We start from the raw sequence: 112,606 nt of genomic DNA on the forward strand, positions 1-112,606 counted from the left end.
GTCTCCATAAGCACCTGGAAAGTCTGGCAACACTAGCAAAGGCCTCTTCTCAAGCTCTAGAGCCTCCTGCAAAAACAGATCCTGCTGACCTCCTCTTTCAAACCCTTTTGAAGTTCTAAATGCTATAAAATCTATCCTAGTGTTTCAAATAAACTCAGTGACTGCTTGCAGTGCGTGAATCCTTGATCAGTCTTTTGGCTCTGCATAATCAGCTTTCCTCAGAACACTGAGACTCTGGCATTCCTTCTCAGTGGCCAGCGCCAGCAGCAACCTGAGTTTCAACCATTCTAAAATTTGAAGGATTGAGAATTTAAATCTAAATTTAGTGACTTGCTTGGTCTAAAGGAACATTTTATACTTCAATTTTATTTTTTAACAAAAACACTCAACAAGTCTACCAGTTGTCCCTAAACCAGCTGATTTCCTGTTAATTTCACTTTTTGTCTTTCAAACTTTGTGTTTAAACTACCAATCCTATTTTTCAGCCATTTTCCCCAACAGGATCAAACAGGGCATTTTTGTGTAATGAACTCCTTTCTCCATGACCACAGCTTTCACTGTGAACTGCAAGAATGTTGCAAAATAGGGCTTTATTTATTTATTGTATTTGTTATATAACACCCTTCCCCATGTATCTGGCTGCCCTACAAAAGTTAAAGACAAGAATAAATAAAATAAGTCTATACCCACTGGCCAGAGAGAAGCAGCTGTTCTGCCAAGAGAAGAACCAAGAAAAAACAACTCAGAGAAAAAAAGCTACTGAGAAAATCAAGATAAAATGATCAAAGACACACTCTCCAGAAAGAACAGCAGAGTTTATTATGGAGGCTTTTGTATGCCCTGTTTGCTTGATTGCTGTATATAAGCATTTTACATTCAGTCCTGGAGACTTATGCAGGTAGAGATGCTGTGCAAACCTATAAATGGAACAAAAAAATGCTCTGTAGCTGTCCAAAAGTCACAGCAGTGAGAAAAAGGAAAGAATCATGACACTCAACTGTAACTGATTAACAAAGATGAAGACAGTTTACATTCATTTGTTAGAGTCACCACCACAAACAGTCATGTAAAAGTTACTGTGATTGCATAGAAGGAACCAAACAAAAGGAAATTAAATTATCTTGGCTATTATAAATCAAAGTCAATATCAAAAAGATTGTAGGAAAGTAAGTTTTCCATAACACAAAAAAAATCAAAATTCTAGACAATTCCAAAAATTTATTAGCACTCAATTTATCTGCAACCCTGTTGAGTTTCTTATACAGACATTAGTAAATCGTATTTGAAATATGTCACACCACAACATAGTGGGGGGTGTTCATTATTCTATTTGTTTAACATGGCAGAATCTAGAAAACAGATTCGTTGTGAACCCCAGCAGTACAGCCACATGATGTTAATTCCTGAACAGTACAAATGCCAGACAGATCCTCCCAGCTTTTAAGTCAGTAAGGCTATGAAGATGTTGAGCCCTGCCTGGAAGATGCACAGACAAGATCAGTTCACATCTCAGCCAAATCGTTTCATTTGTACTACTGGGCAGGCAATGAGAGTGTTCTGCTCTTATGCTGCTGCTTGTACATCACATTCCCTGCTGACCCGACACATTCCACTGGAGGTACCTACTTGCACAGCAGCAGAATATTAATATTTTAGGGCACACATACAGTATGTGTCGTTTCTGGCTGCACCTGTGCCAGCTCAAACAGCTACAACTCTTACATTCATCCCTGGCTACTCACTGGTGCACTCCTTGCACTGTTTACCACAGTTTCTGTCCTGCCAGCAGAGCTTCTCTGCATAAAAGCACCTCCTAAAACATTTCTGTCAAACTGAGTCAAATTCTCAGGATTCAGTCCGAATCTTACATGTATGTCAAGTTCCTAAACAAATCCGAACAGTTAAAAGCAGCATGGGTCCAGGCTAATTTAATAAAATACACGAAGTTGTGATAGCATGAGTATTACCTGTTGTTATTAGAACCTTACACTCTCTTCCTTTCCCTTTCATCACTGAAATCCTAAGCACAATTAGAATTCCTTCTATGATAACACCATGTTTTGGAAAACTTTCTTCTTAAAATTCCAATAAATAATTGGAAGTTACTTTATTTCTGCCAAATCCCTCCATAAGGGATTTCCCATCCCTGTATTCTTTCTCGTGCTCCTTCCTTCCCAGTCTCCAGACTCAACAGAAAAACAAAAGAAACAGAGTGCATTCCACGCAACTCTGACAGCAGGGCCAATTCCCCAACAAACTGATTTGTTTGGTACAACCTACCCTCACTCTGTGTCTTCAGACAGAAAGCCCTCCAGGGCACTGTCTGTCTCTTTTTTGTACTTAAAGGACACAAAAGGCCCAACCCTCTCTGGGAACCTGGACAATACCTGGATTCTAACAGTTGCTTTGATCTTCTTCCATTATCAGACTAACCCTACAAGACATGGGGCTTAAACTGCAGAGGCTCTTCTACATTCGTCATCAGGCATTAAAGTCACATACAAATGAACACACATTTCTTCTTCTTTTAAAAAACTCCTTGTCTTTATTCTTCCTATAGGTTGGCCTAAGCACCATGAATCCATCCCTTACAATATCTGAACATGTGTTGCTCACAATTCATGGCACAAAGGAAATTATAGCTATATGCAGCCTAATATGAGTTGGCCCAATAGTCAGAAAAAAACCCTCCCAATACACACATTCAAATATGGATTTTGGAACACGCAAAAATTGCAGTTACAATAGTCATCGTGGTAAGTCCATGAAACACAAACCCCTGTGAGTGTTTTGACTCCACTGTCCATATGGAGTTATGAAATCACCATGCAAATTAAAAAAAGGTGTTTTCTAAACTGCTTATCATGCTAGGCCCAAACCAAACAAACACAGACACTGAATTACCTCTTGTCCATGAAAAAAATATTGCTTTTGATCACAGGGTTGAGGTTTTTGGCAGGGTATCAGGGAGCTCCCAGTGTGTCTGCCTGTATCACACAGAACTGTATATGGCTAGAGGGCAAACATAAGATTCCCACTATGCCAATATATCAACCTTTGTAAACACAAAGATGGAATAAAAAATAAGAGGCGGCAATACTATATTATGCCAGTGGTAAATGCCATCTTTATTATTCTAGCGCATATGTTCTCAATAAAAAGATCTTTGCAGGGGGGTCCACTGCTATTCTCCTTCAAAATTAAGCATTTCTAAATGCACAACAGCCAATGGGAATACTTTTCAAGTTGAAAAAAGTCATGTATGGAGAAATGTAGGTTAAGAATGTCTAATTTTTTCTTACAGCCTTTTCAGTTTTTTGTTTTCTCACTATGGTGTATCTCAAATCACTGTCAGTCAATGAACTGTATACAAAGGGTACCCTTGCAACGCAGTGTTTAAAGAAAAGAGCGCTCTCTGCCTCTTCAGTCACTATATTCCTGCTGTTGAGGGGATTGCAGAGAAGGTGCATACTGTTATAATAGTATTTCACATAAAACATCTGTGACAGAAGAAATTTCAAGCATTTGGATTTTCTGTTTTCATAGTTGTAATTTAATTGGAACTTTAATTTTAAAAATAGCTGAGTAAAATAAATAGTTTCATGCAGTTTTTTTGATTGTTCCATTCTCAAATTTTGATAGAATGTATCATAATGATGGGAAACAATGGTATGACTCTTTCAATCCTGTTTCACTCTTTCAGCTAACTTACATCTAATTTTTAAATTAAATTTCTTCGCAGTAGTCCTGGGAAGAAATTCATAGCTCTTATTTTAAGCTGTGTGGAATGTAATTTTTTTCTCTGAGTTTACCCAGAGACTGCATATTTTTCTGAAAAAACGCAGCAAATTTATATACTTCATCTGAATTACAACTCTCACATTCTCATGTGATTCCAAACTGTACATTTTACTATTCATTCACAAAGAATCCACAAGCGACACCGGAACAAGAGCTGTGCCAGGCAGCTTCAAGATCAAAGTGCAGATTTATCAAGAAAACAATGAAGAATAGGGAAACAAAACCACTTTAACTATACAAAGTCATTGTACATTCATATCAGGAAGATTTCATTCATTACCACATTTGTGAATAAAAGGGAGAGGCAGGCATAAAGAGCAAAGGAAGGATGATAGTAATGAGGTTGCAAAAAACGTAACTGAGAGATTTGTCCCTGAAGTTTCATGTGTGTGTAACATAATCAGTGATGAATTAACGTGCTGGAAGTGAGAGGTTTGGAAGATATTCTGAACCCGGAAGAGTGTCTGGTTTAAAAGTAGTGGTGTGGCTACTTGGAAAAGACTCCCCAAAAATGTTCTGAGACTACCTATGACAAAATTATTGCAACATTAAACTTTTCTAGCAGCACTCTTTTTTTTATCATGGTAAAATTTATGATGAGAAAATTCAAGAGTACCTACAGGAAGAAGGAAGCTAATGTTTTTTATGTCTGCAAGACTCTTGTTCAAATATACTGATGGCACAAAATAGTGTAAAAAACATTTTAAAACTACATGATCAAGTCAGTTTAACAGAATAAGCTGCAGTGGCAGTAAAATAAAACAAATAACACATGTAGGTGGTCCCAAGGTGTTTATCCTTTGAGAATCCCTTTTAATACTTCTCTGTTGCGAATCCATCAGTCCAGAACTTTTATGCTTGCATATTTGCTGATCAGTTGTGTTGTTTACTCAGAACTTCTGTGGTTCAAAATCAGTGGAAGCACTGACTTTCACAGGTAGGAGTACAGAAAAAAAGCCAGGGAACTATTTCACATATATAGGTAGAAAAGGAGAAAGCATCATTGGTAAAGGGGAGGCTCTTTTTTCTTGTTTGTTTAGGGAAGGCCAGGCTGTTTGTGATCAAATTCAGGAAGAGAAGGACATTATTAAGATAGCAAGGTGTAGGCAGGATGTAAACTACTAGGGTCTGGCTGCTCTCTTTAATTCCAAGTAAAACTGTGTCTGCTTTCTCTGCCCTGTGGTAGAACTAACATTCCTATCCAAGGAGTGAAAGCTTCAAAGATCTTAGCATGACAAGAGTAGTTTTTAGATTAAAACATACAGCTTACTTAAATATCAAAGCCTAGGTTTAGAATCACAACATTCATACTCTATGGCAGCATTCAGATTTCAGTGGGTATTTCTCTCACTCAAGAGCTATTTAATCTGTTGGTAACGGTAAAGAGAGACAAATAAAGATGTAGAACCCTCAGCATTTAGCCAGTTTCAGGAGCAGAAGCAGATTTTTGACAAGAAAGATGATAGCCAGGTATCTTTTTATTTTCAAAATCATGCCCAAGATCCTGTTTCACTAAGTATTAAGCGTATGAGCTAAAAGGTCATGTCCAAGTTCAGAGAAGTATACATTTCTAGTGACAACCATTTTCCAAAGAATCTCTGACTGTCAGCTGCCTAATAGGATTGTGTTCACCATTGCTTTTTGCACTTTTGCTTGTTCTCTGCTTCTGGCAAACACACACATCAACAAGCACAGCCTGTCAATCCTGGTTGATAACATACCAGCCCGTTTGATGTAGTTTTTCATTGGGTCTTCCACCTCAGCTGTCTCTTTAGGATACATTTCCTACTGGATCATAAAGGAGAATCTGCCTATTCCTTCATTTACCACCTTTTTAAAAATCAAAATCTATGTCATTTAAATGTTCTACTGTTATCATAGCAAACACAGACATCATCTTGTCTGTAACAAAAAACAAACAAGCAAACAAAAATAAACAAACAAATAAAAATCACTTGCCATTTACAGGCATTGTAGTCTCAGCCCAAATGATAAAGCTAAGGATATTAAATATTAAATAATGAATAAACAGACCTATACATATAATCAACTGTTTACAGGTTTCTGAATGATATATTGAATTTGTTTTATGCATTGCACCAAAGCTGGTTTTGAAATTAAGTTCATCCAAAAGGCATTTCAAAAATTACATGAATGACATATGAGAACTATTAGGACTAAGTCTTTGACATGAAAGCATTTAGTATTGTAGTCAAGGACTGATACACAAATAAACAATGAAAAAACAGCAGAAAAATAGTGCTGTGAGTGTCAGTACACACAACATATGCTTAAACATGGTTTCTTGCTTCCCTGACAATATTTGCGTATCTTATGCTAGTGATACCATCAAAGACCAGACTTCTTCTGAAGGGTCGTGTTCCCTCAACTCTGCTCACCTTTCGACTCCCAGCTGCACTCTCTTTTAGCCTTACCTGGCTCTGATGCTTGTTGAATCCTTTTGTGATTTGGTTCAAGTTACAAAGCAACAAGGAGTTTTGAAATAGGAAAGTTCCTAAACAATTTGTAGATGACTTTGTAGCCCAGGTTGTATTCCAGTAATCTCACTTGTTGGTCAAGGATTCATTCAAAAGCTATATGTACAATATTGCAAATTTTGCAGGCTCATAAAAGGCAAATATAGATGTCAGAAAATTCTTCTCTTCTGTGGACTGTTACTAGCAAGTAATGTGATCAAACAGCCACCTACACAATATTCATGAGGTTAATGGTCTTTTTTGAAGATCTTTTTTTAAGAAAAATCCAAAGCAGTCGGTGGATAGCTTAACATGCCATCTCAGATTGAAGATCTTCTGAACAAGATAAAAAGCAGCTACTAAACAGAAGTTTCACAAGATCCTCCACAGTAACACCTTTTCAAAACATCTAGCTTTCAACAGAGTCAAAGATACTGACTTATAGTCATGCCAACTTAAATCATAAGCTTTTATCTACAAGGGATCTTAAACATCACAGTGTAGGAAGAGGTTGATTCATCTATACTAGGGAGAATGGATGGTTTCTCCTGTTTTTCATGATGCTTAAAAACTACCTCAAAATCTTTTAACTCTTATGGTTAATTTAGCATCTGGTGGAAGTCACTAGAATAATTTCTCTAATTTTACATTTAAAAAGGAAAAATTCATATCATGTAAATAATATATATATAAATAGTTTAAATAGTTTCAGTAGTTAGCCTCCCTGGTTGAATATGTCTCACGTCTTCTTGTTCAGAAACTTGTCAAAATAGGGGCATATACGAACAACTTACTTTGAATTTTCAGACTGAGCATGATTATTCGAACAGAATTACACCTATGTGGTTGGTTCATACAACATTTTCACTGTAAAGAACAAAAGTTGCATATATAGAGAATATCATTGCAAATATTCTGCAGTAAGTTGAGATTGCATTTTACTATTTGATTTTAACCAATTTATGAAGAAATTTTATGCTGCTTTTCTTTTCCAGTAGTTACTCTAAAGTCATTTTTTATTATAGTAGTTGTTGTAAAAGTCACTATTTTATTAAACTTGAACTGCTATAACCTGCTACAGGTTTTAAGGTTCAAACCTGAAAAAAACCAAAACACCAAGAAACACACATTTCACTATGATTTTAATAGCACTTTCACAGTTCTATTTCACAAAATATCAACTGAAACAGAACCCATTTTCCCATGTTGGGCTCTTTTTGTGGCAATAATATTTAATTACATATATTATGAGACCTAAAATGTAATGGATGTTACTCTGTCTTCAAGAACGATCTACTATGTCAAAATCTACCTTTCTGTTTTACAGACAACTTTACTAGGCTAGCTAAGTGTAAATGCTGTTTTGCTGAGTGAAATATTCTGAAGTGCTACAAATGGCAATTTCATTTTTTTCAAATTTAAAAATAACTTAGTAAAATATTACTACTGTTGCGTACAATGTCTGTAGGGAATAAAACAAAAAATTATGAAAAAATAACTGAAAATTTGTGTTCATTTTGCTATTCTCTGATGTACCATAATATACTATAACATTTATAGTTACAAATAGTATCTTCAAAATTACTGCTGGTGTTCTATTTTACAGATATACTATACACATTTATACTCTAACTTACAAACTAGTTTTATATATGCACGTATGTTTATTTTCAAAGACCATGATCGTGTCAAGGAAACCAAAGAAATATAACATGCCAGTTTTCTCTATAGAGCCGTTCTGCAGAATAAGAACGAAAGCGTGCATCTTAAAAACAAAAACAAAACCAAACCAAAGCAAAGCAAAAAAACCAGACAGACAGATTGTAATAAAAAGTAAATTGCAGCTTGAAGATTGCTATGCAACCTGGCTTCTGAGACTTCAGCTAGAAGCGAAGTATGAGGGGCCTGTAATAAAAATCTACACTTTTAATGTAATCCAAGGGAAGCTCTCTGGTAGGCAGAGAACTGCACTTTCTGGATCACTGCTCCCGCATCTTACAGAGCAGTGAGTTATCTCTGGAAGATGGGACTCATACTTACAGATGGTTCCTGGAGTTTCTGGCAATGCAAATGAAATACATTAAGGGTTATGCTTCATATCTATGTAAATTATATTTAAATTACAATTTTGTAGTATGTTGCCTCTTATAAAAATGTTTACAGAATAAATATTATATACACACAACCTACATAAGCATTCACATCAGTGGAACTAGTGCAAAGTGAAATTAGTAGCATTTCCCACTTTTTTGGACTATATTTAGAGAACCCTTAGGAATCAGAAGAAAAAAGGAATTCAGCTGTTCAAACATGGCTAATAAATGAGAGAAATACAAAATAAAAAAATTTAATCTGTGGCAAAGCGTATTTGATTTTCATGGTATTCACACAGGTCCATCAAAGTAAAATATTATTCCTTTGGTTCAAACAAGTTTTCAACTGTTCTAGTTGCATTTTGTGTGAAAACAGAAATTCTGAGTTTCATTTGTTACTGAACCATTGTAGACATCAATAGCTTGTGATTACACAGAGTTCACGTATCTTGTTTTAATCTGTTTGAATACAGCATTACAAAAGCAACTGAATGTGATCGTCTCATTTCATTCATCACTTATTTTATTCTCCTGGAATTCTCTCTTTAATAACTTATCAGGCACCTGATCAAAGAATTATGTGCTTTCATATTCCTGGGCTTAGAGGAAGTCAAGAATAGCAAATACTTTTCAAGAAGTGTTCAGATCTCAGAAAACACTGCATTAGGGGTACTTTTCCCAAGATGACACATTCTCATAGGTGATGTGTTTTTAACATTTAGGCTAAACTAAAACTCCTGGCTAATTCTACAAAGAATTTGATGGTTATTTTACAGAATTAATGAGTCATCAGGAAATTAATATCAAAGCACAGCTGACTGGGTTTCTATTCAGCACTTCTGAATCACTGCTCATTGAGCAAAGCAATCATTGGACAATGGGGGTTTTGCCTGAGCAAAGTGTGAGTCAGGAGACCTGGACCCCTATTGTCTTCACTGGGAGTTTTGCCTGCATATGGAGTGAGCTGGAACTTCTGGTGAATGGGAGCCATTCATGGAGTAGCTAAGTAAAGCACCAAATACATCACCATTTTGAAGTTAACACTAGGTGGTAGACATAACTGGAAGAAATACAGACATTTTTGGAGTCATGTGAAAGACTTGTATAAAGCAGCATTTCAAATGTATTGTCTCTTATTTCCCCCTATTTTGGCCTAAACATTTTTTGTTTTGAAAGGTATCTGGCTGTTCACTCCGACATTCCCTTTGGTTTAACAAATTAATTAAATTAATTTCCTTTCTACATGAGGCTGTAGGCGGAAGAGACATCCCACTTTGCAGGGGAAGAGCTGACATCGTTGCAACTGAAAACAGAAATCCGTTCCACGTCCATACCCTCTATCATTGTTTGCTTGGAGGAGGGAGAGATTTCTAACTAACCAGTTCTCAGCATGCTGCTGTCTACACAAACATCCACTGATCTATAGAGGCATCCCAGCTGTACATTTGTGATACACTCCTCTGTGTAAATGCCACTATGAGTGAGACCTTCAATCCCATTTCCCAACCCGACTGAGAGCTGGTACAAGCAGAACACAGGGAAAACCTAAAGGTGAAAAAGGAGTTAAAGCAAAGTAAATAAAAAGAACAAAATAGCAGGACAAGAAAGCCTACAGGGCAAAAAGAACATGAGAGAAAAAAGAGAAAAGGCGTATTACAGACTACACACAAAAGGAGCATAATATGAGGGATGGTTTGGAATACGTGTCTAAGAGCAAAAGAGGGCCAAGATCTAAGCTTACCTCAGAACTCAGATTCACTGATACAAATGAAAACGAAAATTTTCCTTAATAATCTGAGTCCAAGGAAAGTAGTGAGCAGAAGGGAGCAGAAGGGATGGAGCAAGTAACTGCATGAAAAAGCAAACCTGATATGCATTGTATAGTGAATCTGTAAATGAAGGACAAGATACTATACTATGGCTGAAATATGTAATTTACATATTTCTTTTAACAATTTCTGGTCTGAATGAAATAACTACTGTTTGTGTTCTTTCTAGAGGTGCATTTATAATGTATGTCAGAAGACCCTTCACTGTATACCAAATAAGTCTAAATAAAAACAATGTACAGTGTATCGATCATTTGTGTTGTTACAGAAAAAACAGTTTTAAAATGTGTACTCAAGATATTTTTGTTTATGTTTCTGAATTTTTATTTATAATTTTCTGAATTTCTTCTGTACAACAGTAATATTCATATCGTCTCAGACACTGAGCGAAGAACCTAGGCCTTCTGAACAGAACAAATTGACCTAATATAACACACTGGTGATATGTCATCTTTCTTTTGAAATTTACTTGTTCACCCTGCTATCTAACACTTAATTTTTCTATAGATCTGAGGACAGGCATTTGGTCACTTTTCAAGTAGAACAACGAGTAATAAATATTAATATGCTGTTTCTATCTTCTTTTAAGTAAAGCATAGATTACCAATGAGCTCTGTGGGCCCTGGATCCCAACAGAGAATGGAATTTCAGAATTAAAAACACAGTGAGAAAATAAATGCTGACCATCATACAGCCTGAGTGTCTAGATGCCAGGGATACTATGAAATAGATATATTCTGAGATGTTCCATAGCATGTTAGACAGAGGTCAGCCAGAAGAAGCTAATGACTTTAAATCATCTCAGCCTATGAGGACTGGAATGATAGCAAAGACTTTTTGCCATTCTGTTTTCCAAACCTGATGCTGCTTTTTCGCTTGCTGAAAATTTGCATGTTTACTCAGAGCCTGTTTCTTTCTCACAATAAACAATGCAAAGCCCTCCTGCCAAAAAAATGTCCAAATGCTAAACAGTTGCTATTATAGTAATTATTATAAAAGCAACTTTGAGCTGTGGGTTTTTAAATTATAATTATTTTTACAAAAGATTTTTATGTGTCTTGATTGCAGTAATTATGATTCCATAGTATTAAACGTGTATTTAAAAGGTCATGTTAGCTTACTGGTCCAAATAAATGAGTTTCCTTAAATGAACTTCATACAAAGGAGTGGTTTTCTTTATGTTTATCTTATTTGCTCTGCTAGCAACACACTATAATGTATTAAACAGCTGATAAACCATTGTTTCTTTACAAAAGTAAGTACAGACAAAGATGTCAAATGAAGAACAACATTTTATTTGAAAAGCCTTTCGCGCAAATAATAACAGATTCTAATTCAGAAATGCACATTTCTCTTTGGTGTTCATTCTCACCTATCTGCCCTTACTTTGTTTAAGGAGATCATGTCAAGAAAACAAAGCCATGAGAAAGCAAAAAGGAATCTGAAACCATGTCTGTTTTACAGGCTACCACATATTACTAGTGATAAGTCTGTGCCCTGTGTAAAGAACATCCAGTATAAGGAGCATCACAGGACCCAAGAAATGGGCTTCTTCAACAACCAGTCTGATAGAGAATAAAGACAGAAAACAGTTCAGCCAGTGGGACACCCACAAACGGTCCCAAAATAGTACCTATGTGGAATTATTCCTCTATTGCTACTGTGACCAGCATGGACTGGAGGTCACGATCTAAAGCACCTGTGACAACCAGAACTTCCCCAGGGAACTCTCAGGAGCTCAGCAGATTCACAAGTTACTGAAGTTTACAACGAATCAGAAAAAAGTTTGATTTTTTGTGTGGGGTTTTTGTTGTGGTGGTGGTGGTGGTGGTGGTTCTGTGTTTGTTTTGTTTTGTTTTAAAAAAAGTATCAGGAACAGGAAACAGGAGGAACCTGAGAGAAAGGGGGTAGCAAGTTTCTGGCTCCAATGCCACACTCTTTTGTAACTAGCCACAATGCTGTATTAACTTTTCAAATGAGCCTGTCTGACCCTCGGCGCCCATTTAACTGGTTGCCACTAGCTGGGGGAAAGCCAGTGAGGCTGCACTATGCAGCAGTTTCAATATGAAATGCTATCAGCTATCGATGCCATCCCAGTAGATTTCTTACAATGACACAACCCCATCCAATCTCCCATCCTTCCCAGACAACCTTGCCTATTCTTCGGTGAGAATTGCTCCATTGTACATACAGACATTCGCGTTCTTGATAAGACAGACAGGCGAAAAGTTCATGAGGCACATCCTCTGCTGGTATAACTTCAGTTCCCTTCCCCCTTCTCCCAGGAGTGAGTGGGTGATCTGACTCCCTGTGTTGAAAGGAAACAAGGTTGTCTATTCAGCTGCAGTCAGACATACAGTGTGTGTTAAGGCCCAGACAGCCTATGATGCTGAATGGAGATACTAGAGGTTCGTGTTTCTCTGCTGGGAATTTTCACAGAGCAGAAAAGGAATGCCTCGTTTTTGTTGTACAACTTCCGACTCACAACTGACAGAGCTCAAAAGCATAGAATCACAATTATTCTCATGGCACAAGACCTCAAAGTGCAGGGAAAATAAATAGATATGTAGAAATAGATCACTGAAAATCTGAGTCCTTTTGATTAGGTTGGCCATTATTCTTAATCATTTTGCCTAATCTCAGGCAAAATACTTAGCTTTTGATTTTTTTTAATAGAATAATAGCAATCTGTAATAATCTAGAATAATCTAGAATAATTATTTATAACATAATTTTTATTCATAACTGAGCCAATTATTTGCAAGGCATCAAAGATAAACTCAATTTCAGCATAACCAGTGGGGGAAGCTTCCTGTTAAAACTGACCAAATGCAACATGCTTTGATTCATATCATTAGATTTTTTTTAGGAGAAACAAAATCAGATCATATAGTCAAAGCAAAAATGGGTGTTTGGGCCAAAAACAAGGTTAGAACTAATCCAAACTAATACATCTGCAGTGCTTACACTGCAAATGTCACATCCTCAGTACTAACTACGGACCTACAGATTTTTTCCTGCAGGTCTTCATATTTGCTAACAGAATATAGCCTATGTCTTTTTCGATGTGTGTAGAACACACATAAGTGTATAAATTACAGCATACTGTCTCTTCCCACTGTCTTCAATAAAACAACGTGTTAACTTCCATTGTATCAGACCTTAATAAAAAATAAAGTCTATTTTTCACATTTGGCTGGCCAAAACTGAGGTATTTGTCAAATGCCACTGTGATAAATCGATTTGAAAATAAATGAACACCAAACCTCAACTTCTTGTACTCATTTTAACACGTTCAAGAAAGCAAGCACCAATCTCAAGGGAAAAAAAAAAAAGCCAAATTCGCTAACTTGTGTGGATTAAATTTGGCCTCTTAGAGACTCAGTTTCTTCATTGGTAGAGCAAGGTATAATGGTAATTAACAGTTCTAAGCTGGATTGGGCCTTGCAAGGGAATCATGTATATTTTTATTTTGTCCAAATTAATTGAAGACTGGGGACATACTGTCATACCATTTACCATGAATAAACATATTCTTTTGCAATAATTTAATTCCAATTTTGCCATTGTGGTTTCAACAGTACTTCACTGAGCTTCCGCCTAGAACCCCAAAACTTCAAAGATTCAGCCAGTATTAATTTATAGTGCTGATTTATTAATGTGAAGATGGAGTTACTTTGAATGTTAAGACGCTTATTTCAGGTGGCATCGATGCACTCTCATGCTAGATTTATTAATATCTGGAAAATGAAATGGTTCTACAATTTCTTGCTTCATTTCCACTTCTTACATTTGCTACAACTGACCTCCCTGTGTTTTTGTTTGATAGCTCTAGTCAGCTGAAAATAACAATACTTTATGTTTGAACAGCAGCTTCCACTCTAATACCTTTGCTTATTTTACAAAGGCCCTCAGATACTTTGCGGATATGCAAAGTACATTTACTGACCGACTTCGTTACCCACAATCAAACAGGGCTTGAGTTTACCATGACGGGCAATTTCAGCTGGCTGAACCCACAGTGCCTGTGAGGATGAGGTTCAAGTTAAAACCAGTCCTTACCCTACACTTGCATTTCCCTGCTTTTCAAGCCACCTCATCAAAGAAGGGCTGAAACTGAAACCCAAAGCACAAATTAGAGTGCTGAGCTAATATAGCAACACAGACAGGCTCATCAAGGTCTTAGGTCATTGCCTGTTGATTTAAAAACAAAACAAAACAAAACACAACCCTGAAGCATGTAGAAATTATTTTGTCAATGTAAAATTGGTGGTAACAGTAATGACTGCTGCTCTGTGCGACTCTTTAAAACATAAAAATGCTTTTGTATATTCTTAGTGTTTGCTGATAGAATCTAAAGCCTACAATGTTTCTAGTAACTTTTAAGTTGCTCTTCCTAGAAACCAACAATAATACTGAAAATTATTGGATAGAAGCATTTTTAGAAGCATTTTTAATTTATCTTAGTCCTAGTATTAAATACTTTATACTAAATATGTTAAAACCACTGTATATTTTAAAGGAAAGTTCAGTGCATTGTAATTTCAAGTATTGCATGTTGACACTGTAGTTAGAACTGTTACTCATTTATTGCTATACAGGCACATCTAAAATACATGTTTATTGTAACATAAAGGATAATACTCTTTATATAGTATAGTTACCTTATATCCCCATCGAAGTTAAAATCAATAAAAGAAATGGGTATTAGGAAAGAAAGGAAAGAGTAAAAAAGATAGAAAGAAAATTTTGAACAAGAGCATGTCGCCAAAAAGCTCCTAATACTCAGTTTTTCTAAGCAATGTGTAATAATGCCTGTTGCTCACTGAGAGCTAATAAAAGTATGACTGCTAAGTTGCACAACTGCTCATCATCTATTTTCATTCTGTCTCACTGAACAGCTAATTCTCTCACAAGATTATCCTCATTTCTTATAGACTCCATTATTAATGAAAGTGTTAAACGATGACATACTTTTGGATCACCTCATTTGGGGCCTGACTCTTCTCCCGTTAAGACAACTGGAAGATTACTGTTCATATGAACAGAGGGCAGAATGATGTCCTTATCTGGGAGGTTTCACAGAAAGCATGCCATACTCCAAAAAGAAAGACCAAACAAGAAGATCACTAAAGGCCAAAGATGAGTTAAGAGGTCAGTTCCCATTTCCAGGAAAAATAGTGAAAGTATTTTAAAACTGCACCATGAAAAATAGGAATGAAATAGACATTTGAGTTTTCAGGTATGAGAAAACACAGCATGTGTTTCTATCATTGCAACGCAAGCTGTCGACATTTCTTTTTGCTTTTTAAAGCAAGTTAATAACTTGATTTAGATGCTTACTCTCTTTCTTAAGTTAGATAACTAAGATCAAGATTCCACAGTACACAGTTCAATCTCCAACCTACATTAATCATGAGTAAGTTTGCATTATACTGAAATATAATTTTTCTCTAATTTATACATCATTATTTGAAGCACATTTAAAATAGAAAACACTCTAGCAAAACCATTACTGTGACTGTGTGGAGGTAACACTACTCATAATCTTATTTTGCATCTATTTTTTGTGTGTTTAAGACATAAGATTATTTCTGTACACTTAAAATAGCTTTCCGGGGGGGGGGGGGGGAAAAATAGAAACCATATGATCTATAAACCAACTTCTTAAATTATATGTTTAGGATGAATTTATATAACTTTCCATTTACAGTATTTGTTCATCTTGTAAGAAAATAGACTTTAAAATCTCATGAAAGATGCACTGAAATACAATTATTAAATATTTTGAACAGACTTTACCAATATTTCAAATGAAAGTGTTCCTCTAAAAAGTGAAAGAATGTCTTTGGGAATTCCCCTGCTTCTACTCTGCAAACATCTTTTCAATAGCACAAACTTTTAAAAGCTAAAAAAACTGAAGGCCACCTATTTCCCAAAAGTGGATCTTTCATGCTTTTCCCTTCATCATTCATTCCATGCTATTGAAACAGGCTGAATGGGGCTTAGTACCAGTGAGCTTAAATTGCTAAACAAGAGGCAAGTCTCATCATGTGTTTTGAATATCTACAAGAAACATGCAAAGAATTACAGCTCATTATGTTTTTCTCTATTCTTGATAATGCTCCAGTTGCTTCTGAAAGATATGTGTGGTTCCCCACCCTGGGAAGAGTAGATCATGTGTAACTGTCTTTAAGAAATAGAAAATACGTGATGGCCTCACACCCTGTCTCTTTCTAGAAGAAACTAACGTGGTCACATATTTTACCACATATTTTAAAAAGCACAGGGATAGTATTATGTAATTACGCTTAGGCTTTTCAGATTTCCAGTCTGGAGCATGTAATGAAGCAGTGCTCCAGCCTCCCCCACCCTGTGTGTGTGTGTGTGTGTATCCTTAAATTCTGCCCGAGTTCTGATTTTGCATTTCTAACGAAGCTGAACTGACAGAGCGTGAAAGTGGTCTAAAAGGAAAAACAAAGAAAGTGACCCAGCTTCCACTGTGCCAAGACTAATCAATATTCCAGCAGCTCAGCTTTCCCCTCTCTTCTGATGTGTTTCTGTTTTTTTCAGAGCGGGGCTGACAGTCTCCTCCCCTTTCCTTAAGTTACTGCCATAGTAAGTTGCTGTATTCCGGAGCACATGAGGATTGTCAGTTTTCTCTCGCTCGCTCGCTCAGCTCTGCAGCTCCGTTGTATTTGCTGGGAAAATCCCCACCTGATCTGCCACCACCGTGCTCTTAGGGCACTGAAGATCTGAAAAGGTGAGCCGATCGTTTCGTTTGGTGGGTTCTAAGTACGAACTCTGAATTTTTCACCCTCTGCCTTTGTATGTTACTTAATGTAATGATCCTTCTGGCTGTAGCCTTGTTTTTTCTTGATCTTAACGTTAAGTCATAACGGCTAGATTAGCTGCACTAATGATCTTGGAAAGAAAAACCACTGTGAATGGTGATTTTTTTTTTTTTTTTAAATTAATTGTTCTGAAAAAAATCCTGCATGCACACAGTAATCATGTCCAAGCTAGAATACTTACTAATTTAAATATCTAGCTCAGTCTCAGAATGTTTCTGTTCTCTAAAGAAGCAAAGCATATAGCATTCTGTTAAAATTCAGAGAGAATGTTAAACTGGAGTGTCAATCTTGAAATATATGGTAGAAGTAACGATCAAATCCCAACAAAAGCAATGTGTTACAACATGGTATCTCCTCTGAAACATGCTGTTTGAAAACCCTGTGAATTTATACTAAGTGCTTTCTTTAAAAAGGTATCTAGGAACTAGATTTATTAAAAGTATCAGAGTTGGACTGTAAATGTGTGTAGGTGGAGAGAGATTTCAGTTGAAGCAACTAACTGTCCATTTATTAATTTCTCATTTCTTCATAAAAGCATGCCTGTGTATTAACTAACACTTAAGAAAAATGGATTTTCAAAGAATACCCTTGTGCAGGCTCCATTATCAAATAAATGAATACCAAGCAGCCACAAAAATAATTCATCTTAAAAGGAAAAATGTTGACTTAATGAAGGATTTTTAATATTAAAACATTTTAAGTTTGAGTCAGTGTGTGATTTCTTAAAATCAGATTATACCCCCATAATTGCTGCCAGGCCAAGCTAAGCATTATTTTGCAATGTGAACTTGTATTACAGTCTGAAGTGACAAGCTAAGTGGGATATAACTTCTGATGTTTTACAGATGTGCTCTGAATAGTTTATACACTTCAAAGATGAACGTTATCAACATAAAACTGCCAAAGACATATTCTAAATATCAGTCGGGGGATAAATAAACTATTCCTGCTGTGTTTTGCCATGTGAAAAAGAGTAATTCGGCCAACGCATTGAACCATTTAAAAACATCTGAAATGCAGAACATTTCAAATGTACCAGTTCAAGCAAAATGTTTCTCTCCAGTGGTTAATGTGAAGGTGAGCTAGAATTTTTTTCAGATAATATGGGCCTGCTAAACAGATAAAAAAGAAGCCTGACAGTTTTAAACATTATAGCACCTTAGGCTTCCACAAATTATACTAATTTTACATTAGTATATCTCTAGCAACTGAAAAAAAAAGTTATTCCTGGGTTTTACAGCATGACAGCAACACAGATTTATTTCTGCAGACACAGGACACATATCTGATCAATCCATATAATCCCCACCTCAAAGAATTCTTTAGTAGTTATTGATGCAATGTATCAAAAACTGCAATTAACAACTTCGATATTACAAATAATACAAATTTTACTGAAACGTGAAGAATACTTGCTTCCATGTAAACACATGTCTAATCATTTATCTAAAATCTTATTGCAATATTTGAAATTTCTTGTCTTGCAGGTTACACCAGTACCTCCCACGGCAAAGAGTCTTCCACTTTTCAGAAGGGATATTGACAGAAGTTAAGTGTAAAAGAAAACTTCTTGCAAAATAGATGACTAAAGGTAACGGAGAAGATCCAAAAACTGGAAGTAGGATGGAACGCATTCAACAAGGAGTCCGGAAACGTACACTTTTGGCAAAAAAAAAAGTGCAGAGCATAACAAAGGATGATGTTAAAAGTTATTTATTGAGGAATGCCTTTGTGCTCTTCACCGTTGTTGCTGTGATTCTTGGTGAGTAATTTGTTCAATAGGATCTCCAGTGCATTTGACAATGACGATTTGCCTGGGCGATTTGCATTACAAATGAGATCCCAAATTCTTCTGCAGTGATAAGAATGTTCTGGCTTGGAGATTTTTGGCTTTGACAGCTGCATGTTGAAGTTTAGGGAAGACACATTTAAATTATTCTAGTAGTGCGAAGGATCATTTTGGTGAAGAAATTCAACTGTTTTAAGGTTTCTCCCCTTAAAGAATCAGATACAAAACTGAATTGAATGCTTTCAATGAAAACTTTTTCTACCAAAGCCAGCTGCAGCAAAATGCTCAGGATGTAACTTTTGTTTACCTAATCTATATATATGCATATTAAAAACAAATAAACAAACAAAACCAAAAAAACCCCACCTCACAATGACAATCAGAAATCTACCATGAATGAAGTGAAATTTCTAGGCAAAGGTATATATTAGAGCCTCAGCCTTTTCAGTTTTCCTTTGATAAATGCAAAACAATCGAACTTAAGTACAAGCTTATGCTCTCTCAGTCACTCACAATCTTACACATGCATCTTTCAGATGGAATTGAGGCAACAATGGCAATGTTACTTATTCAAATGACCACAAGATAACACCTGACTAAATGCCTTTTTAGATTATATGGAGAGGAATCCAGAACATCAAACAGCATGTAGATCTGGAATGCACCAAAATGCAAATTTAAAATATTGCTACACATTTTGAATTTACATTAGAAAGTGAATCTTCTGAGAAAAACATACCATTTTAAAAATAAATTTGCCTTTATATGATTAAGTGATCACTTTTGGTAATTTTCCTTTAACTACAGCTTTTCTAAATGACACCATATGTTTCATGAAATGCCATTCTTTAGAGCGTGAGCAAGAACATTATGTCTTTACTGAACTACTTTAATTTTTATTTTCTAATTCTTTTAAAATATGAAACTGCAAATCTGCTCATTAAAATCTAAATGTTAGCACTTAAAAATAAGGGTGCATATCCTACACCTACGTAGGCCCTAATGTCCTTGAAAATGCTGTTCCATATAAATCTTCATGCTATGTTTCTACAGCTTTTTAAGGAATTCATATTTTAGGGCTTTACCATTATTGTTGCCTGATACCACATCTGCAGGGTTATTTTAAATTAATTTCAGGTTTGATGGTCTTTTTCTGGGAGACAATTAGATAATTATATTAATTCACATATTGATTAAAAAAATACTTTGTTGCTATAACAGAAATGCCAGCCTCTTATATTTATCAACAGTATTTGATCGCAAGTACTTTTAATTCCTAAACATGTGTTTGTTCAGTGCAAAAACCCCATTAATATCAGGGATAAAAAATTAAGGGATTTTATCAACAATGGTCAGGAAAGGCAGAACAAATTAAGCAGGTTTTGAAACACTATCCAACCTCAAAGATTGTCTCCTGTCTGTACTGCACAAGACCCATGTGTTGTTGCAATTTTTTTGCTGTTGTCTACCTCCGCTGTGACTCCTGTAAATTTGGCAATGTGGGAACAGAAATGTGGGCTGGACAAGTGTTTTTACTGTTATTGCATGTTCCAGTTAGCTTTAGATGACTAGTGAAAAATGTCTGCCCACAGCTCCACTACCACCTACAGCAACCAGTAAGGCTGGAACACAAGTTGGAGAAAACATGCAGCTGCCAGCTGCTCCAGTTCTGTGTATGAACCTATAGACATATCTGGCGTAACACATGGAAAAAAGTCTTCACATTACAATGATGGAATACTCCAAAGTTTTCTCAAATTCTTTATTTGTGGTGTGACTGTACAGTACATATGTATGATTAGAACAGTAAGGTCACACTTGGTAGCTCATAAAAGGTAAGACTTGGTATTTTTGAGAGTTTTGTGCCGTTGTGGGGAAATTCAGAAGTAGGGAACAGTTGGTTAGAGTTTGGAAAAAGCTCACTGGTTGAACTCCATCTGTCCAGTTTGGCAAAGACTAAATTGTTATAATCTCTCAGTTGTTTTGTGATCTGTGGAAAATCAGATGGTGGGCTTAATCTCTTTTCTAGCAGACAGTAATCAACATCGTGAAATTAACCCACTAATTAGCACTGCTGGCTGTCTCGTCAGAGATGCTTGGATGTGAGTGTAGGGGAAAACCAAACTATACTCAGGCCAGGGTTGAATCAGTTACAAGAAATTATGCTTCATGGTCTCTGTAATCTAAACAGATAGATCAGACATCAGTTTTTAGGGCTGTCACTACAGCAATTTTCATAAAGACTGAACTCAGGAAATGCAAAATTTTAGCTTTAAAGGGAGCAACATTTCTTCAGAAACATTTCTTTCAGGCCCCTTTTGTTAAGAGACTGACATGAAAAAGCCTATTTAATAGGGCATTTCCAATTTCCTTGCTGAGCAGGATGGGTGCTGGTAGAGGTTAAGTGGATAGGATCATATGTCTCAGTCCAGTTTCAGGACTGTAGTTTATAAAAGGCACTTGAGTTTGTGTCTGTCGAAATATGCACTTTGTTTTGAAGTGAATATCTGCAACATGTATTTGTTTGTGTTGTATACTGATATTTTGCAGAGTAGAGATTTTCTGGAATTCATATAATAAGGAGAATACAAACACCCTAACTTCTGCTGTTACTCTGATTCTGAACTGAATTCTAAACTGAATTCACTAGCTGCTATGATACAAGCTCAATTAATCTTTAAAAACCTAGTGATGAAGATGTGAGAAGCTATAATTCATGTTGAGAATTACTTAGCACCATTCTCCATTTCCCAAAAACCTCCTGAAACGTCCTTCTGACTTCACATTCTGCATAGGTAGGGTCTCTCTAGCACATCATCATTATCGTTGTTGTTGCTGTTTTTAGCAAAATTTTAACTGCCATTAAGCCCTTTGACAAACTTTGAGAAAAGCATGGCCAGTGAGTTATGATGCAGTTTTTCAGATTCTTCTGGTACAACGAGAAATATTAAATGAGTTCTCTGCATTGGATCTTGGCAGGAGCCAATAAATGAGAACAATTATGTGAGGCGAATTTGAAAAGCTGACCACTGGTAAATTCAGAGTGTCACGATGACCAGGAGCAATTTAAGGTAGGCTAGAGGTCATGGTGGCTCATGCAAAATCTGCAGGAAGTCTTACGAGCTTTGAAGTGCTAGCCAAATTACTGGCAAAATCTCAGGCAGTGCCCTCTCTCCCACGCTACTTAGCTCCATCATCCTGTCCCCAAAATGCCTTCCTTTCAGATACCCTTCCTTCAGCAGACTGTCTTGATTCTCTGCTACTTACCTCCCATTTTCCAAAAATGCCACAGGAGTCCAGACTTTACTCTGGCAGGACTCCTAAATGCCAAAGAATCTCCTGTGGATTCTGAACTTGTACAGAAGGAAAGATCAAGACACACAGAGCTGCTAAGCAGACATCCTGAGAAGCTGTTCTCAGAGAAATACTGTTTTAATTGAGGGGCTCAGTGAAGTAGAGGGAGGTTGTGGAGCAAGTACTATGAAAAGAAGTTTCTGCATATATATGAAACCATTATAGCTGCAAATCATTAGCTAAAATCCCCTTTACAGTGTTGAAGCTATATGCTGCAGTTATCCCCTGGGACATTAAAGGGGGACGGAGATGGATCCAGTTCTGATTTCTGGCTACCTGACCACCTAAGGGAACACAAGGCTGGTTGTGTCATGGAATCCAACCTTCTGTAATTGCAAGCAATAGATGTGAAATGTAGATAGGCCCATACAACATCTGTTTTACAACAGCATGCACCATATATAAGATTCCAAAACTTTCCAACATCTTTATAAAAAAACATTATTAAAAGTACAGAAAGAAGACAGGAGGTATGAAGGTATTGCCGATGTCCCTATGTCCCCGAAAAAAGCAAAGAGTCAAATAAAGCCTGCAGATGATCCTTCATAACAAGGAAGGTAAAAACCACACAAACCCCCAAAAATATCCGAACAGTGAAAAGCTGTGCAAAGTAGCAGATTCTCTTATCTCAACACACTTCTGGTCTGAACATTAGTTTAAAAGGAGTCCTAAGAGGCACAAGTCTGTAATACACAGGTAGAGAGAATCCTGGATAATACCTACAAAGAAGACAGTCTCTTTTGTGTTGAAGTGACATCTTTTCTTCTACTGGCAGGCCCTCTGTATCCACAGAAGGCTGAGGCTGACATACCCAGAGAAGGGTGTTTGACCCCATTACAGGCTGACAATGAACACGATGACAGTGCCTAAGGCAGCCTTGGCAAAATTTGAATGAGAACAAAGCAAAGGCCTATCGATCACTACAGGACAAACAACTGTGGGAGGTGAGTCCTAGGTGAGGGAATGTGTTAAAGAGAGAAATGTGACACCAGACAAAAGATTAAGGTATAGACAAGAAAATCACAGTAGTTTGTGAACAGCTGAGGAGAAATTAATTCTACTTAAGCTGAACTCAGAGGCTTCCTCTGTCCCAATGCTCTCTTAAAGTACCTGCAGAGCACAATTGCTTTCTCACTGAGCGACAAAACCTTCCTAAGTAATATTGTGAAAAAATTACTGAGCGAAACCTTAATTCTTTTGAAGTTAAGAAATAGTTACAATTTTGGAAACAAACAAACAAACAAACAAACCAAAACCAGACAAAAAACCAACCAAGAAACCAAACAAACAAAACATAAACAGGCACCGTAAGACCCAGAGCAACACTAACTGAAACATTCAAAAGAGATGATCCTTTTCAAAAGGGAGAAAAAGTGTAGAAATACAAAGAAATTTAATTCTGCTATTGACTAGCCAGTAATAGAAGTCATACTGTGAAATATGAACAGTATGCTCGTTTAGCAGTTACTTCAAAAATAAAATATTGTTAATCTATTATCACAATCTCAATTTCTTACTGTGCACTCTGGTGTTACTGAAATGAAACGGCACTGGTTGTTGGACTGCCATACCTGGCATAGAGTAAGAACAATAAACTTGGTTACTTTGTGAATCACAATTGTGCATTCTGGAGACAGAAGCTGTGTATACATGCACAGTAAAGATACAAAATGTGCTATATATAGACTTATTACCTTCTTATTTGCTCTAAATTGACAAATCAGTGGACTTGCAAAGTAATGCTCAAAAGTAGTATGCCTGAGTGGTCATAAAACAATCCAGAGAAACACGCATTCACTACACTCTTCATACAGCTTGTAAGAAGGAAGATGAGATTCTCAAAAGTCTCTCTAGAAATTAAATTTAAATTCATTTATGTAATACCACTTCTTAGAAAGCAGATTTCAAGGCTGTCCTGGATGGAATGCAGGACAGTAACTGCATGAGACATTTAGGATGTTTCTATGGTTTCTCAGAGATTTTACAAGAAAATTCTCTGAATGCCAGTAGAATATAGTAGAATATTGCAATCGTGCTATCAAGAGACACGTAACAGAAGAATTAGTAGGTATCTCAAAGACTGTCAAAGAAAATTTTGTGTTGAACATCAAAGGGAATTAAAAAGACATTTCAGCAGTGAATGAACTAGTATTAGTGCTTGACGGTCCTTTCCACTTTTTGGTAGGCATGTACTGTAGTCACTATGGTGACTGCAAAGCAGTACAAAGTCATAAGCAAGGTGCCAATGATTTGTATGCTGAGTAAATGTTTAACATTGTTAGATTCTAACTAGCACACCCTAGCTATTGTAAAGCTAGAATGAGTTGCCACCTGCACCAGAATGCTTTTTAGTTGGCCACAATGAAGATGTAGCTGAAGACGGCATGTTCAGTTGTTTATGAATTCCTGAAACTTTCATTCATGTGGCTTAAATTTCTCACACAGTTTCTTGAAATAACCAGTCATCTGAAAGTTTCCAGGGATTTTATGGTACTGAAGAAAAAAAAATTTTTATAAAATACTTATATTTTTATGTGAATCAAGATAAAGTGCATTTGAAAAAGTATACAAAAAATTCCAATATTTAAAAGAGGTAAATAAAGAAACTAGATCTTCTGGATGTTAATAAGACTGACAAAACAGTAACATATAAATGCAGGCGATGTGATAATTGTTAATGTAGCAACAACTCCTAGATCAGCAGCTGAAAGATATTAACTTTTTAATTTTTTCATGCCTTGTTAAAAAAAAATATATTCTGGAATCACCAACTGCATAACATAGTCCATGCAGCCACATTAGTTTTATGGTTCTTTAAGAAAGCATTGGGATAGAGACAGACTCTGAGTTCAGCACAAATATCATTATTTTCTCCTCAGCTGTCCCCAAACTGTCTTGATTTTCTTGTATATATCCATACAAAGGAGATTTATTTTGATGATAGATTTTTAAGGCATTTTTTAACAACGGGGGAAATAATTGGTCCAGTGACCTGTACAACAATGAAAAGGAAAGCAGTTCAAAGCAGGAAAAGAGTCAAAGAAAACCAAGAGGGTAATAGGAGAATCAAGAGGATAAAAAAATGTTACTGTTACTCGTATTTTGTGGTTGTTCTCCCATGTCCTTTCTCTTAGCAGCAGTTATGTTCACCTTTTGAATTCTTGTTAAATTATGAACACTGAAGAAATGCATTTTCTTGCTTGAAACTTGATGTGTCTGTGTATTTTCTATTGGCATGGATAGAAGATCATAAATGGAAATCAGTCTCAAAGTTACGAAGTGTTTGCATGCTTTTCACCGTGTACTGTAAGTTGAAAAAACTGAAAATCAATTTATTCAAAAAAAGTCTATAAATGATGGGGCTTAAGTGTTAAGCATTATTTACATTGAAATATAAGCTGGTCCTTTAAACTCGCTCTAGTAAATGCTCTGGTTTTACTATTCACAAGCACTAAATTAAAAAAAGAATAAAATTACCTTTGTATGAGTATATCAGGACCAATAATCAGGGAATTCCTGGGAGTACTAACCAAAGGCAGTCGATAGATAAGGCTGTTGCATGTATTTTGATGTCTTTTAAAATAATTTTGACTTGGTACAAACATGGATGTGCAATCTAGTCCTTCAAAGCCTAAAGCATAAGCAAAGGAAGCTGTGTGTGGAATCCACATCTCAAAGCTGGGTGTCTTTTTAATGCATGAGTGGGAGTTAGGAGACTTAAAAGAGTTAGCCCACATGTCCACAAGCTAAGCGTATAACTGCCCAAAACTTGCCAGGAGAAAAACAAACAGGTTTGCATTCCTACTCCCACTCCTTTCTGAGTGAGTCAGGACCACACCAGATATTTTCACCCAGTCAAGATCCAGAAGCACAAGAGCCCTCACCTTGGGAATGGTTTCAGCAGCACTGGAGGACTTGGCTTGCTCCTTTTACTTTCAAAAGGCAGGTTACAGAAGGATGCAATTCCACCTTTCCTTTCAAAGTTGTGTCATCAAGCAGGAGGAAACACAAGACTTCTAAAGACGAATACATATGCCAAGAGAGCAAAAGGAGGCATGGTGTTTTAACGTAACGGCTGAAACACCCGTCTACAACAGGGAGCCTCAGGCTGTGAAGTAATTCTTTGAGTAAGAACAGCAACACAGGCTGTTCCAAATCCAGGTGATTCTCTGCATGCATGTGTGAGTCATGTTGAGTTTCTAGATCCCCAGGACTTAGCCTGGAATTAGGCAAATAAATGTTTAGGTCATGGCAATTCTGAGAAAAAAAACAAGAACAGTGAGAAGTGAGGGGTCTTCCAAAACAAACAGAGAGGTGCCCATTAACGAGTTTCAAAGCTAAGCTTTTTTTATCTAGAAGGACTTTGAAGGTCACAATTTGGACTCAAGTACTTACTATGTAACTAAGTACTGTTCCAGGTGCCAGTTTCCCTTTGCCATTTTTGTGACCTTTAAGATAGGGAAATTTTACCATTCTGAATAACACCTAACACTGAGAAGAGAGGTATCATAACCTATATGGAGGTTACATCTAAATTAATCCTCTATCCTACAACATAACCTTCAGATGAGTTAACTCACAAGAAGTTATGCATGGGACCTCTTTTTAATCACCTAAAATAAAACGTTTTTGGAAATTCATGTGTTGAAAGAAGCCATTGACCAGCAAACTAAATAGATGGAAGGTTCTAGTTATGAATATTTTCATAGTCATATTAAAGTTTTAGGGATGAAGTGGCCCAACTAACAAACCATCCTAACTATCTTTTTAAGAAGATGCTAACATGATTCCATGAATTTCAGTTCTGAGCCTGATTTCCTTATCAAAAGTATTCAGTGAATGATAAATCAAGCATAAATAAAGGATTCCAGTAATGCTTACACCTGATATGGCAAAAGTCCTGTATTCTACAACAGGAAATGCAGTCTGTCCAGGTTATTTGCATGTGTCACTAAAATACTGGATAAAAAGATTCTTTAAAATCTTTTAACAAAGTCTGCCATATGAGTTATGTTCCATGACACAAACAGTTCTGGCATAGGCATATCTTGATTCAACAAAATACTTAAACCTCAATGGCAAGCATCTCAGTTACACATTTAGGCTATCAGTAGTAAGCTAAATTAACAGGTGGTTTTGTAGGAATGAAAAGTTGGGCTAGCTCCGTAGAGATATGAATGCATAATTTGAACATCTCACAGGCGATGGTGTAAAACTGCATATCAAGGAAGCCAAGCTTACAATGAACTGTTTTGTAGTGTATGTCTAAGGTGGAATTAAAAAAAAAAAAAAAGACAACTATCAAGGTCTAACCTCAGGCTTTCTGTTAAGCTACAGTGGAAGCTCTTCAGAGAAGAACTCTGTTTTCTGAACTGATTTGCACAACGTTCTTGACACTGAAGGATCTTAGTCTCATTGGCTGCAATTCCTTATTGTTGCTATACTGTGGAAAAGACAAAATAATATGGAGGAGCAGCTGAAACAGTATTAGAGAAAAACAGAATTCAGTGCTGTTAAGGACTATGTCAGCTTCCAGTGGAGAAAAAACAGGAAAGAAAGAAATGTAAAGTCAAGAAAGGAACTATGTAAACTTGAAGAGAGAAGTTTTCTTATCTGTTGGGAACTATTCTTTATGGGAGTAAAAAAATCAACACTGGTCAAGAAGGTGAAGCAGCTAAGTAAACCCAGGCATGAAAGAAACAGTTACTAGGGTAACTTTGTAAAACAGAGTAGTACAATAATTCTAAATAATACTTCACAAAATAAAATCCGGCACATATTGTGAATATCTGATCTTCTTTATACGCATAGTAAGAGAGATTTCCTGAATTTTGATGGAATTATTTGGGGATTTTTTTGCATAAAAACTATTTTTTCTATAGCTCAAAGACTAATAAGAGTATATAAACTAGGAATAGTTTGTCTTTCAGTAACGTCTTTTGTCTGAGGGTGAAATCAGGAATAACGTCCCCATTCCATAAAGAACAGTCTGCTTCAGTGCCAGCAATGAAAACTCTTTTTCATTCAAAATCCTCTATAAATGCCTTGCTATTGCTTGTCTTATAAATAACAACGAAAGAGGAATCAAATATAAGAAATAAATACAGAAAAAGAACAAGGAAAACAGGGGGGAAATGAGAAAAAAAATTTGAAGGTAGAGAAACATTAGTTGGCTAAAAAGAGGACGGTCTTTTGGACATGTTCTGAAAGGAAGAAAATCACCTCCTAATTGGGGACGAAGGGCAAACGAACCAAGTAACGAGAGACAGAAGGGAAAAAGAAATCTATGAGTGTAATACTGGAGCCAAGAAGTAGCAAAGGACAGACTTCAGAGATTTTTTTTAGAAACTTTTTAGTAATACTCAGATGCTGTTATATCCTCAGATTTGGTATAAGAAGCATTCCAGTTTAGGTAGTACCTCATAAAACTGGGATTTTACTAATTCGTTAGATACATCAGTTCTTCCTTACAACTTCAGACTCCCCATTCCAACCCAAGGAGGAGGAGCTGCATGTGCAAGTAAAGACAATGTTCAAGTGCCCAGCCATAGCTGTAAAGGTGCTTCAGAAGTTCAGGCACCTCCAGAGTTAGGCAGTAGCAGGCGGAGGGTTTGAGTGTCTTAATTTTGAGCTGCAAATTACGTGCCTATGTATCTATGTTAATCGAGCTCTAAATGTCCATAAAATACATAAATATTAGAAAATGCCTCTGGATCTTTGCAAATTGTAACCAAACAGTGACGTTAGCAGTCTGGTGTGGGATTTTTGGAAGGTAATAACTCTCATTGAATAAAGTACATCTTCAGGGTCAGGTTCAAGAGACAGGTGTTCCCGGTGCACAGTGTAGTTCTGTGTCTCTTCTGTACAACTGAGAGCACCCTGGCACTCTCGTGTCCCCTAAGCAAAGGCAACACACCGATTTCTCTTCTGATGCAGGGAACAACTCTTTGACATCAATGTAACTACTACTTCACTATACATTTGCTTTTCTCTGGATGTGTCTCTTTTATATCCTTAGAATTCTGTCTAGGTGGACTTGGAGGCTTTTTTGCCTGGTATTTTCTGATCTTTCACAGCTTAATTGGGGCAGAAGTTTCAGTTAAATTGCTTGGTGTCTGGAAGACTTGGGGAGCCCTAGGGTGCATGTATGCATGCACAATATACTATGTATTATGTGGGTAATGACTTCAGCACTATGAGAAGGTGTCAGGTCTGCCACAAATCAGTTTATGCCATTCACAACTACCATGGGTAGTCCACTTATGCACAATAAGTATTGTGCATCATGACTAAGGTAGATACGTGTTTTATATACAGGCAAATCAGATAGTTTGTTCTTCAACACAGAATTGACAACAAGTCATAAGATACTACTTTGCTGCTAGAACCATCCCATACAACAAAAAAATCACATCATTGCGATCTTCTGGATCCCAATCAAATCTAGGATGTCTAGTTATTCTGTGGTACTTTTCCGATGATTCCCCTTGTGATATCTCTCAAGAAAAGGAGAGATAACTATTTGTGGCCAAATTAACCCATATCCCTACAAGAGCTACTTGCAGCACAGGTCCTTAAGCTCTCTACAACACTGGCACCATCCAGTTAAAAGGGAAGGAACATATCACACAAAACTACATACACCTATACAGGTGAGATTTGCTGCTGGGTCCCTCTCAGGTGAGAGTTGTAGAGGAATAATAACTAGTGTATTAAGCCGATTGATACTTGGACTTTTTCAGGTCTGAAACAGAGAAGAAAATTCACGTGGAAAACTTTTGCTCTAAACTTAGCATTAGAAAAAGAGAATCAAAGTAATTTTAAGCTACCTATTAGCTCCAATTCTGGATTGCCGTAGGAAGAGGAACTGATAGGGTTTCTTAAATATATGATTCTGCGATTGATTAAGCCAGTCCTACTTCTGTCCTTGGCTGCACGTTTCTACACTCAAAGGCTTGTTTTCCTTCCTTGCCATCACACCAGCACCATCATCATCTAGCACACCAGGAAACCTGTGGAGGGAACTAGTCTGGCAGAAAAGTGACCCAGTAAAAATAGTTCCTCCCTGGTTTAGCCTCCAGATGAGCTCATCTCAGTATCTCACAAGTACAAGTGCATTGAAGTAAGGAATTTGGGTTTGTCTAGTTTGAAGAACAGGAGGCTGAGGGGCGACCTCATTGCTCTCTACAGCTTCCTGAGGAGGGGACGTGGAGATGGAGGTGCTGAGCTCTTCTCCCTGGGATCCAGTGACAGGACATGTGGGAAAGGTTCAAAGCTGCATCAGGGGAGGTTCAGACTGGACATTAGGCAGCATTTCTTTACCAAGAGGGTGGTCAAACACTGGAACAGGCTTCCTGGGGAGGTGGTCGATGCCCCAAGCCTGTCAGTGTTTAAGGGTCATTTGGACAAGGCCCTTAACAATCTGCTGTAACTTCTGGTCAGCCCTGAAGTGCTTAGGCCATTGACTAGATGATTGTTGTAGATCTCTTCCAACTATTCTATATTCTATTCTATTCTACTCCATTCCATTTTATTCTATAAAAAAGAACAGCTTAAACTGTAGTCTCTTCCTGGCTACAGCAATTTGGTGCCCTCCTCAGTACTATTCCCCTCAGTTTGAGCCCATGTGTGCCCTTCCTTACCTTAGTTATTTGCCTATCACAGGACATGGACAAAAAAGCCTTTAACTGCCTCTCACGAACCAAGGGTATTTCTTGAGTTTTTTGGAATGAAGACTCACAAAGTGCTTTTTAGGTTTTCCCGTCAAATGTACTTTGTGTGAAGGATCTTCAAAGAGTGTCGTAATTGTACACCTTAAGGATAAAAAAGGTCAAAGAGAGGCGATCGGGCAGCACTGATGATTATATAATAGAAGAGGTAGTTCTCAAATTCTTAAAAGTAGTAACTCTGCTGCAGCCCTAAATTAAATGGAGTAAAAAAAAAGAAAAAGAAAAAAAAGTAAGTAGGTAGATACTAAACAATAATTAGCATAATATGAGATCATTTTAAACATAAAATTAGTAAAAGTAACAAACAAACAAACAAAAAGCACAAAAAAAGACTGCCACAGTATGTAGGTATTGAATATTTTGGTTAGACAAAATGGTTCCAAAGAGAACATACTGCCCTACCTGCATAAGGGCAGAAAGTAAGGAAGGAATGGGTGATGCACAAGGTGGGTGAGGGTGGAGGGAAGGTTCAATATGAAATTACAGAAAGAAAAAGATGAAAATCAAAAGCATGCAAGCGAATTGGTGAGTCTGTGGCTCTTGTGGCAAGCAAAAAAAGAGTTTGTGATTTCATCGGCAACTTGAAGTATTTCTTATCACTAGAGAAGTTATTTACCTGTTTGTTCCAAGTAAATATAGTTGCGGCCTTATCTGAAACTGGTTCTTGGAAGAAAAGGTGTCAGAACAAAATGGTAAATTAAGCAGAAACAAATGACCCAAAGAACAAAACCATTCATTCCAGAGCTCTGCACGAACACAAGAATGAAATGGCTGTGCAGCTAGCAAAAATATACAATGTTCCATTAAACTGGTAGGAGCCTGATTCTCTTACTGGCTCTAGTCCAATTTCTGTTACAGAACAAAATGTTATTTACTTGCTGGTTATAACATTTTCTGGAAGAGCACTATTAACAGCTGTTACTTTAGCACACCATTCTACCTAGTTTAAGGTATTCTTTTCCAGTTATTATGAAGTTTTCTATTTCCTGATGGAAAAGAAAAAGTCTGTACCTCATCTATTAAAGAAAAGGATATTGATACAGACCTTGCTTAACAGTGTTTTGAGATTTACTGTTAAAAAGCAGAAGTGTATGTAAACCCTATTGGTGTGTTCTGTTTGAACTGGCAAGCACTAACATGGAAAAGGCAGCTCTTGGACTGTCATTAATATAGCACCTAGTAATTTCCTCTTCAAATATACCTGAGTGATTTTTGATCAATTAAAAAGTAAAACTGCTGGTTTTTTTACTTTCTGCATGAAAATACAACAGAAAGCATGGATATTGTAAAAAATATTAATTCCAAATAATGGCATGGCCTTAATTCCTGTGTTTCTGAAATAAGATATAGGCCAGAAGATCATATGGATTCCTTTTAAAAAATGAGACATCACTTATTAAACAAAATTGCTGCTATTGTTCACTTAAAAACATCATGCCAATTAGGAGCTTCCTTATTTTCTTTATTCTCTTAAGATTATGAATTATTTGAAGTAGTGAAAAAAACAATCCTATCTCTTTATTAAATTTTTATATCTATTTATTTTGAGTAGGCCAAGGAGGAGGGTAGACTTAAGCTTCCCTAACATTCTTGTATGAACATTTAGATCTTGGTAAAGCATCTTCTAATAGTTACAGGGGTTTTGTTTGTTTTACTGATGTGGTGTTTTAAACCCATGTGTAGGTGTGTTTAGTTCAGGGACTGCTCTGTTTGTCATCATGATTATCTGCAAATCAGGTTTTCCATAAATTTGACTATATCACTGACAAGAACACCTCAAAAATCTTTTTATAGGTCTAATCTGATTTTTTTCTTCATTATGAACTACGTAAGTTATTCAGCAATATGGCTCTGTCATAAAACTATACACATGTATAGAATTCAGCTCCTTAGCTTAAACAAGCACTAGTGATTTTTGACCACAAAAAGCCTAAAAAATTCTGTCGAGAAATCTACTCTTCCCTGCAGTGCAGGAATGGTACACCATTTACCATTTGAGAAGCCAGGCTCTGATATTGTTGCTTATAGTGCTTTTCTGTTACAAAGGGTAGACAGAAACCTGCACAACAAGTTGTGGGAGCTTGTTTCACACAAGGCTTTGTTTCATTACAATTTTCAGAATTAATCAGAAACTTGAAACTTTTTCTGAGAAAGGCCACCTGCAGTACTTAACCTTCTCCATCTTGATCATAGAGGGTGCTAAGCACTACAACTCTTACCGCACACAAGATGGATGTTAAAATACTGCACACCTTCCAAAGATTTAATACCTCCTATTAGGTCTTACTACCCAAATTTATTTTGATACTTCATCATTGTGTCTATCTTTAAATGATCACTGTACGCTGTTATCTCACTGTTTAAAACCTGTTAATGTTGTTTCTGAGAATTGAATTCGAAGAAGTCAAAGCTACCTTGCCACGTTCCATTTTCCTGTTTCAGGTTCATAATTTTTGCTGATAAAACTTTGTTGGACAGGATGTAATGCCCAGTATCTAGGTATTTAAGCTCAGAGCTGAAAATAAAGCTTCCCCTCCATATATTCTAAAATCAAGAGAGACTGGTAAAATCATGCTCTTCTGCTTTCATTATCACTCACTACAGTGAGGAAATCATTTGCCTAAATTCCTTGTTGTGCTGCCAAGATCGCTGTGTGAACACAATTAATTTTCAGAAACATCTGTGAAACAACTACTCCTATACCTATTTTACAAGTAGGGAAGCTGACTTGGAGAAAGACTCTTATGGCTCAGGCATGACTGCGTATGGATGTATAGCAGTACTAAGATTAAGGCTGAAGAATTAGTAACTATTGGGTGTTGACACAGTTCACCAGAATACACTACATTTTTTCCACACCACAGAAATTCTTTTTGTAAACTGCAATGCTGGGCAACCCTGCACAGAACACTTTAGGGGGAAAAAAAAGGGGGGGGTGGGGAAAAAAAAATAAAAAGCAATAATTTTTAGCTCAACAGGTTTACAAGGAACATCAGAAGAAACTTACTGTCACTACCGACAGTGTTCATTCAAACAGCCTTCTCCTCAAGCCCTGATTCTCTCTTAAGCCACTTTGTGCTGCTTGGACAGTAGTGGGCCAGATAATCAAGCCCTTATAGTATAGCATAAGGACTAGTTCTTATAGCAGCCTCAGAAACCCTTACTAACTTCAGTGAGGCTTTGTACTAGTGCAGAGATTAATTCATGTGGAACTAATTGGAGGACTGTGGCCTAAGTAAGAAACGGGTCTAGCTCTATTTGCTTGTTCTCCAGTTGTCTAAATGTAGTGCTCATTAAGTGAACAAACAAAGGGTCCTGATTGATTCTTTATATCCGAGAAATGTGTTTCCCATATAAAAAGAAAATAATGAGGAATACTGTGGTGGAATTTAAAGCCTTATTGAAAAGAAGGGAAACGCTAAAGCAGGTTTTTTAATCAAGAATCATTCAGAGATTATTCCTCTATGCACTTTATGATCTATTTTTACCTAAAAAAATCATTTATGCAAAATGCACTTTGACTACCTGAGTCTATAGAACATGAATATGACTAAAACAAATGCCTTCTAGTCACACCACTCTCTTCCACAGTGTGAACTCCTTACTCAGTTCTAATTGTGCTCTAATTGCTTTTCTCCACTCTTGTAACACTGAGATTTTCTGTCCTACACAAGTAATTTCCGGGCTTCTCTAAATTAACCAACCTGCTGAAGTGCCGAACAGCACGATCACACAGACAGGGGTCACTAACATGAGAGTTATAGCTGATTCCTTACATCAGCAGATGGCAATAAGCTAGTGTAGGAGGCATAACAGCATATTTTAGCTAGTAAAATTTGGCATGAAGATATTATCTGCTGTATGGATGTGCCAATCTAAAATCTGATTTAAAAAAGGAAACTCACAAAGTGATTAAGAACTGGAACTAGCAGTTTCCAGAAGTGTTCAATGTTACAGCATTTTCAGGACATACCCAAGTTCTAACATGATCTAGAAGTGAGTTTGAATGCTCTGCTTCCTAAGACCACTGAGGATGCAGTTTCATGAAAAGTTTTAGGAAACCTAAGTATGCCTATCTGCCAAAAAGAGTAGTCTCACTCCTCCCAAAGACACATCTCTGCCTATTCCCTTGTGAACGTACCAAGACTTCTGTAGCCATGCAAACAAATTACCTCAGGCAATTGACCTGGCTGAAAATTAATGTAGTAAAATAAATCCTTTTTGCAGCAGGATCAATTCTCTGATCCAACTTTCTATACAGCCACAAGTGCCAGCAGTAGAAAGTGGGGAAGAACATGGAGCCAGGAATGGGAAGGAGAGATAGCTGAGTCTCATCATCTGTATGGGTAAGGTTTTCCAGGTAAAGCCAAGTGCTGCCTGGCTGGATAGGGAAAACTTATATCAGACAGTCACCAAACCATTTAACTTTCAATAAATTGTAACTAGTTATGTCAATTAACCAAAATAAGCAAATAAAGCAGTTGACACCAAGTACAAGAAAAAATCTACAAAGTTCTAGCTGAGAAGTTTAGATTGCTACACGTCAGCCAGTCTACAGCTTCCATTTGTAAATATATGTCAAAGACAACCTATCTGTTCCCAGCATGGTAAATGGATCCAGACACTCCCTTACTCCACTTCCTCAGTCCATTCCCTTAGGCACTGAAACCCACCACTTAATCATGCAGTAAGACCTTCCAACTCTGATTAGCTGCTTCTTTGCAAGTGCCTGTGTTTCTGAAGGCAGGCATGTGTAAAGCTACTTACCTCCTGATACTGTTTTGCTGTGTGAAGACCAAACCACAACAGGATTCTCAAATAAGTCTGTCCTGGTTATGTCATCTAATCTGAAGAGCATCAACAGGATGAGGCCCCACAGAGTAAACAGGCATGGACAAGACTCTGAAGGTTGGTAGCTAGTATGTATATGCATTCATATATGATTACGCTCAAAATCCCAGAATTCAAAGCACTTGTCTGCCATAGCAGGGACTGTTTCCTTTTCATTAAGACTCAAGATGTACCTTTTACTTTAATCCAGATTTTTAAAAATAGCAGCACAAACAACCTTCTGAATCTGTGACAGTGAAAAATAATTTGATGGCATCAGCAGGACTACTCATAATAGTAGTTGGTATTTGAGAGAGCAAATCAGAAGTACAGTCTGGGGCATAATAAAAACTGCATGTTGCAATCAGATACATTAAGTAAGTACTCTACAGATATATGTGTTCAGATGTTACTACTACTTTAGAGGACTAAGTTATGATATCTTTTCTGTCTCTTCAGGTGTAATCCTTGGATTTTCTCTCCGATCATATAAGATGAGCTATCGGGAAGTCAAGTACTTTTCATTTCCAGGAGAACTACTCATGAGAATGCTGCAAATGCTGGTCCTGCCACTAATTGTATCCAGTTTAGTCACAGGTAAAAAAAGAAACAGTTTTGGTTTGGTTTAGTTGTTCGGGTTTTTTTTTTCTTTTAAATAATTTGGTAAAGATGCATACACCAAGTCATTAACAAAGGAACATTCCGTGCCCTAGAACTGTTAAAGCTGCAGAAAGAGATACATTTGCTATTGCTGTTTTAGAGACAGTGTAACAGAAGGTTTGAATCAATATACAGAGAAACTAAAAGATGCTTTTCCCAATTCCAAGACAATATAACCGTACAAGTTACTATATGGAGCTGCTATGAAGCTGACTCTGTGCTCCACTTTCTTCTCTGACTTTCTGAATAGATATTTCCTTCACAAGGTCCTATTGTTATCAAACATAATGCATCTCAGAAAAACAGTTCCAAGACTCAAGGAAGTTTAAGCTATTTATCATGGGCAATAACCTATGCCTGTAAACCCAGAGCTGTAAAACATCTGTCTACCTCCTAATCTTTTAGAAATAGATTAGAAAAAATAAGTGATGGATGGGATAGGTTGGATAGTTTGGAAGAAACTTCATTCCATTTGTTCTGGTGTCATGTCTTCTGGTCAACAACTCTATTAAGCTTTATACTCTCTTTACTAAACTGTTCCTTGAGCTAGGGATATAATAAGTAATTTATTATTATGATGTATGCCTTGCCATTCCACCTAAGTTTCATGGAAGAGCTCTCAGGTTTTTAATGAAAGTTCAGGGTGTACTTGTGATATATTTATCCCATTAATTGCCTGAAGAAAAGAAAGCAGGGACTTTGGTCTATCAGCAATTCAGTGGTACAGCTTGGAGAACTTAATCAAAACTGCCCACTGTGCAGTCTTAGGATCTAAATACCTAATACACTACCTTACTTGTCGGAGGATCCAGAGACTATAAGCTGTTCTCTATTTCATTGATTTTCAAATATTTTAATATTAAGATCTCTCACAAATGTGAAGAAGCATAGAGTCCATCTTCATGGATATCAAAGATAATATGCATGTATGTAAGCTGTTAATGCAGCAGCAGAAAACTGGGGTATTCACAAAAACATTTGTCTTCACATAGTTCAAGGAAAAAGTAAAGCTTATTTCTATACACACATACTGTATGAATACTGAAAGCTTAATGAACACTGAAAATTAGAGAGAAATTTATAAATCTTGTAGGGAAAACAATGACAGGTTTTATCCCAACCAGTGTATAATTCTGTTACATGTCGTGTCCCCTGTCCCAGCTATCTGCAGAACTTCCCAGGTTGGCAGGACACTGATAGAGCCATTAAAAGTAGAAAAGGAGAGACATTTACCCTTTTTCAGTGTCAGTTGAGAACAGAACTGCTGCTCCATTTTGTAGGATGAGTTATTGCAGGAGAATTTACCTGCTCAGTTCCTTGTATCTGCATCCATATTGGTTCTCTAGAAGAACTCAAAGTAAAACAAGCGTTGCAGTAGATCGTCCTATAAAAGATTTTAATTAATTTTCAAAATTATAAGTATCTATAAGATTTGTGTTATTACCTACAAATGCCTTGTGATATTAAGTGGATTATTGTTAGAGTTTCCCTTTGAAGTAGAGAGGGTAATATTCAAGATGCAACAGCTCCTTAGTCAGCATTCCCAATCAGTATCTCTTACAAAGTCAAAGGCAAAATCAAAGCACAGTATAGAGGAAACAGCATAAATAACCAAAGAAATAGATGAAATTCACATTTGGATTATTTTGTGGCCAAATCTGTCCCAAATTCTTATACAAACAGAAGGCTGACAATTTTTCTCCATTACTGTTTTGAATTTGCTGCAGTTATAGGAGTTCAGAATATTTTATACCTTCTTATTTCATTATAACAAGAAGCATTTGACACAAACAAATTGCTTTACATAATTATTTTAAAATATACATTGTCCCTAAAAGGTATATGAAATAAATATATATGCATATGATAACAATTCAACTGCAAGATTTACAGCAGAATTAAGAGCCCTATGCATTAACATTTTTTGAGCTGTTACAGCAAGGTCACAATGAAATTGAAATTCCAGGCCTTAAAACTGGCCCACAAGTAAAGTAGGATTAAATTCTGTGCATTTCTTTCAAATATCTTTCTTTAGTAGAGTACAGCAAAGCATAAAAAACTCAATCAAGACCTGAGACTAATTTTTGCTGCACATTGCAGGAACTGTAAGGAAATAGTTTATTTACTAACAAAATTCAAACTGAAGAAAGATGAAGGGAATTTAGAAACAGGGAGGTCCACTGGCTTGACAAAGGTTATACAGCAAGTCAGCAATAATAGAATCAAGCAAATATCCCAGTCATGAATACTAGTACAACACATTGTACATTAGATGATAATGCCTGTCCAAACTGTCAATGGGAGTAAGGCTAATAATGTACAAATTAATTTTAATCACACACCAGAATTTTGTGTGCAAGATTCTGTACAAACAGAAAGACTGCGAATCTTCTTACACACACAAAATAAAAAAGGTTGTATAGTAAAACAGTTTACCTCAAAGAAGAAATACATCTTAGTATGTAGTTTATAGTATGCCTTTGTTTGTATTCCCTCCCCATTCTAATCTGCGTAATGACATGACTGTCTTTCCCCTTTCTAATTCAAATAATAACATGACTGTCTTTCATGGATTCTGGAAGATACAGAAACTTCCCTGCCTTTGATGCAGCCTTTCAATAACAGACCACAACATTGACAACTGCAAGAGACACAAGTGACTCTCCCTTGGGCAGACTCAGAGACACAAGGTTTTGTCCCCAGCCTTTTTCAACATTTTCACAGTATTCACCATTTCAAAAACTATAGAAAGTGCAGGCAAAGTGCAGAAAGCTGGAATTTCTATGTGTGGATGCCTCTTAACTAACTTTAGATGTACGTATGATGGTTTTGATTTCATCTGTCAAATGAGTGCAACGAATGATGACAATGAATGATGACAATGTTAAAAGCAACCAGTAAAGAACATGGTCTATTCCCTCACTGAGATTTAAAAAAAAAAAAAAAAAGAAAGAAAAGAAACAGCTGAACTTGAAATAGTCTCCAAGCCACTCCCTTACATAAGTCAGGAAAAATGCAGCATCTGGATATGAACAGATTCAACTGCTGAAAAGCCAGACTTTGTCCAAAGCAATTTATGCATATAGAATGTGAAAAATTAATGCTGTGACGTGTTGTATAACCTTAGGCAAATCATGTTTCCCTTTTCTATCTCTGCTTTCTTTCTCCTTACAGATGTAGTGCTGGTGAAGCTTTTTATAGCTACCAGGCAGGAAAGAAGGTGACTATATATGATGGAAATTTTAATGGACATACGTAGATTAAGTTGTCACAGTTCAGCAGATGCAAAGTATATAGCTGTTTTAGTTATATCATTGTAGAGATGACATAAACTTCCGCAAATAATTTCAGTAAGAATGGTATATGGGGCCAACACTAAGACAGTTGCTGTAGAAATACTACATCCAAAGTCACCTAGTGACTGCAGCTAGCTATGATGGTGTCACCAATAATCAGATATGCATAAATGGAACATATTTTTCACTAGATCCAAGCGTTTAACAGGAATGTGTTAGCCATGAAGTTAAAAAAAAAAAATCACCTAAAGTTAACATGTGGTGTGATGGACCTAAACTGCATTGTACGACGGGGAACTGTTGATACAACGGCACAGCCTCCCCCATCCAGACAGCAGCTGTACCAAGTCTTCTGTAAAGACTTAATTCTAGATAATACTATAGTCTCATGTTATTAAATTTAGAAAATTAGCTTTTATATTTGCCTTTCTAATATTTGGAATGAGACAGTAAATGACCTATCAAGTGTAACTCGATGCAAATGCTATTAAATCTTATCAAAACACCTATCCTCTTGCAAATTATTAGCATTTTTCATTTTGACAATTTTAATGTTCTTTATTAACATACAAAATTAATAGCAGTAAACATAAAAGGCCAGAAGTTTGAATTGGCTCATCCTGACTCCTCACAACAAGGTACACAATAGGGAGGTCTCATAGACAGCTGTGCATCATCTCTTCAAAAAAGAGGCTGAGAATTCATCCTGTGTCTAGTTTTGTAGAAGCAGAAGACATACTGCTTGAAGTCTCTGTGTAGTTTCAGTATTTTCCTGCCTACTTGCTGTCAGGTCTACTACAGAAAAAAGGCTAGCACTTACTACAAGGTCCCAGGTGCTGTCCCACATCAGCTGCAAATGTTTATGTTAATTTCAACAGGTGGAAAGCCTCTTATTCAGCAGGATTCCAGAGAGGGGAACAAACACTGTGGAGCCAGTGTTATCATTCTCCAGGAAGAAAAAGGAGGGGCCCAGCAGTAATTCCCTTTAATTCATTCTGACAGAGCAGAACCATAACCAGTGCTTGTGGAACATGTTGGGTATTCATAGCAAAGCTGGAAGCCAAAAATATTAAGAGAAGTCAGTTTTACTCTTCCGTGTTTCAGTTTAAGAAATACAGCATTCCTCATTCAATTCATACAGTAATACATGAAAACTGAGAATCAATTAGGTAGTGTTTGCTCAATTTAGCTGGTCACCAGAGCAATTAACCCATTTTCCAAATTCTAAAAGTTTGAAATTTTCTGATTTTCCCAAAATTCTCTGATATTTTGATGTCCTAAATAAATTATTTTAGAGGTCAAAATAATCAGAAACCATCAAAACAATGAAAAGCTTTATACTGATCTCAGTTGACTCTAGTTACAGGCAAAATAAGAGAGAGATAGTTTCTCTGTGAGTGAAGAACCTGTTGGATTGCCAGTAAATTTACCTGTATATTTGTATTGGAAGCTTTCTACAGAGGAACTCTGCAGATATCTCCTACAGCAGTAAGCCTGCTATGAGTAACCAATCCATGAACATCCTAGAAGTGTGATAATCTGTAATTAGGCCTTTCTTTTAATATATAAAATGTTACTAAAAATGTGGCTTACCTCATTTTTCTGACCACTCTTCCCTCTTTCTCCCCCATTCAATTCTATATGAGCATGTCAATGTTGTAAAAGCCGAATTGCTTGACAGCTTTAATTTTATGCACTCGTACATTTCATGCGTACATCAGTTTTTGCATTCTCATAGGTATTTACACATGCAATTTGCATAACTGGAGGACAGTGCTATGTGATTTAAACATCCAAATACTTTTCTCCACAAATAAAGGAAAACCCATGCTTTGATTTGTGTGCGTCCAAAACCAAGACTGGCTAAAAACATGGGCACACGAGTTACTTAGTTTGTAAAAATCCAGTCATCTTGTAAATGGCATTTCCTGTAAGGATAATGAAAGAAATGAAGAAATATTGCTAGTGTCGATCCATGCTCAGTAACACTTTCATCTCATTTTCATGGTAGACACAGGCCAAGAGCAGCTAAAAATATACAATCGTGAAACTTTATACACATAATTACTTCACATACATAATTACTTTAAACGCCTCCTCTTCCATACCTATATTACTATATAAAACAAATGTCTATTAAGTCTGGCATATGGCCACTAAAAATCATTATTTAGACAGGCACTCAAAGATGAAATAATTGTAACCTTCTTATATAGTTCCCCTCCACAGTCTTTAAGGGAATGTAGGCAGCATAAGTTTAATAATTACATCATGCAATTCTAAAGTATTTTGGACAAAGCTTTTAAAAGTTAAAAAAAATATAGCAGGCAGATACATTGTGAAAAATCAATAAGAAGAAAAGACAGGTTGGAAACTATTCAGCACCTAGAAACATCAATTTTCAAGTCAAAACACAAAAGAACTGTGTGCAGATTCAGTGTACGTTGGCAATCAGTTTGACTGTGATTTCATGAATATGTTTCCTGAATAAGTCTTTGCACAAAGTGCTCCAGGAGGAAACAAACTATACCCAGTTGAAAGTCAGCAAGCATTGTGCAAGGCATGGATGTTAGAAAATCATAATGAAATTTCATATATGGTTGTACAATAAATACAGCTTTGGATAGAACTTCTTAGTCAGAAAGTGCTACATGTCTTAATCTATGCAAATACTAAAAGCAAGTAGCTACAGAAAAGATCATAAAATGAAAACACAACTCACTTCTGAACCATTTATGAAACAATTGTGCAATGGGAAATACACAGCAATGTATCTTCACAAGAGCCTGAGAGAACAATTCTAAGTGAACCCAGATCCTGCTAAAAATTAGAATACAATAAGAATGGAGATTAAATTCCTGCATGTAATGACACTCTGAATAAAATAAAATTTGATTATACCTTAGAAAAAAAGAAAACCTTAGTGTGATATACAGCATCCAAAATCAGAAGGTACATAGCAGCATAGTTTTTGAACTTGTAGTCTCTGCAAGCAGTAATGTTCAAACAGCAAAGGGATTCAAGAACAAGGTCTGCAATAATTAAAGACAGCAAAACTTAAAAAAACCTCTAAAATCATTCAAGTTTACTAAAAGTCTTAATTAAAGGCTGATTTAAATTTCATTACAAAATATATTTTTTTAGTGGACTGCTACTTTCATTTGTTTCACAAAGTAGTGAATAAAAGATTGTTAAACACTTTTATTCAGTTTGCATTCTGCATGAGATTCCAACTGAGCTGTTAATAGGTAACAACCTCTCATGTATAAAGACTTAGCTTTGCTTTTTTAACTTTGCTCAAATGAATAACATCAAAACTTTGCTTTGCTTGTTTACAGTCAAGTCACTGGCAAAACAAAAAGCAAAAGCTATTTGGAAGAACACACAAGAGTTAAAGCATCTTTCCTGACCTGTGATGGACCATTGTAAATCCACACTGTCTCTTCGCATTTCTATTTCAATAGAAGGCAGAAGGACTAAAAATATCTCAGGGACAAGTCAAAACATTTTTTTTCATTTAAATATAAACAAATACAAATTTGTTACAGAAAACCAGCACACCTGAAAATTAAAAACCTCAAAAATATTTCGAAATATAAATTCAGCTGCACTAAGTTTTAAATGGAAAAGACCTGGTTTTGTAATTTGTACGCCAAAATGTCCAAAATGTAAAACCAAGTCTCCTCAGTATTTTGGGAATTAGGACACTGAGAGTAAGCATTTTATTCAGTATATTGAAGATTGAAACTGTAAAGAACAATATTTTCAATCATGAATGACACTGCGATAACATGATCGATGTCCTAGAATGGTGCCAAGTGCAAAGTAATACATCTGGGAAAGGGGAACATGCTATACCTGTACTACACCTAATCACAAGCTCTCAGATGGCCACAGGCAGGAGTTCACAGACTCACAGTGAACAGTTCGGAGAAGGCGACAGGCTTTATTGTTGGAATGAAGTTCTAGTGAAATGCAAGGAGGCATTAAACAGACTGTGACTTTTTGGCTTGGAAAAGATACCACTGCAGAACACCACCACAGAAATTATCAAGCATTTGTACGGGCTTAGATGGAGTAACTATTATTATTATATTTCATAATTATTTTTCATAATAAAGGAAATACTGGGTGTCCAATTAAATAACTAGGGAGTACACCTACAATAAAGAAAATGAGGGGCTTTTTCACACAACACACAATTGTGTTGTACATTGCCACAAGCCAGAACTTAATAGTTTCAAAATGCAATGAGAGAGTTCACAGATATAGCCATCATTGACGACTAAATTTGGGGAACTAGCATGGGGAACAATGGGGAACCTAAACAGGGATCTCCTAGTTCCCACTGGTGGCTATATGCAGGGGAGAGCAAACAAGGACTGTGAACACCATCTTTTTGTGTTTCTCATAGTCTTTCAGTAAGAATCTATTGTCAGGTAGAGCTGAGGACAAAGAAATGGACTGGCTGACCATCAAACTAGTTTCCCATAGGTTTATGTTATTGTTACACTCTGTAGAATTCCATGTTAGATTGAAGGGGTTTCTCTGTTTTCCCCTGTTAAGATTTCACCTACCAATTACTTTAAGGCAATGACTACTGTCAACAGAGACAGTTAGGTACACAAGAGGCTTCGTTCAGGATTTAACAGCATTCAGTTTCCTACTCCTTTCACCTCTTTACATCTAGCCTAAACACCATGATCTGCATCCCCATTTCCTACAAGTGAATGTGTCACAACTCCATTGTATTCATTTCCTTGCTCATGAAAACTAGAAGAATCTAGTCAAGAAAGTTCCTGAAGCTGCATTTTGGGGATGCCAGGAACAATACTGGGAGTACTTGTACAGCAGCAGATCAATGCTGTAAGACCTGACAGACACAAAGTACTTTCTGAATCACTGCATCAGCTACACAGATCATTGCAGAAGGACCAACTGCAGATCAAGCCACATGTAGAAGGTTGTCATCTTTCAGAAACAGGAGACTGTAATGCTATTGTTAGGTCCTCTACCCTTGTTTTCACACTGATTTTTTCCCTGTTTTGATAATGGGCAGTTTTTGGCCTCTAATATGTTATTTCCATTTAATCCTCAAAATTAATTGCTGAATCTCCTACATGGTGTCCTTGAGCCATGTATTTGAGTGATAAACTTCTATAAGGTAGATCCATCATTATCGTCATTACTAGAAGCAAAGATAGTGAATACTTGTCTCTTGATAATACTTCTGGGTGTACCACCTGCCTTCTGAACAGTGGAGAATGAGGGAAGTCATTGTGCACCACAAGAGCTACAGGACTTAAGCCTTGGGTCTGGGTTCCAGTAAGATGTTGGATTGTCTGGAAGAGGAGGAAGGCTGGTAGCCAGCCACATGACACAGCTCTCACTGGTGATGGAGGGTAAGAATGAGAAAACTCAGGACATAAATCTCCAATGATTTGTTGAGACTGCAGATATAACGAAGGATCAGCAACATCTGGGATTTGAGCTGCATCAGTTACAACTCCTTTCATCCAGACCCTCCTTTAATGCATATTTTTTCTTTACTTTCTCTTCCAGGCTGTTACTAAATATACTCTCTATCCTCAAGTTCAGACCTTGAGAAATGAATGCAACAAAACATAAACAATGTTGTTGTATATGACATGAAGAGCCTTTCAAAAGATATCACTGCAAATATTTAAGAGCTTGCCTGGTTGTTGGAATTGCTTTCCAGTTGTGTCAAGTTCCTTTTCGTAGTTGATAACTTTTTGCTGAGATGTGGCTGGCACATCCTTACTCATTTGTTGCAATGTTGTCTCCAGATGAGTGCCTGAGGCAGTCATGAACACAGCAAAATATTTACCTAAACCTGGAATCTCTGGAGAAATTGCCAGCCTTGAGTGGAAAGTCTCTCAATGTGAACTTTTTCAGGCTCACACAGTCAGATGTGGTTTTCTTCATGCAAGTGAGTTCAGGGTGCTCTTATACTGCTAAGTTTAATACAAAACTCTTGTAACTTACCACCAGTCCCAGAAATAACTGGTTTTTGTGATGATGGCTTATTCTGAAAAGCATCAGTTGTGACTAGGTCTGGGCATACTCTGCCACTTCTATGCACTGCTTCAGAAATTTCACTTTGGCCAGCCTTATCATGCTTTTCCCCACTTCCACAAAGCCTTTTTCTTTTGATTCTCTCTAGGACTTCATCTTCCCAGGTTTGACTGAATAATGTTACTGATACATATCACAGCAAAGTTAATTCAGTTTAACTAAAAGCCCATCTATGTGTCTCTGGAAGGTAGCAAGTGCCATCTGAGTTCGAGAAAAGGGGAAAAAGACATTCCTACAGATTTCTACCTGTTCTCAATGTTGGCTTTTCTTGAGTTGCCTGTCTCAGAGTTTATCAGGTCAACAAGGTTTATATATTTAGCATTTTTGATCTTGGTCAAGTGTTCATCATTGTAAAAAACAGAATTTCCATCTGAAAGAGGGACAGTGAATTCAGTGCTAACACAGATTCCTCAGAGGTTTGTACACTTATCATAGAACCATAGCATCATATAATAGTTTGGGTTGGAAGGGACCATCAAAGGTCATCTAGTCCAATTCCAACTTAGCAAAACAGGGCAGTTTAGTGCACCACAATCTTTCCGTTCCTGCTACTGTGAATACAGTTATATCTAGTAAAACGACAATAAAAGCACTTGGGATGGAAAGCTTAAAAATTTTGGTTCCTTGTCTCACCAGATAAAAAAGTCCCATATATTTCTTCTATTGACAGTATCTTGAAAGGACCTTTTTCTCTGCAAGTCTATCAAAACCAGATATACCGATGTTGATCTACAAAGGAAAGTAAAAACTACTAGGATATAGAAAGACTTGTCTTGTTATTTATAAGGCCATGTCATGTGGGAATTAAAAGAAATCATTCTTTACAGTTTCACACATCTGAATAGCAATTCAGTTCTAATATTGAGTAAGAAACACGCAAATAAAGAAAACAGTTGAGTGCTCGACTTTCATGCCAACAGAAGTTTTCAGATCTTAATGTTATTCTTAAAGACCTATCATCACTGGAAGTCAACTATCAAAGCAAATTAAATTCCTGGCCCCTAGTTGTGATGAAAAGCTCAAAAATAGATCTAAACTATATTCTGAAAACTCAAGAGTCACACAACAAAGAGCACTTATTTGAAAAAAAGTTGGGGTTTAGGATATTCCAGTATTAGGAGAGGATGACTTGCAGTTCCTGAGTAGCAGGAGTTATCAGATCTGGTATTAGTCTTTTCTACTGAAGGGTCTGAAGGCCTTCAAGTGTATCACAAGTTATGAAGAGTTCTTGGACTAAGTACATTAATACAAACATTTCTTTAGGTGCCTCAGTTAATCATTTTTTTCAGGATAAGGCTTCGATTTGTAATAATGGTATGCTTAAATGAATGTTTTTTCAGATAATTACACCTTTTTGTCCACTAGCTCATTACTGGTAGTAGATAAGCAAAAGAAAAGTACAGCATAGTACTAGAAGTACACTATTTGCACTAGAATTAACATACTGGTGCTGATTCTTTCCTCCATAAACAGCTTTCTTATTTTCTCTCTACTCATATGCAAAGCTAAACACTTAATTTATTCTGACATTTCACCACCCACTTCTAACTTAGATGCGAATAGTTAGATATTATCAGAGGTTCTGCAGTGAATATAGTTTCTTTTCAGAGCTAGAGAAAAAATAGGTTTTGGTCAAGAGTTCACCTAATGAATGGCTGTTTCATTAATGAATACATTCTTGCACTGCAAATCAGCTTTGTCCAATATTTACAATTGCAGTACGTCTTAACTCCCCAAACCCTGAAAGCGAAGTTAGAGAACGTTACCTTACTATGCCTGGCTAATATCTGTCTCAATGCCAATGAAGCTGTGCAAAGGGCCCAAATCCATAAAGAAAATAAAGATTTCAAATTCAAGATAGGATGTTTAATAGTTTGTTAAAAAGTAAACAGGCTTCTTTTCTATTCTGCAGAACAGTCCAATAATAACAGTGATCTAAAAAAAACCTCTTTCATCCTTCTAGTTTTAAATCAGCTGATATTTTCTTTTCTTTGGTACCTCAGACCTCTCATAGAAATCCATATCTTCAATCCCTCCTGCAAGCAGATGATGCCCAGAAGGCAACTGTATTACAGTTGAATTGTGGAAGCCAAAACCTATTTTTCAGCTGTACTTAGCACTGTAACACCCGGGAAAAGAGCTGAATAATATTATTTAAAAGCATTGATTGCTACTGTGAGGAATTCCGGAGGAAGCCTTAACGTCTTTCCATTGCCTCCTACAAGTCTGTAAGGTATAAAAAGACAAAGTAAAAAATGTACGGCTTTGATGTTGCAAGACTGTAACTGAATCAGTGACCCAAGGTTCAAGAGGTCACTGAAACAAAGAAGAGAAAAGAAGGAAAACAAAAGCCTCTTCACATGAAACTCCAATTCCACACTTTCATAATGAGTTCTCAGAACAGCCTTAACATCATTACTGAATTGTGAAAAAGAAGCAAATTATAATGACAATTTAAACTGTAATAGACTAATTGCAGCTAAAGTAATGCCTCCTTAATATTCATATGGCATAATACCAGAGGACCTTAAATTCACAAATAGGAAGCATTTTTTTCCTAAAGTTGATTTGATTGTTACCCACTAAATTCTTGGGGCAGATTTAGGGTATAATTAAATTATTATTTACTCTTATTGTCCATGAAAAAAAATGAAAAATGCTTATGATGTTATGCATTAGGATGTTCTTATTTATTATTAAAATATTAACTTATGCGTTATAAATGATACTGTAAAACATATATATTATAAAAGATGCTGCTAGATCACAAATTTTAAAATACCTATACAAATTCTTTCAAATTATGTCTGCATCAGATCCATGCTCTTTAAACAGACTTCACTCTACTTGATAAAGGAAGTCTCATATTGTTTCTAGATTCTTTATTAATACAAGATTTTTTTAACGCCATATAAAACTTCATGTGTGGAATTTCTTATCAAATCCAAGTTAATGTGATTTTTTGAAAAATTACAATCTAAAAGTACTCTATATTGTCAAATCTGTTACTGTTCTGCAATTTCTAATGCAAATGATGGCCTAGAGACATGAAAGAGCTCCATGCATTTCCTTTTGATATTTATAGATAACACTAGTAGTGGTGCATCTTATTTGTACCTGAACTATCAGAGGGATTGAGGCCCCACTATAGTAGGTACTGCAGCAAAGTCAATACAGCATTGGGGGTAATGTCTTTCAGGATCAACTTCACCAAACTGAGAAGATGTTATGTTGTCATTGCTGGCTTCACTGTCGTAGATAGATAGCCAAGATAATTTTATATCAGTATGGGGAGCAGGATGGCAACAACAGCATGGAACTCCATTCAAAGTGATTTATGTTGCTTCACGCAAATACACACAGCACTACAACTTGGCAGAAACTAAAATTATACTTGAGGTGTGAGAGGAGAAAAGTCAGTCAACAAAGTGTGAATCCATCAAAAACAGCCCATGAAAGCATACATACTGTTGTAAAATAGTACAAACTGAAAGAATGTGTGGCACATGGGAAGGGATGTAATAAACTAGAAGGCTTACAAGAACATGTAAATACCAGTAGGGTGTTTGCAACATCAACAAAAAGGAAAGCATCAGATTAATGAGCAGCTCAGATAAATTCTCTGGAAGCAAAATGAATATTTATCACTTTCAAGTTGTATATGTATGCACCAATCAGTGTTGTGTCACTGACAAGATTTCTTAAAAAAAGATAGAGCAATTAGCAAAACTATTACAAGCATAGATAGTAGCTACTGCAAGAAAAAAATATGCAGGATTCTTTAGTGAGCTGGCAGTCACTGGAGTAACTTCAGGTTACTCAAAAAAATCAAGTCTTATTGAACATATCTAAAGGCAATGTCATACCATTCTTTTCCACATTACGTTAATATTGCTGAATTAGCAAAGAAAGATAACCTCAGGAATTAAAAAAATGTGCTAAAATTCTAATTCCAAGCAGAAATCTAAAGGCCAGGTTATTACCAGATGCATTAGTAACTTACTGCCATTAGTTCAAATCTTAGTTGAGCCACATCCAGCTGGGCAAAGCTTCTTTCCAGATAATAGCTGCTGAATGAACTCTATAAAATTAACTTAACTAGTGTCAGATCCTAGTGGACAATCATCCAAATAAAAGACACTATCACTGCAATAGAGTCTATTATTGGAAGTTTTAGTGAAGAAGCCAAGAACTGGCTGGCCAACAATATTGGACACATTTTGAGTGAGAAGATGATGCCTCCAGCATAGAGCTGTAACAAGTTACAGATCAGTACAATCCCATACCCCAAACCCTGTGTCAGTTCACACATAGATGGAGATATGTCTTTATCTTTTTTTAGACAGGCAACCTTAATTTTTCATTCTTTAAATCTTGCACCTCTCTGACTAGATTTATGTTCATTTCATTTTTCTAGCAATTCAACAGAAGTGTCTCTTCAGACATCTGTTACATACCAGATATAAAAGCGAATGCAGTTTTACATTATACTGTATTACTAGCTACGGTTCCTTTATGGATACCTCTAATCTCACATCTGTATTAACTATGACATATTATTTTTTCAGCAGCAGCTAAAGTAGATCAGGAGTGATCCAGCATAGCAAATAGTTTACAGCTTCATCACACAGTATACAGCCAGTCAGATAACAAAAGCACTGTACATTTGTGGAATGTGGTTTAATAAGTGCTGCACATACAAAAATGTCTGTAAAGGAGTCCAGGCATGGTCTGCCAAAACTCAGACCAGCATTTTAGCAGATTAAAAGCTTTCACATGTATTTTAAGAAATTTCATTGTGGATTTTTACAGAGCACAAAGTAATGTGCTTAACATCATCCAGAAGACAAATGTATCTTTCGCAGTAGCATCTTGCCAGGATGTGGTGAGGTTCATGTGTAAAGTAGATTTTTTTGGCAATATGCTCACGATAAGTGAAAATTAACATTTTCATCCTTGGGGAATAGGGTCGAAGTCTTACAACTACTAGCATATTTATTTCAGTCTTATAACAACAGATTCTACAGGATTCAAACTAACTCAATATGCTTTGGCTTATCAGCTACCACAATTAACTTTTTTCCTAATTAAACTGAAATAATTTACCATGCTACATTATGCCTTTTTTTAAGCAAATGTGCTCATTTTTTTTTCACTTCTGATACAGAAAATAAGCAGCTTTATGCCCAACAGGAGCATCCCATTTTCGGGAAAGCTTAGTCCAAATGTCTGGACATAGAAGGATGTCTTTTTAGAATTGCACTGTGCAGGTAGCAGCAGTGTTTTGTTACCAAAAAAATTGCGAGTTGCTATTTTCTGTGTTCCTGGGTCTCTGATTCTTGGCTTGAAGACAGTCAGTTCTTTGTACTCTGTTATTACAATGAGGTAACCAAAGAAAGAGAGCCTTGGTTTGAGACTGTCAGCTGTTACTAATCACTGCTCCATGGCTTGCTGTGAATCCCTGCTTGCCTCTCCCTCCTGCTCTGCTTAGCACACATAAAGAAGATAAATTACTCCCTAGTTTCCCTTCAAAAAGCATATTGTTTGGCACATTCCAATACAGTGAGCAAAAGATAGAATAATGTGAAGAGTTAAATGGGTATCTAAACAGCCCCACAGCAGGGTCCTTCTCTGGCAGATGTGAGTTTCAGGAAATGTATTTTCTTACTAGTTTTTCAAATGTATTCTGTTATATTGCAAACCCAAAAAGTAAATCAGCTATACTTTTCAGAACACTAGAGCATATTCTTGCAAGAGGTTTCTTATAGTAACATAAATATGACTGACACTCAATAAATGCAACATCTAAGTGTACCATAATTATGCATTTAATTTTACTGGGGGGTGTACTACTTTGGTGCCTATAAATTATTTAGCAAAAACAAGCACAGTCTGGGGAAGTTTATGGAACTCTTCCCTGACCCCACTGATAAACGCTGTCCTGACACAGAAAAGAATTTTAAAGGAAGAGTCAAAGATTGTTATGGTTGGAAGGGACTTTCAAACCTCATCTAGTCCAAACCCCCTGCAATGAGCAAGGACATCTTCAATCAGATCAGGTTGCTCAGAGCCCCCTCCAGCCTGGCCTGGAATGCTTCCAGGGATGGGGCATCTACCACCTCTCTGGGCAACCTGGGCCAATGTTCTACCACCCTTATTGTAAAAATTTCTTCCTTGTGTCTAACCTGAATCTTCTCTCCTTTAGATTAAAACCATAACCCGTAGTCCTGTTGCAACAGGCTCTACTAAAAAGTTGGTCCTCATCTTTCTTATAGGCCCCTTTTAAGTACTGAAAGGCTGCAACAAGGTGTCTCTGTAGCCTTCTCTTCTCCAGGCTAAACAACTCCAACTCTCTCAGACTGTCCTCACAGCAGAGCTGTTCCAGCCTTCTGAAAATTTTTGTGGCCTCCTCTGGCCCCTCTCCAACAGGTCCATGTCTTTCCTGTACTGAGGGCTCCAGAGCTGGACACAGGACTCGAGGTGGGGTCTCACCAGAGTGGAGCAGAGGGGCAGAACCACCTCCCTCCACCTGCTGGACACGCTGCGTTTGATGCAGCCCAAGGTGCATCTGGCCTTCTGAGCTGCAAGCGCACATTGGCGGCTCATGTCCAATCTTTCATTCACCGGTACCCACAAGTCCTTCTCTGCAGGGCTGCTCTCAATCATCTCCCAGCCTGGATTGATATCGGGGCTTCCCCAACCCAGGTGCATGACTTTGCACTTTGCCTTGTGGAACCTCATGAGGTTCACATGGTCCCACTTCTCAAGCCTGCCCAGGTCCCTCTGGATGGTATCCCATCCCTCAGGAGTGTCAACCACACCAGTCAGCTTGGTGTCATCTGCAAACTTGCTGAGAGTGCACTCGATCCCACTGTGTCATTGATGAAGATATTAAACAGTACTGGTCCCAATACAGACACCTGAAAGATGCCACTTGTCATTGATCTCCACCTGGACACAGAGCTGTTGACCAATCCAGTTATTTGTGCGTGGAAACAAGCAAAGTAGGATGTGAGCGAGGCTGTGGAATACCATACAATGAAAATAGTAAGGGTAAGAGTAGCAAATGATTTGAATCTCAAGCTCAATAAATTTCCAACCAAGACTGCATCAAAACGCCATACTTGATGGCCTAGGAAATACTTACCAGCATAGATTACTGCCATATTTCTTCATAAGTTAACAACTACTCTTGATGCACTGAAACCAAGCAGTGTTTCATAAAGCGAAGTTATTCCACTGAAAGAGCAGTATCAGTGATGAATGACAACAAATGGTCTTTCATTATTCATAGTTAACTGAAAGGTAGAAATCACAGTAAATCCATTAGAGGTTTTTTGGGTCTCTACCATTTACACCAGTAAGTGATATTCTGTCATTATCTTACCATGGCTTTACAAACATTTTCCTTCTAATTTATAAACAGTGACAAGAAGAGTGTGCATTTGCAGCTGAAAGAATGGTCAAAAAACATGGTCAGTAACGAAATCTTTTCCCTTAACAAGAGTTAGAAGGGGATGGAGGAAATATATTCGAGGCTAGCACACATGACATCTATTTGCTAATGTATTTTTATGCTGTTTCCATCAAGAAGTATGGGATCAACAGAAAGAGTACGATGTTCAGTTTGCATTACTTCTGCACATGCAAAAGCTTTTGGAATCACTGAGAGGTATCCAGCATCCACATTCAGGTATATTTCAAAACAAGTGTTCTATGAATATCAGAAATGAGTACACATAGCAAGGTTAGGTTAGCATCCTCTAGAAAAGGTCTTTTTTCATCATATACGACCTTTCTCCTCACTGTGGTAGTGGAGAATCCACAAAGAAAGGTACGCATCTTTATTTAAGTGCTTAGATGGACTCTTCTACATGTTGTTAAGTCCCACCTGTCTGTGATTTCTCTGATTCACCCATGCAGTGAGATCTTTTCTTACATGTAACAGGAACATGTCTGTATCTTCATAAGGGTATATATTTGTGCTGATTTTGTTGTTGTTGTTGTTGTTGTTGAAGGCACTGCTGGTTTGAGTAGCAGTGGCCCTCCAGAGCTCTCCTGAGCCCAGGTGCTCTTTCACACACCCTTGTTCTCTCCTTATCATCAAATGGTGAATGGTCTTTGCTCAGATGCTTGGTGAGAACAGCTTAAAGATAAGAAGGCATAAGTTAGGAAAGCTTAACTTGTTTTAGCAGTGTTGCCACCAAAGAACAAAGGCTGCAGTGCAACAATAGAGCCAACTTAAAGTAATGGCAAACTGCTGCCAAAATGCTAGTTTTCTGCCCCCAGATGTGTTCTCCTTCTGTTTCCCTTGTAAAAGTTCCGGTGTTCACATGACATGATTCTGAGATGATTCAGGATGACAAAGAGAAAAACTAACCCTACAAAATCCAAGGTTAATGGTTTTCTCGTCGCAAGGGGTGGGCTGGACTACAAATCTGTGGGGCAGGTCTAGTCCTTCAGGAGCCACTCTTAGCCATTTAATTGGCTCATTGAATTGCATTACTTTATCCCAGTTTGATTTAGTCACGGTCACATAATTTGGTTCAAATACAACTGCTAACCTTCCTGTGAGATATTTGCTTGGTGTTCTTGATAGACCTGGAAAAATTAATAAAATATCTAATTTCTTTAAATTTCCATATTCAAATAAGGATAAGTTAAACTGAGAGTTGGGAGCAGCTTGTCCCATCAGTTCATGCAAAAAGGCCTACAGAGCTATATTTCAGACATGTATTTATGTAGCTTTGGGAAGTCATTAGCGGTATTGATTTAATATTAATTAACTTCAGCAATGCATATAGTTATTTGAAAATGTTTTTTAGCATTCTTCTTCGCAATTTTATTCTTTTACTGCTACTGCTACTAAAAATAATAATCTAGAGTTTGGACTAATTTTGGACCTGATCTTGTGAAGGGCTCAATTGTCAATGCTTTAGATGTTGGTTAACTTTTGTTTTCTGGGAATGCTCAGCACCACTCAGGACATGCTCAACAGCTATTAGAATTAGTCTGTAGAGCCTAATCATGTTAATTAAACTTCGGCAGTACTCCCACTGTCTTTACCTAACTATTGCTTTTACTTACAATTTTTTTCTCAGCATATTTTACTGTGACCTTGCACAATGTTATTCATTTCCACAAATCCTCATCAGCATACACAAAAGGGATTGTTCTCATGGTCTCACACTGACAGTTTACTCATCACACAGTGCTTAATGGATGCAGGGGGTCGAGAGTAGCCCATTTAAGACTGCTTCATTAGAAGAGTGAAAGACAACCTTAAAGAAACAAAATTAGGACAACACTCCTGAGTCAACAGTTGCCATTATTGCTGTTCCACCATAGGAGTCCTTAACAACCAACTGCAATTTCCTAATGAAGAGACCATAAAAAATGAGCAAGAAAATAATTAGCAATAAAAAGATGCTCTGTTCATACTGTTATGTTTTTAAAGACTGATTCCAAAATGCCTGAAGAAAATGTATCTAAAAATTTCCATTAGCAAGGAAGTGCCATCAATTCAGTTCTAATGCGTTGAATAGGGAAAAAAATCATCTTAATCAGAGAAATCCTCTTTTTTATTTTCAGTAGTCAGTATGTATAAGGACCAGAATGCACAGTTTGTTCCACACACTCATTCAGAACTGGTTAACATATTGGCAACAACATATCACTATGTCTCAGCAGGATTTTGGCTTAGAGGCGTGCAGTCGTACACCCACAGATGGAGCCTCACATCAGTGGCTCCTCAGCCAAATGCCCGCAGCGGGCCTCTGAACTTACAGTTCCTCTCGTACTGAGCAGGAGTACTATTGTCCTGTGAGGAGCAGCTGGGGATTTTGGGCTTGTCTAGTTTGGAGAAAAGGAGGCTGAGGGACGACCTCATTGCTCTCTACAGCTTCCTGAGGAGGGGACGTGGAGATGGAGGTGCTGAGCTCTTCTCCTTGGGATCCAGTGACAGGACACGTGGGAAACATTCAAAGCTGCATCAAGGGAAGTTCAGACTGGACATTAGGCAACATTTCTTTACTGAGAGGGTGGACAAACACTGGAACAGGCTTCCTGGAGGGGAGGTCGATGCCCCGAGCCTGTCAGTGCTTAAGAGGCATTTGGAAAAGGCCCTTAACAACCTCCTGTAACTTCTGGTCAGCCCTGAAGTTGTCATGCAGTTGGACTAGATTATTATTTTAGGTTCCTTCCAACGGAACTATTCTATTCCATATTTAAAATTTTCATCATTATGCATCAAAAGTAATTTAAAATAAACTAAAAGTTAAAATTATTGTGGGCAAAATGTTACATTTTCTTGTTACAAACACAAGAATTTTAGTATAGGAAAGCAAAGAGATAAACTTAATTTTTCCAAGAGTTTTACAAGGGCAGCATAAAGATTTCAGGAACAAGGACTTTCATCATGAGAAGCAGTAGCTGAGCATTTTAACTGTTTTCAAACTGAAATTATACGCACACATATATGCATATACTCACATGCACATCCCCTTCCCCCAGTGACAAAGATTCTTGCTTGTTCTGACAAATGATAAAATCACTGGAGGTACTAGGATCAATCCTAAGCAGTGACATTTTTCTTAGGAAAAGAAAATGAATCTTGCTACTTGCCCAGTTCTTCAATGGCAGACTACTTACTGTTGAATGTAAAGAAAAAGATCCCATTTAAAAACTCCTAGTTATGGTCCCTGATTCAGCAAACCACATTAGTGATTAACGTTAAAGATAAATTTAAGTCCAAGAATGCTTTGCTGACTTGGAGTTTATGCGCAGAAATAAGGCCTCAGTCATACCAGCTGCCAACAAGTTATCATAGGCAGAAAGTCTTAGGTAATGTAACAGGAAAATTAGGATGTGCTAAAGCTCAAATCTCAGGCTTGACTTGAGGACAATTGCACTGTTCTGCAAAAAATAAGTTGATATACTTAGCTAATTAAAGGAAGACAGTGTTCTGAAGTTGTAGTACTTTTTAGCATAGGCTCTGGGTTTTGGCTTGGAATTTTTTTTCAAACAAGCAGATCCAAAGCTATTATTGGCTTAAATGCTACCTAAGGAAAACATGCTTACTGTATTTTACCTTTGATCTGACTGAGGACTACTGTACCATCCCTCTTCATTAGTGTGCCCTAATATAATTGAGGATTACACATAGATTATGTACAGTATGCTTTTGATGTCGAGAAAATTTAAAACAATAACAACAACTCTGGATTTGTAAATTCTAGAATTCTGTATAATCTAGAATCATAAGTACAATATAGAATTAAATAATTAACATAAACCCAGTCATAGTATAGGAGCTATTCAGAAAAGTTGCTGCATCATTAGTTCATGTTAATTTGCAGAACCATGATCAAGTCAGATGAACGATCAGAACTATCAGATAAAAAAATCAAGATTTTTAACAAGTTGCCTTTCACTGGATTTTTTCTCCTTTTCTCTGCTTCCTTTCTCTCTTTTGCCTTCTCTTGCAATTACATGATTACTTACTTGCTGCCTTTCCTACATCCTAAAAATATTCCTAGTTCTTCTCTAACACCTTTGTTAAAGAACAACATAGTGCTTTGCTTTTTGCCCTGACATTCTGGAGAACTCCTTGTCATGTCTTTATTTCACCCACAGTGTGACCGATTCCTCCCTTACTTCTCAAGAGGAGGAAAGAGTAAGTGAAGGAAGAGGACAAGGGTAAGGGCTTGGGTCTGTTTGCAGTTTTACAGCCTGCCCTCTTCTTTCTTCTCTTCCTTTCCTCCTCCCCTGCCTCCCTCCCTTCCCATCAATACTTCAAAAATCATTCCCATTCTTGTTGTGTGCTTGCACACGCTGGGAGAAATTGCAGGCGCTCTGCTACAGGTTGCCGTGACAACTTCAAGGCATCCCTGTGCCTGGGGACTGGTGGCACAGCAAAGTTTCCCAGGCCCTCTGGGGAAAGGGAGGGGAGGAGGCAGAGGTGCTGAAGCCAGCATCCGTGTGGAGGAGAGAGCAGCGAGCAGGATGAAAGGGGTACATACATCTCCCACGGGACAAAGAGGGTTCTGCTGGCTGGCTGTGAAAGGACACACCGAGGATACAATGGTCTGTGACACATGAAAGCTTTGGAGCAAACTTTATTGCTTCTCCATTAAGGACCCTTCCAGAATCCCATTCAGTTCTAAGAAATCATGTCAACATCTTAAAATGTAAAGAGAACAAACCCCTTCATTTTCTCATGCTTTAAAAACAGATTTTAAATATTTTTGAAGATAATTCTTGTTCTTGATATGGTGGAAGCTTTTGCAGTTTCAGCCCTGGACAGTACTGAGTGTCCTTCTTATGAGCTCCCTGAGTTCCCACTAGCACCAGTGAGAGGGAAGGCTGCCCAGCAGCAGTCCAGTAAGGACTCTCCGAGGCGAGACCTTGCTTCTCCTCATACAGCTTTTGTTCATACTTAGACCTGTCATCCCCCTGCTTTGAATGCTTGCTGCTACGCACACCATGAGTGGTTAGAGCTCAAGAAGAGAGGAGTTGCTGTTCCCTACTTTCAGGCTGAGAAGTCCTTTATATGATGGCAAAACCAGGAATGATACTGAGCAACCTAAAATAAGAGACCATGTAGTCACAGCCGGTGTCCATAATAGGAAGCCAAGCTGGAAAGCAGCTTATAAAGAAGAGAGCATGACTCTTGCTTCCTGACATATCACTTGCACATGGTTCACCACTCAGTCCCAGAATCAGTCCAAGAAAAAAATGGAATCGCAAGCTTTACTCCTTCAACACAGCAATCTTTAATTGTAAGATATGCCCCACACTGACTCCTAGTGATTTTTATGGTGTAGGAGACTCAACCTAGTATCAAGTGTGGAGTACAAAGAAAGATCAGGCTTGGTTAAAGCAGTAAGCATGTCTGCCTGTGAACCCCCTAGACTGACAGTGCTCAACATCTGGTCCTTAATCTATAAGCTGGCAAGGGCAGGATTCTGGGAAGTGAGTGATTTAACATCTGTGCATTTCCAAACCTTCCTACCAACCTATATAATTTAACCTTTTCATGCTTATGATGTAAAACAAGCTTAAAACTAAGCTAAACAAGCTTAAAACTTAGCTAAAATGAAAAAACACATAGCCCATTGCTGCTACTTTAGAAATAGCAAGAACATGAAACAGCAACTTAAATATACAAAGATAAAGTTGAGTGGATTAGCATACATGCATTAATTTTTCACTTTTTAAATTATACTTGATTTTAAGTTACACACTGACACTTCAAAAATAAAAATTGTAACACATGCTGTCTGATATAAACATCGTGCAACTCAGTAGCAAATCTAAAATTCTCAAAAAATTATTGACTGTTTTTATGCATTGGTTAGTTATATTTGCATTATTTTGTATTTGCATTGTTTTGAGGACTGTAAAAAAATAATTGATCCTACATCCACTGAGAAGAGGCTACAGTACTTACTTCCTGTTTGCAAAGATGAAAAACCTATTTATTACTTAGTAGTATTTACCATATTTCTCACAGAATTTCAAAACATAAATGTAAACTTACCACAAGCACTATAATCCAGTTTTATAGATGGAAAAGCTGAGCAGAGAAATGAACGATCAAGTGCTTCGAATGTCATATTTCCAGTTTCAGTTTCTTACTACGTCAGTAACAGTTTTTTCTTCTGATACAAAGGTACATGTATATCAAGAAATTCAGGGTGCATATCTAGTGATCTCCCTTTGCAATTAATTTTGTGGGTACAAATCTTACTGTCTCTACTTGCTTCTGCCAAAAGGACAGGCAAACACTAGCTGAAATTAGAGAGTAAGTATGAAGTGTATGATTGGTTTTATACTTTGAAGATTTGATCAGAGCCTGGAACACAGCCTTGATCTCAGTTACATCAGTAAGTAGCATACTTTCACTGTAAGTCCAGTAGCACACATTTTCTCCTTTAGAAGATAGACAGAAGTACAATATATTCAAGAAAACATTTAGTTTTGCCAGGTCATGATTCTTGTTTTATGTTTCCATATTACTTATATTCATGCTGTCCTGTTGCCTTATTTTACATGCTTTCTCCTCTGAGACAAGTACCCAGAGTTGAAGGTGGTCAACTTTCATTATATTTTGTATGTTCAAAGATAGCATCTAGGTAAATTTGTAGGCAGTCCAGAGAAGTCTGAGTTAGTGCCATATAGGAGTCCATAGGAGAAGATGATAAAGCGAAGAGATCCTTTCCTGACCTTTTTATTCATTTTGCACTTCAAAAGCTTGATTCCAACAAGAAGCATGAGCACTGCTTTGAGACAGATGGTGTACCTGTCCAGATGAAGTATGTGGAAGTTATTGACTACTTGAAATTCTAAGGAGAAGGAGCAAAGAGGCATTTTAAGGAGAAGAACACTAATGGCACCTGCTTGGAAAGAGAAAGAGCATTTCCATTTCTGACAGTCCTCATGAGACATTCCTTCTCAGAGATTCAAAGCTTTTTCCCTGGCAGAACTAAACCTTCATTTAAAAACCACAGTGCAGCCCTGTTGGTGCAATCTGACGAATAAACACTTCAGCAGATGCCATAGTGAGCACCCTACTATTCACATTAGGTCAGAAGCATTAAAACGAGCCAAGAATTAGGATTAATGTCGTAAGTTTTGCAAAGCTTATAAAAGACTCTAAATGTTTATTCATACAATAGTAAGGATTTTCTGAAACAAGCTAACAGCATTTAATCTGTTTAAAACTCCCATGGCTTGGGACAGAGGTAAACTGAGGTCATTCCACTAGGGACTGAAGAAAACTCTTCACACACATTAGTTGTAGCAAACAATATCAACATTACTTAAAGGTACTCTGTTTTCTTTTTTACTACAACAAATTAGGTGCAGCGTGTTTCTAAGGCACATTTTTCAGACTATGGTAACTATGCTAATAAAAAAACATGAATTGGCTCCCTGGAATACAGGAAATGCCACACTGCATAAGACCAATAAACTTGGCTTTTAACAAAGTGTTAACAAAGCACAGAAAGCTGTAACTCTTGTAACAGAAAATTATGTAATAACAAGCATAAGGGGTGGGATGGGAAGACAGTGGCAGTCCGAGCGGCAAAGAGGGTGAACTTACCTTGGGTAGCTTTAAATGTACTGTTCATCAAAACTCTTCCCACTAAACCATTTTTATCATGCTGAGATTATACTCTTTACTCGCAACTGTATGAGGTGAATGTCCTTTTGCTTAAATTTACTAGGAATTGCTGCCTTGGATAGTAAAGCATCAGGAAAGATGGGAGTCCGAGCAGTAGTCTACTACATGAGTACTACGATCATTGCTGTACTGATTGGTATAATCATTGTGGTCATCATCCACCCTGGGAAAGGTACTAAAGAAAACATGCACAGAGAAGGCAAAATTGTGCAAGTGACAGCAGCAGATGCCTTTCTTGATTTAATCAGGTATGGCTATGATATTGCACATTTTCTGTACCAATAGCAATGACAGTAATATTTAGATTCACATGAGAAGAAAAATAGAGATTTTTAGACAGTGACTGCATAAACTAGGCAAGTTTCTTCCAACTATGCGATACCAATATCTCTAACTGCTACAACACTACAAAAGAATACATGGATTTATTCTCAAATCAGCCTATTGCAGGGGAAGAAACTGCTTTTAATATTCAAAGAAAGATTCTTCTTTCATGCACAAAAGAAAGACTTCTGTTCTGCTATCTGCATGGGTCTTTTCCCCTCCTTCCATAGCACAATCCTTATTACCAAATTCCTTTGCTTTCCTTTACTTCCAACTTTCAACAGTTTTCTCACTTGAATCCCTGATTTAGCTATTCATCTTAATTTTGAATCATAGCTGCCAAACTGGGTGCATATACTCAACTTGTTAAATTGTATGGATGGGAAAAATATTCCAGAAGCAGGCGAGTAAAATGCTTGAAATAGAGGGGCACAGATATGAAATCTTGTTTTCTCCTTGCTCAGAGACTCTGCAATGCCTCTTTTATAGAGCTAATATGTCACAGATGTATTCCTGGGAGTAGGGAAGCTGAGGTTTTGAACTCGGGAGCTTTTCCACAGGTAAAGCCACCAAAATTTTGTGTTCCACTAACCCATTTGGAGAAGCCAGAGACATGGAGAAAGGCCTCCAAGAGTCATGCTGCCAGGAAGGGGGACTTCAGAAAGACCCATGAAGAGGTTTGCACTCAGATTCCTCAAGATTTATTCAGTTAGGCTGCTCCTAATTCCCTCACAAACGTCACTATTCCAGAAAGCAAAGAAATAAACTCCTATATGTAGCAAGTATACACACACATATATAATTATATGTGTATGTGTTATAATTAAAGAATACTCAAAGTTCAGAAAAATTTATTTCTTAATCACAAGAAGACTCTAAATCAAGTGATGTCATGAGGTACTAGGCTCTACATGACTGCAAAAACTGAGAAGTAGAAATGCATTAAATATTAATAACTTATTTATTAATCTGGAATCAGAAAGCATTAATAAATACAAAATTAAAAGTCAGCACTGACCCATAGAGCTTTGTTCATTTGGTAATTCAGCTAATATTCTGCACCATAACCAGATCTGTTATACAATATTGGATACAGACATTGATATTGCCAGGATCTATCCAACCTTACTACATTTTGTCCTGATAAACCTAACCAGGCCAATGCTGTATGCAAAGCTCTACCCACTGTACACAAAATTACTTATTTGACTTAGGATTCATTTGAAAATTAGCTTGTCAATTCTTTTATTAGCTGTGCCTCTACTTAAGATATTACTAGAGTCTTATTATTTCTCATGTTATTTTTTTTTCTTTTTCACAGAAATATGTTCCCTCCAAATCTGGTGGAAGCTTGCTTTAAACAGGTAAAAAAATATTTTGTTATTTCCAACCAAGACATAATGAAGTAAGAAATTGACATGTAATAGTATTTTCTTTAGGAATATCACATAGTTGTACTTACAGCAGAAACAAATCTTATGTGTGCTGCCAGCTGTCAAAAAAACCCCACACTAAACCAACTAAATCTGTGCTTTGTTTTCGATCATGTTGTCTCAGTATTTGCTATGAGAAGTGAAGAAAACACACCTGGCACAGCAAATATTTTTTTTTCAAGTATCAAATTCATAAGTCTACAGCGAGCTCCGTTAAATTCAGTACAGAATTTACTTTATGTTAAATTGTGAGATACTGAGATATGCACCATCTGTACAAAGACTGGAAGAATTTCAAGAATGTCATGTGAGGAATATGCATAGATTCAGAACAGAGGAAACAATTTTGTGGACATCAATAGCAAAATCAAACTAGGGGACTTCCCACCACCTATGATAGGAGTGCACACAAATGTGCTTTCTGTGTTGCTTCCCAAATTCCTTTATCGTTATTCTGGTCTTAACCTTATCTGTTCTATGGAGAAAATAATAGTAACTAGTTGCATGCCTTTTTTTTTAAAAGGAGGACATTATATGTTCAATGAAAACTATAATTTGCATTTCTATAATCTAATTGCTTCATACTGACCCCAAAGACAATCTCGAACTGATACTATTTACCAGTTATTGCTGTAGCAATATAAAAAATCTGAAATGTGGAGGTCAAGAAGCAAGAGGATAAAATAGGAATTTTCCAAAGTCCAGCTGAGTTACATCTTGCAGAAGAATTGAAAAGAAACAGTAAGTCCAGCTGAGTTACGTCTTGCAGAAAAATTGAAAAGAAACAGTAACATTTTCTTTAGTTATAAAAACAGAGACCAATAAAAAGCAGTGACTTTCTAGATTAAAGATTTGGTCAAGATTAAACATAAACTAGACCTAGGTCCAAAACCAACAAATACTATGCCTCTGTTTTTAGTAAGGATGAGGATGAAATCAGGACAATGATACAGAAGAGCAGTATGGAAATACAAAAGTCTCTATCTAAACTGGAAACAAAATTCTAAGAATTTAATGCAATAAAGTCAGGGAATGATAACATCTTTATCTCAAAATAATGAAAGAATTAGGGCATAAATTTACAGATATAGCAGCAAGTATTTTTAATAAATCTCTCAAGTTGGCAAGTTATTATCTATAGCTGGTGAAAGAGATCAAAGTGCCTCTCAAATCACAATTTCAAAAAGATTTGGGAATTTATTTAAATAGTTATTAACCTATTAGCTTGATCTTATTTGGTGCTTTTTTTGTTGGTTTTTTTTTTTTTTTTTTTTGGTTGGTTGGTTGGGGTTTGGTTGGTTGGTTGGTATTTGGTGGTGGTGGTGGCTTGGTTTGAGTTTTGGATTTTGTTTTTGTTGTTTTACGTTTTGGGTTTTTTTGCCACAGAAGTGCAATAGATCTAATCTCTTTGGACTTGTGTAAAACAGAGGTTTTGATATGAGGGAAGTGAAATAGTTGAGTGGGGGATAAGATTATTTTAAGAATTGTAAAATTTGTGGACATAGCCATGGAATTCGCTGAAGGATGGAGAGTACCTCAATTGATATTTTTATGAATAACATTGCCATAAAATGCACACAAAATTTACAGATGACAACAAAGTCCAAGCACTTTGTATTGAGATATCTAACAAATGCTAAAGAAGATGCTATGTCCCTGGAACACTGTAATAGTATAAACAACAAATGCTAACAAAAAAGCGAATTGGCTCTTGCAGACATTGGCATGATTGGTTATCTCCTTGTAGCTCTTCATCACATGTGAAATAAACCTTTAGAAATCAACAGTAATTTCTGCATTAAGATGGAAAGTCATCATCATCAGTAAAAAGGAATTAAAACTCCTCTAATTCAGCTCTAAGATATATCAGGTAACATAACTCCAAGAGAGGAAATAAAAGCCAGAGGAATGTGACTGTCTGGAATACCGAGTATATTTGGGTCATTACGTTCATAGGAAGATTCATGCAAAACGAGTGCAATGGAGAGAGGAGCTGATGAGATTATCAAACAAACACAGTGTATAAAGCAAAAAGAAGCTTGATTTTAAAAGTATTCAAGTACAAAAAACAAAGTGGTAACAGAGCTGTAGATGCTAAAGTAAAATGTTTATACAAGAAGAAATGGAAATCATTATGACTAAATTTAAAGTGGGAATTAGTAAGGTTAATAACCTTCATTACCTAAAAGGTGAGGTCATAGAAAAATCTTCAATTAGGAGTCATGGAAACAAACTACCTCACCAGTTTTAAGATACAGCTTGAAAATTTCATTTGTTAAAGCATCTTACCGCCACAGGAAACCTGACTCAGTGACTAGCAGTCCTAAATCTATGTTCTTAATTAAAGATGTCCTGCAGGTTCTGTTTACGTTAAGTATATTATATTTCTCATGTGCTTTACAACTTGAAGAGATTTCTGAAAAATAATTCAAAAAACAGGAAATGTGTAAGAGAAGTTTTTTTCTGACTTTTCAGCAGCAGCTATGCTTATTGAAACATCAGGATTTTAAATCTGTCATACTGATACTATTTGAACCAGGTACCAAAACCTAGATTCTTAGGTACAAGTTATTTTGTTGTACCAGATTTGTTAAACAGAAAAAAAACATTTTACAGGAGGAACAAGTATGTGTAAGATCCATAGGTATTCAGATGACTTCGTACAACTGACCTTATAACTTTCTTTTCAAAAGTTTACATCAGGCTTTTCATATGTTTTTCAGAAGATTTATGAAGCAGGATGATCCATCTGGTACTAATCTGGTTCTTTAACACCGTGTTTGCTGGCCCAAACACAAACCAGACTACTGTTCATAGTCATCCACACTTAAAGATGTGATACTGATCCACAGCTTTGCACACCTGGAAACCATCACTGGCATCACATATTTTGACATATTAGGTGCTCACATTCTGTCTTAGAGCACCCTTAGACAGATTTGTTTCCTGACAGAGACCTGCATTCAAACCCACTGGAAAGTTTTTCTTTCTTTCTCACCATGGCCAGTAGACAGGTCCTCTAATGACTGTGTTAGTATTCGCAGCAAGTTTTGAATCTGTTACTTTCCCCATAAATAGCAAGCCCTTCCCAGAGCAGCTTCACTAACATAAATGACCAATTATCATTTCCAAAGTTTTTAACCTCAAAAGATCAACTATTACTCAAATTTTGTAACACCAAGACATGGAAAATTGGACTTTCCTTTGCATAATTAATTTTGGCAGGGTAAGCTTAATTTTCTGGATGCGAAATTGCTCTCCTGCAAAATGAAATGGAGCTGTGTGGAGTGGGTAACCAAGATGGAGTGGACTTCTAGATGGAATTGGGAAAGCTTTTAGAGAATTGCTGCTGGGAGAAGAAGAGTCCTGAAGGAAGACTGGGACCTTAGGACTTATTCAGGAAGGATCTTACTAAATTTTCTGTCATTCTGCATTTAGTCTTTTGGTCCCCTGGATTCCCTTTCTTGTTCTTTTTTCCCAGTAAGACTGTGAGGCAAACTAAGCTGCCTCCTCTTGCGTCTTCTCTTCCTCCTCCTCCTTCTTTGCACATTTCCTTCCACAAGAACAGGAATACTGGTGAAACAAAATGCCCCTCGCTCTCCAGAAAGGACCTCCTATTATGGATCCCATAAACCAGGGGAAGTCCCTGTAGGAGAGAAAGAAAGCCCACAGGAAAGCTAAGGAAATCCTTTCTTTCATACCTTTCAGCTCAGAACAGGAAGAACCATTTCAGGCTTAGCTGGTGGCATTCAGCCCCATGGCCCAGGCAAGTCTACAGGAACAAAGAGTGCCTTTGCCTAGGAGATCAAGTTAAGAAGAATAATCTGGAAAACGTTGGGCTTTAGCTTCACTCTGTTCTTCACTAGTTACACCCTCTCTCCCTGTGAAAGACCAAAGTCCTCTTGGCACCCTATCTCTATCAGGACCTCTTCCAATTAAATCAGTGGCAGATTGGCATCACTGGAAAGAGCAGATTGTTAATCCAAACAGTATACTTTCTCTTGCTGATTATTTCCATATGACATATATTGATACCTTCACTGTGCACTCATCATCTGGGGGCTTTTGTGATTTTTATCAGTAACAGGAGAATCTGAAAATACCGACTGCAGATGAATATTCCACACTTACCTAAAATTAGATTACTTTGTTCAAAATTTTCTCTGTACCACTATATTCACCCTCAGTTTAGGGATATCTAATGAAATCGTTTGATTTATCTTTCAGATCTGGTCATTAGCTCTTCATTTCTCTTTCTTTGCTAAATCCAAAAATGCTATCTAGCCTGGGGCTAAGTAGTTGTAAGCAGTCTGCTTGTTAAGCACATACTGCTTTTAAACTGCTTGTTCCTTTTGCTGTGCCCAGGGAATATAACAAAAGACAAAACAAACACAGGTGAAGCTGGGACATAAACAGAATCAGTCTAACAATTTGGGGAGGGTCATTCTGTTGTGAATAGGTGGAATTTGATGCCAGCTGAAGCTTAAAGAACTGGAAAGGTGCATCTGATAACTACATTTCTTCTGAGCTATTTTTAATTAAATATTCTTTCCTAAACTCATCCTTATCAAGGGGATCAGAAGTGTTAATCACACATCCAGACATGAATACTAACTAATATATGTTTTCTGTTCATCATGATATTTTAACTACTTAAGATATATTTTAACCTGTGCTGTCAGCTCTTCGGCAGACAATTTAAAATGCTTTCACACATGTCCATGTGGAAAGGAAAGAAAAAATTAATTAGGAAGATGGGATATCACTGCCTTATTTTTATTTATTTAGGCTTGCGTTTAAGCAAACTTGTTTTCAAAATCATAATTCACTAGAAAACACGTCATCATACAGACTTTGCACAGACAGTGCTAATTATACTATCTCAGAATACTGACAGTAAATTATGAGTTTTCAGAGCAGTTACCCATGCATTACCTTGTCTGCAAGTCAACCACTGAAATGTACTACAGGTTATAGTATTGCTTCTTAAAAAGTCATGCAATATATTCAAGTCAAATGGCTGTGGGTGTCTTGTACCACTAATGAGAAAAAAATAATCATAAAAGTGTCAAGAATGAATTCATTATATTATGCAATACAGTAATTATATTTTCTATTTCATAATGAGATAACTTAATTAGAATTCATTTTAAAGTTGTTCATTAGCACAGTGTCTTGTAAAAAAGTCCAGAAATGCCATTAATTTCATATTTTACTTGCAGATACGGTTGTTCATAGAAAGCTATGAGTATTCATATGTTCCAAATAATATTTACCTTGTTCCTAATTTGTTCTTGATACATGAACTTAAGCAAAAATTAAGAGTATTTTGCATCTAAAATCTTACCAGGCAAAAATACCTCTGCCTGGAGACAAAATGCACCAAACATCCTCAGAAATAACAGGACTTAAGTGATGTTGTCTAGCCCAACACAGATTATTAGTATAGGTGTTGGGCCTTCTAGTAAAGCATAACTGGCTCTTCCGAGACTCCTAAGCCTACAATCTACTGTATGAGTAGATTTTTCTTTGTCTAATTTCTTCCATTACTGAATGTTGCAAAAACACGAGGATCTGCAGAATCACAGTGTGATATTAAAATGCCAGTCTGAGCTACAAGAACAATTGATAACTCTGATTCCCCCCAGGACACAGATCTGCCTGAAAGTAGGAATCTCATAAAAGTTCACAAAATTCTCTCTTAGCATGAGTTTCTCTGCAGAGCAGTAATAGTCAACTCTGCTATTACCTCATATATTCAAAAAACTTTGAAATTTTCTATCACCTTGAAGGTGGTCTTTCATCCTGTAACTTCCTATAAACAATTGGCTTTTTCACCATTCCACACAAAGAAAATTTGTTTTTTCGTGGTCAAGCAATCTTGTATTTTGCCTTTAGTGTTATCTGAAAGAAAAAAACACTAACAAGAATAAAGCTCAACCTACACTTTTTGCTTAATAGATATCTGCATTGAATTTCCTGTATTTGTTCTTCCTTAATTTCTTTTGCGTCACCAGGAACCTGCTCATGACTTTTAATAGACAACTTTGGGCATAAGAAGACAAACACATCCACAGAGTTATCCTTAACCTCACTTAGCAATAATGAAAGAAAGGCTAGCTCAAGTGACTGTCCCAGAGCAAATAAAGTTGCTCTGATTCCTCTTGCTCAGATTCCAATTTTGAATCTCAGTCTAAATAAACCATTTCTCCACCACTCTGTAAGGGGTTCTAGAAGGACTATTCTCCCTAGTAACATTTCTAAGTCTGACCAACAGGGTGAGTCAGCAGACAAAACCTGCATCTCTGTGAACCAGTTCGTTAGCTGAAATGGAAACAGCCTTTGCCGAGATCCTAAAATCCATACTATACCTCTAAAGATACTTAACTAATAAAGAATTAAAGGCATCTTCTTGCTGGGACAGAATTCCACAATCAGCACAAAAAAAGGAAGGAAAATGCTTATTACAGCCTAAAATGAGTTCTAATTGTGTTTTTTAAAGGTAAGAAACTTCATGTGACTGTACTTTTTGCCCTGTAGCAGCCCAAATTCTTCTCAGTCCCCTGTCATAATTTTTGAGATCAATAGCCAATTCCAACCTAATTTGACAAGGTGACTGGGGGGAGCAATTCTCAGACAAATCAAGACTGTGCTGCCACTGAAAGAAAAGCAGTTTATGATTGAGCTCATGGCCTATTCCAACAGGCAATAGCCAACCAGCCAGGCAGCATGATCTAACACTGTCTAACAGCCGCATCATGGGTCACTTTTGACATAGTCAAATAGGTAGGAATGAGAGAAGGACCTGAGTGTAATGGAGGAGAAGCAGGACAAAGTCAGTTATGATGTGTCTAGGGAAAGCAGGAAATGAATAGGAAATTTGGTAGGAAATTAGGCAGGAAATTAGGCTTTAATTCCAGTCCCCATTAAACAGCTTGCTTTTTTTTTGTGTTTGTCTAATCCGTATGCCCACAAGTCCAGCATAATTACACCCTTCAGATATTTGCATTAAGGAATGCTTACATGAGGTTTTTTTCTACTGAAAAGCAGTAACGAAAATATACATATAATTCAATTATCATACCTGTATACATTTAAAAAAAAAAGTGTGTGGTATGCAATGTTAGGCAGTATTTTAAGATTCCTGTCAGGACTGAATTAAAACCCTTTAGTGAGAACTTCTAGAAAATTTCCATTTCAACTCTAATACCTCTCTGTCACTTAAAAGGGCAATCCCATCCCGCCTTCCCCAGCTGTGTAGTTCCAGTTTCAGTGTTTTGCCCTCTCTGGCATTCTTCAGTCAGTGAGCTGATTCACCTACATAGCCTTTACCAAAAAATGGCCACTTTCTTTGCTGAATAAGCTTTTTGCCAATTTAAAAAATAGAATTGGCTCAGTAGGAGATCAAATTAGAACTTATGCAGAGGAGAAATTATAACAGGTTGGATGTGAGTGGGTGAGGGAGTGGAACTGGGCTTTTCTGTGTCAGTCAAGAGTTCTAACAGCTCAGCTGTCTCCTCTAACTTCAGCCCAAATCTTAAAACGTTTTAGAAAATTCCATTTAAAATTCAAGAATATCTGACCTCCATGGAGATTTGTTCTGCTACATTTTATTCAGAAACTTTCCATAGATTTCCTGTAAGCAAGTTTTATTTGAAACTCTGAAAGACGCAAAGCCTTCAGAGAGACACAACAAATACATGGACAGAGTGCATAAAACTATTCAGGTGTAGAAAATAACAGAAAATTAGGTCAGCGTTGACAGATGCTGATATTCAGGTTTCTTGTATTAGTCATAAGTGCTCCTTTTCACTGAAATACTTTTGGAGTGAGCAACAGTCTCCAGAAATTAGTAATAATACTACAGTTCCTGGATGTGATATTTGTCTTTTGCTGGCAGATCCAAAGGTATAAAAATCCAAAGTTGCTGAATAACCTTGACACCAGCATCCCATTGCTTTAATAGGGTATTTAGCATCATGAGACATATTAGAAACATTTTGCTAGTGATGTTCAGTATTCTTTGCATTCAACAGAATTTAATCAGGGCAGGGCTGAAGGGATTTTTGAGCCCAAACAGAAATACTTAGGATGCCCTTTTCTCTTTGGAAAAGCATTAGGTGGGAAAGACTGGTTTTCAAAGTAGTCATTTGGGAGCATATTGAGATTTTGAAATTGATTTGCACATGCCATAATGGAACCATATAAGATAGAACCCTTTTCTTAATTAAGAAAAGTGCTGACTTATTAGTGTAAAGCATAGAAAACAAACAGCTTTGCCATAGGAAAAAAGAGGTATGTTATATTTAAGTTACTTCTAGTCTGTTTTTTCTAATTCAGAAAGATGAAGAAGTAAGAAGACTCCAGAGCACATGAAAATATTTCACTAGCCAAAAAGACCTATTTGTTTAATGGTTGGCAATATGTTACTGGAAAAAACAGCAATTTAAAAAACACAAACTAGGAATCCATAGTTTTGTCACAAAACTCATGAACATGGCAAATCTGCATCTTTGATTGTGATATATTTATGAGAAAATGAGTTCTGGAAGCTAAAGGTGAATATCTAGCTCTTGAAGTTAACACGGATTTTTGTTGCTTTCAGGAAAGCCAGATTTTCATCACAGTACATTTTACCAACAAATATTATGATATTACAAATATTACAAAAAGAAGTCAAATGCCCTGCAATAGTAATTAATAATTTAGTGTGTGATTTTTGTCTTCACTTGCTATAATTCACAGAATTTCTATCTGTCTTTTATTTTTGTTTTAACAGTTCAAAACTAACTATGAAAAGAAAATGTTTAAAGTAGATATTCCATCCAATGACACATCCACAGTGGCTTCCATAATAAGCAATGTGTCAGAAGCAATGGAAACCCTCACCCGAATGAAAGAAGAAATAGTTCCTGTTCCAGGTTCCGTAAATGGAGTGAATGCCCTTGGCTTGGTGGTTTTCTCAATAAGCTTTGGCCTGGTGATTGGAAGCATGAAGGAGCAAGGTCGGGCATTAAAAGACTTCTTTGATAGCCTTAATGAGGCTATCATGAGATTGGTAGCTCTAATCATGTGGTAAGTGCCTCTTTGATAAATTCCATTTTAAGTTACTATTTTTTCACCACAGTCAGGCACTAGATAGCAAGAGTCTGTTTGACAGGAAGTCAGACAGTAAGATCTAAACTACTTTGTAGCTTTTTTTGATAAATAAACACCAGAACTGTAATTCTATATGTCAACAATTTGACCCAACATACCTACTCTTTCAGTATGTTTAGCTTCTGACATGAGAAAAAACAGGGTCTATGGCAGAACTTGCCAAGCTTATACAGAGCCATTTTATGTCTTCATAAAGACAGCGATCACAATAGTATGCTATCAAAGTTTCCTTATATCCTAATCTGACTTCAGTAAAGGAAAAGGACAAACCTCTCCCATAATCTTATTTCTACACAGCAAGACCTTCTTATCACTATTTTCCAATGCAACTGGTTCCTGCAGTTGTGTAGTATATACGTATGTCCTTGCATAGTAGCTGCACTGCTTACACATACACGTAATTTTCCTACTTTCTTTATTGTTTTTAATAAATATTTAAAACCAACACCTTTTCACTCAGACATTAGGTATGAAGTCTTGTCAACAAAGAAGATTCATTATTTGTCATGTAGAAGGTTAATTATGAAAATGAATTATGTTTTGTTGCTTTCTTTACCACAGAAAACAAACAAATCAGCTCCAAAAGCCTACCCAAGAGCATACACACATACGTTGCAGTACTAGATACTAAAATCAAATTAAGTACATTTTTTCCAGTAACTAAAATTCTATTTTGCCAGGAAACATATATACAAAGAAAAAAATCTTTTATCTTTCTCTACAAACACACTTAAGATGACAAAGCAGTGGATAAGAATTGTTACTTCTGAGAAATTTCTATATGGATTTGATGACTTAAAGTACAATTGAAATACGCTGGATAAATTTTGTTCTATGGTAACTTCATGTGAAAAGACAAGTGGACATTTATAGAAATTAGTCTGTACCAGAAGTCCATATGCAGCAGAATTATGCTGAGTTTTATGCTCAGCACTAGCTTTTTCTTCATCTGTTAACTATATTTACCAATAAAAAAAAGCAGATCATACCACCTTTATTCCTGCCCTACAATGCAGCCAACGTCTGTCATACTCCATGCTTCATGCTAAAGTATTTATCCAGTGCCCCACTTAATAAAATGAGACATGGCCAGAAACAGCTTGAAATCATTGCAAGTTATCAGCCTTCTGTGTGAGTTCTTTCCCCAACAACATGGGAAATAGCACTGATGAGATAATAAAACTGGCCACTTGACATTGTCTCCAACTATGTCAGTTGAGCCTTTGTTCATACAGGCAGAATTGTAACAGAATTCCCTAAACTAGCTTTTAAATGACACTTGAATGGAAGTTCATCTCCCTGCAAGTCTGAAAGGCATGCTATATACCTTGAAATACTTACCCAGATGCTGAATTCAACAGAGCTTGTCAGAAACATTCACTGCTCTGGTTTAATCTAGGTTGAATAGTTAAGAGTTAAAGTGTTAAACTCTTGAACTGCTTATGAATAATGACAGTCATTCCAACGGTGAAATCCTACATTCATGCATGCATATAAACAGAAAAGCAATGGATGAGGGAGTGAATTTCTACTTTGTTCAGTACAATACTGATTCGGTTTCTTATTTGCAGGTATGCTCCCCTTGGAATTCTCTTCTTGATTGCTGGAAAAATTGTTGAGATGGAAGATATGGGTGTCATCGGTGGTCAGCTTGCCATGTATACTGTAACAGTTATCATCGGTTTGCTAATTCATGCTGTTATCGTCCTACCTCTTCTCTACTTCCTGATTACTCGTAAGAACCCCTGGGTATTTATCGGAGGCTTAATCCAGGCATTAGTCACAGCTTTGGGAACATCTTCCAGGTATAATGCAATATTTTAAGGCCATATTGTTTTTATAGTATTATTGGTTTGAAAAACAATTTTGCCTAATGTAACTGGCTAACTCTCTATTCAAGTATTCACTTCGGCACTTTATTTCAGTTCTACTGCTCTCTGATAGAGATAATTATTATAATTACATTGACTTAAACTCTATTTTCTACAAGAATCCCTGAACAGAAATGAAATGAGTCTGTTTGATGATGCAGACTGTATGGCTGGAACCATTGTGACTTTGATTAGCCTTGGTGTTTGAGATTTTTAAGTAGTTTGTAATGGCTCGCTGGTAAAGGATGCCCCTGGCAAAGGATATGAATGGCAAAATGGAAGAGCAAAATGGGAAGTTCGGAAGAGATTCTGGGAGAGCTTGAGAGCCCTTATTAGCCACTCATGTTCTGTGCTCAAAATCCTGATAGCCAGTAATGGATATACAACCTACAACAGAAATGCCACTTTTCCTCTTTATTAATGAAGTCATAAGTACATCAAACTAATAAAAAATGGTTAGCATCCATGAGGAAAGGAAACACTATTGTAATCAAATATATATTTCTAGACCATATCATAGGATCATAGAATTATTTAGGCTGGATAACACATTCATGGTCATTGAGTCCGTCCATTAACCTAACACTGCCAAGTCCGCCAATAAACCATGTCCCTAAGCACCACATCTACATGTCTTTAAAATACTTCCAGGGATCGTAACTCCATCACTTCACTAAGAAGCCTGTTCCAATGCCTGACAACCCTTTCTGTGAATAATTTTTTCCAAATATCCAATCTAAACCTTCCCTGGCACAACTTGAGGCCATTTCACTTCTCTTATCACCTGTTATGTGGGAGAAGAGACTGATACCCACCTTGCCACAACCCTCTATGCTACAACCTCCTTTCAGGTAGTCATAGAAAGTGATAAGGTCTCCCCTCAGCCTCCTTTTCTCCAGGCTAAACAGCGCTACTTCCCTCAGCTATTCCTCAACAGACTTGTGCTCCAGACACTTCCCCAGCTTTGTCGCCCTTCTCTGAACTCGCTCCTGCACCTCAATGTCTTTCTTGTCATGAGGGGCCCAAAACTGAACACAGGATTCAAGTTGCAGCCTCACCAGTGCAGACTACATGGGGGATGATCGCTTCCCTAGTCCTGCTGGCCACACTAGTGCTGAAACAAACCTGGATGCTGTTGGCCTTCTTGGCCACCTGGGAACGCTACTGGCTCATGTTCAGCTGGCTGTCAATCAACATCTACAGGTCCTTTTCTGCTGGGCAGGTTTCCAGCCCCACATGCTGCGTGCATTCATATAGATGCACTTCAGCTGGGCTATTGATCCCGGCAACTTTTGGGGGGAGAAGCCCTAATTCTTATGTCACCATTCTGAGGTGCTTCTGTGGTTTCTAAGACACCAGTAACTCTTGTGTCTTTGCTGCTGCATGGCTCTCTAACCCCTGCCTCCACTGAAATGGCAGACCAAATGACCTCACTAGCACAATATCACTCAAACATCGGTGTGCCTCTCCCACGCTTATCTCTAGCGAACCTTTTTTTAACCCTTTCCCCCGTCAGATCTAGTTTAAAACTTTTTCAATGAGCCTTGCTAACTTCTGTGCAAAGATCATTTTCCCTCTTTGGGACAGGTGTACTCCATCTGTTGCAGCAGGCCTGGTGTTGTGTAAACTGACCTGTGATCAAAAAAACCCAAAACTCTGCTGGTGACACCAGGCTCAGAGCCAGGTATTGATTGCTGGCTCTTACTGTTTCTTCCCTCATCATTCCTTGCAACTGGGGGGACAGAGAAGAACACTGTTGATGCTCCTGATCCCTTAAGCAGTTGTCCCCAGGTCCTGAAGTCTCTCTTGATTGCCCTCGGACTTCTTGTTGCAACTTCATCATTGCCTACCTGAAAAATCAATAATGGATAATAATCTGAGGGCTGTAGTAGGGTAGGAAGCTTACTCTTCGCACTTTAAACCCAATAGAACCTTTCATTTTAATAGATTTTAATAGTGTCTCCTAAAGACAGATGCTTTAAGTCAGACATTCTGTATTACTAAATTCAAGTCCCTGGTGTTTGGGATTGTTTTGAAGATGTGGGATGAGAAGCTATTGTGACCACTAATGTAGAAACTGATGTGTTGTATCACTGAAAAGTATATTGAAGACTTAAAACAATTATGACAGCATATTAATGGGCAGAGAGGGACAATTACTTATTTCACATTTGATGTTTTGATGTCAGTCCTGTAAGACATTCCACTAGGTGCTGCTCAAGATTCTCAGTAAGAACCAAAGTGATGCGAGAGAGCATACTATACTGTGAGTTGATTTAAAAGCTGTTTAAAATCCAACTATAAGTTGACTGTCATCAAAGAGATTTTTCTAGCATAATCTTTCACAATCCTTCTTTATATTTTATCAGTATTTTATTTTATCTTATCAATATTGACAAAGTTTTCAAAGACATGAAACTCTGTTAAGTAGTTAACAATTAAGAGGTCACTGAAACAGAGTAACCTGAGCTGCCAGGTCTTGAAAAACCTCTTGACTTTACTATCATCAGATGTAAAGATGCATCTTTAAGAACAAAGAGTTCAGGCAGCTCTTATAAAATGGCCACTTTACGCCTCTTTCTGAGGCAGTATTTCTGAAAAGGAGCTTGGTGTCTAATGGGCTAAATGGCACTCCTGTAGCATATCAAGGCAAAATGTTCAGTTGGGTTGGTCTTCAAATGAAATTATCATATATATCATATTTGGATGCGAACATGTTTAAGTGGTGTACAGGGCCTGGCTGGAACAGAGTTATGATTAAATCGTCCCTAAACATAGTTGACATACATGACACAAAAAAAGGAAAAGTGAGAACTTTTAAATAGATTCCTCTGCCCAGCAGAAGAATCTTGTGACCCAACACTGAAGTTAGACACATTCAGACTAGGGACTACATAGAGAGTTATATTAATTAACCATTGGATAATGTTTCCAAGAACATCAGAAGAATCTCCATTATTGGAAGTGTTTAAATTCAGACTTTGCATTAAAAAAAGGAAAAAAAAAATTCTGGTAGATCACATAAAAATTAAGACAGAACAATCTCTCTTATCACAATGCATGACACTCTTTTCATTCCCTCTTTGTAGAATTTAAATCATAAACTACCTTCTTTCTTTTGTTTCAGTTCTGCAACACTACCTGTTACATTTAAGTGTCTGGAAGAAATAAATGGAGTGGACAAACGAGTTACAAGATTTGTACTGCCTGTTGGTGCTACAATTAATATGGATGGAACTGCTTTATATGAGGCTTTGGCTGCAATTTTCATTGCACAAGTTAACAACTTCGAACTGAACTTTGGGCAGATTATCACAATCAGGTACAGAAGCCATTATTACATACATGTAATAAAAGCACCTTTGTGGTGACTCCTTCTTGCTGTTATATGTGGGATTAAACAAAAGCATCTAGAGCTAAAAACAAAAACTGCTACAGTAGCTGAACAACTGTAATGATTTACACCTTCTGCACATAAGAGGCCTCCCAGCAGATGTTCTCCATTAAACCTTTAAAAAATTGTAACATGACACACCTATCACTGAACTTAGTAGAGTCAACAACAGCAGTTTTTAATGACTTTAAAATTTTCTTTCTTAAGAACTCAGGCAGGTGTTGGGAGCCACAGACTTATAACAAAGTCGTTTCTTATGCATGTACAAAGCAGTAGCATAAAAGCATCACAGTGTCAATGCTAGGAGACGTAGTGCTTTCCTAGTCCTGATGATCTCAGGACATAAGCAGAGCAAGCTTTGGAAGGAGCAGTAATACCTTTTGTTAAACCAGCTGATAGAAGTGTGGAAGACAAGTATGGTTTCAAGACTTCAAGTTTGAAATAGAACAGAAAGCAACCCACTAAGTAGCACTTGATGATAGCTAATCTGCATTAATTTCGTTATGTTCCTCAAACAGTTAAAGAGAAAAGGTTGTTGGGTACATGTGCAGAAGAAATAAATATCAGAAGGGGAGAGAAGGACACTGTAGGACAGAGAGACATGTATTTATCACTCAGGAACACTGAAAAGTGAGACATGGTGAACTGAGAGTGTAGAAGATTTTCAAGCAGAAGTGCTTCTCCCCATATATTGAGATGGACAGAGAATAAAAGCTCTTACATGAGATCTGCCAGCACAAAATTACCTCCTCAGCTTTTCTTTTAACATGTTTGAGTGTGTGGAATGAGTTTGTTCAATGGGTGGGGGCATGTAGCTATAATGTTTTTGTCTGGCCCTTAGCATTTGGTAGGGGATTTACTGCCTAACAAAATCATGTTTCAAGCGTTCTGGAAAAAGGTTTACTGTAAACATTTTGGATTAAGATCCACACTCCCCTGCAGCTATGCAGTGTTCAGATAAGGAACTGGGTTCATCTTTCTATTTACTACTAAGCAAATGCCTTCTTACTTCATATCTGTTTTTAATGTTTGCCAGATGATATGGAGAGTTTATTGTGGAAGTCAATTAATTGCTCTTGCCATCTCTTTGCACAGCATCACAGCTACAGCTGCCAGCATTGGGGCTGCAGGCATTCCTCAAGCTGGACTGGTCACCATGGTCATTGTGCTCACATCAGTAGGTTTGCCTACAGATGACATCACTCTTATCATTGCAGTGGACTGGTTCTTGTAAGTATCTTTATGGAGTCACTAAGGGCTTAGATCGTATTTGGAAGTGCAATAGACAGGGACATTCTGGCAATACTGCAGTGGCATACCTCTTCTGTTGTGGGAGGCATTTGGGAAGAAGCATTAAAAAGAATCACAATTTCTTGTGATTAGGGAATTTTTTAGGGCAGATGGTGAGGGGTGTTACTTAATGATGATTCCTCTTCCACGCAAGAGGGTTACTTAGAAACCTAGATCCTTAGGGTACTAAGAAAACTTTCAGATACACTGTAATTAAATTAGAAAAAAATGCTTTAGTTTTCTATTTTTTGTAGGGTGGCAATGAAAACCTTCCCGTCAATCAGGCTCACAGATGGGTCAGATCTGATCCAGTTCATTGCAGCCCTGCTGACTATCTAATCTAGAAAAGGTTCACATGTCTACCTTGTGGACACAGAAATGAAAAACAGTTGTGTAACTCTCTTATCCAGCCACCACAATGCATAGTCCCTCAGGTTTTCCATTGTTCTGTCTGTAGAAGACTACCTGACACCTATAGGTACGTGGGGAAATCCCTTAGGTCCAGGAACAAAGTCAGAAGCAGAAGGTTTCCTCCAATCTCTATTTTGTCTAATGCCTTTTAGGTATATTTTCAGGAGGCTTTTACCCTTCAGTCTTCTCAAGGGATCCCTGTAAAAAGTTGCCCATGTTGTCATCAGAAGATAATGCATTCAAATTATTATCTAGCCACATGCCCACAGGCTTATGTAGGTGGATGCTTATTGAGTAACTGTGCCAGTCACTCCTTGTCAGGCCTCCTCCTACATCATCTGGGCAGAGCCCTCTAAAAGGGCTGAATTGTTGTGGTTTAATTTGAATTATTTCAGCATAATTCCACCCTAAATTACTGACCATAGTTTACAGTCAGGAGATAAATGACCCTAACAAGTTAGATTCTCATTGGCTTACATGTTCACAGGATACAAACCCTAACGACAAGCCTACTGAAATTCCCCTAAGAAGCATCTGCCATATGCTCCTTTTTTTGTCCTCATCACACAGCTGATGTTGCCAAGAGTATTAGCATATTTTGTAACTCAAAATCCTAGTATATTTGTTAATTTCTGTAGAATAAATCATGGCATTAACAGTTCAGATAAATTAATATATATAAAATAGCTGAAGTACCTAGCAACTACTTAAAGGCCATTTTAACCACCAGTCTGCATGTTTACCTGTACAAGTGGTGAAATCAAGGCTAAGTTACTGTTTCTCCTTAGGGATCGTCTCCGTACCACTACCAATGTCTTGGGAGACTCCATCGGAGCAGGAATTGTTGAACATTTATCACGGCATGAGCTGAAGAACAAGGATGCTGAAATGGGTAATTCTGTGATAGAGGAGAATGAAATGAAGAAACCATACCAACTGATCTCACAAGAAAATGAGAGTGAGAAACCACTAGACAGTGAAACCAAGATGTAGGGTAAAGAAATCACAAGTCCAACACTACAAGTATGGAAAAAACACACATTTTCCAGCCATTTTTTATCTTGAATTCACAAAGTTCACTTATTCCTTGATATCTCCCTTTGTGCTAGCACTGGAAAGAATTAACGAAAATATATTCCAAATTAGCAATGATTACAGTACATGTCAGCTTCCCACTTTAAAAAAATTAACAGGAAATAGCACTGGTCCGGCTAGACATGTGTTAAATGGGGATAATAAAAAGAGAGATTGTCAAGCAAATAAAAACAAAAATCAGAGTATATGTTACTCTGTTCTGTGAAGCTATTATTTTCTTCTTTTTTTTTTTTTTTTTAAATGAACTGGAAAGTAAAAACAGATAACAGAGCCTGAAAATGGTTTTATTTTTTTAAATATCTGTTGCAAAATTCCTAACATCTATAAACACACAATCAGTACTTCTAACTTGATAACTGCATCCAGCTAAGTAAATTAACAGGATTTTTGCTTTTTTATCTGATTTTTTTCTCTAGTGTTATATTGTTCAAATACTAGCAGGGTTAAAAAGAAGGACATTAATTGAATGGATAAAAAGGGGGATGATATATAAATAAAGAAACAAAAAATACCCCAAACCAGCACTTTTATCAGCTGAGTTGAAATATTTCTGGAAAAGTTATCTTATCTAGACATAGTTTTTCGCATTAGCCTCAGCTGACCTTGACAAAAATTTAGCCTAGTCAGCTCCCACTGACTTGCAGACATTTATGTATGTATGAACCTCCAATCTGGATTTTCCCCCTTAATTTCAACATTACAACCCAGTGGAACAATTTATGTGTGTAAGTGTTTGCAGGAGCAAATCCTGGGCTGTATTGAGTCTGGGGCAGAAAATGTGTCTTCACCTCTGTTTGGAAAAAAACATAGCATGCTCGGTGTACACCAGTTACCTACCTAATAAACAACAATAGCAATAGAAGTCAGTGCCAGCCTTCTGCAGAAGGTGCAGAAGGATGAGATGCTCAGATCCTAAAGGAACTGGATTCTAAACCTGAAACCCAGAGAGCAACAAGAGGTTTTCTGGTTGGAAACCTCTCAGCTGCTTAGTCATCCCACTGATAAGTTATAGAGCTAGTAGCTGGATATACATTTTTCCATCTGGAGAAGAAGGCTCCCTATCTTAATGTGAAATTTCAAAATCTTTGTGTATTTACCAGTAACATCTCAAAAAGAAAACATAACCCTTTAGAACGTAAAAATAATTGGTGCTTTTTTACTAGGAAAATGTATAAATTGCAAAATAGTAAATACTATAATAAATGTTGACATTTTAATTAGAAAGGATTTTAAAGCACAATATTCTAGGTTTCTTTCATGGGATAAGGAAAGAATGAAAAAAGGGAGACAATGCATGTGTAATCCTGTGGCTTTTTGTCTTCATTTCAAGATTATTCCTTGATGAAGCCCTTTTCTAGAAATATAGATTGTTTGGGGTTTTTTTTCCTTTTTGCCTTGTATTATTAGAGAGGTTAAACTGGAAACTTTTATAAAGCAGTAAGTGTTGGGGGAATGAAAAAAATATTAATCAACAGGCATAACAGTGTTGAGTGATCTTTTTTATTAAAACCTTCAGTTGTCTTCTTCCTCTCTCCCCCTACCAAAAAATTCTGCTAATGGAAATGAAGGATTCCCTTGCAATGTCCCCGTTGCCACCCAAAAGGTACTCAATATGTTGCTTCTGTCACCAAAAGAACATAAATACGGTGTACAAATAACTGTAGTGAAAGTGTCAGCATGCTGGTTGAAGGCAAATCTTTTCCCAGGCAAGACTGGTTTTTTTAGGACTGAAAACTCCTGACCATCTTCTCCAGTTGAGTAATCCAGACGATACTAGCAGGAACCCTCCTGTGAATGAATTAAGCAGGATTTAAGACAGAGTATTGAGCAGTTAAACCAACAAAACTCTGAATGAATCTCTGATTGAAAGAAAACAAACATGGGGTTATTTTTTGCTAACAATGCAAATCTAGGATACAGACAGGCATTTTCTGATATCTAATTAGAGATATTTTTATATAGATACTGTATTCAGAATGTGTGTCTAAATATTAACTGTAGAATTTACGGCATAACAATTTAATCATTTGTTAAGATTTTGTTTGGAAATACATTGCAAAGACAATGTAAATGGCTGTCTTTCTATGACATCAGCTGAGAAAAATGAATTGTGTCACAAAGAATGTGATCTTTTTATATACTAACTTTGTTTCTTATGGAAATCAGGTATTATAGAAAGATTCCCTTTCCCATCCCTCACTGGTTCTGCTTTGTTATGCACCCAGAGTGGATTGAGAAACATTACTTTGTAGATGTGTTTTCAATAAAAATAGTTTTACATCACTGCTTTTTTGTGGTTTAGAATTTATTTAAAAGGCTCTGTAATGGAAGCTTTACACAAACTTAGAGCTGACAAACCCATAATATAGGACTTCAGGAATTCCAGGCCATTTTATACAGCCAGGCTTTGATATAGCAGGGCTTTCTCACTTCAAATACCTGCTTATAGTTTCACGATCAAAAATAAATAAGTGATGGAGGGAGGAACATTAAAAATTAAAATAACCAATCTTCATCCTATCTAAGTTCATTTAAATTCAAGTGTATAAATCCATATTATCTGCAAAATTAAAAACAAAACAAAACAAAAAACCAACAAAACCCACACAAAACCAAACCAAACCAAACCAAACCACCACCACCAACAACAACGAAATATTCATTGATTCAGCTACTGCAAATCTGCCAGTTCATTTTGGCTGTAAAATCAGATGGCCCAAAACCTTCATTGACTGGGGTATTCCAACGTTGTAATGTTACAGCCATCCCAGACAATCCACTGTTTTTCTCACAGAAGTGGTTTGGGATCGTGTCAGGGTTCGTTTGGTAACAACTTCGACTAAGAGTTATCGTCTAATGGAAGTCAATGTCTTGTCAGAAGAATTGGGAAGGTGTAAAAGACACAAGTTGAGCCACTTGTGTCTGGAAAGTTGTGTTAGTTGGAGCAAATGGAGGCAGCAGAAAGAAGTCCTGCCTTCCTGAACATACACCAACAAACCACTGGACAATGACCTCCATGAATTTGTCTGTGGTATTTTGAGCGAAAATAATATATAATGCAACAGGTTTTCCAAAAAAAAAAAAATACAGAGAAGACATGGTGTTCTGAAGTGCATGGGCATAAGTTTTCTCAATTTTTTAATAGTTACCTACACATTCATTAACTCAACCCAGGTAAGTATCTTTGTTTTTCTAGAATTAATGTTGTGATGGGAAAGGCTAAAGAAAGAGGGTTAGTGTATAACTTGGAGATATTGCTGGCACAGCAGCCTTGCTTACGCTTCTGCCTCCATGCAGAATAAAGATCTCTGGTATTTCATAATTTTTCAGCAGTGTTTTCGTTGGGAAGTTGGGCTACAAAACAGCCATGCCATTCTTAGGCAAAAATTTATGTCTCTGAAACAGTGTGTGGCCAGTATAAAGCAAAGTGATCATGCATGTGGAAAATCAACTATTGGCACAGGAAAGTACTTCTGTCTTCCCTTCTTAAGGACTGAATTTGCACAAGTGAAGTTTGTGTTCCAACGTGGGCATAACTGATAAGAAATTTAGGGCATTTTTTTTTCTACTAATCCTGTAACACACGTTTGGTTTAATAAAGTTACAATGGAAATGGTATAGAAGATTGTATCTTGCTTCTAGTGTGATCAACACTGTGCTAGTTGTGATCAACAGTGTGTGATCAACTTGCCTCTAGTGTGATCAACCATTTCCCAGAACAGGATGAGAAATCTGAGATGAACTGATAGATCATTCCCTGTCTGGGTTTCTGTGTCATCATTCTAAAGAGATCGGCTTACCCTGGAAGAAAAAGTGAGATGGAGAAAGACTTGTACACTTCTGTGCCAAACTGAAAACCCAGACTTGCAACATCAGTGAGGCAGCAAGATTCCTTCTGATAAGAGATCTGTAGTCAGATGATATAATACTTCATGATGAGCCCTTTCCTTTTCCCTCTTCCCCTGTCTGGCTCCTTCGATGTCTCCAAGATGCCCAGAGGTATCTAAAACTCCAAAATTTTGATACAGGAGCATTTGCACCTCTAACCAAAATTTTCCTTCAACATGCCTCATTACACAACTAGGGCTGCATAAATAATTGATTTTTCACTTCAGTGAGAGAACTGAAAAACTGGGGAGAAAAATTCTTCCGTGGCATCATGAAAGATTTTTTTTTTATTGCTAAAAAAAAAAAAAAAAAAAAAAGAGTCCTTTTCAGGTATAATGAAATGTTTCATCCTTTACTTCTTGAAACATCCTACCTCACTTCTGGTTGCTTTTAGTCTATTTTAAATTAAAACTCAGCTGTAGAATGAACTGTAACTCAGAAATTAAGCACTGAAATGTTTTGCTAGGAGAATGACAAAACAAAATATTTTAACTTTTCTATAATATCTCCTCACTTTAAAGTGAATTGTTTACGGAAGTTGGCACCGCTTCACAAGTACTTGCATCAAAACTGCATTTTTCAGCAGTATACTTTTATATTAATGCTTTTCCTTTGCTCTTTTCAACTTCCTTTTTCCAGACATTGCACATTTTTCTGCTTTCCCTGATTGCTTAGACTTTTTTTTTCATTCCACTATTGGCTTTTTAAGAGCTTTAAAAAACTTCTGACATTTGATAAAAATGATAAAAACCAATTCCAGATATTTTTCCACTACTATTACGGTTAGTTTTGCTCCTAACTAGTGTTCATTTCCTGCATCATATTTTTTTAAAATGCCCTAGCCAGTTTCCCTTTTTCTGCAGTACCGTATTCCTCTGTCCATCTATCCCACTTTCTCGCTTGGCTTTACTCTTCAATTTTACAACTTCTCCTCCAAGAAGTCCACTGCAGCAGGTCTTTATAAACTCAGATTCAGTTCTTAATAGTATTTCCATCATAAACCTAGACATGACTCAGCCTTTCTGTGCTTTGGTTCCTGACCAATAAAACAGGGACAGTAGTGTTGCCCTAGCACCAGTACTGTTTCCAGAGAAATCAAGATTGTGGAGAGCCTGTACAAGGGAGCTGACACACATACCTGGGTCATGTCTCACGCACCATCCAAACCCTGAGGATTTGCCCCTAGTGCATAGTACCTTTGCACTATTATCTCCCGTGTTGTAGATACTTAAAGTGTATTTAAGAATTTATACTACCTTCTCTTCAAAACAAAACTTGAACAAATTTGTTAGTCGTAATTGTATATAAAAACAGGCCAAATCCTGTGGTGCTTGCTGGCTCCTTTCACTGGCGAAACTCCCATGAATAGCAATAGGGAGAAGGATAAAATAAAGGTCTGACTCAGATTTCACACACAGAGAATAAACTACAGTGCAAATATATCCAGAATAAAATTAGTACTGGTGACAGATGGTGACTGTCATTCCATCTGAGCAGGTGCTCCACAAACCTCCCTTCACAGATCTTCACCTTGCTCATGACCTGCTGTTCCCCTCCTATTTGAATCCCACTCCTCTCCCAGGCAGCAACTGCTGGCCATGCCAAATTGCCTGGTTGTTTTGTGATATGCACAAATGGGGACTGGGATGAGACCACCCAACTTGCTTTCATTTACAGGCTAAAGCAGGATGTAAGGCCCAGTCGCCAGAAGAAAAAGACTATGGTACTAACCCACTGTGCCACTTAGCCTCCACAGTGCAAAAGAGCTATTCAGATGCTGCCAACACTTCATTTTCAGAGGTACTGTGGCTCTGTAACAATCGGCCTCCTAAAAACTGCAAATTGTTTCCCAGCAATGACAGCCAAAATTTTTGTCTCCTTGGATTATGCTGCCATCGTGTGGCAAATGTTTTTGCAAGTAACATTTTCCCTCCAATTAAAAAAATTAAATTAAATCTGCTGATGAACAGCTGAGCACAACACTTAACATTTGCTTCAGCTGCAGAATCCTATTATTATTATAGTCTAATTTATTCATACAAAGAATATACTCTTTCATCTTGACCTCTGTTCAGCACAGTCTTAAAGAGGTTCAGCTGTGACCACCTTCATTCTTACATTGATTCTTTCTTGTGTGTATTAGTTTGTTTGTGCTTTATCTGAGCATCTCTCAGGCAAGATGAAGGTGTCTTGAGACACCTTCCTTTCCTTTCAATTCCTGACTTTCCACAGTATATTTTGGTGGCTAAAGCACTCTCCAGATATAAGCTCAGCTGTGAACGCAAGAGAGACAGTACTGGAAGGGTAAAAGGGTGCTGGGGGAGATACTGGGAACTGCAGAGCAGCAATTCTGACTTCCTGCCTTGGTGAGGTAATAGCATAAACCCACTCAGCACATGGACAAACACAGGGAACTGCAAGGGAGCTGACATAGTTTCTGCAGAGGGAAAACCTGCCTGGATGGAATTGCTGAACTTCTGCAAGTGCACTCATAGGGAAACCAGTGGATGCAACATATCCGGATTTTCAAACAGCCTTTGACATTGTCCTACACCAAAGGTTAATACAGAAAATAAGTTGCCAGGAACTGGAGGATAGGTCCCTTATGGATTTAAAGCTTGTTAAAAGATAAAAAATTGTAGGGCTTAACTAACACTTCTCAGGCTGATGAAGTGTCCAAAGTGAGTCTTCCCAAAAATTGGTGCTGGGACCAGTTTTACTGAACACCTTTACCAGTCTCCTGGAGAAGGAAGTTTGCAGTGAAACCTCTTTAAGTGTGCAGATGACATTATGCTCTTTCAAGTAGTTAAATTCATTGACAATGACACCAAATTCCAGAAGGAGCTCACGAAACTGAATGGGTGAAAACCTGCCAGGTAAGCTTCCCTTTAGACAAATATAGCCTATGGAAAAAAAACCCCTAACCAAGGTCTACATGGTGCTGAACTCAAAACTAGCAGCTATGAGCCAAGAAAATGATCTTAGAGCTGTCACTGACAGTTTCCTGAAATTCTTGGATCAATGCACTGGCCAGAAAAGGCAGCAAATGCTGGTTGTCATCAGCAAATACAGAAAGAACAAGAAGAACAGAGGACATAATTTTGCTGCTATGTAAAGGCCTTGGTGCAGCCACACCTCAAGTCGTGTAGACAGTCTAGGTCTGTGCATTTCAAGGAGGATGTACAGGAATTAAGAGAGGTACAGAGAAATTAACATGAAATAAAACAGCTGCCTTATCGAGTGATACAAAAAGGATGGAACTCCTCACTTTAAGAGGTTGTATGATGAAGAATAACAAAATCAAGAAGACAACTGATAAGGTAAATGTAGAACGATTCACCATATCCAACACCATTAGAGACAGAGGTAACTTGCTGACACTACTGGGAGAGTATTTTAAAATAGAGGGTTCAAACTAGTCAAAAGACAGTACAGTTTTACGAAGTGGATAGTGAACTTTGGAACTTGACTGTCACAGAACATGCAGGTGGACAGTGTCACAGTGGAGGCATCAGTATCAACAGGTTCAAAAAGTGATCATATACATTCATGAACAGGCCTAAAAGCAGACACCAAAAGGAATAAGGAAGGGCAAATCCTTCAGCATCCTTACTACGATAACACTAGAAGTTAAGGAAGTCACTCACAGAAGTGATCAGCTCACAGGCTTCTACTAAATAGTGTCTCCATTGCAGGGCAGTGAGAAAATACTGGGTTAATAGGACACTGGTGTGACGTAGCAAGACATTTCTAATGTGTTTACTTTTTTTTCCACCTATCTCACAACAGTAGGCATTTGAGCAACACAACGTGGCCCACTCTGTTGTCTGCTGGTAAGTATTCCATGGTACCAGTAATTCCTTCTGTGGCTTTCTACTTATGCCTTGAAGTTGTGCATCTTGCCTAAATTAGTCACCCTGGAGCTGCAAAATGATGGCTGATATCTTTCAGGAAGACCTGTTTTCTGCTTCCACACTTGTAATGCTGTGTGTTCATGTGTATGATGTGCTATCTTCCTTTGTAGCACATTGAAAAGTTCCCTTGTTAAACCTTTCACAAAACCAACATGATGCACAGGCCTCTCTTCTAGACCTAGAGCAGCAAGACCCACTTCCTAGAGCTCATAGTAAGTACCATTTTGCAGTTTGGGCAATGCAAGAAAGGCTGGGTGAAAGAGTGAACAAAATGTCACATCTCCTGTTTATCTATTCCTTAACCAATTTCAGTAAATCCAGCCTCCCTTCAGAGCAGCCTGGTGAGTGTTGATACAAAGCTGTACAGCTGTGCTCTGCTGTTTTCCAGCCAGTCCACTCATACAGAGAAAGCTCAAAGTCTGAAGCACAGGGACTTCAGCTCTAATACAAATACTTCGGCTTTAATACAAATTATTATTATTTGAATAAATTAAATAATTATGGATTTGTTAATACAAATTACTATTTTGAATGTTCTTGTGCAAATGCTTTAAGGATTTTCATCTTTGGTTAGCAAATCTGTGAAAGCATTTTATTAAAAGCATGTCACTTAGAAAACCCAGCATAAGGATATTTAGAAATGGCATACTATGAAGTTGCTAAGTTTTCTCTCTTTCCTGCAAGGTACTGAGCATTAGAAGTTTTTATTGTGCTGAAAATCTGTTCTGAAAAAAAAGTATGCAAAAAGTTTGTTCCATATGGAAAATCAGTTTTACGAGCTGATTTTGCACTCCTCTAATACATTCATTTGGGACAATACATGACAGAAAAATACATCATTCATATTAAAATAATAGAGGCTCCAGATAATGTGATGTCTCTATTCTAACTAGCATGCCAAGCATGAGGGAATACAAAACTCATAATTTCCTCCCCTTAACAGGTCGGGGCTGTAAATAGTTACAACCCAATCATAGGGTCATCGTTCATTGGCTCAGTTAGCTACTTTTGCCAAGATTAAACATTCCTTCAGCTGACATCACAGACTGAAGTGCACATTTTATAAAAAACTGTAAAGGATAGCAGCTCTGTTCATTTAAGTTTTATCCCTTTTCAACTCTTTCCTTCTTTGCTGTTTTCCCTCCTGCCTCTTGCTCTCTGGAGCTAGGACTGGCTAGGACTGGCACTTTTTCATACATTTATGTACATTGTCTGTAACGCAAGAGAGTTCCTTGAAGTCCCTTTGGAGACTGGGCAGTGGCCATCTATCCTCATTTCAAGAGACTGGTTGAGACAAGAAGCAGCACAAAATTCATTAGCTCCCACGCACTAGAAATTTTGCACCTAAAAGCTGCATTAAATCGGTGAGGTTTAAAGATTTTTCTGCAGAGTGCTTTTATCGAGAAGATGTACTGTTCCTATATCTCATTTCAGCCTTCATAAGGGCAAAGCCCATCATACAGAGAAGTGCAGAGAAAGGTTGAGCAATAGATGAGACATGCAGTCCTTCAGAGGAGTCCTGTCCAAGGACTGTGAGATTGCTTCCACCTCCCTCCCTCCAGTGGATTCATAGGCTTTGCAGTAAACCCTTAGACCAGGATGAAATTCACCACTAATCTAGCAGGGTGAATTATTTGTTCTGCCTGACATCTAGTGGTCATACACAAAAACATTTTCAGGAACTCCGAACAGCTTTTCCCTCAAGTTTCCCATTTGGATAGTAGACACTCAGCCTTAATATCATGTTAAACTTTACTATATAAGATGCAGACCCTGTGGCCTTTACTAGCATTTTCCCCTAAAAATTATTTAAATCAGCATTTTAATCTGAAGTCTGCTTACCTTCCAAGTGAGGCAAAATACTTAAATAAAAGTATAGAGATGTCAATCAATATTCAAGCGAATCACTTGCCATGGTCTTCCTCATGTGCATAAGCATGTTATGGAAGAAGAACAGCTCTGATACATGACCAGTAAAATAACTGTACCATGCTACACAATCATCCTGGTTTTTACAACAGTCAAAATATGGCTTTTCCAGAATAACTATGTTACCTTTAGACCTGGCACTCAGTACAAGTGATACGTTGAAATTAATCTTGGATTTTATGTACCTTACTCGTCATTGGTCATTATTCTGATTTAGGGATTGTATGTCTCTTTCAACTACATTTTTTTAAAAGAGACACCCAAGAACTACCGGTAGGAAATGCAGTATCAAAAAAGTCCATACCGAGAAAGGATGGATAAAAGCAGAAAACAGTTGTATTTGTTTGTTTGTTTGTAATGGGCTGAATAGTAACACCTCCCTGTTCATCTTTGGCCACATCATTTCGAAAACTAGGCAACAGCAAAAAGGAATTCCAAGAAAGGCAAGAAAAATTATATTGGATGAATGGAAAACTTCCCAGCTGAAAGGAGTGTAGAAGGGGTAGAACTAGTTGGGGTGCTATTAAAGAATACATTAAGTGGCCAAGATCTCCATTAGGTGGAAAGAAGGTGTGACATTTATGGTCTCTTCTAACAAAGAAGCCAAGTGGCTGTCCACAAAACGAGAAGCTGAAATTCGATACATTACAGTTAGTTAATTCAAATTATACGCAGGTGAAGGTTCCAGCAGAATCCAGAAGAGTTTCTATGTTTATAAAGACAATAAGAACATCCCTACTAACATCAGATAAATTCATATACAAACTTTTAAAAGGCACCGAAATTCTCATGCCTCAGACAGCCGCCAGTCTCTGTGTACAGATAAGGAAAATCCCCCAGGGTTATGCTAGATCACATGCCTTCTTTAGCAGTTTTGCACTTTCTCTGAAGCTTTGGCTTGCTGTTGTTGCCAAAATCAAATTGTCAAATGAAATGAACTGGAGGTCTGATCCAGGATGGCAGTTTTTATGTCCCCAATTACCACAGCAGCATGTGAAAGCAAGAGACATGCATGTTTATTAGTGGAAGACAGGAAAGCAAGAATGTAAGAGCTTGTGAAGCAGATGCCCTCTTCCCATTGATACCAAATCATATATCTCCTGTCATGAATTTAACAAGCTCCATTTTAAAAGCAATTAGGATTTGGTTTTTTACCTCTATCATTGTAACTGGGAAGCTGTTTATTAACCTATCCAATGGTTAGGAATTTCCTTTTAATTTCACAGTTTATGAAAGTGTTGTATATGCATTTGTTCTTCTTCCAGATAATTTCTAGCACGTAAGTAGCTTGTCTCACTCCCCATGTTGAGTTACAGTATGCCCTCTCAGCTTTCTTTTGGCCTAAGAGTAAATTTTTTCAAGTCTACTCCCATGTACCTCTGCCCCCCAATTGTGCTAGCGGTCCTCTTCCACACTTGACCCCCTACCCTTCTTGCATATAAGCAAACAGAATTGTTAACGTTAATTCGGATGAAGTTACAGATGCACAGAAACATGAATTCTTCCCGATAGCTACCAAATACTTCACTGGCACATCCCAAGATCTCATTTACTGCTTTACTGTAATCTCATTCTGTCTACATGCAGCCACCCTTTAAACATTTTCAACTAATTATCTCCCAGTTTATAGCAAAAATTCTTGTTATTAGTCCCCAAGTGTAATGACTTCGCACTTTGCACAAATGAATTTTACTGCATTCAATCTGTACTTGACTTCTTTTTATATCAAAGTCATTAACAGGATTATTAAGAATTGTCTCAAATGGGGAACTTTACTAGTAGCCCCACTACCTTCAATGTTGCGCTTCTCTTTTTCTTTTTTAACTGGTGTCTCAAACTCCTGAGCAGTTCTATACAGACCAATCTTCTTCAATTCAGTTAATAATTTTCTTCAAGACATCACACAAAACGCTATGCTGAATACCAAATAAATGAGATCCAGTAAATTATTTTTGTCAAGAAAATTAGTTGTATTTAGAAATAAAATTTTATGGCAAGCTTGGCTTGATCTACATGTTGTGGATCCACACTGCATTTTAACCTGTTTCATTTAGCTCCCACATCTCACTTACCCCAGACTTTTGACAAATCTTTACATTGTACTAAGCTCAGGCTAGACTGGTATCACAGCAGTGGGGGCTTCAGAGAGAACTGAACAGTCTAAGTGCCTGTGCAGAGGCAAGATCAGGTACAACCAGAACTGTCTTTGACAGATATTTGTCTAAACTACTCTCAAAAAGTAACATGGCTTTGAAGATCTTCAGTTAACATTCCAGTTAGAAGTGTCTCCTACTCTTCACTTCAGGCTCTCTCTGCAACAAAAAATGGTGTTTTTTTCTTGTTCTTTTCCCATCCAGAACAGAAAATTATCACCTTTTTTTATAATAGCCTTGCTATATGGATAAACTGTGTCTGCTTTGCAGTCTTCTTTCTTGCAGTTTAAACAAACTTTGTTCTCTCAGCCCCTCTTAATAGCATGTTTTTACATTTGTTCATGTTCTCTCTGGGACTCGCTCCAGTTTATTTCATAGTATTTAGACTACTATATATTCCAACCTATTCATTATAATTTACAGTATAATTTCCTTGCAATCCTGTAATTCCTGTTTCAAGTATGAATGAAACTTGGTAACCAGTATGGTGACTATTTGTTGTGTAACATGTACACAGCAACACATGTCCCTGTACAAACAAACATACACAAGATCTGACTGAGCCTCGTAACCAGTGGAGCAAATGTTTCACCATGTATCCGTCAAATAAATGCACCTACTGTCCATTTCAAGTATTTTATTTTTTCCTGTCTGCTACATACCCGAAGCCCTGACACTACTGGCCTAAAAACAAAAGTCACTTCAATCACTCTACAGAATTCATGCCTAAAGTTTTTGGTTGCTACTTATCAACACATACAAATCTACATTTTGTAAATAGTAAATAAGACAGCTGACAGAGTCATTATACCTATGAACAGCACAAAATTTCTACAGTATTCAAAACTATTCAAACGATATTCAGATGAAACCTGAGTCAGTATGTAACTTTCCACTCCCAGTCTTCCTGCAAGGACTCATCACAGAGTAACCCAGCAGTGGCTGCCTGCCTGGTCACAAAGTGCCCTGTTCTCTCTGGAAGACAGAGATCTTTGAAAAATGGCTGCTGCTCTGCCACACTCAGAAGAACTAGCCCTGTAAATAGCTCTCAGGATGGGGGCAGATGGGAACAGTATGGTCTCTTTCTTTTCTTAAAGTTGTACCACTACCTGAAAAAGAATAGGACTCTGAGTTAGAAATATCATCATTCTGCTGTTTGGTGATTTGGATACACAGCTGTGCTTTGGCCTCTAATGCACACTTAAATATTTATGTTAAACAGCAAATTAATTCAAGCACATAAACACGGCTTGAAGCAGGAACTGAGATCTACAGATTTTCTCTCTTAAGTAGATGAAAAGCCATGTAACATTGCCCACACACAAATTCAATTTAAAAGAATGTAGGCATTTCAATTCCGTGATTCCATGGGCGATAGTCAAAAGAGATGTTCAGGAGACCAAACGTATAAATGCAGACATGCAAAATCACTAGAATACAAGCTCGTGGAGACTTATCTTGGAAAACTGAGCCTTGCCATGCTCCAGTATCTCCCATCCTGTGCTGCAAGGGACTCCTAAGGCTTTTCCCATGGAGACTTTCCTCATGTAGAAGCCTTAGTAAAGTACTAGCACTTCCTGGATTTTTTTCTTTTTTAAGGACCAGCTTATCATTTTGACAGGAGATATAATTTCATCTGTCTCAAAATTTTTTTCTGCAGCACTGATTTATTTTGGAGGTACTCCTTTGTATTCCAATCCAGAGACTAAACTATATGTTTACGAGTTTTTCTTTCGCCACTTTGCCTCACAGAGGTAGCTAATTCCTTGCCTTGTCAGCTCTGTAAGCACTGTTGCATCAATTTACAGACTTGAATTCCAGTTTTGTTGTCAGAACAACTATGACAAAAGTGCCTGAATCTCTGATGCGAGACCGCAGTCCCCAAGTGGCAGCTGTACCTTATGAACCACATCTTAAGATGAACCCCTCTCTTCACCTGTCTCAGAGAATGATGCAATCCCACTGCAGTCTCCTCTGCTCCTCTGCTGCTCACTATGCTTCTTTTGGCAGTAGGACTTGCACTGACTTGCTCTCATAGAATCATAGAGTAGTTTGGCTTGGAAGGGACCTTCAAAGGTCATCTAGTCCAACCCCCCTGCAATGGGCAGGGACACCTTCAACTAGATCAGGTTGCTCAGAGCCCCGTCCAATCTGGTCTTGAATGTCTCCAGGGATGGGGCATCTATCACCTCTCAGAGCAACCTGGGTCAGTATTTCACCACCATCATAAAAATTTTTTTCTTTATATCTAGTCTGAATCTCCCCTCTTTTAGTTTAAAACCATAACCCCTTCTCCTGTTGCAACAGGGTCTACTAAAAAGTCAGTCCCCAATTTTCTTGTAGGCCTCTTCTAAGTACTGAAAGGTCCCAATAAGGTCTCCCTGGAGCCTTTTCTTCTCCAGGCTGAACAACCCCAACTCTCTCAGACTGTCCTCACAGCAGAGATGTTCCAGCCTTCTGAACACTTTTGTGGCCTCCTCTGGCCCCCATCCAGCAGGTCCATGTCTTCCCTGTACCGAGGGCTCCAGAGCTGGACACAGGACTCGAGGTGGGGTCTCACCAGAGCAGGGCAGAGGGGCAGAACCACCTCCCTCAACCTGCTGGACACACTGCTTTTGATGCAGCTCAAGATACCATTGGCCTTCTGGGCTGCAAGCACACATTGCCAGCTTATGTCCAATCTTTCATCCACTAGTACCCCCAAGTCCTTCTCCACAGGGCTGGTCTCAACCTCTTCATCCCCCAGCCTGTGTTGATACTGGGTGTCGCCCTGACCCAGGTGCAGGACCTCACACTTGGCCTTGTTGAACCCAGTGAGGTTCTCTTTCTGCTGCCCAGAGCTTAAATGAAATTAGCTAGAAAGGATGTCACCCTGCAGCAATCACAGGTTTTATAATGAAGGGGGTAGGTCCAGTTCCAGGTAGTCTTCTCTTCCCAGGAACAGGAGTGCTGGATGCAGGTCAGAAAGGTGTGCTGTGGGAGAGCAAGCCATACTGTAGGAACCAGGTCTAGTCTTTCCTTTACAGCAGCAACCATAGGGAGTGCAGCATACTTTCCTGTTGGAGCCTTGTGCTCTGATATCCCAGTGTTCATGCTATAAACCTCTCCTTCTTTGGAAAGGAAAATAAGATAATGGACCTGAAATGCCCTTTAAGGATATGTCCTCAGGGAAAGAGATGACTGTCTCTGATAAAAACATTACATTGGTAACAGTCACTTGACTTACTTCATTTTTTGTTACCTGAAATGAGAGTCACAACATTTAGCATAAACACTCCACTTATCTGCCTTCCCTGTGAGTCCTTCACTAAGAATCTCCTTATTTATTCTTGTTTATGCTTCATTCAGACAGTAAGCTTTATGTCTTCCCTTCCAGAAAGGAAGCAGTTAAAATTCAATTTGAAATAACAGTTCCCAGAAGTTTCATTTACCTCAGTAATTACTGCTTAGAGATAGAGAAAAAAAAAGCCCTAAATCCCCATAGTTTGCTGGTAGTTCCTCTTTGCAGCTGACATTGTATTTGCTGATATATTTTAATTCAAGCATGAAAAATTAGTCAAATACCAATAACTTTGTTATTCAGAGTGCTGACAAAAGAAATAATGGAATAATTAAATGACACATTGGAACAGGCTCATTAAACAAATATAGCCACCGTTTTACTGGCAGCAGCATCTTCATTAAAACCAGGTTTAGTACCAGGCAGCGGGAGAAGATGAAAAGGGAGGGAGTCTGGGAAAGTGAGAAAGGGAATGCCATAATATTTCGCAGGACATTTTCCAGCATGGGAAAGAACAAGATACGAAATTATGTGTGTTTATCTTCTGTCAGAGAGTCAGTGCCAGCAGTGGACTATGTTGGATTCCACTCACATGATCAAGGACTTTCTCAGTTCACATCTTAGTAACTTTATAAGGGTAATAAATCATCTCAATTCAGCAGCAGAGTAACTCCTGTAAAGTGCTGAGCGGACCATAGCATACCATGCTCCAACCTACGCAGGACTATAGGTGTTCCTGCAGGATCTACCTGTAAGTCTCCAAAGGCCACAGGAACTAGTCAACTGTTCTCTGTCAAGCATTTACTTCAGCATGTCAGCAAACTGGAAAGGAATGTAGCCAGACATAGCCCCTGTGACAATGGCACCAGCATCCTTTCTTAAGCTAGCACAGTGGGTTCGGTTTTCTGCATAGATCCAAGGATTTTCCATGAAGTATTTATTGTGCTCTTGAGCACTAACTAGCTATTTGAACAGGTTGTTTGCTCATTTCACAACTCTTCTATTTTCCTGCTTGAAGCAAGTGGCTTTCATAACAGGAGAGATCAGGTGAAGAGCTCTCTAAGCTAAGAAAATCCCATGTCTGAACCTGCAAGCAGATGTCTTGAAATTACTAGATTCTCCTGAGGAATTTACTTCTGCTAGAAACAGCAAATCTGCCTCACTTTGAGCCTTTCAGGCTCACTCAATTAAATATCTCACTGTCTTTATAGGTTTTTGTGCGCAAGTCTTGTTTGCAGGCTGTTTCCCCACAGTGGAGATCTTCCACTGCACCTCTGGCCGGTCTGAAAATCCAGTTCCTGGCACCAACCTACTAATTTCATATCATCTGACGTGGGAACTGGACGCCATGAAGCAACCTAACCCCTCCCTTTCCAGGATTCGTGTATGCAAGCAGTAATGTTAACTTGAAGAAAGAAATCTCTGCCTTACACAGGTTGGAACCATTTTAATTTCGTAGAGTAATTATTCAGCCAGCATAAAAATGCCTGAGCCAGATGTAAAAATGGATGGCTGGGTAAGCAGGCCCAGCAGGGCAGCAGCACCTTGCATGGCCACCTGGGAGAACCCAGTGCTCTTGGGAGCACCCTCAGAACAGGCAGGTGCTGATTGTGTCATGCATTACATTTTTACAATGGCAATAGCAGTCATGTGTTGGCATCTTTGAAATGATTTCTGAACATTAAGAATTAATTCCGGCTTTTCTGTTCCCTTCCTCTGGGAAGTCTGAAAATGTGCAAAGCAAAATGCAAACAGGGCAACAAAACCAAAATATGAGGCAGAAACAGGGAGTTACTGCAGTGTAACTCTCCTCATCACCACGAAAAATTCCTCCAGAATTACCTTGGCACATTCAGGGCCAGCAGGATATATGGAGGTCTTATGAGCAAAGGGAGCAGAGACATAACTTTGGCACACTTCCCTGTAGCCCTGGGGAGGTTTATGGTTCCAGCAGCACTGCCTCTTACCCTAGGGGGGCAGCAAACATGTTACCGGCTGCAGAATTAAATGCTAAGAAACTATAAAAGATGCAACCATGGGAATCAGCCTCTCCAAGCATTCAACTGTTTTGCATCCCACAGATCTCTAGCTGGGAGATCCTATCGATCTCCTTTACTCCAAATTATGCAAAAAACCTTATAAAATCCAGCTGGTGCCTCCAAAATTCATGAAGGTGCAGACCACATAAGGTTTTTAGAGCAAGTGGAAACACAAGACAACAATGGGCTGACACAATCACTTCTACTTGGAGCCAACTGAGTACTTGCTGTGGGAAAGGGTGGGGATGACCATAGAACAGAACTGCTGTACAGTTGGTGATATCCAAACTGTATCTTAGGATCATCCTCAGTTGGATGGAGCCGTCCCTCATCCAGGCCCAGAAACAAGCCCTGGAAGCAGAGTAAAAGCAGTTTCCATCTATGTGGCTCAGTGGGAGGTTAAAGAGCAGGGAGGTGGTAATTCTAATGGCTGAAAATGTGGGGAGCAGCAATGGCTTGGGAACAAAGACAAAGGTGTTTAGGCAAGAGAGTGTGAACAATTAATTTCATAAGAGAATAAGGAGAGAAATGAGAGGATGAGAGAAGAGTGGATCAGAAGGACTCAGGTTGGTTTGTGATCTATTGATACAAAGATAGAATCTGAAGACATCAGCTGAGATCACCAAAAGGTGAAGTGATGAAACTAAGAACATCTTTTTAGTTAAGAGATTAGAATGTTGCAAACATGAAGCACCAAGTTCACCTGAAGTCTAGCTCATTTCCAGCCTCTAATGATTTTCTTGGAATTACAGTATATATTCTGCCCTGAGAGATGTTTCATCAGTTCTTTTGTTCAAATAATTATTTAAGCATTATTCTGTCTCTACTCATCAACCTCTACACAGGATTGATTCTGCAGTCTGCTTCACATCAGAGAGAATCTTGGGGATGCAAACTACACAGACAATTATCTTGGGGGTCTGGCTTTCTTATTAGAAAACATGAACAACAAAACTAAATTCCTTGCTGGAGCCAGTATGAATCTGTAGTTATTGCTGTGCAGCTCCATGCTTAGCTTCTCAATTACAGGTCTGACCTCCCAGAAAGATCCTTGGCCCAGACTTTGTGTGAGAAAACAGAACTCATATTTTGCATCTAGATCAACATTACAGTAACATCATTCTTGTGGACAAAGGCAAACAGGTTTTCGCACAGCTGGTAAGCTGCAGGAAACTACTGTCTAAGTCCTCTGAGTGTGTAGTACTTGTAAGGCAAAGTGACTTAGTCTAACTTTCTTTCACTGCAGCCTGAGTTTATACAGGTGTTATGAAGTTCATATACTGGAAAAGCAAGGTTTATGACTTTCACAAATAACACAACCTGAATGAGTGTGAAAGAGGACTGCTAAACCAGTGTTAATACAAAGACATGGCCATAGAGCCAAAAAGCGGTTTTAAAAAACTTGTCTCTCATCATGTTACAAAACAGAGTAATGGTTCCTTGAAGTGATTAAGAGAAGATCCTGCCTCTCACAATCTTGGTTCAACATAGCAGATAATAAGGTGTTTGGAAGAAGCTGGAAACTGCAAACTTAAAATTTGCTTTACACAAACTGGTAAACTCCAGAATACTTCCAGCTTCTCTGTATAGGTCACCGTACACTGTTTCTTCCAAACCAAAGACTTCTTAGGGGACCAAAAATTGCAGTAGGAATGGTGCAAAGCTGCACCAGGAGAGGCCTAGACTGGACATTAGGCAGCATTTCTTTACTGAGAGGGTGGTCAAACACTGGAACAGGCTTCCTGGAGAGGTGGTTGACGCCCCAAGCAGGTCAGTGCTTAAGAGGCATTCGGACAATGCCCTTTACAACATGCTGTAACTTTTGGTGAGTCCTGAAGTGATCAGGCAGTTGGACTAGATGATCGTTGTAGGCCCCTTCCAACTGAATTCTATTCTAGTCTAGTCTAGTCTAGTCTATTGGTCAACCTGATCTCCTTCTCTGACAAGGTGACCCACTTAGTGGAATGAGGGAAAAGCTGTGGATGTCATGTACTTAGACTTCAGTAAAGCCTTTGACACTGTATCCCACAGCATTCTCCTGGAGAAGCTGGCAGCTCATGGCCTGGATGGCCATACTCTTCGCTGGGTAAAGAACTGGCTGGATGGCCAGGCCCAAAGAGTTGTGGTGAATGGAGTCAAATCCAGTTGGCAGTCAGTCATGAGTGGTGCTCCCAAGGGCTCAGTATTGGGGCCAGTTCTGTTTAATCTCTTTATCAATGATCTGGATGAGGGGATTGAGTGCACCCTTGGTAAGTTTGCAGACGACACAATGTTGAGTAGGAGTGTTGATCTGCTGGATGGTAGTAAGGCTCTCCAGAGAGATCTGGACCAGCTGGATCAATGGGCTGAGGCCAATTGTATGAGTTTCAACAAGGCCAAGTGCCAGATCCTGCACTTGGGTCACAACAACCTCATGCAATGCTACAGGCTTGGAGAAGAGTGGCTGGAAAGCTGCCTGGTGGAAAAGGACCTCAGGGTGCTGATCGACAGCGGCTGAATATGAGCCAGCAGTGTGCCAGGTAGCCAAGAAGGCCAACAGCATCCAGGCTTCCATAAGAACTAGTGTGGCCAGCAGGACTAGGGGAGTGATTGTCACCCCATACTCAGCACTGGTGAGGCTCCATCTTGAATCCTGTGTTCAGTTTTGGGCTCCCCCCTACAGGAAAGGCATTGAGATGCTGGAGAGAGTTCAGAGAAGGGCAACGAAGCTGGTGAGGGGTCTGGAGCACAAGTCTGATGAGGAGCAGCTGAGGGAACTGGGGCTGTTCAGCCTGGAGAAAAGGAGGCTGAGGGGAGACCTTATCGCTGTCTGCAACTACCTGAAAGGAGGTTGTAGCATGGAGGGGGTTGGTCTCTTCTCCCCAGTAGCAAGTGATAGGATGAGAAGAAATGGCCTCAAATTGGGCCAGGGGAGGTTTAGATAGGATTTTAGGAAAATTTTCTTCACAGAAGGTTGTAAGGCATTGGAACAGGCTGCCCAGGGAAGCGGTGGAGTCCCCATCCCTGGAGGGGTTTAAAAGGTGTTTAGACGAGGTTCTTAGTTTAGTGCCAGAGTTAGGTTGTGGTTGGACTCGATGATCTTAAGGGTCTCTTTCAACCAAAATGATTCTATTATTCTATTATTCTATTCTGTTTTATATCATTGATTTCACAACCACAGATACAATAAAAAGCACTGTTGCTTGGCAGTCTAAAAAAGCACGTAAAATCACTTTGGTGTACAATGTGCTCTTTCTCCAGATTTCTTTCCAACTCCTCATATTCTTCCCATGAAAAACACACCAAAGACAAGCCCATGAAGTTAGAGGGAATGCTATGGTGAGTCTAGTTTCCAGTGGGCATGGAAAGATATTTGTGAAATCTTTGAGCACAATCTTGTACAGCACAATGAGTTCCAGATTCATAACTGTGAGTTTTAGCTTCTCCACTAAGGATAAATAATAGCCGCACAACATACCCAGAGAAAAGATGTGTATATAAGTTACAAAACACCAGATTCTTGCCTGTAACCTTTCGTACTACCAAGTTAGATTAAGCCTGCACGTGTCCTTTAGATCAGACTAAAGCATTCGTATGTGTCATGTCTCTTTCCTTCTGCTGCCACACCATTCTGTTCTGACTCAACTCTGGGAATTTTAGTCCCACAAAGTAAAGGCTACTTGCATTGTGCAGGATATCGTCCACTGGGGTTGAGGTCCTCTTTATTTCCAGGAGGAATCTCGGGGCACTGAGCATGCACAGTTCATACCGGCTAAGAAGGAGAAATGGGCAAACATCACTCCCAGTCTGTGCAACTCACTGCATCAATGGTGACTTTTGAGGAAAAGCCCACGTGGTTATTTCCTTGTACTGAAGAAAATAAATTACCTTCCTTGATGCCAAAATGTGGTGTTTGGACTGAATGTCAGTAGATAAAGCTTTCCCTACCCAAATAAAATGCAAGCGACACCCAAAAAAACAAGACTATAACGAAATCAGCAAATAAGTTTCATTGGTCCCTCCTAATCTCGCATATCACTATACCTACTGCCTCATTGCACGCAGGCAAGATTAATGTCATACTGTGGTAAATCCTGGGGCATTTGTGCTGGGACAAGACAGCAGGTAACATGTTCACTCTGCAGGGGTCAGAATGAGGTCAGCTGGCATTAGCAGCTTTTGGGGAACTGCTGTCTCTCAGGCTAGAGTTGGGTTAGGCTCCACTGCTCTGCAGTTAGTGAAGATTTGAGAGTTCAGCAGGCCAAGCAAAACTTATTAAAAATAAGGAAGAGTTGGTGGAGGGAGAGCAGAGAGACAAGAAGGTAAGTGAGAAGAACATGGACAACTGGTACAATGGAAATCTCCTGCTGGCTTTAAGTCCAATGACAGGCATGGTCCTAATGTTCAGGAGAGGAAACAGGACAGAGGTAGCAGGGTGTTAAGAAAAAGGAATGGCTGCCACTAAGACAATTGTTTATTTTGGTCTAGCTGTTGCACTTACTACTTCAAATAAATAATCCTTACTTGAACTTTTCGTATAATGATCTAAGTCAGTGTTGGTCTCTTTCCAATAAGAGTTTAGAAGCCTCCTGCTTGCAAGGTGCTGGAGGATCAAAGCCAGATCTTCAGACTTGATCCAAATGAATTTAGCAATCTCAAGACAGTCTTTCAAAAAGCTTAGCTTTATGGCAAATACTAGGATAACTTTTTTTTCCAGTTGTATCTGATAGAACACTGCTGAGTTCCTCTGTCTACCTTAGATATACTCTGGAATTACAAATAAAAACAGGTAGAAAGGAATTACTTTGCAAGACTGAAGCAATTATAAGGAAAGTAAACAGACTTGACCTTCTCTCTCCCAAAAAATGTATGGCAACTTTATGGCTATTTCCATTTTCTTCAGAGTTTCAACCTTTAAAGACATCACTGGAAGTACTCTAGAAAGCACAATGGCCTCTGCTGACTTCGCATGTTACAGTCCCTGAGGCTGCTCATGGCAAAGGGGAGCCATGAGCTGGCCAGAAGCCCTGTGCTGGTGTTCATGTCCTCCATCAGTGGATGGAAGCATTTTTTTCCTCCACCCATCGTGAGGCTCCACTGACAGTATCTCCACTGCAAAGGTTTGTGGTGACTGAACTGGTGAGAAACACAAGAGAAGGGCAAAACCCCAAAATATCACTTGAGTCCCTTCTTCTCCATCCTACCAGTCTGACTGTAGGTACAAGCATCCTGTGAGCTTCACCCTGTTTTCTCTAATTTAAAAGTAAGAATTGAAATATGTATTCATAAACTCCAGTGAAAGAGAAAAGTCACTAAAAAAGTCTCAAAATAATGCTTTTTTTACTTTACATTTACCAGTTTTAAGAGGAATGATAAATAATCCAATGAGATTTCTGCTAGATGACACATTAATTTTCATTTCATATTTAGGAAAAACAAACTCACTTGATGGGTTCTGTACACAACATCTGAAGTAAGTACAAAATGGCAGTGGCATCTTTTTGATCAGAGTTAAGATTCAATGTCAGCCTTGATGGTTTCACTTTCATTCCCAGGTGGACTCTTTGGAGATTATTTTAGGAGCCAGATGTTTTGAAACTGTTCCATTCTCAGATATGTTTAAACCCTACCATTTGTGGTTCTTCTTTCCAGAGAAAAAGAATAAACCACTGCCTGGAGCAAATGAACATCTTAAAATGCTAAGGGAATGCCAAGAACAATAAGAAAGACTGACAACATATTGCTTTATGTTTTAATATAATGCATTTCTAAAAAAAAAAAAAATCCGTTGAGGATGTGACTTAATTGATATTTATGCAAACTATCAGTTCCCTTTAACCTAAGACTCCATGCCAAGAACAATCTTAAGGCTAATTTTAGTTATTCCTGTCTATGACTTGTCTTCTCAAGTCTGCTGTTACCTAGCTAGTACAGTCAGCGGTCAAGTTACGTTTCTTCTCTATTGGTGACATATTGCTTGTAGCAATAACACATGGGGATCTTGTAGAACACAATGCTGGCATGCCGAGCTCACAGACCAGGCCACAGGATGTCAAGGTGTAGATGCAGCCTTGCCTGATCTGAATCAAGGCACAGGGGTGTGGTGGAAAAGGAAGAAGCAAGGGCCCTACCTGCACCCTGCCCATCACCTGCGTTAGACACTGCAGGTCCACAGCTCACACACACCCCTGACAGAAGTAGGAGGGGAGGGAAGCGTGGTGCCACACGGTAACTGTGCGAGAGGTGGGTAACACAGCAGGAGGAGAGGTGGGAGCTACCGAATTGCATCTCTACGTCGAAAGCAGGAGCTTGGCAGGCTCATCTTCCTCTCGTGGGAGAACCCCCAGCACAGCAGCTCATGACAACTTTCTCCTTTCATAGCATAAACAAGAAACAACATGTGTCAAAATATGGCCTACTACTGCTAAGTATCCGTATGGATTAAAAAGCAAAAGGACCGCAGTGAAACATAATCATGGTCTGCATACGGAGGCTCTCAGTCACCCAAACAGGTGTGATGAGAAATCCAGGCCTTCAATGGATGCTTTTTCCATACACCATGAAATATCTTCTTTTGCAAGGGGGAGAGAGACAGAGAGAAGAAATTTTCATTTCAGCTACAGTTTGTTGGCATGCTATGCCAGAAAAGAAAACAGCACAAATTAGTTTTTCTCTTTTTTTTTTAATACAGTGGGCAACCACCTGAAAATGGTGTATCGATGCAGATACAGAACCAGTAACACTGAGAGTAAACTCATGCCAAGTAATTTGGACACAACTACAAGACAAATTTTTACAGATTGCATAATTAGCAGAAAATTCCACTTTGGTTTCTCACAGAAAGTAATGTAGGTAATTTGCTTAAGGCAGGGATGCATATTCCTAGATATGTGTGCAGAACTTCATGATGTGATAAGAAACTGCAGTTTGGTGAGGAATACAGCACATTATTGTTGGTTGTTCATTATTTATTTCTGTTTATGCATTTTAGAAAGGTACACATGGACAAAAAGGGTTCTGGATAAAACAACTTAAAATACTGACCTTGTAGCAATAATCTACAATGAGTTCCACATGAGAATGGAAATCTATCTGCAACAGATAGATTACCACAGTTTCTAGCTCTTTATACAAACAGCACAAAACTCTTCTCATTGTATCTATTGTATCTCATTGTATCTATTCATTGCAAGCATGTTGTTCATGCTTATCAGAAATTATGACTATTCTTGCTATCTTGGTCTTTAAATTCTCTCTTGTAAAGCATCATATTGGAAAATATTTAGGTCAAATGATTATATTGGAAGGTTTTAGGACAGTAAAATGACTACAGCTTATTTCAAAATTATTTTTGCAATTGCTCCAACTGAACTAATTTCTATCAGTTGTTGTATCTATCAGATGATGTGCTCAACCAAAGCAGCAAATGCTGTTTAATTTCACACTGATATTGAACTGTAATATCATTGCTGCATTAACTGAATTGTCTCTGTTTAATTCCCCCAGGCAGGGTTTCCCTCACGATACAAAAAGTATAATAAACTACCAATTCATTCCACCAGAGGGCAATGTAACAAGATTGATTTTACAAGGTACATGAGGAAGAAACAGTGGGGTCTAAATTAAACTTTCTTGTATATTAAAAACCCTTTTACAAAACTCAAAATACTTTATCTTATTTATTCAATATTTTTGTCATTCTGTTTCTCATAGAAAACGTATTGCACATCACTATGCCAAAGAAAAAATTCCAAGGAGTGACTAGAATGTGTGAAAAATATTTTAGAGAAAATGAGAAAACGAGCATCGGTAACAATTCCTGTTGTTCTGACTCACTGAATTTGTACTCTGAGGCGGTGTGCGATGCTAGGGCTCTAGGAAAAAGAGCTATGATCTTTCAGTACATTTTCAGGCAGAGAAAGGTGTTTAACTAACTGTCTGAGACTGTTTAGTTCCAAAAGGAACTGACTATTTTCCCACATATGAAAACTATTACAGAAATTAAATTCTTCCTGGTTTCAATATGGTAACGTTTATACTAACATAATTAAGAAGGCCCAAAGACCTGGCTGGGATCCCTCACTGAAACTTAAGAACATGTAACCTGTGGGTAGGCAGTACAAAATAAACAATGTAAGATAGAGCAAAAGCATGTTATCAGTGAGGATGGAAGGCATATTCCATTTATGGGGTTGCAGGGTTCCCAAAGCCTGGTAAAATCAGCTTCATTTTGTAAACATCAGATATAGTAAGTGCTTATTTTGTATAGACAGACAGGACTTTCTAGAAAATGGCTTGTCAATCAAAAGAAGGACAAGTAGGTAATGAAAATGTCTGCAAGCTTTGTGCAGTGGAAGTACGCTCATCAGAGACAATCAGAAGAGAAATAGCTCAGAATGCAACAGAATTGCAGCAGTGCTGATGCTTTGCTTTGAGATGCTATCTTCCATCTAAGGAAAGCATTTTCCAAAAGGTGGGAAAACATCTGACAAAATGAAGTGGTAGAATCTGATTTAGCCAAGGCCACACCATGAATCAAAGATTTAGGTACAGAGATCCACATCTACAACCACCTTATATGCTTCCCAGACAATGTTTACCACATATCTTGTTAAAAGCACTATTTTTACATGACACACTTGTTTTTCTGTCACTAAGGGAGGCTAATTCTACTCAAACCAGAGTATACCAGACTGCCAGTTACACTGAGAGGTGAGTATTTTCCATGCTGCTGTGCTATGTTTAGTGTGTTGCACTCTGTAATCTAAAACTTTCTTTGTGCAAGCCGAATTCACATCCATCAGGAGTTTCTGCTTAGCCGTTAGTTGTAGTATGTGGACACTGTATATTCCAGTCATCTGTGAGGGCAGCACAGGTGCATTTAGCTCCTGGAGGGGTCATTTGACACTCAGAATCTGCCTACACTTTAGCAGATTTGTACAAAGGTTGCACACAAATACCATGTTCAAGCAAGGCTTGCAAGTGATCTGCAGTGCCATGACTGGAGAACACATCTGTCACTGAATGGCTAAGCACAGCACAGCAAGCAAAACTTGCTGCAACTCAAAGATGAACCTGACCTATATTCTGGGCTCCTGGCTTCTTTCAGATTTCAGTTCAATTTAGCAGAATTCAATGGCTATGAAAGAGTACGTGATCAGGGCAGGAGAAAAGAGGACAGCCATTTAGAAACATGGGGTCTAGCTGGAATTCCACCTCAGGCCAGGGTCAAAATAGAGCCAAGATGCATCTTTGGGACACACTGCAATGCAAAACGGCTGACACATTCAACTGCTTTCTCATTTCAAATCATCAGGCACCAGTTAGTGATGGTTTCACTGGGAGTACAGTGGCACCTGCAGCAGATAAGTCCTTTATCTTGGACAAAGCATACTACTTAGAGTAATTCTCAAATGCAAACACAAGAGATTCAATGGCAATACACAGAGTGGTTATGAAAGGTCAGAATTGTCCTAGATGGTGCTTAAGGTGAGCATTAAAGGTCAAAAGGGCACTGAAGCATTATGCTTTCTTTTCTTTCATGTTAGAAAGTTGGCAACACTCTCTTACCTCTGGGGTGCAGTATTGGACAGTTGGAATCCTCTCACAACACAACAGAGCACAATAGATGCCACTTCCAAGTGTTATTAGGTTTGCATTAGTCATCTTTGACAGGATCTGATTTTTATTGTTTTTTAAGTCTGTTTGGAGGAGAAAACTGTAATACGATTTACAGTTTCTTAACCTGAAGCACTCAGTTTTCCTGAAGTATGTGTTAGGTTTACTAGACACCCAAGGTTAAGTAAAGATACACACAGCTGACCATTAATTCCTAAAAGGTGTCTGGACCCTAAATCATTGTCTGTTCTTTCCATATGAACAGTCTCTCACCTGGATGGAAAACTTCATCAGAAAAGTACAGGATTTACCAGCTGTAAATACAGACAAAATTCTGCCACATGTAAGAACAGTTCTTCCCAAAAGTCAGCCTTGCAGTAGTTTGAGTCACATCACCAGTATGAGTAGAGAAAAGTGCCACCAAGACAGACCACATGTTAGTAACAGAAAGATTGTGGGGACAGCAGGAAAGGAAAATTAGTAAACACTTAGAGTCACATACAAATCTTGTATATTTATGGCTCCAAGTTTAGAAATTTCCCAGGCACCAAATCAACTGTTATCTAAACGGTGCTGAACAGAGGTAAGCTATGCACAGCAGTTAGTACAACTGCTCAGGTAGCTCAAGCTTGAGTTTATGTACCTCTCTGGACTACGCTTCAAACTAGAACTACTCAGAAAAGTGACAATGGAATCCAACCAGGAGTACAAACAGCAGGACCACGTATAAAAAAGATCTCTGCTGCTTTTTCACTTAGGAACTTGGTTCTTAAAAACACATCTAATTTTGAAATCCTGTTTTTATAATAAATGAATAATGTCTAAACTAGGGGACCTTTCAGCTTCTTGTCTTCAAAAGTAGTATTTTAAATCCACCAAAATACTCTACCTGTCGTCCTAAAGATGAGTTAACTCACATTTGAACTCCTTTGCTTGAAGTACCAGTTGGTGTTTAAGTCCCTTAGTATTGCTTACCCCTCCCAATCTCTTCTTGTAATCTTGGCAGAATATCCACATCTCTCAGGGGACTGCCTCTAAAGGCTATTTGAATAAGAGTTTAAGAACTGCACTTTTAAGACTCTTTCATGTTGTCAGTTTAGGTTAATTAAACTTGGACAACCTGACTGTATCCATTCCTTCTTCTCAAATCTCTCTCCCAGTTTTAGCCTTAGAGGTTCATGATACAGAGTTGTGTTATTGTAACCATGAATGATTTGACTGAAAAGGGAACTAGAAAGACATGATGACATTTAGGCAAAGATATCTTTGTGTGGGATATGTCACATAGGTCTGCTCATAGACATCTCTGTTCAGAACTTTACACAAAGAAAAGAGTGGAGGAATGGAAAAATGATCCACTGTTCCTTCTACATCTACACATTTTCTAGTAGCAGCTCTCTGACATAATAGCTTTGAGCTCTGCAGTGTAATAGCATATCTGTTTGTTACTTTTCATCTGCAAATAACAGCAGCAAGCCTCCATAATTGTTATTTCAGGTAGTACTGTTCTCCATATGCCTGCAAGCCCAGAAGCTTTTCTTATAAATGTTACCAGCACATTAACATTGATGCTATAAAGAACAAACCATCAGATTCCTCTGCTCTCAAGTAGTTTTGCAAAAGCTGCATTATTTAATATTTTAATGAGAAATTGTTGAGCTAAATTGAATCCCAGATTATGAGTTTTATAAAACTTAATATCTCAAAATCCAGCAGAGTGTTTCAAATATATTTTTTATTCCAAATGCAATAACAGTTTTTTAAAGAAGACATGCAATCCCTGAAAGGTTTGCAACCCATGCACTGGCTTTCTTTTTAAGTAAATATTTTCTCAGGAGTTAGGTGATATCCAAAACAAAACTAGCACCATACAAAAACTTCGTTCAGTTTTGATTTTCTAAGCAACATAGTCAAAGGAATGTTTGACATGTTCTGGTTTTAAAATTTAATCTGTGCCCAAAATAACTCTAAAGAGTCAACCACTAGCAAGTGCCACAAAGGTGAAAACTAGGAGAGTAGGTGTAACCAACATAACAGATCCTTTTGCTGGTCTGGAATACAGTGGAAAATAAATGTGGTGCTCCTAATTAGCTTTCTTGCTTCATTCTCCTTCTGCTATCTCAGTGTTTTCTCAGTTTAGCCCTTAAATAGTCCTTAGACAAACTCATCTTGAATATGGGCCTCAGGCTGTGACACAAACACAGTAATGAGCTTTTTGGTTAACCTCTCTACAGGAGGAACAAGGCTCTCCAGCTTCCTCTCATAGACAGGTAACAGAAAATCTTCTTTGGTACCACAGCAAAGATTTTTTGATTTGACAACTGAATCCTGAATATCTGAATTCTGCCTCTGAGCTATACGAACTTCTAGGCTACCTGAGGAGAAAGCAAGCCCACTGCTTTGGAGAACTGCTGGACTCTTGCTACAAAACTGCTTTCATTGCTGAGCACTATAGAGTAACCTGTTAATATCAATGAACCATTTGATTTCTTCTACTTACCATTGAAATGCACACTCTAGTGGCCCCTTTAAGGTTTAAACATTCAGGTCAGCATCTTCAGAACCACTAGAAAAACCTCCTAGCAACACCTCCTGTCGCTATAGTAATGTGTTGCAGAAACACTGAACGGGGGGCCTGCCACTAAATAACAGGACAGCACTTTTTAGTAGTTGCAGGAGATTTCCTCTTCATAGCACAAAGGAAACATGTAGCTCTAACTTAGGAAAAAGAGAAAAAAAAATCTGTAAAATGTAGTAGAAAATTATATATAGTGTATAGGAGAGTGAGAGCAAGGGAGAAAGTATGGAAGAGATTAGCCTGAGGTCCCAGAATTTCTAAGGTCAATGCTGCTTGAAGACTCATGTGATGTGTGGTAGCCCATGGCTGTTTTTTTAATAGATTTTGGATTTAGAACCCAGAAGAAAGAGATGTTGAGCTTGAATCAGGTTCAGCCATATGGCCAAGTGTGCTTACCACATATGCTGATTTCAACATTTGGATTTCTTACAGACAGTTTCTCATTCAGAGTAATGAGATTTTGAAGCTATTACAAAGATGTTACAAATGCTCCAGCTGCCTAACCTGTATATTTTTTCCCAGTTTTTGTATTGTACACTTAAGAACATTTTAATGACTGTTTTTCTACAGTGCCAACAAGAGCCATATGCCTTTTTAGTTGTAAATGACAGCCTTAGTTTTCACCTGTGCTTACTTAAATCCCACCGTGAAGAGGAAAGGATGGAGGGACAATGGAAATATTTCTTCTAGAGATGCTAAGCAACAAAAATTGACAATTAGATGTAGATTACAGTTAGCACTGATGTCTTGACAACATCTACTGCACAAACAAAAGTATGTGCCAGACTCCACAAGTTAAAAGAGCTGAGAAGCAACCTAAATACCAAACAGCATGAATTTGCATTTGAAGTTCAAAGTGTAGCCACAAAGACCCTTACTACACAAAGAAAGTCAGATGAATTCCAGCAATTTTACCTTTTTCTTTTCAGCAGATGAGTCAGAGAGATGTTATATAGGAGATCTCAGCCTTTCCTTGTTGGGTTTTTGTCATGAACAGATAGATCTCGCATAATGAATATGACATCTAGTACTCTGAACGGCAACATTATATTAAAATTATGCAATGCTAAACACAGCCAGTAGATGCATATTTGCATTATTCCTTCCCATCAATTTCATCCTGGGATGTCCTATCTTGCCATAAGTTGTTTGTGCCATTGCTCAGCCATTCATAATGGAAATAATTCTGCTTCTCTAGTATACTGGAAAGTAACTGAAGTCTTACGCACATTTAAACAGGTTATTTTAGACACTGTGAGTGCCTAAATAAGTTATTTTAGATACTATGAGTTCACATGCATACTAGTATGTTTTAAGATACAAGGCAAGTCTTATAAAAGTCTAGATACTGAATTTATAAATATCACAACGAATGATGCATTATATTCACTCTCCTGGCACTGGGATCCCTATTTGCATGACCAAAGCAGGAACTTCTCTACAGTTGGAAATACATCAAGCCTGGGTTTCACCACAGTGAAGGGACCAGAACAACACACTATTTCCAAAAGTTCCAGCAAAGAAGCACTTCAGCTTCAGATCTTCTAGGCACTAACCAAGTTCCACCTGCTCCCTGCCAGGGTACAGCTTTTGGCTATGTAATATGGTTGGAACTACCCAGCCTTCACTGTTTAAATAGCACCTCTTCCTTAGCAAAGGATGTTCTCTCCCTGAGGTTTTATTCCTTCCCTGACTGAAAAGACCCTGGTTACTCACATTCTCTAATCCATTTTGATCCTGTCAGGTCGGCTAGCTTCCCCACCTTCTCTGTCATTGATTTGCAGTCCTACTTTTCTTCCCGCCCAAGTCTTTAAATGGTGAGACTGCCATGATACTGATCTATGCTGATGACCCAGCACAGCTACTAAAGAATGTTGCTCGGTTTCATCAAGTGCAAGCCAACTCAGAAAAGGCAGAGGCTGGAGAAATCAGAGCTTGTTATGAAAACATATTATCAAAGTTTAAAAAAAAAATGAAATCAACAGAAGAAGTCTTATTTAGATGAATGTAGTTAGTTCTCCAAGACACAGATGTGAATTCAGTTGGCTGGACTAGTATTTTAAACTAATTATCAAGTTATTTAGTGACCTTGAAGCACTGTAAGAGCAAGACCTTCAGAATGAGATTAGAATGAATGGGAAATAAGCCTCAGGAAAAAATGCAAGTGTCTTGCATTTCCTATTCCTACAAAAGAACCCTCAGAAACTAATGGCTTTGCATATTTTTTGACAAGCCTTAGAGAGAAATCAGTAGGTTTAGTTCTTTTATGAACATATTGTTTACTTTTGTCCTCATCTCAAATTGTCCTTGCTGCTCTTACAACCATCTACATGCATAAAGACATTAACTATAGAAATATTCTTTACAGCACATGCAGATCATAGAATCATAGAATCATTTTGGCTGGAAGAGACCCTCAAGATCGAGTCCAACCATTAATCTAACTCTAGCACTAAACCATGTCCCTAAGAAACTCATCTACTCATCTTTTAAACACCTCCAGGGATGGTGACTCCACCACTTCCCTGGGCAGCCTGTTCCAATGCCTGACAAACACACATTCATATAATACAGACTAAACAGTGTGCATTTTTGAAGATTTAGTGACAGCATTGGGTTAACAGTTGGACTCAATGATCTTGAGGGTCTTTTCCAACCTAAATGATCCTCTGATTCTATGGACAATAGCAAAATCATGATTCAGCTGTCATTGACTGGATAGCTTGTTACAGTTCAGAGGATTTTTATAAAGTCAGTGATGCAATCATCTTTGGCACAATAGAAAAAACATCTGCTTAACTCTTATAGTTTGTCAGTAAACAACACTTCTATTGATCCACTGACTACAATGGCTTCTGAGTAGTTTATGGCTTTCCAAGTTATTGATCTGCAAACAAAATGTTGTCAAAGTGGACTTTAACAAAATTGACTGTAGCAAGTGCTGCTTATCAGCTTCAGAGTTATTAGTTTGCTAAGCAGGAGGTTTTCTGGTTTTGCATGTGTCACTCAGAGACCCTAATCATGTCACTAACTTTTGTTAGATTAGTTGATTTCTGTTTAAATTCTGCAAGAGCCTGACAGGGTAGTCAATGCAGAAACAGGAGACGTTATGTCTGTTCTGCTTTACTGAATCTCACTCCGCTGACTGATCTTCATCCTCTGTACCTTCATCTGTGAACTAAGAACAAACATCTCAAGATTTTTAAGGCTAAAAGGACCATAACATTAAGCCCAGTGATTTGTGTTTGGCTAAGCA

General features: G+C 37.9%; 1 protein-coding gene across 4 annotated transcripts; it reads left to right on the forward strand.

The window, feature by feature from the left end:
• The first annotated feature begins 18,635 nt into the window (after positions 1–18,635).
• SLC1A3 (solute carrier family 1 member 3) lies at positions 18,636–79,870 on the forward strand. 4 transcript variants are annotated; one of them, XM_065655741.1, is made up of 9 exons: positions 18,636–18,816; positions 36,216–36,353; positions 61,039–61,243; positions 62,641–62,683; positions 71,532–71,827; positions 73,483–73,716; positions 76,910–77,104; positions 78,272–78,406; positions 79,666–79,870. In XM_065655741.1, the coding sequence occupies exons 1-9, from the start codon at positions 18,636–18,638 to the stop codon at positions 79,868–79,870; spliced, it is 1,632 nt and encodes a 543-aa protein (XP_065511813.1). The 4 variants fall into 4 exon arrangements, with proteins under 4 accessions (XP_065511813.1, XP_065511815.1, XP_065511814.1 ...); XM_065655743.1 differs by lacking the exon at positions 78,272–78,406; XM_065655742.1 differs by lacking the exon at positions 36,216–36,353.
• The last annotated feature ends 32,736 nt before the right edge of the window (positions 79,871–112,606 follow it).

Source organism: Caloenas nicobarica, chromosome Z (assembly GCF_036013445.1).
Source record: "Caloenas nicobarica isolate bCalNic1 chromosome Z, bCalNic1.hap1, whole genome shotgun sequence".
Taxonomy (NCBI): domain Eukaryota; kingdom Metazoa; phylum Chordata; class Aves; order Columbiformes; family Columbidae; genus Caloenas; species Caloenas nicobarica.

Coding starts and splice junctions, on each gene's coding strand:
- SLC1A3 (XM_065655741.1), top strand. CDS start 18,636: ATGACTAAAGGTAACGGAGAAGATCCAAAAACTGGAAGTAGGATGGAA. Junction 36,354..61,038: donor TGTATCCAGTTTAGTCACAG/GTAAAAAAAGAA, acceptor TAAATTTACTAG/GAATTGCTGCCTTGGATAGT. Junction 71,828..73,482: donor TTGGTAGCTCTAATCATGTG/GTAAGTGCCTCT, acceptor TCTTATTTGCAG/GTATGCTCCCCTTGGAATTC.